Below are 119,864 nucleotides of genomic sequence, written 5' to 3'. Positions count from 1 at the left end.
CAGTGCTAGAGAGAACTACTCCAGCAGATACTGGCAGACATGTCAACGGCAGAGACACAGCACCAAATCTGTCTGTGACCTCCCCTCTTGCTGAGTTTGTTTTTTTTTTAGAAAATCCAATTTCAGATCTGCATTGTGATCAACTGGCATCATATAACGACAGAACCTGCCAAATTAAAATGAGAAGAGCTGGCGAAATACAAGATAACAAAACTGCAACAGAAAAAGAAGAGTCAGACACAGCCCACATCAGGTACAGCACAGCCTTGTGCATCATGCAGGGCCTGACGCAGATGCTCAGGCAGCAATGTAAGATAAGATCACTTTATTAGCCCTATACAATTTCTTGCATTAGGAATTTGTCTTCTCACATACCCCAGCTTGCTCTCCATGAGACACACAGAGAGGGAGAGAGCCTGGGGTCAGAGCACAGGGTCAGCCATTGTACAGCACCCCTGGAGCAGTTGGGGTGAAGGGCCTTGCTCAGGGGCCCAACAGAGTAGGATTCCTCTGCAAGGTGTGGGAATTTAACCGGCCACCTTCCAGCCACAGGCACAGATCCTGAGCCACAGAGCCACCACTCCGCCCAATGTATAGGTGTGCCGGACAGTTATATGGTTTTTGTGGGATGATGACCTTTGTTTTACTTTTATCCTATACTCAAAGAATTTAAGTCTACAGCTAACTTGGTTCCTTCTATCTATATCTAATAATGTCTGTGCAACACTGACTAATGGTCCATATCCCCTTTTCTACTGTCAATACTGAAAAGCCTTTCAGTACAAAAACTGCTATTCATTACTTGACTGCTTAACACAATAAACATCAATCAAATCGGTGAGAACAGCACCAATTTCCTGAGGATACTTAGGATATGAATGAGGATGTAATCCAAATAAATGAAGCAACAGGAACCTAAAGATGACCAAACTGCTCCTAGTCTGGATACGCTCCCCAGTGTCTGTGCTCTCTTAATGAACATACAGGGAAGTTCACATTGTCCTCTGGCTCATTACCAAGACACAATGAAAAGACACAACCCACCTTGAGCTCGTTTCCAAGGGTCAGGGTTCAGCAGATCTGACCTGCTGAAGAAGAACCATTGCGAACATTGCTCCCCCCACTGAAGGCAGTCTGCAGGGCTTGGCTTTGGCCTTCAGGTGTGGAACACATGAGTACAGCATGGGCTGGAGGAAGGCTGAGGTTAATGACCGTGGGTTACATGGGGTTACCCAGAGGCGCTGTCGACATCACAGCTCTTCAGTACCACTGTGGCTCCTCACTGCCTGGCTCGCAAGAGTACATCCCCATGAGAACGATTCCTGCACAACACCATTACCAAGCAACAACGTTATTTACTATTTATTAGAGAAAAACAAATACCTTTTCTATAGGCTGTTGTGTTTGTGTTACGCAGTTAGCTGCCATGCGATTGTTTGTTTTGTTTAATAACGGTTGCTGCGAGCAATTAATTGCGTGCAAATAATTTCTATGGAAAACATTATTATTATTAAAGTATTCCAGGTACTCCTCCACTCAGCTGCTGTAGATTTCTTGTGACTGATAAGACTGAATGGACAGTTTCTGATGGGATCTGAGAAGAAATATATAGAGGAGATGATGTGGAGGTATGACAGCTTTGTGTGGTTTTCAAGAATGACGTATGTTCCTGAATGATTCTCAAAGTTACATCAGGCCAGAACAGCAAAGGCTATTGCACATACTGTATGCACAACCAAAATTCTGTTACGACTAAATTAAAACAGAGAGGGTGAGCTTTGCTTGCATCTTTGATTAAGATACAAGTAGGGTGTAAGGCTTATTTTGAACTACAAAAAAAAATAAAAGATCTAGTTGCATGTTAACTTGAAGAAGAGAAAATTCAGATTTGTCACAGTGTCTTCTTCTTCTCCTTTGCATTTTCCCACTTGTGTGGGGTCTGCTTGTTTGCACCGATTTTTCCACTTCGTACGGTCTGCGGCGTCTCGGCGGGTGACTTTTGCGTGGCGCATGTCGTCTCTCAGCCGATCCAGCCAGCGCGGAAATGGTCGTCCACGGGGCCGGCGGCCTGCCACATTCAATTCGAGGGCGGTCTTTGCCATTGATGTGTCATTGCTGCGGAGCACGTGTCCATACCATCGCAGGCGCCATTCCCTCATTTTCTCAGTGACTGGGGCGGCTCTGAGTGTTTTTCGCACCCCTTCATTCATGACATGGTCTAGTCTTGTCAAGCCGAGGGTCCATTGCAGCATCTTCATTTCCATCGTATGGAGTGCCTGTTCATGTTTCTTTGTCGTTGGCCAGCATTCAGTTCTGTACAGGGCCACTGGTCTGACCATTGAGCGGTAGACTTTGGATTTTAGGCGTAAAGGGATCTTCTTGTCGCATAGTACTGTCTGACTGGCAGTTAATAACCTGTTACCTGAGTGACCGACAGCAACAAAGGAGGACCAAATCCTGATCAACCCATTGACTGAGCCCCTTCGACAAGTCAGCAGCCATATCCCAGCTGGCAGCCCACTGGAGCTCAGCAGTGTAAGCCTGGTCACTACCTGGAGGGGAGACCTCCTGGGAAAGCTGAGGTTGCTGCTGGAGGAGGTGTTAGTGAGACTAGTAGGGCTGCAGTCTGTGTGGGGACTAATGCCCCAGTATAGTGATGGGGACACTATACTGTAAAAAAGGCGCTTTGAATAAGACATAAAACCAAGGTCCCGATTCTCTGTGGTCATTAAAAATCCCAGGTTGTTTCTTAAAAAGAGTAGGGGTGTAACCAAATTTCCTCCCAGCCTTTACTAGAGATCTGTGGATAATTTATTGACCCCAGGCATGAAGTACAGTCCCTAAATTGCAACATGGGGCAGGCAGGAGGTGCAGTTAAACCTCTTGTAGCAACCCCAGGTCAGACATTTTAAACACCCTCTCTCACCTCCCCCTGTGTCAGCAATGCAACAAGTCTCTCTGAAGTGCTAAAGAAGGATTAGGTTCTGCTTCCACAATAAAAGATAATAAAACACATTATTTTGGCAAAGGTAGGGTAGCCTGCAGTTTGTAAAGAAAAACAATGGAACCATCCCAGCAGCAGAAACCTCCATTTAGACCAAACAAGGGCAGTGACCTCCTTTATCGTGCTAGTCCAGTGCCTTGCAGAGGATTCTCTTTTCCTCACTCTCTTCTTTCCCACCAGCCAGGCGGACACAGCAGAGCTGGCTGCCCAGAGTCTACACAGAACTGCTGACATTTTTAAACCGTCCCTCCAGTCAATACAAAGTGACTTGTTATCACTCTGCGTGGCCCCCTAACGGCACAGATCAGGAGAGAACAAACAGGACGTCGGCGCAGGCCTCTTCCAGCTACCTGGCTTCTCAGAAACACAGGAGAGCTTGGAAACATTCGGCCCGTCTGGTACGGTCAGATAACTGACCCGAGGACCTCGTCCAGCTGTTCTTGAAAGAGCCAGGGTAGCGGGTTAAACACCATGGCTGGGTAGCCTGTTCCATACTCCCACAAGCCTTCTGCCAATCCTCTTCTTCTTCGTATTAGATGGGGACAGTAATGGCTAAGATCTGGACACTGTCCAGTGTCCCAGTGGACAGGATAGGTGAGTAGGATGAGCCCATTATAACACAGACTCTCTCGTTCTGCTGGAGCCAGCGAACTCTGTCACTGGAGAAGAGTTAGGAAGAAAGGGCTGGGGTAAAGTAGCAACTCCGACTCTAAAACGATTCAGGAATCAATTTTTCATACTGCTGGGCTCTGAAACCTTTAATACTCAGTGCTGTGGGGCAAAGGCTCAAAGGAAGTCTCTGGATCCAAATGTGTACCGTGTACTGTCCAATCCAAAGACAAATAGACCACCAATTATAGGTATTTTCTTGGAATTCTATTTTTTGATAAAAAACATATAACTAATGTTTTCATTTCAGTTTCAGCTCCATTGTTGTTATTAGATGACAGTTATCTAGGTATATTAGGTGAAGGAATACATTCTGGAACCAGGGAAATAATCTTGTAACATACACACTCAAGCTGAAATAAACTCCTTCAGCTTGCAGAGCTCAGCACTGTTCTCTGGTTAATCTCAGCCACACAGCTCATGTAATAGTCATGGTGCTTTTATCCTAAAGATGTGAAAACCTCTGAAGGAGCTGCCTAATCACTCTGCAGCAGACGATTTCCAGTACAAAGATTACACTACACCAAGCATGCAAGTACAGTGGTACTTTAGTACAGTAGTCATGTACTTTAACCTCCAAGTACATGAAGAATTGTCTTTGTCAAAGTCACTTCGGCTGACATTTTAGGGTTAAACTAAAAAAGTCTTCCAAAATTGATCTTTCCATCACCTTGCAGCAACCCATTAGGAAAAAGGGAAATTATACATTACAGATGTACAGTATTCACAGCTGCTGTGCTCCTCCCAAGAGAACTGGCTATTCAATGTGTTCTGAGACTATTCAGGATTCAACAGTTCTAATGCCACAAAATCAGAGTCTTTTCTAAATAAAATCAATTCCTCATCAGCAGGAATTTATGAGGATACATTTTAATGTTGTTAACTGAAAAAATATTTTCCCCAGATAGATAGATAAGACTTTATTAATCCCGTAGGGAAATTGATGAAATATATCAATATATATCAATATATACCATATGTGCTTGACTCAAAACACGGATAGTGCCAAAAAGGTGGTTTCTGTTGAATGCCAAGTCATCTCATTTTAGTAGCTCTTATATGTGTTTAAAGGGGGAAGAGTTCATGAATTACAGGGGTCTTCCAGCTATTAGTATCCTCACACAGAATGACAAAATAAACTAAAAACCGAAACAAAACCCTTCTATTAACGTCGCCAAGGGTGAGCGAGTGGATCTGCACATAAATTACTGACAAAGGATCATTAGTAAGCTTGAGTATAAATAAACCATTAACAGTTTTACACGGTGCATTAAAATTTATAACCCTGGATATCAGTGTTTTGTCTGCAAACTCAAACAGGGTCCAGACTAACCGTAGTTCCTTTTGGCAGATGGAAAGAGACTGCAAATTGCTTTTGTTGCCAGGGTGAACATTCTCTTCTTTAATCTTTTCCTTTGTTGCAATTAGCTGCAGCTTTTTCCAGGGGTTCCACCAACATCTGTTTTAAGCCCAACCTACTGGTAAGGCTTATGAAGAAACGAACTGATACAGAAATAGGAACGACAGCCAGAACATGCTCCTTTACTAATCATCTGCGTTTCATGACTCACATTGTTTTTTTACTCTCCAGCTCCCTGTGTTTCTCTACCTCTAGAACATGCAGTGAGAGCAGAACCAGTTTTTGAAAGATGATCTGCCATTCTGTTTGTTTTGGATTCCCTGATTTCTGTGACAAGTATGTACTTGTAGATTGTGCTGCGGTCTGCCCGGTTTTCGACAGTCTATGAATTAAAAAACAGGAATAACATGACATCATGCAAAATTGCAGATCATCAGTTAGAGAAATACCCATTGAGCTGCATAAAACATTCTTTCTTGGTACAGATAATGGTGCTTAATCTAGAATCCCTCATGATATGACAAATAATTTTCAATTAGCAATGAATCTAATGCTAAACAGAAGAGGAACAGGTGTTTTGTACAAGCCATATACTGTAACTCTCAGGCCCTGGAGGATTGGAGTGGCCCAGCCCATCCCTGATCTCAAAGCTGTGCGACATGAATATGCGTTAGCCTTCAAATGTCTTGAGGTCCAAATGAAGGGCCCAGTTACAGTATGTACCAGAGTCTTGCACCTGCGGGTCTGTGACACAGTATGACAGTGATGGATCTGCAGGGTGTTTAAATGCCCATTTTGTGATCCTGCTGTAATTAACTACTATGGAAAAGAAAAAAACAATGGAAAATAAGAGATTGTTTCACACTTAATCCTAGATGTGTAAAAATAGGTGACGTTTTACTGGACTTAGCGAAAATGGAGATAAAAACGTAGGAACACACCTGTGATGATGAGATGCAGGATAATGTTTTTTCTGGTGATTCAAGCTTCTTCAGTATAGATGCCAGATTCTGACTGGGCTCCCAGATTTGCACACAGAATGTAAGAGACAGCCGCAGTGAAGAATGAGTTGCATTGGCAGATGTTTCATTTTAATAGGGAAAGAGAAATGAGCTGATTTCCGATGCGCTTATTTCACTGCAGTTATACATTTTCTATGTTCAAATCTAATTTTCTGGCTTGTTAAGATGCACATCTGAAGTATCCTTCTTAATATTGCATTTTCTAGTTCTGTGAAGCTGCCTGTCTTGAGTGGTAAACTACAGGAATAGAATTTTAATTGGGCTCCATGGTTTGCTCATAATGCTCTGCATGTACCTTTTTCCTATTTTGATGGCAGACACGAAGGCTGGGGTGTGTCTGCACTGTGGGTCATAACGGGCTCTGAACACAGGATGCCTGCACTTCCACAGAGGCAGGTGCAGAAGAAATGAGTGTGTGTGTGTGTGTGTGTGTGTGTGAGAGTCTCCCCCTATCACACAGCACAGGGAATTGGTGCTCCTGACCAGCAAAACTACTCATGTTTAGGCCAGGGGTGCCAACTTCCCTGGAGTCCTGGAGGGCTGGCTTGCTGGAAGGGTTTAATTCCAGCTCAGTTCTTAATGCCCCACTTCAATTAATTACGGGCTTCACTGGAGTATCTTTTCCCAGCTCTTTAAGTGCTGCTGGTTTGTGGTAACCCATGACCACACCTACAAGCTACGAGATCTAGCTCTGTCTTTCCATCGGTTACATGCCCAGGGTAACTGTGTGTACATTGTGATTCTGTTGCAGTGCTCGATTCCTCTTCGAAGTGCAGACATACCCCAGCCTGTGAGCTTGCCATCATCACAGACATGCAGAGCATTACCTGCAAGCCAGGCTGCACAGTCAACATCCCGTCCCTCTGGTCTTGTACACCCCTCAGCGAAGCCCAGCTTCCAAGAGCTAGAAGAGAAGAGCAGCTGAGCAATGCAACAGCATCACAATGTGCAAGAGGCCACCCTGGGTATTTAGGCAAAGCCTAAGATTTTATCAGGAGGCTCAGTTTAAAAGAACTTGCAGTAAAATAAACAAATAAAACATCAAAAGCACTTCTTTTCTTTTTCTCCCTTTTAAAGTACCTTTTGGAATCACAAACGTCTTTTTTTATTATTTGCGTATGCAATTTGTTTTTGAAACGCCAGTTGTTATCCAACGCCACCCTCACACCAGCGTGACAGTGGAATAAAGGACAGTGAAACACAGACCTGTCCCAGTGCCCTGGCATGGGCAGTAACAACCCACCCAACGCCAGCTGCCCTTGCCCACTAAGGACACATATCAGTACAGTACAACACAACTCAAATCCTGCTTCTGAGCCTTGTGTGACAGAACAGAACCAAGCCAATGAATCCATTCCTTCCTTGTCAGGAGCTGCATGGCACCAACAACTTGATACTCCCATAACCAAGTAACTAAGAGCAACAGAGTCCCTGTTTTGTTTCTTGGCAAGAAAATGCAGACATAAGCTAGCTTGCGAAATTAATCCAACAGCCAGAGTGTTCATGCTGCTTGTTTCGTGCGTTTGGACAAATGTGGCCACAGGTGTCGTGTGTGCATGTGGTGTGCGTGTGTGCAAGATCCTAGCCTGAGCTGGGCATGCCAAGGCATTTTAATTCTCCATGTAATCCTTTCATAAAACAATTTACAGGTTATCCAGAGGTTAAGGAATGAGGAAAACAGTGCTTAATTACTGCTATAGCTGAGACAGCTCACCTTTAAATCCTGCAGAATCTTCACACTCTTTCAGCAGGTGTGTCTTTAGAAACAAACACTGGACTCGAAAATCGTTCAGACTATACTGCAATTAGACAACACCATTGTAAAACGAACAAGAATGAACATATGAACAAGAAATGCAAGTGCAAGTAGCACAGTTCTGGGATATTCAGTAGAAATTGATGCAGTTGAAGCCCTGTGTACACAACTGGACAGCATGTCCAAAGCTTAATGTATCACCAGCAGTGACAGGTCCGCACACTGTGAGGCCCAATCAAGAGTCATCCAGACTCATCACATCACCTCTCTTATTAGAAACAACCTCCTGCTCCACACACTGTCCCAAGGCAAGGACAGGCGCCTCTGCGTTATCTACCCCCTGTATATGCAGTACGTTGTCCTAGTTTTTCTTTTTGCATAGTAAGTGATGACGTGTAAAATTAAGAATACTTTCCAGCCCTCACTGGATTCTATTTTCAGAGCTGAATAATCATCAGATAAGGCCTCACCCGGTTTCTTGTTTGTGCTGACTCTCCTGAGAACAAAAGCACAAAAGTTCACACTTTCTCACAGGAAGCACAAACTTAACAACGCTGTATTTTAATTGGCTTATTTTCTTTGTTTACCTGCCTGCGGTTTAAAACTTCAGGTTTAACCTGGATAGCTTGTCATGAACACAAGAAGACTGAGAGATAAATAAGAGGAAGCCAATTCCAAATCGACCATACTACCGTTTGGTAAATTAGTAGTTAATTGATCAGAGGATCTTATCCAGCTCTCTCTCGGAAGAAACCAGGACATCGTCTTCAACAACACAGCTGGTAGCTGGTTCCAGACTCCCACAATCAAACACAAATAAGCACACAACCTTATTAACTAGAGTGAGCAGACCCATGAAAAATCATGGTTCTGTAATCCATGTGTCACTCAGGTATGACTTTCAATCCATTAAAAAATTTAAAAAAGCATTCAACTTGTTTTCACCTCTTTGTTTTTTTTCCTCCAAGTTAAACTTCCAAATGAAGCTATAAGAAAGTAACTGGACGAGCACAAGCCTTTTAATTCCCTACTGACTTTGTGAAAGCGGTTCTCAAGGTAGAGCAGGGAGCTGCACACTGCAAAATCAGAAGAAAGACCAAACCTGCAGCACTCTGGCTGGGGGAGCCCTTTCCAGGCGTGTGAAGGACGGAGAGGAGAGGAGAGACATGAGGGACAGGGGTGGGAAAGAACAAAGAGAGAGTGCGTGGGAAGGTAGAAAGGGCAAAATGACATGGACCTCTGGGGCACAATGTCCCCAGGAAGTCAGCAGGCAGTAAATGAACGGGGAGATTAGTCAGCTGAAGCGAGCGAGCTAGAGGATATGCGGCTCATGTCTAAATATACCGTATATTTGACATCTTCATGTCCTTTCAGTTCAGTTGAAGAATCCTGTTCAGTCGAGGAATTCCTGTGGAAGGGCACACACGGGGAGGCCATCTGTCTCTTGATCAGGACAGGTGGACAGGTGAACTGAAAGTCAGCTGTCTCTTGATCTGGATGAACTAACGTCCAGGAGAGTTCTTGGATCCTCACTGCTCTGACATGTTCTGTGCAATGGCCAGCCAGTCTTATTTATTTCTCTAACATGAAGGGAAAGACTTACAGTGTATTTAGCTCGCAAGCCAAAACCCTCCTGCTACTGCTGGCAATATCATCTCTATTTCCTGTGGAGCCTCTGGACTTTTGACAGGGTGCACTGTGCATCTAGAAGCACACACTGGGCTCTGAGATATTTCGCTGGAAACAGGACAAAGGACAGTTTGTGATACAGGTGAACTATAAAAACAATACACTGCAATTAAGCTGACAGTACAGATTGTATCTCCTCTGTAAAGCAAACGCGTGCTTGTTAATGCAGTTTCCTCTGAAGGACATTTCAGTGCACAGCGAGGATCAAGTAAGATAAGATCACTTTATTAGTCCTATACAATCTCTTGCATTAGGAATCTGTCTTTTCACAGACCCCAGCTTGCTCTCCATGAGACACACAGACAGGGGGAGAAGCTGGGGGTCAGAGCGTAGGGTCAGCCATTTATACGGCGCCCCTGGAGCAGCTGGGGTGAAGGGCCTCACTCAGGGACCCAGTGGGGTAGGATTCCTCTGCCGACCGCAGGGTATGAACCAGCAACCTTCCAGCCACAGGTGCAGATCCTGAGCCACAGAGCCACCGCCAAGATGCAGTGGTGACACACTCAGCACTGTACAGTTATTGTGCAATGTGCCATTTGCGACGGGGAGAGACCTCACCCATGTTGGAGAGTGGAGAGACCCTGCAGAGTTCTGAGTTCTAGCTAATACAGAAGAGCAAAATCACCATTCTAGCTGGCACAACAATTGTGCAATGCCCTTTCAAGAGTCTGATTCACTTATTACATGCAAATAATGTAAATTGTGTTGTGCCGAGTCTCGTTTCTATTAAAATAAACAGTTCCATGGGGCTTGTTTATTTTTTATTAAAACACACAAAAATTAATTATTTCAACATATTCTAGTGTATTTTGCTTGCTCTCCCACAAAAGTGCTCATTACCGGCTGCCTAATGATCCTTCATCTCTACTCTTACAGTTTGGAGAAAATATTTACTTTGTTTTATCAGGCCACCAGATTCTTCCTTGAACCAGGTTTGAGTTCTCTAACGACCTTCAACACAGCTGAAAACCAGAAAAAGCTGGTGCTGCATTTTCTTCAAGTAGGACCCCAAAAGCAGACACACCTTTTCTTTGACAAAGCATTAAACTACAGACGCTGGAGATGGTGCTTCCAAGCAGACTTGCTGTGAACCAGAAATAACAATTAAATTGTGGCTACATGTACATTATATATTTTATGTGAAATACCTCATTATTGTTGTAATTTGTAATTTGTAATTGCTGTAATTATCAATGTAATTTAGGTGGGTAGCTGTGTCAGCATGCGTAGGCAACAAGTAACAGGTTTATTCCATGCTGAAAAAAAAGAAGAGAGAAAACACAACGTTTCGGCCGTGGAGCCTTCTTCAGGTGTGAGCACCTGAAGAAGTAATTTATTACAATGTACAGTAATTTATGCAATTCAACTCTGAACTCTCATGTTTCAAAGATCAACTGGGAAACTAATGATATGTTAGCATACATTATGTTTAAGGAAAATCAGACTTTTAAATGCTATTAGTCAAATACATTCAGGACATGCTACAGTCATGCCATTACAGGCCAGACTACAGCCTCAGAAGGATATCCCATAAAATGTAGAATTCGCAGAACCTGCAGTGAACATCAGAAACTAAGATGAAATAAGGTATTTATTTAAAAATAAAGAGCTGCTTGCAAGCCCATGTTATTCCTGTGGTCACTTGAAAAAAGCTTTTATTAATACTCAGAATTACACATCCTAATTCAGAGGACTTCCATCAAAGTTTTGAGTTTTACATTGCATAATAATCATTCTAAACTTTCCCATACTCTATATCCTTCTAACTGAAACTGATTAAGAGATGGAAAATTAGAAGGTTTGTTTTGACAAACTGCAGATCTCCTCACTGCCAGTTGCTTTTGGCTTAGGTCCATTAAGATCAAGCTTAAAAAAGTTAAAAGCTTAACTTTAAAAGCTCAGTGTTAAAATTATGAGGTGTAATGTTACACAATGACATACCATATGCACAGCACCTGTCTTAGATGGGAAATAATTTCTAAAGACCTGAAGAAAAATTGAGTCGTTCTTCACTTCTAATCACCTTCTCTGTTAATCGAGCATATTTGAGCCCCTGAATCTGAAAGATCATGACAGGCACACCTCTGAGTGCCAGATGCACACAGGCTAAATGGGCATCAGATCTGCTCTATCACAAGACAGCGCCCCCTTGTGCTATACAGGTAAACCCACTTGGGACCAGGGATTGTTTCAGATGGTTTGAAGGTTTGAAACTCTGCATTTGCACTTTTAAATTTTAAAAAACGAATTACACCCGAAGAAAAGCCTGAGTATTACAGTCTCCTTTCCTTCAAATATAATTGCCATATAAATGTAACCTTGTGTTAGACGACCACAGGTAGTTTATAAGGAGGTTGTAATTCTCCGGCTCTTTTGTGAGGGCTGATGCTTTAGCTTAAGGTGTACAAGGGTTTAATATATGGCCTATCAATGATCAATTTTCTATTGATTGAGGTTCTCTAGAATGTCAATAAAACATCCACAGACATAACACATCTGTGATGTTATAACCCTAGCTTAACAATTACAGAAAGTTGATTATTAGCAGGAAAATTATTAAATATCAAACAACAACCTGAAACATGATCAAAGCTTCTTCTGCAGCGGGCTGGGCTGGTTAAGGTAACAATGATGAAAGGGTGTCGCTTCACCATCTGAATTTTCTCTCATGGAAAAAAACCTGAGTGAAAACCAGCTGGGCCTTGTGTCCCAGTTTGCGTCTTTCGGTCTGGTTGCTGCTGCGTTTCGTTGGCGCCTGTCCCATTCTTGCTCTGAAACCTTTCCCTGGAGAACTGTTTCAAGCCCAGAAACCCGGAGCACTGGAATTCTGTTGGCCATCAAAAACTGCCCTGTCCTTAAAAAGGGATGCTGTTTTAATACTTGGACTGTGAGTCACAAGCACTAGGAGTGTGTTTACAGGGGTTTACAAGACGCAGTGCCCTTGCTCACTTGTGACAACCCAACAGTATTAAACAGTTTAAATTAGCAGCCTCAGCTCTAGAAAAATCTCTGGTTTTGATTATAGAGGAGGATAAAACCTCCAGTAGCCTCAAGTAATCTTGCATATTTACTATCCAAATAATACAGGGGCACCGTTTAAACCGCTGTGAAACGTGATGTGTACTGTATGTTTTCATCACGTGAATACAGAGGTGTATATACACTTCTGCCATGTTTAATCGAACAAGTAAGCTCCAATATTCAAAAAGAAGAGTGGCGTACCCACCCCAGGTCTAATTTCTCCAGGTTGTGGGAAGAGCTCCAAGCCCAGAAACAAAATTGACAATTACTGCGGACCTGTGTTCTTCTAGTTTTGTAACCTGAATTTCAGTCCTGCAACCACAAGATGCCGATATAGTCTCTTCAGTAAGCTACCAATTGAGCAATAACTCACAGTCATCCTATCGCAGTGCTTTAATTATTTCAGATACTCTTACTACTACCAATTACATTATGTGCCCTATTGCCTTATCATGATTAACAGTGTGGTGTCATTGTTATATTGTACTTTTAAATTTAAGTGTCATTACACACTAATAGTATGTCACTATAGTATACTATAGTCACATATAATATGGACATAAATTTCTTTCAGCATTCACAGAACTGATATACTGTATAGAGTATATATTTCAGCCTGTTTGTGACAAACTAGGAAATAATTATTTTAACATTCAAACACTATTAGTGATGATGTGATTAATATGATATGTACAATGCAATATACAGTGTTTTATTCTGAGGCAATTTCAGGAACATAGGTATATTAAATCATATTAGAATAAAAACATACTTTGTGTTCAACCCAGTGATTTCAAGTATCGCAGACCTATTCACTTACAGACAGCACTTGGTTTTATATCCCTCTGAGTCAATAACTGTGCGACCCACATCTGAGACACTTTTCCAGGCATTTTCTGCTGCCACTTTGAGTTTTTACCTCTTATTAGAGTGTTCTGACTTCATTTTTTCTTTAACATGTGAAATACAGTACATGTTCAACTGGATTTCAATCTGGAGATTGACATTGTCAATCCAAACTTTATTGGCAAATCTCAGCCAACATTTCTGGACAGATTTTCCACTTTTTATCAGCATAAAGGCTAATGAAACAATGCAATAGTATTCTTTTGTAAAGAGCTGTAATAAGCGTTTAAAACTGTACACATCTACACAATACACAGTACTTGTTTTCAACTTTTCTATTGAATGGTAAAGCCAACTAGACTATTCCCTACAGCTCTAATGGTCTGATCTAATCACAGATCTGTGCTAACAATAGAAATTACGTGGGCATTTTCTTTATAAACAAATTAATAAATATTCCTGCAAGCTTAAAAAGGACTTGATAACCCTAAACAGTTGTATGTCTGTTCACTGTTCATTGCATTTAGATAAAAATACTTAAGGAAGGAAAAGAAAGCTGGTTTTGTTTTCCACCCAGCCATTGGTGTATTAATATGGCTGCATTCTCCCCAGCATTCAGTTACTATAGATACTACTGACTTCTGCCTTATCTTCAGACACTCCCTCAGGTTTCACAGCCTCTCTGTGTATGTTAAGGTTGTTCGGCTGAAAAATAAGTTTTCTACTTGTTTTCAAATGAAGTAAATACTTGCAGATAATGTGGCTTCTACCCAGATTTCATTCTTCAAAACAATTTCTTTTTAGAACGGCCTGTCCTTGACTGTTCAGGTACTGTAGGCCCCACCGGCCACTGGTGGGAGAGGAAAACACAGAGCTACACCTAACCTCAGAGCGCTTGAACAGCGTTTTCCCTTCTGCCTGTCTGAGCATCGAAACACAGAGACCCAGTCCAGCACAGAGGAACCAATATCAATATGTCAATCATGAGGAATGACATTGACCATTAATGAAATAAGACATTTTGTGTTAACCCACTCAGCTGTGGGCAGAAGGACAAGGAAGATGCACAGAAGGAGATGGGGAGGAGGGATGAAGAAAGGCAGATGTGAGAGAAGGCTTACTGTGGTATTTATCATTTGTCAGGAAGAAACTTCATGGAGGATTGTGAGTTAGAGGGGCAGATATGAGGGAGACTGAACTTGTATTAGAAACTCCATGTAAAATGTGACACATCACGTTGTGTAGCGCTTCACCCAGGGGTAATAACCATGGAGGCAGACCTCGTGAGACAGACAATGTGCAAGCAAAAGACCAAACCTAGACCCTTAACTGAGTGAACAGAAAGGCATGCGTTATCGCTGAAATGGGAGTGTTTATTTACAAGGGACCGCAGGCACTGTGAAAGCCCTGTAAACTACAGCAGGAATGTACAAATACCATGAAATATTTCCCAAGAAAAACACCCGCAGGATGATGTAAACTTCTTTTCTCTTCTAGTCATCCTTTGTAATCACACTCCATTACAGAAAAACTTGCAATAGCAAAGAGAAATTCTACAGCTAAGCGATCCCAAAAAATATTTAGCTGCTATTATGAGCCAACGTAATTTCTCCTAGCTCACATCACATGTACTGTAAATATCTCAGATAAACTGGGTAAAGAGAAGCAAACAGATCTGTTAGTAGACCCCTGCACTGTCATACACAGCCGATAAACTGCCAGTTCAAGGTCTTCATCACCCGTTATGCTGCCCTTTACTGTATGACCACACTTCTGTTGATGCCAAACTCAATTCCCATTCATCCTGGAAGAAAAAGTATTCATTTCATCAGCATCTTTTCTTGTTTCCAATGTTTGGGGAAATTTACTTTTAGAAAAGTAATTCATTACAGTTATGAGTAACAAGTTACAGTTGCAAGTATTGATACCTTATGAACTTCTTCAGGACCAAGAGTGTGAAGGTAAAAGTGCATTAAAGACTGCGAACAGGAGGCATGTTTTAACACAAAGGGTTGTAGGAGCATGGAACGAGCTACCCATTGTTGTTGCTGAATGTGTATACCTTGACGTCTTTCAGGAAATGGCAGGATGGCTTCTTCCCATCAATCGTCCAATAGCTGAACGGCCTCTATCATGTCCAGCCTTTCGCCTGTTCTTGTTGTTTCATGCACAATTGCTGCACTCAGTAAAGGCACAGGCTCCTCACCTGGTACTGCAGGACACTCAGCCCACCTGACTGCCTGGTACAGGACAAAAACAGCAGCAGCTGTGTCTCTGGAGAGACGGGCAATTAGAGGTAATGAGCCTGAACGTGAAATTTCCATCTTTAAGACTGCTTAGCAAGAGCATGCAATGCCAGACTGCTAGGAGGAATTTCACTTCTGACCAACCTTAAGTTGAAAGATACACTTAAAAATAATTTTACATTTATGAATCATTTAAGAAGGCTGATCATGATGTCTTGCATTTTAACTATATTCACCTTTTGTGACTACAGAACTCAAACCCCTCCATCTAGTCTTGTCTCCGCTAAGAGATCTGCAACAAAAAAGCTCTTTAAAAAAATACTTAACAGCCCACTTACAGAATAGGCTCAGTAACCCAATATCTGTCTTCAAGGGATTTGATAGATATGTAGAGCAATATATTTAATGCAATGTAAGAAGCAGGTGTCATAACCTGAGATAAGAGTTTCTGTGTTACTATTCTATGCATTTTACAAGTCATCATTATACAAAACTGTTATAGCGACCTTGCTGTTTTAGGACTTAGGAAAATGAAACACAAAACAGATGATTCTGTTGGGAAGTTGAGAGAGCAAGAAAGGAGCTTCAGTATAGCCTGGCATTCAGAACTGGAGAAAGTCCAGGAGACTGGAAGATTGCCTATATAAGAAAGGAGAATTTGTTGAACCAGGTATTTACAGGCCATGAAAGACACTGAAGCTCATTTTCAAAGACATACTAGAATTATATCTGTACATCAATGCTCTTATTGGGGACAGTCAACATGGGTTTCACATGAAGATATTGGTTAATGAATGTTACATAGTGTACAACATACTGTATCAATCATACAGTATACTGTACAGAAAACCCAGTCTCAGGGATAACCTGATTCTGCTTTGTATCACAGAACAAAATGCAAAATCCCAAATCCCAAATGAGATTTATTCCTGATCTGATTATCCCACCCCTGCAGGTTTTAACAACATAAAGCTTCTTCATTCTTTCAAGCGCTTTCATACAATCCTGGAGGAATCTCCTTGATATTCCGTGAAAACAAGGAAGGTGTGGCTTCCTTATATAGTGCCGTACTCTCGGCTGTAACAGTTTCAAAAACACCGTGTAGAGCTATGTTTTTGCTGATTATAAAGCTAAATGGATCAGTTTACATTTCAGTTTTAGCTGAATAAAATCAGATTATAATTCAGCTTTTTCTCCTCCATTTTCAATGAGAAAAAACTCATGGCAGGAAATGTGCCTAGAGAGCTGCATCTTGGTCGATAAATCGAAACTGGATTCGATGATTCCAGGCAATATTGAATGCCTACTAGAGTACGGATGAAATTAGGCATTGTTCGTGTTGCTTTGCATCAGCTGGCTTTGTGCCTCTCTATGTCTCTCTGTCTTGACAGCTAGTGTTTGCCCTGCAGCCTGTTGCTTTCTTTTGTATGGTCAAACATTAACTTTACAGGAAGGATGGCATTTTTTAAAGCAAGACGACAGGGTTTATTTCCACATAACCAACAAAGGCAATTTAAGAAAATAAAACATTCAGGAGTTCGCATTCTTCATATTTTAGCTGATACACAAGGAAAGCTTCCTTCCTGTAAAACAGCAGTTACCACTGTCCACTGCGAGGCATGACAAATCAAAGATTATTTGATTAGATTCAAGAATGAAGGGAAACTCAATCATGCTCTATAGTCTTTTCAAGGCTCGTTCCATACCCAGATTAGACAAAAGTCAGGGTTTAACCACATGAATGTAATTGTATTTACAGTCAGCCTGTCTCAGTCCAGATCTACCTATTTTCTCAACTTAATGAGAAACTAAAAAGAAATGTCTCTCAGTATGTGCTTGACCATGACTGCAGACATGGTTCATGCAGACTAGACACGCAGACTAGTTTATGTCTGTTTATCTGGTTGTTATTTGTGCAAGTAGAATTGTAAATGTAACTGCAATGAAAACACGCCATCTCTTTAGAATAACATATCTAACACCCTATCTTAAGAGTGGTTTCAACCATACTATAGCCATCATTCCATCAGTGTTGTTTTTGTTACTACTTTTTAGGGAACTAGGTATAAAAATTAATGGCTCACAGGGCTCACGATCATCTCAGCCTGAAAGGCGCTTGCTCTGATTGCATGTTGAGCTCTATGACAAAACTTTGCCAGTTCAGTCCTGGTCACCAGAAAACTGCACGTAAGGATCTCCAAGTGGTTCATGCGTTTGTGACTGTGGGTGACAGTGATTCCTGCAACTTCCAGCTTGTGCTCCTGTAAACCCTCCTAACATTCACCCTCCTGATGAAAGACTCCTGACATGTGACTTCCAGCTGGCTTCCATTCTCAGAGCCTTTGGCAGGACGCAACACAAACAGTGTTGGGACTGTGTGTATTTTGGGGGGATGGGGGGGAGGAGGGGGGTTCGTCAGATGGAAACAATAATAAACCAGTCAATAATGGTTTCCGCAGTAACGCAAAAACCGCCTTGAAAGGGAGGGAGGTTGGCAACGATGAGGAAGGAATACTGGAGCAGAGAATAAATGCAGTATGAGGACGTATTGTAAATCAGCTGTTTCTCCGTTTTTCCCAGCGTGTCTGGTCTCACAGGTGACTTGCTGCTCACGCCCACTGGTGCTGGTGAAACCAGCGCATACGGAGCAGCACAGGCGACTCTCACACTCACACAGCAGCACATTCCCATGTTCTGTTCCGTTCCTGAGGCATGATGAGAAACCCCGGAGCGTCAGGCCTGGAGACTGGAGGCTGGTCCCAGGGCACTCCTCCGCACAGAGGGAAGCACAACTCCAGTGCCACCGGCAGGGCCAAATCTAATGACTGGAGAGCTTCCAACACACACTGTGGGGCCCAACACACACTGTGGGGCTGCGCAGTTGAAACCCCAGCTAGGGTAAGGTTAGCCTTGCCACACTACATACATGTTTTTATGATCAGTGCTGGATTCTGGGGCCCAAGCCCACTGTAGGACCAGTGAGAATTTCCTCCTATGAGCACTTTTATTTTTCGGAGACTTTTGCCTGCCAGTAGTGTACGGTATATGGCACCATTCAGTGTTTGTATTCCAAAACTAAAGTAGACAAAAAGTTTGAGCAAAACCGTTTCGCATAGGTAAACACTCTTAATTTTGTCATTTCAAGTGCAGCTAGAAGTATAACTGTAGTCAACATTCAAGGGTTCTTGTAGCCCTAACCCTACACTGGCCTCAAATGAATGCTGATTTCTGTACCATTATACAGCACATTCAACACATAGTATCACAGGCCCTGCCCCTGAGGATGAACTAAATGAAGAGAAAAGAAGTGCAGAAAAATAAACTGAGAAAAATGTTTGTTTAACACTAAACACTCCTCTTGGGGTTTTATGATGGAGTGTTTGAAATCAAGCATGAGCTGCTCTTTGATTTAATTCCACATGATGATAAGATGCCACTGTGCCGCTTACAGAAGATAAAGTTCCCAGTAAGAGCCGGCTTCGTTCTTACTGAACGCTCAGGACACAGATGTCACATTTCACAATTTCCCGGGAAATGGGATGGCGCAGTGACACGAGGCCCTGCGCCATTCAGAAGGAGATACCGCAGTTTCCAGATGGAGAACTAGTTTCGTCTCCAATTTGCTTCTGTTCATTTGCTTCAACCTTTATTACAGCTAAAATTCCAATTGATTTCTCACGCTTTACAGCGTCTTCCAGAGGAGTTGGAATGAGATTCCTGTTGACTGGACTTTGAAGGAAGATGGGGAAAAAATGAAAGTGTCCCCAGATGGGTTCATTGGAAATACATGAGCTTTGAAACGCATGTATAAAATTGATGTAATTAATTTATTAAGACCCCAGGGTGAACTAACTGAATTAGCAGAAAGGTAATGCAATAATCCCACTTCTGTGCATTTAGCATTGATTTGCACAGCTCTTTATCCACCCAGTTATGAGGAACTCCACAAATAGACACAGGTTGTTGATTGATGGTTGAGAGCTCCCCAAAAGGCATTAAAAAGCAGCAAGATCTTCATTGAAAGAAAACATAAACCTCCAATGGCAGTGATCTGAAGTTATCAGACAACAGGAATTCACCTCTTGTCATTACTTTGGTTGCAAATTCTCTGCAGGCCCAGCGTGTCTAGGGGTTTTCTAGTTCTCTTCAAAAGTACAGGTACCTGAAAAGATAGAAGCTGTTAAACATGTCCAATTCAGCTAAGAAAGGTAATAAATGATATTCAGCTGAACTGACAACCTCTAGACACCAGCCTGTAGGACCAGATTTGGGGATATACATGTATATAAAGGCAGATATTTGCGATATTTCCTTTCCCTCCCACAGGTATGTCAGTTGGACCTCAGGCTAATCTTTTCGTAATTGCCTTCGGGTTTCTTTCATCTAACTGGGTATGATAAGTTATAACCTGCTTCATAACATTACTATGTCATCTTTAAATCACTACTTCGTGTTCCACCCTTGTTGAGCACACAAGATACCGCACTCTTAGGGAGGAAGTCCTTTCCATTAGAACCTGACAGCATTTTCTAGACTGCCCAGCTGTTAGAGCCGGACAGAGCCTGGCAATGCTAGGACACAATCTGGGAGACCATGAATTCGGACACCATGCCCAGCCGCTGGCGAGGTTCACATGTGATGGTCTGGGCCCTACAGAGCCACACTTGCTATGGATGGTAACCTGATGGCAAAGCACTACACTGGTCAGGTCCTGGGACCTCAGCAGTGCAGACAAGGCTGAGTAAATAGTTTAATAATAGAATTGTTTGCATTTATAGAAGGGACACTGGTGTAAGGGGTAATGTACTACTGCAGCCCAAAGAGACATTAAACCTTGGTCCTGACTTTATTAAAGATCCAAGGGCACTGTTCGAAAGAGTAGGTGTCATTCCTGGTGTCCTGACTAAATTCCACTCCATTCCACTGTGGCCTTTGGTCAGGGCTCATCCCAACAGGACAACATTCCAGCAGGACACCACATGTCTTCATGCTGATCCTGTAACCACAGATTCCTTGAAAGATAACAAGGTGACAGTTAAGCTGAAGTAAATAATATCAAACAATTAACTCTGTACACATTGCTTCCAAGATGATTAATCACACAGTCAAATGGCTCAGTGGGTAACACATGGCACTACAGTTTTTTTTATCAGGCACCGCAGATAAGGATGCATTATCCATTGTCTTTTTAATAAAAACCCTGAACTGATAACGTTCAGGGACTTGACATTTAACTAGCACTCAGTCATCAGAGGATGAGCGACAGAAAACCATATCGCTCTGGATTTGCACAGTTGACAGCCAGCAGAGCTCTTGACAAATGCAAAATGCTGCCTTGTTCACCACACCAAAGCACTGTATGCAGTTCGGCTTGTGCTGCGACATATATCTGCCATTAATCACAGACCGCCGTCCCCAACTCAAACACCATTAACTTTTCAGGGAACTCCAACGCCCCTTCCTGCCGATCCTCACCTGGAGCAGAGGGAAAACAGTCACGTGGAAGTACTTCACTTAAAGTACTCCTTGCACTTGTCCACATTCAAACTCTCACCCAGTGCTGCAGAAGTGATACTGGGTGTACAGTGCCCTTAACGCTTAAACACACACTTACTGTATACACTGCTGTGCAAAAGTCCTAGAGATTTTACACTGTTCTGCTCTTTTTATGCCACTGTTTTACTTCTTCACACAAAAGCACAATTCTGTGGGCATCTTGTACCAACGTTTAAGACCTGCTGTTGTAAGCTAACAGTTAGCTGCCTCCCACTGCCTCTGCTTGGTCACTGACTGCAGGACCCCCCGAGAGCGTTTCTCCTTGACGGGGAATGAGCTGGGGCTCCAGGCTGGAGGCAGGTGTGGACAGTGACTGCTGTGCATATCCCCACGTGTCTGACAACAGCAGCGCAGAAATGAGAAGGACTTCGGGGTCCATAAATCACCATCCAGCTCCTTTCCCCCACCACCCACTCTGCACAAATAGGCTATTCTGGCCACCTGTCTCTTGAGCCCTTTAGAAGAGCCTATCTAGCAGCACTCATTAACAAAAAAATTGGAGAATGAATGTGCAGGAACATTGTCTAAGACCTCTAAGACCAGGTGCAAGGATGCTTCCATGGAGATCCCAGAATCTGGTTCTGGTGATCGTCCTTTGTCACAGGATCGTTAGGTAACGGTGAAGTTATCAAAAAACTCATCTGACTTTGGAATTCTTTACTTTGTTCTAGCTCCTTCAAAAAAACCTGGACAAGGAACTACAGCCAGTATTTTATTTCTTTAAACCATACCAACTATATACTGTAGCATAAGTCCTCACTGGTTGTAAAGACTGCTCTCTAGTTCTTGAAGTGTTTCATCAAGTATGTTCTCTTTGAAAACAAATAATGTATCCAAAGTAGAGCAGTAAACTGAAATCTACAGAAATCTGAAGACCCATTTTTCACAGAAACTTTATTTTAAATGTTATTTCCATTCTGTTTGTGCATCTTAATATATTCATACATTTTTATAAGAAAAAAAATCTTGAGATGTCAAAGTCAAATGTCTTGAATTGTGGAAACGGCTGAAAAGATCATTGGAGCCTCCCTCCCTTCCATTTCTGTCACCTGTCACAAACGCTGCTCACACAGGGCCTCCAGGATAGTAGATAACACCTCCCACCACTCCCATAAACTCTTTGCCCTCCTACCCTCTGGGAAAAGATACAGTATCACAGTGCACGGGCCAGCTCCACCAGACTCTGGAACAGCTTCTTCCCACAGGCTGTCAGGCTGCTCAACACCCTGGAGCTTACCTGCGCCCACTCCAATTCCAGAAACAGGGATTCAATCCTCCCAGTGTGTTGTGTATATTGTACTATGTATTTACCTTGTCATTTGCACTATGTGTACCCTGTCTATATCAGTGTCCTGTTTGCATTTGCACCGTGGACCAGGAGGAACGATATTTTGTTCCACTGTGTACTTGTACAGTATATGGCTGGCAAGACAAATACACCTGAACTTGATCTTGAAAAGACACCCACAAACTTTCATTAAACCTTAAACAATTATTTACTCTAGACAGAAATCCTGCACTGTGCCAGAGCCACTGTAGACAGTAAATGTCTTCAGCTTTTATTTTCAGAAATGGTTCTTGCAAAAAGTAAGTTATTTTTCACCTTTCAAGGACGCTACAGTAAAACCAGTAAATGTGCACTCATTTACAGGACATGGAACAGCAAACACACTTTAACTTTTTTTTAAAAAAAAGCTTTTGATCATTTTAAATAACAATAAATAAATATGCATTGTAGCATAAAGAATATACATAATCACATTAAAACTCTCCTATCTGGTAAGTGAACTGTTTAAATGGAGCCAACATTTTGCGTTAACCACGAATGGGCTAGCCTCATCCGATCAGGTTAGGCAACATGATGTACTGTAGGACACAAGGGTGAACCAATTCAGAGCTAAGGCGGTCTCCAGACTGAAAAGGAGAGGGCTGGCAAGCTTTTATAAACCCGGCTCGTGCCGGGCCGCGAGACCAGACCGGGCGCACCCGCTCCGGGGAGAGAGCTCGAGGACGCGCTGCAGCTTTAAGAGCCTCCCGCGGCAGCTCGGGGATGCTGCGCGCGCTCCAGGTGGCGGGGTGCTTCCCCCGTGCGGATGTGCGCGAGCGAGAGCACGCGAGGAAGTGCACCGGCGGGTCCCGAGCGCCTCGCTGAAGCGGCACCCCGGGCTTTCCGCTTGACCGACACAGACTGCGGCCCCCGGCGCCGGCAGATACGAGAAGGGGATTTTCTGCGCGATTTTGATTATTTCTTCAGAGTGTGGAGCGCGGAGCTTCTTTTTTCTCACCCCCTACCTCGATCTCTGCCAGAGGAAAGGACGCCTGTCCTGTCGCACACTCGGGGCATCTTCCTACACGGTGCGCGATGCGAGAGCCGGATTCTCCTCACGGTAAGCGAACCTGGACAGTGAATTATCTAATGAGCAAAACACGAACTGGGCACAGTGCGGGTAATTGTATACCAGCGGGCAGACGATCAAACGAGGTCATGAGAGAGTTCGCAACTACAGCTCTACGCGTGTTAAAATGAAATATGCATGCTTTACCGTCCATTCCAACGTGTCAACGAAATCTGCTGCCGTTTGGCGAAGAATTTCAATACTGTAACAATGAGCCATTGAGTTCAGAAACAAGAACGTCTCCGCGCGCAGTTTAACGTAACAAATCACACACACACACACCTGCAAGCGGTCATTCGTTTAAACACGTGGATTAAAACTGCGTTTATTTTTTCAGCGAGAAGGAAAAAGGTATATGTACGCAACACAAATATTATGCGCCGCGCTAGGCTTCCCTTTAAGGAAAAATTAGCTCTTACTTCACGATCAAACAGAACCCAGGTACTGTACACAAATGTGTCATAGCAAATAATCAACTTTAGAAGAATGTGTGAGATTTTATGGGTCGATATAATTCTGCTCAGCAGAACTAATAAAACGAACTAGTGTCAGTAGTCAATGTTTGTTTAAAACGAAGACTTTGTACTCAATGCTCGTTCCTCTCAGAAGTTATTTTAGGCCTCCTACATTCTTACATGTATCATTTACAAAACTAAGCTTTTTAAAATTTGGGCTTGTATCCAAATAGGTAAAAGACGTCGCTTCTGGGTTATAGTACACCTTAGACATTTGTTTAAATGGTATGTCAGTCTACGTTAAATGCTTAATCAATTTAGTTCAAGTTATTACTAAAGGGGTTTCAAGTCAATATATCAAAATAAGACGTGTTCAAAGCAGAGAACCGAGAACACAGCGCTGTCACACTCTCTCCTGGTTACTGTCCTCTCCTCAGATGCTCAGATAAACGCTCGCCAAAAGGAGCACAGATTGAACAGTCAGAACACGCAGAACTTCACTCTCCATCATAAGACCCCGCCAGAACCGCTCAGAACTCCGACACCTCTACTGAAACACCCGATCCCGACGAACCGAGTTCCGATTGCAACAGTACCCGACCTAAAACATTAAAAACGTAAGAACACGTACAGAAAGGGAGACGGGAGCTCATGAGAGATTGTTCTGTCCAGAGAGAAGCCAGGGTACCGGCTCGGGAATGCGTCCCGGCTTCCGCAGAAGTAAACAAGCGCGGACTGTTATTCTGAGCGAAACGCGCCTCTGCGTAGTTTCCACCTGCGCCTGCTGACTCTGAAGAAGTCCAGCGCCCGACTTCGTCACCGGCTCTCCGGGTGTTCATGCCTTCAGCCAGGTTCCTGTGCGCTTGTCTCTGTTCCAGCGTCGGGCGGTTCAGCTCCAGCCTGCCCGTGGGCGTGAGGACAACCCCTTATCCCAGGAATGTTTCTGCTTGCTCTCCTCTGGACCCGCTCCAGGGCAGCGCCATCTCCTTCTACCTCAGTGACCCGAATCGTACACTGTCCTCTGAAAGGTATTCCTAGCGCATTGGACAATTTAAGCACCGCTTGATCCGGAATTCTAGCCGTGTCCCTGCACCTTTTCCTAGGAGATACCGTCACCCTGTTCCCACACTTAACTGAATTCCAGGCATTCCCACCCACCTGCACGTTTCCTTCCAGCCGAGCTTTATAATGACTTAATTAAAGTTTAATTGTGAGGTTAATTAAGCTGCTTGACTGGAACATTTGCAAGTTTTTATTTTACTCTAATTTGTAATGTTATCTTACATTTTTTAAATGCAAGAGTTAAAAGGAACCACACCCCCCCCCCAAAACAAGTCCAAGAGCTGAAAACAGTTCGAGTTTTATGATGAAGCGGATTTAGGGGCCAGGCTGGCTGGAGTAGAAGCCTTTAGGTGTGTGAGAGTGAGCCCCAGGTCTCCAGGGCTGACAGGAGGAACTCACAGCGGGATTCTCATTCAGATCAACCCGGTATGAACCCGGTCTGCTCGGGAGAGCAGCTGAGCAATCTGTAGGTCATAAAAACTATGACACTTTAAAATAGCGCCGTCTGCTTCGCAAGCGTTTACGTTGGTCGTGTTCACGATATTTGTTCCCGCTGCGCAGGGTCTTGGTGATCAAGTAGGATGCGTTTGCACTGCCGCGATTCTCATGTGTTAATCTGTTTCTTTCCAAAAGCCCTCAGACAGTGTCAAAGAGTAGAAAAAACAACAGCTCGAAGCTGTTTTTCGTTGTCTTAATTTTCTTTCAGGCTAGAAACAGACGATCTCTCGTTACTTTCGTCTGCTTATGTTCCGCACAATGTTTTTTAAAAAAAACAAAATAACGAAATTACTCTTCAAAGTTCCATGATATCAAATCCAGCTGTTCATTTATGAAATCGCAGGAAAATGCGCACGGGGAGCGTCGGTAACATATTGAAAGTAATGTTTTTTAAAAGTTTATTATATGATGTGACTGCTTCCACAGTGATGTTTTCTGTATCGTGTATCGGATCCACCGAAGGCGACGTTTTGGAAGCAGTTCCATGAGTTATAACTTAATTGGATGCTGCACCTCAAAGCAAAGCGCACATCCTGACCGGTTCGGCGGGACTTTTTTTTTTACCTGACTGTTACAACTCAGTTATTCAAAACGAGCGACTTGAGCTGCAAATACGCATTTTAAAAAACGGGGAGAGGAGAATTCAATTTTAGTTCGGCGAGGAAATTGTTCTTATTCTTCGGAAAATCTTTTATTTTCGAATCGCCTAAACTGTCTTCAAAGCCCAGTTTATCAATATAAAAACGATTAATAAAAGTCCGCGAGTCATAAATAGGACAGTAACACAATCTCTAAGCAATAAACCGCCCCGGATGAACCTCGCGTTTCTGGCACGTACTGTACACACGAGCTCCCCCCGGGAGTAATTCAGTCCCTGCGGGATTCGCGCGGTCGAGCTCTCGCGTGCACTTGTTCAAACGAGCTTTCAGGCTCACAAGAAGCGACAGTGTGCTTGTGGACCTTTGAGATCAAAGGGGATCGAGCGTTTTTCCTTTTAATGCCGCAGAACTACTGCATGTGCAGTACAGGAGATGTCTTTTCCAGACTGGAATAATGTGTTTATTAACGGAAACGCATTGCTGCCATCAAGAGGAAAAAAGTATTTCACGTGTATCTCGCAATTACGAGAAAAATATCTCGTAAATACATGAAAATGATAGTGAATTATCTCGTTATTACGACATAATAAATTATCGCGTCATTACGAGATACGAATCATCCAGTTATCAGGAGATTGTAAAGTAACAGCTCGGCGCGTTAGGCTGCGTCTCTGAAGCCTTGCAGTGCCGGTCTGTCTTCACGCGCTCATCACCGCCCAAACCCCGTTCAACAAGTCATCTATTCACCCACTGCGGTCCCTCCTGCTAATTCCAGATGTGGGTGCCCATCACGGGCCCAGCAGATGACAGACTCCCTGACCTTGAATGTCAGCCTTTTCCAACACGGGGCTCTTTAACGGAGAAAAGTTTGGGACTTTTCCTCTTGGTATGGACTAAGAGGCCACTGCTGCCTTGAGTCGGTTGAGTATAGACGTCCTTCTTCATCACAATATTTTTCATCACAACGTAGTTTTATCACAATATTTTTCCTGGAATTCAGTTGGAGTGCTGGTGCTCTTACCATTCCCTTTACCACCCACCAAAATTAAGATAAAAAATGTGTTTTGATAAGGAACGTTCTGAGCTGTGATTTGATTATTCGTCAGAGAAAAACAGGGTTTATTTGTTCCCAAACGAGAGCCAGTGTCCTTATTTTCTTCCGCTCATTAAGCCTGATCCTGTGACCATTCTGGATACCTGGATACCAGCTGTTGTTTAACACTTAATCACTTTGCTATTTATCATCGCTGAGCGGCCGCAGCACGGAGTCACATTCAAAGCGAACCGAAGTCCCACAGGGTTTTTGCATAGCAAAACATTTCAGTGTCAAGTGGTGATTAATCTTCTGTTTGCTTGAAATAAGCCAGTAGGCCAAGAGGAATGGACACAATGGGCTGTGGTTCTCCAGAGCCAGCACTGTTCTCAACTCTCGCTGTTTATTGAACAGCTATCTCTGCAGGTGGAAATTTTCATTCCACATATAGACCATTGTGCATTTTCTTATGAAAGCATTATCCTTTTTACTGACGTGTACTGCAGCAGTTTTACATGATTATTTTGAATAATACACGCACAGCCACATCTCACATTCAAAATCACCTTAATATTAGAAACACACAAAGATTATTTAACAAATGCCTTGTTTAATTAATATTTACAAAGTAATATTTTACAAGAGTTCCCCAATCTGTAGAAATTGGTGATCCAGGCAGATTAAAAGACTAGATCTCTCAAGGATCAGGATTAGAGATCTTTCTTGCTTTGGATAATACCAGGCAAAAACTCTCATGTTAAGCACAGGAACAGATTGTTTTCAGTTTGTAATAAGAGGCAGGAGTGTTGATTATTAGAGCTGCACTGCTACATATGAATAATGCGCATATAAACACGATGGGTTAATTCTTATAAATAATATTAATAATAATAATTAGTCTGTACCAGCTTCCAAAGTCTCATAAAAGACACAGAATCTTTGCCATTTTGTTGTACAGTTCTATAAAATATTATGCAAGGCTTTGAGCTACTGTGCTGTTATTTTAGTTTTGTATTTAATGCTAACATGGATGCTTCAGCTGCCCTCATCCAGAATTTTACAGTGGAAATTCACAATAAAAGCTAGTATAGGACAGAAGGAACGGCAAAATACAGTACAATCTACACCATGGTAAAACTAACGAGCTCAAGTTAGAGCAATGGAACATGGGAACCATGGTCAAGTTTGAGAAGGGTTTTCACACTGCACAGCCCAATATTCACAGCACTGCTAAAATAGGATCGGAGTGTTTCCCGCTGTGCTTGTGACACAAGTCAATGCAAACTGCCCGTCAATAAAATATCTGTGCAGATTGTGCAGGAGCCCGCAACTCATGAAACGTCAAGACATTTCCAACTGCGAGACAGTCCTGTTGAGCTCTGCTAAGCTTTCTTGCTCAGAAACACAAATGGTTGCAAATTACAGCACGTGTGCTGCAAGTTAACACAAGCTTTTCTTCCTTGCACTCTGTAGTGCAGACCTGGCCTCACAATGTGGTCAGAGATGCACACTGCTGTGCATTTGTGTGCAGTACAGTTTGTCTTGTAGAGGGGAAGACCTGCTGTACTGCCCTGGAGTCCCCTCTCAAATGCACTTGGCGACAGGAATGCCAGCACCTCCTGTTATGTTAGCAGCTGCAGTAAAACAAGCCCTTACCCCTCACCTTCTCTCTCTTCATGGGCCTGGCCCATGTGGTGTTAAAAGACAGCTATGTGCTGGGGGAGTGTTGTGACTTTTACGTGCTCAAGTCACAAAAGCTGCAGGAAACTGGGCAAACGGGAACAACACCCTCTTTCAGCTTGGCAGTGGGTTGGTGTTTAAAAACAAGAGGCTCGGCCTGGCGGGGAGCCGGTAATGACCCGCAGCCTCACTCCCCAGCTGCTGTGATGCATCTTTTAACACCCAGCTCTACCTTCGGTTTGTGTGGAAATAAGACCATAATGGGAGCAGCCTCTGGTGTTGTGCTTGTGGCATGGAAGCAGCTGGGGACTGGACCCTCTGGAGAGTGCTGGAGACACAGAGGGTTTTCCTTTCGGAGAGGATGCTTGGTTTTCTGAGTGCATGGGCCGGTAACATATGTAGACAATCACCAGGTCTGCCACTATTATGAAAAAGTAATACTGTATAATCTAATCTAGCAGCACACATACTGTAGATAACAGCTTTAATGTAGTGTTATTTTTGGCACATGTTTGGGTCACACTGCAGTGGATGAATACATTGGAGAAACGTTCCCTTACTAAATATAACACAGCGGTGTACTTTTACCATTGCTTTACTGTTCGTCAGGCCTTCCCTGTGCTTAATGACACCTGACCATGGGAATATTGTCACGGTTGACCCGCTGAGCAAGCGGGAAGATGTGCCCTATGCGGTACCTTAGGGGGTCTAGAGATGAGGGAGAAGTTCCCAGAGGGAATGAGGGCTAGGCGAGAGGCGAGGTCAGTAACAAAAGGTCGGCGAGTAGGTTTCCAATCCAGGAGAGGGTAGGGCAGAAGGCGTAGTCAAAAGGCACTTCCGTGATTCAAGCGGTGAAGGTCAACAAGAAGGCCAAAAGGGCAAGCCCTTTACCAGGCAAAGAGCAGAGCGTTCTGGAGGGTTTAAGTATTGTGTGAGGAAGAAGGTGCGCTGGTTGATGGAGTGTCGTGGTTGGATGATTGACAGGAGTGGCGTCGTTTGGCAGAAGTGCTCAGAGCTGGAGTGTAATTAGCGCGGGTGCGTTTCCGTGTGAGAATGTGGTAGGCGGAGGGCGTGACAAATATGGTAAAATACTGTCTAAGAAGGAGTTTGCTATTGTACACTGCAGTAACCTGTCCAATTAGACGTTTATCGTTTGTCACTGTGTCACTGTGTCCAGATATGCATTGTAAACACTGAGTGCAACACACAAGAAATTGAGATTTTCTTACAGAAGAATGGTTCACAACTCTGAATCTCAGTTTTCACAGAACAATGTTAGTCTTCAGCAGTCAAAGATTTAATAAACATTCTTTTTTTGCTGTTCTCAGTTTTCCGCAAGTTAAACTGCATGCTACTGCAATCTCTCATTCTATAAATGGCAAGAGCACTTTGTGGAAATTCTTGTCGAAAGTCTGAAGGTCAGCAAAAGCTGAGCGGTGAATATAGAATTTCTGGAACAGAAAGCACAGCAACAGAGGGAGATTACTTGTCTTTGCATTTATGCAGTTTATATATCTCAGACGTATTCAATTACTGAAACACTCCCAGCATGCAACTGCATTTTTACACTTTCATCCTCTCCTGTCTAATCTTTTCTTTTGGCATAGATATGAAATCTTTGGGCTGATCTTCACCCACTCATACATTATCGCGGCATCCCTGCGTCTTCTCACTAACCCTGAAAGTCAGGGATCCCCTTTTAACCAAATCCTGCCATCCGCCCACACAGCTAAATCAACAGAAATCTACACAAAGCGAGGCAGGTTGGCTCATTCACTGACTCGCACTGGGCTGATCTGGAATGCTTCAGCTGAAACCCAGAAAGCGAGGAGAAACGCAGGAGAGAGCCAGCATGATCTTTTTCTCCTTCCTAGCAAGCCACCTTCTTCCATCCCTGTTAAATATCTGCTTGCTTTTGAGCTTCACAGAAATGAAACTTGCAAACAAATGAGCAGGCCGCACATTACCCTTGTAGTATTTTGTGTTTCTGCAGCGTGGAAGTCAAACTCCTCTTCTGAAACAGTTTGATTTTGGAACTGCCAAGATGCTGAAGGGTTTAGGAAGAAGTTGAGATCCTGGGAATTCCTGATCAGACTCAGGATTGATGATGGCGGTAATGCAAGCAGTAAAACAGCAGACCGTTCAGAGAAAAGTGCAGCTCAAGCTTACAGAGAACTGCCCAGATTCAGCCTCCAGATGTTGTCCCTGTGTAAAACACACCCATGCTTGTGAAGTGTGATTCATGGGAAAAGCAGTCGGTATGAAACAGCTACTTGAAGATGGTGTTGGGTTTTCCATCAGAACAAGGCTGGTCAGCAAATTCACATATCTCCCAGCGGGAGTGAATGACAGACTCTCTTTGACTTTCCACTGCCTGGGATTTGCACGCATCATGACCAACCCAGGCGTGATCAAGATCAAATTCACCGAAGACCTGGAGTCTCTTACCGCAGAGATCATGAAAGAATGCAAACCCATCAATCACACTTGGTGACCTAACTGATGGACATGGAGTAGATCAGGTGCCACTGGAGAAAAATGAATTTAGGAAATATGCTGAATGCAGCCTCTTTATCAGCAAAGCACAGCAAGAGGTCCTAGAGGAACCCGTGTTCCAAGCACTGGCATCGCATTGGTTACATCATCACCAAGACAGGAGGTGGACAAGATGTCAGACTGTCAAAGGTCAGGGGAAGAGCAGACTGCTGGACTGTCCACTGGCTCATATTCTGCAAGGTGACTATCTGGAGCATCAGTAGATGAACACATGGCAGAAAACTACCTAGAACCTCAGTCTCTCCAAATTAAAGCAGGAATTTGTTGGACTGCATAACCAATTAGTAACAATTGAGGTGACCTCCAATAACACTGAAGAAAGCTGGCAGTCCTTTCAGCATCTGTTCTCTCCACCGCATCCAGTTCCTTCTGCACATAAACCTGAAGACCGGCTAGATGACAATGTACTTTTAATGGAAAAAGATGGGCCAAAAAAGATAAAAAAATAACATTTCATTTTCCTGGAAACACCATAAAAGATCTTGTCTGCAGGAAGAGAATAATAATAATATTTAAATTATTCGCAGGTCATGGAGTGAACACTGGTGTCTATTCCCCTCGTCTCCTGTAAACACTCCCTACTTGCAGAATCTGGTATTAAAGACAGAACAATATAAATTAGGAGCTTCTTGGCTCGTGCTTCAGTTTTCCAGCTTCTTCTCTTGCACTTTGCTCCTGCTCTCCTAATTTTAGGACACTCCACCCTTTCTCTTCGTTACCATTTTTAACTGATCTTTAGACAAGGAAAGGGCTTGATTGGAGTGTCCCTCTCACTGCCCAGCCCTGGTCTAGAACACTCAAGTACTGTTGTGCAAACGGACATGGTGAAGGACCAAACCAACAAGACCTTGCCCTGGTTTGGTATTTATGCAGAAACTGGACATGCGTCTGGTAAACCATGAGGACAACATAGCCAACGGCTCAAAGCCTAGAGTGGCTGCAGTATATATTGCTTTAAATCCTTTCTCCTCGCTCAAATGACAAAATACCACTACATCTCACAGACACCTGGGACATCAGGAATTAGATTTCCCATCTATCTATCCTCCCCTAAACCAGGCTCTTCAAGCTCAATTCATTTTTATCCTCTGATAAGTGCTAAACGAGATCTTTAAAGAAGCTTGATCTGATATTTAATATTTTCTTTATTTTATAACTGTGGTCTTGTGAAGTATAGATTGTTTGAAGAATAGATCTGTCAGAATTTGTCAAAAGCACATACATGAGAATTATTATGGAGGAGAAACCTGTATTTTATTTAGAAATGATACTGAATGTGCTGACAATGAGTGTGGAACATCAATTTTCTAATCCTGAAGGGCAGCATGCACATTTGAGCAATTTTACAGTACTTGTCTTTTTTTGTCACTTGTTTCCTGTTATCACAGTCTTGCTTCTTGTTTTTTTTTTGCATTTCTGTTTCTGAGAAAGCAGATGGACAGGCCATCACTGATACCTGAAGAAAACAACACTGATCTGCATTGATTTTTCTATGTGCTTAGCTTGTTAAAACAGCTTTGTAACGAGCGGCTCTGTATCTTATATCCTGTCATAGAAATTTAGTAAAAGGTACGCTATTTACATCACAGTTTTGTTTATCTTCTTCCTGTTAAGTAATTTGATAGCATCCAGTGGTCAATCCAACCTAAAGGCTGATGGGTACTTAAGTTTGTGCACCAAGATGTGAGCTCCTATACAGTTAGAAAACAAGTCTGAACTCCCCAGAATTGGATAATAAATTAAACAATAAAATGTTGCAAAAGGAAACATTTTTTGTAGAAGGCACTGAGATTTAGCCAACTTGTTGGGTTCCTAATTTACTGAATTCCTGTCTCATCGTCAGTACAGGAAAGTGCCCACTAATCAACAGTTCCTATAGGAGAGTTTGCAGTGAAAGTCTGAGAGGAGGACAAGACCCCAGTTCGACCGGTCAGCTGCTCCCTGATTAACAAGTTTTGCTCCAGCTTTCCTGACAATCTCTGCTCCTCCAACCCAGTCCTCACGCCCCTCCTAGAAGCCCCTGGGCTCCTCTCCCCTGGGGCACCAGACCATCTCCAGCCACGCCACACCAGTTAAAGCCCAGGTAAAACTCTAAGCCTCCTCAGTGACTCTATGGGGCTTGTCTGCAACTCACAAATAAAGCATTGGCAGTTGCTAAACTTACAGAAGGAACAGAGCAATCAGTTGCTGTATTCAATTTCAAGGGAATAAAAACAGAAAAAGACCATTTTTGCAGACTGTCAAACACTACAGCTGATCTCTTCAGAGTGGGCTGAAGACACAAAAGATGACCTGCTTTTAACAAGTCTCTTAACATGTTGACCATCTCAACTTCTACAGCTCTTCAGATTAATTAAATCTACGTCATAATCAGTCTCTTGTCGTTCAGTTTGTTCAGGCAACAGAAGGCACCTCATGTTTACATAATCTCATCTTTTAAAACATCAGAAATTGTCAGTGCAGAGATGCTATGTGCACATAGGTTTAAAGTCTTAGTGTACATTTCAACAGTGCTTAATAAATCTGATAGTACTGAAAGTTGATTATTCTGAAACAACTGCCTAGAGAAATAAATGCTGTAAGAAGGCCTCCTTTCAGCTGAAGGAGATGGGAAAATAATTCCAGCCACCCTGGGAGTCAACACAAGCCTGCACAAAATCCAGAAAGCATTGAAAGGGAGATAACTCAAAGTTCAAAGCTTGCTAACACAATTCCAGAAGACATCCTCAAGACAGCAGCATATTTGCTCACTGAATCCTCAATCATCTAGTTTTGGCAACTAAAGTCCTCAAGAGCAGAACAGGAGGAAGAAAATAAACTTCAACGACAGTTCTGGTAGGTGGAGGCTTCAGCACAATGAGACCTCCAATCAGATAGGTCTCCATGCCATTACATCAAAGTCACTGTCAAGATATGTGTGGAAGCTGGTGTGCAACACCTTTCTCACACACAGGCATCTTCCACCCCCAGCACACTGTTCAAGTGCTTTGGTAATCAGCTAATGGTGGAGGGAGCAGGATCATGATGTCAGGAACCTGGCATGGGGCCGGCTGTCACAAGAAGGTCCTCAAGCGCTTGCTTTCTTCCGCGGTAGCTGGATTTGCGGCTGGACTGCCGTTTTTCGGCTCTGCTCTGCTTACCCTAAATATAGCCTGCCCCAATACTTGTGTTTGGACAGCTGCATCCAGAGGGATCACCTGTTTGCAGTTTAAAACACAAACCAGAGTATTATAATTCAGGACCAGGAACATCAAGACCCTGAAGAATGGTCCAGACAATGACTCTCCAGAATGCTGCAGCAAAATGTGTGACCCGAGAGTTCCAACGATATGACTTTGACATTACTACCCTGAGTGAAGCCTTACAAGCCAGAGGGGGGAAGCTTAAAGAATATTTGGCTGGCTGTACATTTTTATGGAACAGAAAAATCAAAGAAACAAATTTATGGGGTAGGATTGGACATCAAGTAAGAAATCATCATTTCCCTTTATAACTTCCCTTTTCAAATTCAAGCAAATCCTCATGACACTTCTCTTATCTACAGGGAATACACCTGTTTGCTTTGGACATATTCCCCTAATCTAGACCCAGACAATGAAACGGAAGAAGATTTCTATGTCAAGAGTGACAGATTCTTTGTGGGATCCCGAAGACGTCAATGCCTTTAGTATGGTATGAAATGGAACCACTGATAAGTAAGGAGCTGGAAGTATCAGCTCCAACCAGAATCCTTCTGAGCTGATCATCATGAAAACAATCATGATGCACACAATGAAATCATGAAGTGAACACTGAAATGAAAATCTGGAGAATTTGTGAACTCTTTACACAAAGCACGGTGTGAGCACGGACAAAATGATAAAAATCTATGCTGGTCAACCCAATCAATCAGTCTCTGACAGCATGACAGCTTGAAAACCCTCCTCTTGATCAAAAGCAGGGTCTGTCATGTAAAGCTTTTTTGTCTAACACACATTGTGCTGCTAAAGGCATGTGGTACTGCTTAATAACAAAATTGACTATTTTAGGGGGATATTTTTTGTTTTGTTTGGAGGAGCGTTTGTTTGAGAATAATGTTTTTTGTTGTCCTTGGCTGTTTCTTTTCTTTATTTTTCCTGGGAGGTTCATTGAGCAACACACTGGATGTCACAACACATAGAATCAGCAAGGAGGCAGTTTGACTCTTGTATAATATTTTGGGCTGCTTATCTGGTGAAGGAAATCTGCCCACGATAATCAAGTTCATTCGACTGGAGTGCCCACACGGATTACAGCCAGAAAGGAAGAACTGGAAAAAAACACCTTTCATCCTAATGAGTACTGCAGTATGTCTCTGCTGTGTTAAATGTAGTGCCATACCCCATCAGTCTAGTAACTAGGTCCAACCTTTGGTGAGACAATAGTGCTTCAGCCCTGCTGACCATGATCTAGCAAACGCCAGCAATTCTGCGTTGCAGGTTCTTAAAAGTAACCTTGATCTGCCTAGAACCAAGATAAGCAGGGACCCAAATAAAATTAAAGAAATCAAATCAGTAGAAATAATCTGCATTAGAACAGCAAAGCAGCCAGCATGCACTCAGATATGTGGCTGTGGCAGCAGGGGGATAGATTTACTGGAGGAGCAAACCCAGAAAGTGTGTGTGTTTGCACAGAGGTTCTGCAGGGGGATCTGGAACAAACTGTCCTTTCACCCTTTAGAGCAGATTTCCTGGTATCCTTCCAGGCGCATCAGGATACAGCACTTGGATCAGTCAGTTAAAAGAAATGAGCAAGGTGTGCCAAATGGCAGGGCTACAGGATTCCTGAGTGGCACCACGTGTTTGGCCCCACAATTAGGGACAATGGGGCCAAGATGTCAGCATGCAAACAGTACGCCTATTCGTGGACAAGTTTTCTACATACTGTACTGTATATGCACGTGCAGGAATGCATCCCTACACTGTTGTGTACATGCAAAACAACCTGCATCCATGACACTTTTCTAGAAGGGGCAAGCCTGTGCTCTGAGGATTTCAATGGCTTGGTCCTTGCAGTGACATCCTCTCCTTTCTAAAAGTTCCAACATTCACACATCTCCTGTGTTGCAGTGCATAATACTCCGCTGGTATTTGCCTCCTTTCTGCTCTGGGTAGTCATGACAATTGTCTTCTCAGTGGCTAGCGCTGGCCCACAGCTCAGTTCACTCACTGAGGCTCATTTGCAGTTAAAGGGATTTCAAAGGAAAAACACATCTGTTGATTAACAAAAAAAATAATTATTTTAGGGAAACACAAATCAGAAGATTTCTTTCATGTTCCATAAATTTGCAGATTACAGGGGATCTTTCAGGGAACAGAAGCCCATGTGTTCTCACCCCTCAAGACATCTGCTGTATGCAAAATTAAGCTTGATCTTTTTATTGACAAAGCTTTATCTTTTTATTGTATTGAAGAGATAATCTAAACCATATTTTGGTGCGAGATAACTCCTATCTCAGACCAGTCACACCCTTCAAGCCCTCACATGTTGGATGTTTTTAATCTAGATGACATAAAAATGTTCCTGCAAAAGAAATTCATCTATAAAAACACTAAGGAATGCTCAAAATCTATGATAAAAGATAAAAAAAGTTCTTTGAATTGCTTCTTGTAAAAGCGGTTTTGATGATTTCTCCTTTTCTGGGAAAAGAGGGCTAAATGATTCTTAGAAAAACATTTTCTTTGAAAGTGAAGGTGACATTCGACCATCTGCATCCTGATCCGGGTTTATGAGACCTCATCGGTTCAGGCAATGCAGCATCAGTAAAGCAGCTCTGGTCTTGTTACCTTAAAAGTAATTAATTAGCTGTGGGATATCAATGCGTCACCCCATGGTAACAGCCCTGAGCTTTGCAGGGGGCAAGTACGGTGGAAACTGTCAGGCACCACTGCTCTGTGATAATACCCCTGTTAGCAGCGTATTCCAAAGCAGAACTTGTCCAAGACTGGTACTGGAAGATTCCTGACCACATCTAACAAGGAAAGGATTATGATACGTGATCCATTGGGTGGGAAGCCTACAAGTGCCAAAGTGAAGGATAATGGAAATGTGTGCATACAGTACATTCAGCTTTAACCACTGCAGCAGCAGGGTTGTGACCACTGATCTTTGTACTGACAGTGTTGCAGTATTGTGAAGACTTACAAAACACTAGGAATAAATCCTTGCATTTATACAGAGCTTTTCAACCCAAAGGATTGATCACTATTAGATGTAGAGACCATCTACTTGGAGACAGTCACTCTACACTAGCAGCCCCATATCACAGCAGATGTACTCGGGGTGCTAGAGGAGGAGAAACAAACTGCTTCAGCAGTTCAGTTCAGGGGAACATTTAGGGAGGCCAGGCAGTGTTCACAGTGGAATGGAGTGGAATTTAGTCAAGACACCAGGAATGACACCTATTCTTTTGAACAGTGCCCTGGGATCTTTAATAAAGTCAGGACCAAGGTTTAATGTCTCTTAGGGCTGCAGTAGTACATCACCCCTTACAGCAGTGTCCCTTTTATAAATGCAAACAATTCTATTATTAAACTATTTACACAGGCTTGTCTTTTGGAGCATTCGTGCCATCTGTTCCCAAGTTGAGCTTGTGGGCTGACCGTGTCCCTGACGCTGTCTAATGGAGCACATAGTGGGCAGTTCACTAAGGCAGAATTAATTCATTATTGGTTCAATTTCCCTAGTTTGCAAGTGAGGAAGATGCTTTGAATGGACTTAAATTAATGACATGTTTTTAACAATGTATTTACATTGAATTGGAGCATCCGTGTGAAAGGTAAAGGGAATGACTGTTGGGGCTCAGAGAAAAGGTGATCTACAGTAATTAAACACTGCAATGATTTTTGCACCATCAAACCTCCATCACCCACATGACAGTAGTGAAAACAGCTGTCATGTCTGCCTGACCCCACCATTGTTTTCACCATTGAGGTGTGCGCTGAGGAACATGTAAACATGCACACTTGTGTCCTTATCTGAATCACAATATGTCTTCTTACTGGCTAATCCTGAACAGGGAAACACGAACCACAGGGTCACAAGAAGAAACCATGTGGAAGTACACTTTTTTTACCCAGAGAGTTGTGAGAGTAAGGACCAAGTCATGTTGTTGAAGTGTATACCCTGGCAAACCGATGTCAAACTGCATCCCCCAGCGCAAGCAAGTCAAAAGATAAACAATAGTGTTAGGTCACTGGTTTTGCGTCTTACTGTAAACCCTCTGCTGTTCACCACTTTCCATGTTACCACAAAAACCCTTTCATATGAAATATTATAAAAAAACACCCAATTATTCCACAGCACCTCCATAGCCACCGCACAACCAACAGGTCCTGCTTGATGCCGAAGGCCCAGTAGGCCAGATACAGATGTCTCTCACCCTGCTGCATTTTATGCCTGGGGTATTGCTGCAGTTGTATCATAAGTACCAGTGCTGCTCCTTGCATCCAAAAGAGCGCTGTAGGAACTTTTGCATGTATTTCAGCACTATGACCATTCTAGGCTGAGTGCCAGGGGCTCTGGACACTTGGGAGAACTGAGGTTACCAGCCAATTAAAAACCAATTATTTTGGGTGGTCACTAAGAGATTTACACGAGAAAGGAGATAAAAGACAAGTTTCATGTTCTGATGATAAAAACAGAGCAGTACATTTTTATGACTCTGCAAAACAAAATTTGAAAGCAATCAATTTCCTTTAAGACAAGTAAAGTACCAAGTTAGAAAACATGACTGGCATAGAAACAGAAACAGAAAGAGCTGTAGAGGGACAAATATAGAGTAATGAAAGACTGAAATGTATTTCCTGTAGACCTCTGGTGACAGGCTTTAGTTAATCAAAAGTTTATTATGTCAGGGTGATTGCTTGTTGTACTGTGTGACATTCTCCTCTCCAGTAAAAGTCTCCCTGGGTTTTGCAAGGAGCTCAGTATTGCAGCTTCTACTTCATTGTCAAGATTCATCTCCAGTGATGTTTGCCAACAGCATTTCCGTGTTCCTATGCCCTCAAATCCATCACCACTGTCCTGTGTGCATGTTTAGCCATGGTTTATATACTGTACTACACACACTCCTATTAATATAGAGGAAAACACCCAAGACAGTTAACGTTGCAGCTGTCCTCACACCTGAAGAAGGCTCCACAGCAGAAACGTTGTGTTTCTTCTCTTTTCAGCAGGAATAAACCCGTTACCTGTTCCTTTGCAGCCTGTGCATGCTGGCGCAGCTCCCCACCTGAACTAAAGTTACAGCTGCTGACAATCCATGCCAAGTAACTCTTCAAACACTACAATATGTGAGATTGTGTTGTGCCTTCTAAATATTTAAGCTTTTGTATGGAAATCATAATGGATGCTTTGCTTAATACCATAAAATGCAACAGCAATCAGTATCGGGCTGCTCTGATGTTTTTCACGCTTCAGCAGAACACTGTCAGCCTGGTCTTGTAGAAGTTCTTGTGGTTCCGTTTCTTCTCATGATAAAACCCTGATGCCCCTCTATTATGTTGTGGAAGTTGCAGCAACAACAGGTTTCCAGCACCTTTTCTGCGCTGGGCTCAGTCTGGAGTTACATTGCTGTTTGCATATCGATAAGATAAGAGATCACTTTATTAGCCCTATACAATTTCTTGCATTAGGAATTTGTCTTTTCACAGACCCCAGCTTGCTCTCCATGAGAGGCACAGACAGGGAGAGAAGCTTGGGGTCAGAGTGCAGGGTCAGCCATTCATACGGCACCCCTGGAGCAGCTGGGGTGAAGGGCCTCGCTCAGGGGTCTGAGGTCTTGCTTAGCCACAGAGCCACCACACCACCCGATTTCTCCGTTCACTAACTTACAACCTGCAGTCACAAGCACATTAGTGAAAATTGTTTCCTCTTCTAGATCATATTATGCTATAGATTATTATTCAGTTAAAAGAAAAGAAATGAAAATGATCATTTGCACTGGGCTCAATTAATTAAGTCAGTTATGCTCCTCTTACCAAAACTCACCAGTATCTGTCAGTATTTACACTGGAGAAATGCTGTATGATGTAATGTTGTAGCTGCTGTTTGGTTTGTGGGAGAACCCAATCGCATATTCGTGCACACAAGGACAAACAAACCTTGTCACACAGTCACAGTGCTGGATGCCACTGACTGCTTATTCCTTCTGGGGACCACCTTGTAAAACTCCTCAACAATATACACCAAGACCAAACTGGATTTTCCATGATTTCTACATAAATCTGTGTCATTCATTTACAATTGGGTAACTTGTTATTTAAGATGTGAAACACTTTATAGTTAGGACTGGGAATTACCGCTTGTACAGAATTTAAAAGGAGGTTGAGATGTTGCTGTAGGCTCTGGACAACCTATTAGGGATTTCATATTGTCCCAGCTATCTTTCTGAATTGAATGCGCTGAAAATGTAGCCAAATCAAAAGGGTTCTGTATATACAGCATGAGGTAATTCATGTCTCTTTTAATGTCGTGCTCAGTACAGGGATTTCTATGTAAAGGCACAGTCATATCTCTGCCACCTCCTCTTTTTCTCACGCTCAGATACTCCTGGATTTCTGACATTTCTGTTGGCTCCAAACAGTGGGGGTGGGTTCTTTTTACAAAAACTCTGTAAAGAGCCGAAAACCATGAACTAAAGATGGCAGATAACCACACTGCTCATTTTTGTGTGTATTTATACGAAGCCTTTATCCAATACGATATCTATTTGAACAGCTGAGGGGAACAATCTGGGTGAAGCGCCTTTGCTCCAGGATACAGCAGCAGGAATCTGACCCCACAGGCTCCCAGTTACAAGCCCAGAGGCCTGAGGTTTCAAAACGTCACGTCGACTCTGGAGAATCTGAACAAAGCTGACAAAGTTCTGAAAGTCCGTCAACGTTTGCATTTTTTCTGTCTCATATGCTGCACAGGCTCGTAGGAGCGAAAAGCACGTCAACACAGAGATACGGCCCAGCGCTGCGTGCAGGAAGAGCTGTGGCTGAGCTGCCTTTGGTTCAGCTTGTCTTTTCATCATCCCGCCCCGACGCACGGTGCAGAGCCACCACCAGTTCCAGCTTCCACGTTTCCGCTTCACAGCCGCCTGTTAATCTCGCAGAGCTGCTTTTGCTGTGACACAAGCTGACCTTCCTTTCCTCTCACACCATCAGAGGTGAAGACTTTATCAATCGGCTATATCAGATCGCCAATTTGCATTTTCTGCAAAAGAGCCTGAACCCACAAACCACGAGCGCCTGTCTACAGCCTGCCGCGGTCTGCTCTCTCGGTCTTGACGGCGGATCAGCGTGTCCAGTTGCAGTTTACTCAAGATGAGCACTTCGAAACAAGCAGTCCGTTCGCTAACAGCTGTGCCTGTCCTGCCGCTGAGTAGCTCAGAAACCGCTGACTCGGAGTAACAGAAAACAACAGAAGCTGGCGTACGGTACAGAGTTCGGTTTACACTTCCCATCCTAAAACTGCTGCAGCTAAACAGACACTTGTGCTTGATGGGTTTAATTAACTGGAAAAAAAACAATTAAGCTTTTTTTCTGTTGTATGTTTGAGAACAACAGCATGTCCTGTGCCTGCCCTTCTAGACCCACTCTGGCACTCACTTCCATTTTTCTTTTGTTCTTCTTAAAGCTGGAGGCACCAGATCAAACAGGTCATTTGACTCTCTTGCATACTGTAACTAGTGGGGCTGAAGGACACCTACTGTACGCACCCCACTGGAGGTGCAAGGCTGTGCCATCCAGCTCTCTTGACATGCATGAGCCCCACAGCACGTGCAGCAGAGCTGATCCAAAGGAGGGCTGGTGTTGCCGCAGGCTGGGGCACCCCAACAGGTATCAGTCAGGCCAGACTCGAGCTGGCACTGCCCAGGCTCAAACTGTGCTCCAGTGACAGCACTACACTGAATCAAACCAGCAGCCCCCCTCTGTGACCAGGCCTGGGAGACACTGAAACACTGTGTCAGGTCACAGGAAGGGGCACTGTTCTTCCTTGCATGTCTCTTTGCATCCTGCAGTCTTATCACAGGTCTGTTCACGTATGACTGGGAGAGACATAGAAGGGTATACATGTGCCCTGTTTCAGAGAACTCTGACAGTGGCCTGTGCATTGTTAATGTTGGCTCTGAGAAGACTTTTGCCTGGAATCTCCATGCGATCAATTTCAGGATTTACTGAAACAATCACTGTCATGGGATGGCAAACGTATTACAACATGTAACTGTTGTGTTGTTAAGAAACGTCTCTCAGTGATTATTTTGACTTTTGGACGACAGGTATTTTCAATTGTTTTTCATATTTCAGAAATTAAAAGGCTTGTTTTTCAGAGCATGCCAACACACACTCACACTAAGAAATAGTTCTGTTTCATCCCGGTTTCCTTCTGTTTTTTCGATGACAGAGCATGATTCACTGATAACTGATACTCAAATGCCAAGGTACTGCCTATAAGAGGCAAACACCAGATTGCAGTTAGACTCAGATATTGCACAACATATCAATTTGACGTGGTTTCTTGATAGATTATCATCCTCTCTATCCTCAGAGAGAACAGCAGAAACCTACTATATGTGACTATTTAAATACCAATTTGGCGGGTCACCATCAGGATCAGCATATGCTTTTGAAGATATCACAATTTTCTACATTGTTCCATTATTTCAAACATTAAACAGATAAAAGCAAAAATGATCTACATCAGATGGCAAAATGCACAGCAATTATACCAAGTGAAGAACAGAGCAATGTTTTTCCAAGGAGTTACAGTAAAGGGTTTTGGCCACAGAACAATGCTGCTGTGCCAGGTGATTAAATTGCCCGTAAAATGTCTTTTGACTGCCTAGTAAATTTCCCACTCTATTGATTTGTCTTCTTATTCATGAGATTTGATTTCCTGCCCGTCTGGCTCTCAGCAGAGGATTGATGAGCTGCATTTTCTGATATTCTATAGTTTTTCATTTGTATTGAACCTTCCTATTGATCAATAACTGTTTAAAAAGGGCCCAGGACTCGGAATAATAAAATCGTTTTTGATGCAGTGCCCACCAGTAAAACCACTGTTCTTCTTCCTTAAATTCAGTACAACCTCCTTATATTATGACAAATACATAACCATGCTATTGGGTGCAAAGTGGTATGCTGGCTGTGGTATTGTGGTCGTAATGTATCCTTTGAAACACCATTTTCAGCAAGCGCAGATATGAACGTGAGCCGTTCCTACACCATTCTGAAACAAAACGGACACCTTGCTTGGGTGGGAATCTGGATCTCAGCTGATCGTACAGCCTTTACTTTTCAGGTCGTAGTACAGGGGAGCTTGAAATAGGAAGGTATTTGGGCAGCCATGTGGGAATTGGATCTCATCTGCAGTAGAAGGGCAGTTCTAGACTCCAAAGCTTCAAAGACAGGTCCTTATGACATTCTCTAAAGCTGAAGCATTCTCTAAAGCTGAATTCTCTAAATACGTAATTCTGTATCTTACAATCTATAGTTATGATGCATCTGAGGTTTAAAGAACTGACACACTTCACTGTTTGGTGAAAGGGGTGTGAGAACAGATTTTGAGGCCCACTCAGTCTGCAGCCAAGGCTAAGAGCCACTGGCCACTGGGTGGTCACTGGCCAGTCGTATTATTGTCATTTAAAAGCAGCAGAACCTCTGGACCAGAGAGACCCACCCGTGACCAGTCCGAGACCGCAATACCACCATACCTCAGACAAGACAAGACCTTGTTCATTTTCCTCATTGTCACGAAGGCAAAGGACTTCCACTGAACTTCCATCACATTCAGGTCACAGAGTCGGGTTCGGTATCTAGAAATCTGCATCCTCTTTCAAAACACGCGTGTGATGTGGGAATCTCTCCCCGCAGGGGGCTCATGATGTGTCCGTGTGTGCTATACAGATTTTTACGAGATACAGATACTGACTCTCCAACTTGAAATTTCTTATTATAGAGTAAGTTCAACACAACACAACATAACAAGCACTATCAACAAAGGGGCTTCTGTCCTGAAAGACTCAGGTTTAATAAAATACAGAAGATACCACGCAGGATAATAAAAAGCGGGATTTGCAGCCCTGTAGTTTAGTGAGGTCCTGTGATACTGTTGTGGAAATCAAGCTGAGTGTGGTGGGGGGCAGTGAGTCTGCAGCGTTTGCAGGTCTCTTTAAAGCACCACCAACGGGAGAGCTGAGAGGTGTTACTAAATTGGTCCAATTAAGCCAATAACAAACTGATGCAGTTCGTTAAAAGCCCAGCTGTACCGAAAGCTTCCAGAACCGGGACTGGAGAATCTCTCGTACAGCAGATGTGGCTTCAGGCTCCCACATGTGCAGTCTTCTTTTTCGTTACCATGGTCACCATGGAAATTGATCTTTCTGAAGACCTTTGAACTACAGTCCTTTTCATGCTTCCAAATAAATCTGACACACTGTACTGCCTTAAGTGCACATAACAAAGCTCGTCTTCACAGTTAACATACTTATCCAGTAAGAACCTGTGACTTCAGCGTGCGAGACACCTGACACTGTGAAATCTGTCCGGAGTGTTCTCCACTCGTGACGCCCTTTTCAAAACGTCATCGCCACACACGTTTGGATTTCCTTTTATGACAGAATAGACATGATCCAGCTTGTTCAGCCTCGCATAAATACAACAGCACACCGAACAGCACATCAGGCTAAATCAAGCAGCAGTCAGCCGAGATGAATGTCTGAGGGGAAAGCCCTGCATCTGGTTTTACTCGTAATGGTGATTTTTGTCTTTCACATTAAGATTCATGTGCTTTTCAGAGACGAGGTTCACTTTACGCCTGCTGACATTACAGAATGAGCAGCAGCAGGGTGATGAAATCTCAGGGTCTCTTGTTTTTAACGTAGCTGAAATCGCAGAGTCCTGCATCGTCCTGAGACCTCACACGTCCATCGCCAGAGCAGGGGAGGGTCTGCAGGGACTGGCCTCGCCCGCCTCACGTCTGTCCCTCGGGTCTCTTGCAGCTGGGCGAGCTGGAGATGGAGCCCCGACTGGCCAGCTGGCCAGGGCTGTGGCCGCAGTGACCGGTCCGGCGAGGCAGTAGCCCCGAGGACCCCTGACAGGAGTCTCAGCGATGTGGGGCGCCGTGGCCACCTTCCTCCTCCTCACCGTCTCGGTCCTCTGGAGAACAGAGGTCAGCCCTTCCCTCTCTCTCTCCCCCTCTTCGTCTTTACTTTGAACACGCACTGCTTTCTCTAGACAGGACACACACTGCACTGAGCATCTTCTGACCACCTCTGATGACGGACAGTACTGATAATACATCTGTTGTTTTTTGTGTCTCATAGTTCGCTTCAGGGAAGACCATGAAAGACACAATGGAGGAATGGAACGCGTACAGGAACGAGTGTCTCAGCAAGATGAGAAGTGACCCCAGCCCCCAAGGTGCTCCCCAGAAACAGCTTGCAAGATCTTTCCCTGAGATGTGTAGGAAATCTGGCATACACTAGCAGTGTAGCAGGAATACTGATGTACCCCACTTACACACAGGTCTCCATTTGAAAGGAGTTCATTCTGGAAGCTCACAGAGCAGTGTAGAAGTATGCTTCCTGCCATGCTGTAGAAGCCAATAACTTGGTTTCTTTTAAGAAAGGGCTGGATGAGATATGGGGAGTAATTAGCTACTAACTACTTAATGGGCTGTTGGAATTACTGGGTCTTGATTCTTTTGGGTTTTCGTTCCACTGGCAAACTGGACCCTACTGTATTTGTGTCAAACCTGTCTGTGCCCCCACAATTCATCCTTCACTATTTCCTCCTGCCAAGAGCAATTTGCTCATGTGTGTCACGTGGGTGAGATCTTCCTCTTTTTTTGGCCACCAATTTTAAACCATTCTCCAAGCTTTGCCTTCTTGGGAAGTCTATGAGCCAGCTCTTGCACTAAAAGTAAATATTATATTTTTTTTATAGAAACACAATGCTAAGAAGCAAAAGAAATGCTAACATTGCCCAATGAACCATTGAGATCTGATTTACAATTGTGTAGTTTTGGTCACTACATCATAAAACAGATACTGCTGTTCTGGAATCGGTCCAGAGAAGAGCAACCAGACACATTCCTGGGCTTCAAAGACTGTGTTACACTGACAGGCTGAAGGAGCTGAAAGTTTTGAGTCCTCAGCAGAGAGCATTACGAGGAGACCCAATACAAATACTCAAAATCCACAAAGATAAAGTCAACCCGGCAAAAACATAAAAATGAACAGTGAACCACGAAGCAGAGGGTACCAGTCGAAACCAAGAGTAAGAGTACAGTATAAAACAGAGAACAGGAGACACTGGAGCTGAAGATTAAGTTCAATAAGCTTCTTACTTCTTTAACTGGAGGTTTAAAATCTGTTTGTTTTTTTTGGATCCACAGGTCTGGTCTGTAAGCGTATGTTTGATATGTATGCCTGCTGGACGGATGGATTGCCAAACACAACAGTCACAGTGCCCTGTCCGTGGTACCTCCCGTGGTATGAACAAGGTATTATATCTGTGTCAGTAGGAATTTGTTGGATGTAAGAATTCCTCAGAAATGTTTGTCAGCCAGAAGCGGCAGATTAATTTTGTGGAGGTGAGCAGTGCTGGGCAATGCTTTTGTATCCAAGCCCTGAAAAACTGATGAGAGTAACGTTAAAGTGGAATAACAAAGCGAAAGCATGTGACTGCGTGCTTAGGGTGGCAGCGTGGAGTGGTGAGTGGTGCTCCGCTCCACAGCCAGACGTTGGTGAGCTTAAATCACAGGTGAGGACACCAGCTCTGCTGATACTACACACAGACTGTGCCAACAAACAGGAGTGAACAAATCGGAACCAAACTAACAAGTTAAAAAGATGAAACAGACATTGTCCTTGTAATCTTCAGATAAAAGCATCTGCCAAATAAAATACTCATATAACAAGCACATTCTGCCTGGAAAATCAAAAAGGAAATCATTTCATCGCACATTCCTGACCACAGGTATCCCTCAAAAATAATAATACCACCTTTTGTTAGAGTATTTGCTGTGTTACTAGAAGACTAACTAACGTGCCTGAGATGTTCACTGTGCGAAGGCAGTGGGAGACTGAGCTCACTCTGCTCTCCTCCAGTCCAGAGTGGCTTTGTGCTGCGTGAGTGTGGGCCGGATGGGCAGTGGCTCACCAACAACACCAGTGCCACCTGGAGGGACCATTCCCAGTGTGACTGGGCTGACAGCCTGCAGCAGGTAAGCGGGGAGTTCTCAAAGGATGATCCGAAAACAGGGAGACATTCATCCCAGAATATTTTCCCTCCCCGTATCTACAAGAATACAATGTTATACTCTGGAACTGAATAAGCAATTCAAAAGCAGGTTTTGTGAAATCTTCACTAAGGCAAAGTTATCATTTACTAAAGTGATCGCATAAGAGGCGACACTTCAACCACCCAAATTGCAAGAGCAAAACAAGAAGAACCTTAAAAAACTACCGCACCAGTAAGGGCAGTCCTGGCTAAATTGTGCTCTGGGCTTGCACAATCTAGTCTTTCTAAAGTTCTTTCTAGCTAGGTCTTACTAAATTCAACTGGTGAGACAATGTCAGACTTCTCAGGCTGATTTTAATTTAAAGGACACCTCAAAACCAAACAACAAGTAGCTGTAACATTTTATTTGGGCGATAAAAAAAAAATCAAATTTCTGTTTAATGTGCATCAGACCAAAAGTAATACGTTCCAAACCAATCAAGTGAAAAATGGCAAAGAATGGCACCAGTGCCCGGAGTCGCACATGCAGCTGCTTAGCAACACAACAACACACTTCCTATCCACAGTTCAGAGGAGGGCGGCAGTGCAACCTCCCCATTCCCTGTTCTCCTCTATACCAGGGGTCTCCAGCCTTAATCCGGGAATCCCCCACTCCAGTCAGACTTACTGGTCACTATGTGTCACGGTTTTTGGGTTAGGAACACTTGTTCTACCAATCAAGCAAGTCATCGGTTAAGCAAGTTCATCCAATGAAGGGAGCTATGGAGTGGTTAAGGTTATGCTGGTTTCTGTCTGAAATAATCTCCGAATGACTCAATTAAAAAAGTGCCCGTTTAACCAATTGCAGTTAAAATGTTCCAGGTCTTCACAAACTGATGATTTAATGATGACCTTAAAACTAGGTGGGCAGGGGCTTTTCAGGAGCAGGGCTGGTCACCCTGCTGCACGTCCCAGGATTCAGGACCCTGCAGCCTGAAAAACATGTACTGGTCTTCCTGAACGCCAGGCGTGCACAGTTCAGTTCAGTTCCTTCATTAACTTCTATCTGTCACTCACACCTGTGCTTCTCTTATAGCCCATTCATTCCAGCGAGGTACTATTCAAATAATTGTAAGTTAACCTTAGAGAAGTTAACACACACACTGTCTGAAACTGTATAATGCCTCTATATCTTTTTACTTTGTTTTATGGATTCCAGTGGATTTATGAATTAAGTTTTATACTGCAATGGCCTTACATTTAAACACTGAACGTACTATGAAAATTCAGACTTGTTACCCAGACCAAGAGGTTTCTCTTTCTGTACTTTTCTCCTTTCTTCCTTTTTGGCCCAGCAACCGCGGTGTGAAAAGCAGAAACGGCCTTTAAGACACTGGTGATAAATCATGTGAGGACAGAGCGGTTCTCACAAACCTAAACAAAAGCCGCCAGAGCTCTAGAAACATTTCTTCCAACCTCGTGTGAAGCAGGCGAGCAAAATTAACATTGCAATGGATTTGAGACCAGAACCACCGGATCATAGGAAGACATGAAACAAAAACCAATCAGCAACGAGAACATGTGGGTAGGCACTGACCTGTGCTGTGTGCTCTGCCCCACAGGAGAAGCAGATGGTGATCTTGGCCTACTTCAAAGTGATGTACACTGTGGGTTACTCGCTCTCCCTCGGCGGCCTGACTCTTGCGTTTACCATCCTGCTCATCTTCAGGTGAGCTCTCTGCGCTCCGACTGCTCTCCTGCACTCGAGCCTGGAGAGGGAGCTGTTGAGCTAACCCCCCTCAGTTCTGTGCTGTTACAGCTGATGTCTCTGGCCAAGGAGCACAGAAGAGAACGGACGTTCAAGTAGGGAGCTGCGTCAACATGATGCGTAGGCTGCAAAGGAACAAGTAACAGGTTTATTCCCTGCTGAAAAGAGAAGAAAGGAAACACAACGTTTCGGCTGGGGAGCCTTCTTTGGGTGTGATGAACTGCCGAAGGTCCTCACACACGAAGAAGGCTCCACAGCCGAAACGTTGTTTCCTTTCTTCTCTTTTTGTCACAGAATAAACCTTTTACTTGTTCCTTAAGAGAAAGAAAGGCCACTTTAAAAATATTCTCACTCTAGGAATTATCTGAATGTATAAAAGAAAAAAGAAGTATGTTTATGCAGAACTGTTAATTAATAACTATTCATTTTAAAGAACATACCTTCAGAAGTCAAACTGATATTTAATTCCCTAGTTTGGTTCCCCTGATGTGTTATATAAGTTTAGAGACACAGAGAAGTGTTGAGTGCGGATCTGGGCCTTACACATAAGGCTTTGATCACTCTGCTGTAAGGACTTGTAGTTAAATGTGTTTGCCATATTTAGGAAGATGTTCAAATACTGTTTAATTAAGCTCTAGATTGATTTGGGTAACTTCTGTGAAAACATGTCTGCAAAATTGGTCAACGATTTTTTTTAAAAAATAAAAAAATCATAAAATGTCACATTAGCCAGGTCTTACAAATCACGTGGCCTCGATCCCATTTTGCCTCCATGCGGAAGACCCTGCGGCATGTGTTTCAGGAAGCTGCGATGCACTCGGAACTACATCCACACCAACCTCTTCGCTTCCTTTATCCTTCGGGCTGTCTCCATCCTGACGCGGGACGCCCTGCTCATGAGGGAGACGGAGGCCAGGGAATTCGGGGACAATCGCGATTTCGTGCTGAGTGACCAGGTGAAACACACTCTCCTTAGCACAGCAGAGGTGCACAAAATCACATCCTCCTGTAACAAGTCAGAGTGCGGCAGACTTCGAGAAGTACAGCAACTTTTTAACTTGAAGGCCCCAGGTGCGAGTTGCAGTTCGTCTGGGAGCCTGCAGGGGCAGTAGAGCAGTCCGAATCCACAATGAGTGATGCTGTAAGTTCCTGGAACAACCTGCTAGTAAAACCAGGTTTCCAGCAGAGAATGTCTGAATATCCTTCCTGTTGGAATGTTCCCAGTTGCATGTCCTTGTTCTGCTGATGTAATCCTCTGGGAACCCCTCTGCAGGGGCTTCTACTGAGACAACCTTCTGCACCTGATTCTGACCAAACGAATCCCAGAAATCGAGAGACAGCAGGGCTTGAAAAAACAATCTGCCATTTGTCCTCTATTCCATGGTAAATGGCAGAGGACCGAAGCTGGACTGGACTGGGAAAATCCTGTGAAGTTAAACATCCTCAGACTGATAGTCTCCTTCTTTGCTAACTCTCTCCCGCCTGCAGGCTCTCTCTGGCTGTCGAGTGGCCCAGGTCCTCATGCAGTACTGTGTGGGGGCTAATTATTGCTGGCTGTTAGTGGAAGGGCTCTATTTGCACAACCTGCTGGTGCTCATGGTCTTCTCCGAGAACAGCTACTTCTGCGGATACCTGGTCATCGGCTGGGGTCAGTATGCCTGTCTGGGTGACGGGACTGATGCCTGATGGGACTGAGGGGGTAGGACATACGGGATATACAGTGGGCACCTCTGGCTCACGGGTGCTGTAGATTTTGGAGGTACATTAGGCACAAAGAGCAATTAAAATATAAAACATAATCGCAGGTAAGAAATCGTGGTCCGAGGAATGAAAAAAGACCAACTACTTAAAGTTAGTAAGCTATCAATATTCGAACCCCGTGTCTCCCTTACTGCTGTAGCTCCGGTCCTCAGCTTGTTGTGCTGGTGTGACTGGTGTGCTCTGGGTACAGCCCTGCTCTGTCACAGCTGCTTACAGGCTGAAAGCACACACACAGCACCACTTCCTGGACCTCCTGCTGTGCCAGAAGACCAGGCCCTCTCACACGGGAGAATCTGTCTGGGCTTTAAGGGGGTGATGTGACCTCTATAACATGCCCAGTGCCCCTGCCCACTGTTACACGGTCACCTCGTGATCACTGGTGTCTCTCTGTGCAGGAACCCCGGTGCTGTTTGTGGTGCCCTGGACTGTCATCCGATATCTGTATGAAAACAAAAAGTAAGTAGCCAGCTATATGTTACAGGAAGAGACATATCTCTGAACATGTATGCATATATAAATACAGTCCAGAAACCTTATTATCATACAATATTAAAGAGTTCATTATGTAGGCTCCTCTGACCTTCTGCACCTTCTTAGTTCCTAATATTGAAAGTTGACAAGAAATGCAGTAGAGATGAATTCTTCTTTGGTCTTCAAGATGCTGGGAGATGAATGAAAACATGGCCTACTGGTGGATTATTCGCTCCCCGATACTGTTCTCCATTTTGGTAAGTCTTGTACAAGAAGGTCTTCTTAACACTACAGACAAAACAAGTTAATGCGCTCGTGTTAGGCAGTTTGTGTCACATGGCAGTGCTGAGGAATGTCTAGAAAAAATGTGTGCATGGTTAATGTGAGGTTACCGTGAACTGCAGACAGTATGGAGATGCAACACGTATTATTTGAAGGTACTCTGAAAAGTTGAGCTAGCACAGGGTGAATTGCTCAAATCCATATTGTTCACTATTATTACTTTGATTGCAAATACATGACTGTGTTTTGTACTATGCCTTTCAGTATTTATTGATTTCTTACTATTGCTATCTCACATTTTTTCAACCGCTGTAATCCTAAATGTATACAAATTATCATACACCATAAGAAATATTCAATAGTGCTCTTGTGGCTGTTAGAACTGTTGCCAGGTAACTGTCCTTACACCCTGTTAGTGTATTGATTATCACGCTTATTGACAATACATTATGATATTGACTTATTTCCCTGCTTCAGTTTATTGCTGCATCAAAGAATTCTTCTAGTATCTGTGTGCATTCGTGAACTCATCATTGGTGTTCCTTTATTCCAGATCAACTTTTTCATTTTCATTCGTATCATAAAAATCCTTGTCTCCAAACTGACGGCACATCAGATGAGGTATACAGATTACAAATTCAGGTAAGGGTAGTCTGCTTGAATTTTTGTCACTTCAAAATTCACATGGACGGACATCTAATCAAAGCAGTTGCACGTCCTGTTTTACAAAAGTTGATGTCCGACAATGATCTCATGCCCTCTGTAAAGTTCACTGTCATGCTAAACACATAGATACAAAGATCAATAAAAAAAATCAACTCAACCTTTTAGAATGTGTTCCATCAACTTTGTAGAAGAATCAAGACTGTTGCCAGTAAACACAACAGATCTGCTGTTCAGACAAGAATTTGGCAGGGTTGCCAAGCCAGGAGCTCAGGAAAATCTTTGAAGAAAGAATACTTTTCAAATATAAACTATTCTTTGTGTATGACTGTTGTTTTATTTATGATCACTTGTAAATTTATGAATACTGTTTTATTTGGTTTATATGTATCTTTTAACACAAGCCCCTAGAGCAGAAAACATCATATCATAAAAATGAATCATATGATGTTTATCTGTTTATGTTTTTTTCATTTAGGTTAACAACGTCAATGAGAATAAAGATGAGATTGAGATCTGTTGTTTTGTGTTCAAGGGCTGCTGAGTCTTTTGGTCTTTATTTCTGTGTGTATTGATCAATAATTTGTACACTGGTTCCACTTATTAACAGAGAAGGGAGTTCTGTAGCTGTACAAAGCCTGCAGGAAGCCTGTGCATTTGAAGTAGAGAAAAAATGTTCACAGATCACCTATACAAAATACAGTACTGTTGCCTAGGAAAATTAGTCAGTAGAGGTTAGTTTTCTAATTGATTAAGTTAAATTTACTGCTGTTAAGTCACACAAACTAGTCAGCAACTAATGAATAACTTGTATGTTAGTAAAAAGGTGACAGTCATTGCCTAAGACAAGCTTTTTATTCCTTTCATAATAAAATGTGACTTTGCATTTTATTGTGTGCAGGAGCCTTTTTCTTCTTCAGAGCACCTTATACTGCCAGTGAGAAAGGAGTCTGAGCAACAGCACCACATATACCCTCACCTTTTGTTTTAGCCTGACAAAAGTGGCAGTGATTCAATATCATCACAGAGCTTCGCAGTACATTCCTCTTCTTTCTGACTGTCCTCCCAGCTCAACTGCTATAACCCCCTGCAAAGTCCCTGAAGAGCTGAAGAAGACTTAGAGTTTTGCTCTGCCAAGTCAGTGCTCATTTCTCACATCAGTAAAGGGCTAACAACGCTCTATTCAAGCTAATTTTACCACAAAGTTCTGGTGTTCAGCGAGCACAGAAAACACACTGTTCAATTTAAGAGCCCGTCAGGAGCTGCATGCCTAAAACAAGTCAGTACATCTGAGAGAGGGAGATCAAGGGAGAGTAAGGAGAATTTGTTTCAGAAACAAATGGAGATTTATGCTATTTGCTTCTTTGTTTCAATAGAATTCTTTGTTCTAAATGAATTTCTTTGACCGCCCCCCTCAGGAGAAGGTATAATGTATCAGACGTGCATCATGCAGTTGTCACTGCTGAGTGTGATGAAAATAATGCCAAGAAAATGTCTTTGAGGTGCTCCCCAGGATACAGTTAACAGTCCCAGTCTGAGACACTAGTCCTCAAGAGACTCAAAGTACAGTGTCAAGAAACAATACAAATGTCTCCTCCCCACAGAACTGGAAACCTGGTGGAGAAATGTTGCTTTCTTCCAGGCTGGCAATGGACTACTAATTGCATCCCAAAGCCAGACTTTCATCCTCATGGCTATTGCTGGTTGGAATTTAGAGTCTGTGTTCTAGAAAGAGAGGGCAGCTGTTGTCTTGTGAGATTTCAAGAATTTCTTATAAAATGTTAGCTTGGTAAACCCTGAAAAATTCAGCATGGAGAGATGAGATAAACAATGAAGCAAATCCTGTAGGAAACCACAGCAGTTCAAAGCAAATGCATGACACGGGTTTGGTAAAAGCATGGGTAAAAGATGCAAATATGCTGTACCTGCACATTGTGATCAGGGGATGTCTGAACTGACAGCTGTTCTTGCTCTGGTTTTGTGGGCAGGCTGGCCAAGTCCACCCTGACTCTCATACCTCTCCTGGGCATTCACGAGGTGGTGTTCGCCTTCATCACGGAGGAGCAGGCCATGGGCACACTGCGCAACGTGAAGCTCTTCTTCGAGCTCTTCTTCAATTCGTTCCAGGTGACTGGTCTCATTGCTGCTCGCTCCCCTGTCCAGAGCCTTAGCTATAGACTTAGCACATCTGCATCTAACACAGGGTGGCTCTTCAAACAGGACTACAAAGCGGACATACGTAAAGGCCTCCATTGCACAGCAGACCAATCAGAGTCATGTTTTACAGGCTACACAGCCTCTGTAAATGACAATGCAATGTGCTGGATGTTGCTAACATTCAAGCAAATTTGCAAACACATCCATGCAAAGTTAAAGAACACTCACTTTGTTGCTTTTCAGTGCCATTTGTGCTCAATGCCCAGAAGCATGTCAGTAAAACCTGAAATGTATAAAATTGCTCTTTCCAGGAAATATTGCCTCTTCCTCCCTGCAAGGAGAAGCCCTACTCTGATAGTACACTTGTGCGTAAATAGATATCTGTTCTGGTCTGTTGAATAGACGCTCATGACTGCTTTTTATATTTCTGTTCTGTTTCTGTAGTATGCCAACAGTAGATACCACTTAGCCTTATAAAAAACAGACTTGTAGAAAGATACACAAGTGAGAATCCCATTGCAGATTCCTTGTCCAGCAAATGTGCATGGAGCAGTAACTCTAGCTTTACAAATACAATACAACAAATCTTACAATGTGTATGTCCCTTTTCCGATTGGCCATTCGCCTCAATTCTCTTTCCTCCTTCGTTTCCATAACTGTAACTGAACCTTGCACCTAATGCATTGCTGCTGGAGTCTTCACTGTTTTTTTCCTTTTCTTGTTTGACAGGGTCTGCTTGTTGCTATCTTGTACTGCTTTGTGAACAAGGAGGTAGGCAGACAAAAAAATCACAAAAAAGGATTTCAAATAAAAATCTTCTGGTTTCATTTCTTCTGGTTTTTATTAAAATCAAGATGCACAAGTTATCTTCCCACCTGATTGACCTATCATCAGCCACATTTGTATTCCAGTTTTCCTTACATTAAGCACTGCTACTTCTATTTACATTAAATATGGATGTAGTTGTGTTATGAATTTTGGAAATCCATTATTGAACACATAACTCCTCTGAGAGAAAGCATAAAGCAATATAATTAGTTTCCTGATGCTGTATGATTTTTATTGCTTTTATAACCACATAGTGAGTGTCTGGTTTTTTCGTAGAACCAGTGGCAGTTTAACTGAAGTTCCCGTGTTGTGCTAACCCTGCAAACAAAGTTGGAATTATTATTCATTTCCATTTAAGTGGAACTGCGATTAAGTTAAAACTAGAAGTAAAATGTGCAAAATTGTGGGTGCATTGTATAATTTTTAATAGAAGATACACAAGTAATATTTTAAAATGTGGCTGTGGGTATGAACGTGCAATGGGAGAGCATTGTGCAGAACTAAAACTGAGCAAACTCAGTACTGATAAACAAAAAGTAGTCTCATATTTAAATATTTCAACTAAAACCACATATTTAAATGCAAATGTATTCAAAATCAGGTAATCGGCATGAAATATCCAGCACCTAGTGTCTGGCGTTATTTGACAGCCTACAGTTTATATAACTTGAACTGCTTTTTCAGCGGGAGGCAATTAGTGTCTTCCCTGTAATGCGCTGTCATACAACACATATTTTCAGCTTCAGAAAGATCTGTCTACCGCTAATCTGACATCTAATGCTACAGCTCTGTCCATTCCTTTGCCCCCTCCTGCCGCCCCGTGCCTGCCCACAGGTGCAGTCAGAAATCAAGAAGAAGTGGCAGCGATGGAAGCTGGGAATGAGCCTGCTGGAGGAGCACCGCCTTACCTGCAGCAACATGCCACAGGGGGGCACCGGTAACAGCACAGGCAGGTGCCACTGCCACCTCAAGCCGCCAGGCCAGAAGGCAGCACACTGCAATGCTGGCTGCACCTGCTCTTCAGACAGCTCCTCCTGCAACCAGCATCTCCACCCCGGTGCCAAGAAGGCCAAGTCTTACTGCTACCTTTCTGCCCACAAGCAGGCGCCCAGCAACCTGAACTGTAGCCCTCAGGACAATGGCGGGGAAGGCGTTCTGGCTATGTACACAGAGAGCTACTGCTGAAAGGAAGTGGAGTCTAGATGAGAAGGGCTTGATCTTCGTCTCACTTGCAGTAGGACTGTGCATTTCAGTTGAGTCTGATCATGCAGAAACCCAGTTCATAGGCAATGTATCACACAGGCCCTGAGAACCAGGAGTCCAGAGAGTGTGGGGAAAGGACTCTATGGGAACGTTGATCAGGGCTGAGGAGCGTGTTTTATCCCAGTTTTGGATTAGGACACCTCAGAACCTTTTTTTTCTACCTCTTGCACTATTTTCTTTACAAGACAAATGGGTTCCACCTTGCTAAGCGTGGATGCTCCACAACGGAAGAGCTTAAGGTATTGCTTGCAACTGCCAAGACAGGGGAGAGTATAAATCCAAGGAGATCAACTTCCCTCAGCAAACGCCGAGTGCAGCAGGGAGCTGCTCTTGAAGAAGCCCCCCGATGAAGGAATGCTGCAACAGTGCAGACAGGGTTTTGTCCAATGCTCTCAGACTTTGTAGAACAAGATATCAGCCACCTTAATCAGATCTGGGACACAGAGCGAAAAGGAACTGCAATTATTAAACAGTCATGGAAAGACACAAGAAAGGGCATTTGGGCACAGTGCCTGAGAGTTCAGAGAACGCAAGACACCCTTGACTGAAGGTGCATGTGGGGCTGGCCACGCCCAGTGCTGCATCACAGCCCCTTCAGCTCGAACCCCTGAGCTGCCGAGTGGCCAAGTGCAGTGATGTGGGAGGCTGAAGGTAGCAAAGCAAAGCTGTCAGGAAAGAGTTCATGACAACAGAAGTTTCAGCAGGTGGAATCCCAACTTCCATTTCTACACCTTAACAATGTTCAAAAGAAAAACGAAAATAAAGATCTGTGGCATTAAGTCTCTGCTCCATTGGTCTTTGATTCTCTGGCTTGAAACGACTTTTTACTTGGAGCCTCAGCTTTTAATGTACTAAGGGCTACAGAGGTGCTGCACCCAACTGTGCCTGCAAATTCTCCAGCCCTGGGGCTCTTGGTGACGGCACCTATCACTACTGCCGAACAGTCCACATTCTATCCCCAGGAACAATGCGTTCTGTCATGGCTCACGATCTCTGAGAAGCACGGAAGAGATTATTTAACGTATCCTTGGGAAAGGATTTAGTTGCATGGGCAAGAAATAGATATAAGATCAAATTTATGTCTCCAGAACTACTAAAATCTGAAATAGTTGAGGTAGTTCACCTCCTTTATAAGTATTTGGATTTCGAGTGAAGGGGAATTATAGGCATTATGGTGGTTTCAATCAAATGTTCTCTTATAAAACTGTCCATGGTTTAACTCCCCAGTCAGCGCAGTGTGTACGACAGAAGCCCATGTCTTTTACTTGTCCAAGTCCAACTGTTGCCTCAGATGTGAGCAGAGGTGGATTACTGTGTGATCGTGGCACCATCCTTCACACACTGCAAGTGCCCACTCAACTGTAAAACACCACGCAACTCCACTACAAGCACTAGACGCGATCCTTTGTCTTTACTCCAGAATATGAAAAAAGTCTGTAAGTACTGTACTGTATTCCATCTAAAAACAAACGTACATCTGAGTTTATTTAAGGAAAATTGGAGACAGGACCCAATTTGAACCCCTGAAGGAGGTTCCACTCTTTCAAGAAAGGTTTGGCGGAAGACAATAATATTCCTCATTCTTCTCCAGTCGTATTGCTGGTCCTTCCGTTGGGACTGGAAAATCGTCAATCTTCCTCCTTCCCCAGGGCTGTATCACTTTATCCGCCTCCAGAGCATCACTGAACGCTGCACACCAAAACCGCGGCACGTGGGTCAGTCACGTGACAAGCCATGCCTTTTCCAACCCGGGCAGTCGGGATGACCCCTCGTGTTATTTTATTGTCTCAGGATCATGTGGGGACCCAGACTCTGCCGTCCTGAAGACTGTGAAGCACTGGAACTTTGTTTGACCACGTTTGTTTGCTTTTCAGATCCTACTTGAAGCACAATAGAAAAATGTAACTTACATTTACTGTGATGATTGCAGGCAAGGATCAGAAAAGCATCAGGTCAGGCTGGAACGCAGCGCAGTCCTCGTCTTCTGAAAGTGGCGGTTCATCCTGTTACTGCGGCAAAGGAGCGCCCCCTAGCGGCGCTAAAAAGCCATAAGGCCAGCTAAAGGCCAAAGTAACGCGAACGCTGTGAGCTTTGTGTCGTAAAACCAAATTGAAATTTTAAGTATTTTATTGAAATTTGAAATGTTATGCTTTTGTGATTTTATCTTTTTATATTTTGGCATTCGTTTGTGTTTCAAATGCAGAAATGTTAAATATTTTCTTTGCTTCATTAAATAAATCTTATTGCCAAAGTAAAAGTGCCCGGTTTGAGCCTTTAATAAATTGACAGGATGGTTTTGTATAGAAATTGATATGATATTGATGAAATTGATATGAATAAGATATGATAGCACATCGTACTTCCGAAGCCTACTCATGTGCAGCTCAGCATGTTAAACATTCATTTCCCTTTTTAAAAAAGTAATCACTTTTCCTTTTTAAAAAAAAGTACTTCCCACACTCAGTGAGAATATTTAAAAAATAAAGCATTTTACTAGAGCACCGGTCGCTCATTAAAAATCACTTCCTTCTTTTGACATTGAATTTCTAGAGAGACGCGAGAATAATAAGCTTGCGATTAATCTAAACACCTCAGCATCGTTCACATCATGTTTAAATAGGCAGAGATGTGCGCAGCCCATAGATACAGCAGTTCCAACTCAAGGTCACAGCATGCAGCAGTTAAGTGCAATGGAGTGCAGAGGAACACCTATGGGTGTTCCTAAAAAGCACCACAAAACATTTTTCAAGGGGGGGGGTTAATAGATTCATAACTGGAAGGCAGTGGGTTCAGATGAGGGTTGTGACCACGCTGCGGTAGGGCACCCCTAGATCACATCGCAGGTGGGGCTCTGCTGTCAGCACCCTGAGCAGGACACGTCACTCGGATTGCTCCATTAAAACACCCAGCTCTATAAATGGGGACAAAAGCATCAATCAAATAAATTAACGAGTACTATTCATTTGAACTAGCCGCAGATTACTATTAATACGCTCAGGGAGATGCCTTATTTCAAAAGCAACAGACACATTCAACATAAGACTTTCCCCTCATCATTCGGTACTTCACAGGTTTTCAGTCCTCTGGGTTTTGCACCAGCTGAGTTCCTTACCTCCCACAATTTATTTCCATCTTCCATTTTGAAAGAAGCTTTTAAATCTTAAAAAGTTTAATGCTACTTGCAAATGGTATCAGTCCTGTACTAATCAGCACTCTGGAGGGCTGCGCTATGTGAGGTGTGTTGGACTTGAGCACAAGGGAAAATGCTCAAAGTGTGAGTGTCTGATACATGATTATTCCCACCCGTGTCTGTACCTGTCACCTATTAAAAGCATTTTTAGACAGAAATTAGGTAGGAAATTCTCAATTAGTAAGCTGAGGAGAGGGCGCATTATTTTTGCTGATGTTGTTGGAAGCCACGTACTTAACAAGAGTATTCCTGAAACCAAGGTGAGTTTGAAAAAAAGTCTAAACCCGCAAGCAGATCAGTTATAGGCATCAATTATATTTGTATACAATTATCAGTGTAGTTCACTATTTGTTTTGTATATAAAAGCTATCATTAAGAACTCTAGTAGAGAACTAAACTATGCCTAAATAGGGGGTCTCTGCATACGCTGAAGAATACTGCACTATGTGCAATAACTAAATATGTTCAGCTTGTTTGTGTGAGATTATAAATTGCACATTGAACTTCTTGTTCAATGGAAGACTTGCTAGTTTACCTCCTAAGCTTTTTTCATGATAGACCTAAAAATAGGCCTACATCGTATTCATCGTCTGCCTTTAGTCCAACATCTATCATCTGGATTCATGAGACTAACATACAGTCATAAAACCAACTCTAACATAAAAAATAAAAAGTCTAAATTTTATACAGAGACTGAAATTGTGTTTGTCTGGAGCTCAGAGGTACAATGGAAGGACTGGTGATATATCGCAAAAAAACATCTCAGAGGAGAACAACAAATGCATTTGCAAAATCCTAAATATCTCAGGATGTCAGATGACAGAATGCTACGGTTTTCATCATCACCATCATCTTATAAGGATGCAGCAGACTTGAGACATTATAATTTAAAAAATAATTTTGAGCTCTTTTATTAAAATTTTCCTTAACCAATGACATAACGCCAAGAATTTAATTTTAAGATTGCAACATGCATTTCTTTTTAGTTAGCCTTGGGAAGTTTATGAAGCCTACTTTGCTTTGGTAGTTGTAACAGACTCGTTGCAGTGCTTTTCCACTCTGGAATACACAATAGACTTACATTTGGATTGATGGTACAGATTGTTAGATTCTAAGGCAGTTTGTACTTTACAACATCATCGACATGCTGATAGCTCGATACCCTACACAAGTGGACAGAAGGGAGAAAGAAAGCTTGTCCTTTCTTTTCTTTACTCTCATTTTGTTTATGCAAATATTGCTGAAATGAGAACTTACAAAAGCTGTACAGCAGAGGTCCCCAGGGCTGGTCTTGTAGGCTCACACACCTGTTGGTTTTTGTTCTAGTCGAGCTCCTAGTTACACAACTGATTGATTCCTTAATTGACTAAATAGACTTCATTTGAAATCTTTGTGTTTAGTTCCTCGACATGTAGGAGGGAATCTAGTGCATTTCATAAGTCAAATAAAGTCAAATAAAATCCCAGCTGAAGAATTTAAGTAGAAAAAAACAGATGTTTCAGTCAAGCAATTTGTTAGTTCAATTAAACCTTCAATTAAAGCAGGTCATTAAGCCAGGATGGAATGAAAATTAGATGGAAAGTTGGCCCCCAGGACCAGGATGGGGATCTCCTGCTGAACAGCTTCATACTTCCCACGATGATAAAACCCCCACAAATAGAGCAGCGAAGAAAACGCACAGCCGAAAACCTGAACGAGCAGCGAACCCGCAGGCGTGCGCGTGGGGCGGCAGCAGGCACGTACAGGTCCCGTACAGACATGTGCACCGCCACGCCTTGGCCTTGGGCTCAGCTGAAGTGGGTGTCCCGTTCTTGTCACCTTTACACGTGTCCGGCCGCCTACAGAGACATAGACTGATGTTTGGAACGGAGGCTTGCTCCCTGCACTCCATGCATAAACTTGGAATTGCAGGATCTCCGGGACATGAATTTGGGAGAACTGTGGATACCGCTCATGGGTGAGCATCCCATTGTAATGAACCTTTAGTTCCCACCAAGCAAATTCCTTCATTCCTGAAAACAAAGCTTACAATACTCAGCCAGATCTTGAATGATCTACTGTGTACTTTGGTTTCTGATGTTTTAAACGTTAATTTCTGTATTATTTTTTATGGATTGCACTGTTACCATTATATATTTACTTTTTTGTAAAATCAAAAACCAACTTGATTTTATTCATACTTGTGTACTATTTATTGGTATTACTACTGTTTGCTTTAAGTACATCCACACAGTAGTTTGATAAAGAAGAGCTAAATAATTCTTGTTTTGCTCTCAGTATTATTTCCACTTATTTGTGTGATTAATGTCACCACGTACATTAAACAATAGTAACTTGTATTTATTGGGGGACTGTTTCATAAGAAGAAAGGTTAGTTTTTATAACATGATAGTGTGGGTGACACTTGTTTTTCTGTGATATTACTGAGAGTCTCCTGCAGTAAATGTTCCTGACTCGGAAAGGGCTCAAACCCAGGGTCATTCAGGGAATTCTGGGAATGTGTGTGCTGGGAGAGAGGGTGTGGCAGCAGCCCACGCCGTGAGTGTGCCACGCACCCTGAGCTCCACTAAGCCCTGAGCCTGGCATAGCACTGGTAGGTGCGTGGCATCCTCCCGAAGCTGCAGTACTGGGGATTGGTTTCGATCTGCTCCGGGGGGTCCGTGCCGGTGAAGGTGAACTTCTGGAGAAGGGATGTGAAGAACAGGAAGAGCTCCATTCGAGCCAGTCCCTCCCCGAGACAGACGCGCTTCCCTGAGTCCAAGAGAGACACAAAACAGGGTAAAAATTCAAGCACAGCTGCTGCTGTCACACCTGAAATATAGAACCTCCTACATAATCCTGAAGGACCTTACTGTGTTGTCCAGCTGTCTTGGACAACAACGCTTTAGTAACTGCTCCTCCAGCTACCTGCTTTCCTTATAAAATCTGAAAAGGATTTGGCTTCCTGCTGTATGCCTTTCCCTCTTTTTCCTCTTTTCCTATCCAGGTAGATCTGGGAGATGCTTTTGAGCTCCATCTTGAAAGAATATTCTTTCCAACACTGTGGAAGCCCAAAAGCAGTAAAAGGACCACAGTGCTCTCAATCCATTCACCGCTAAGGTGCACCTATAATATGTCATTATGCACCAATAGTTCACTACAGTCAATAAAGAAGAGACATCAGCTGCTGAACAGAGGCAGGATGGACAGAGAAAGCCTGAATTTACATTTATTCAGTGTACTGAGATTAACAACCCCCTGCTGTCCAACAGTGCCCTGGGACCTTCAATGATCACAGGGGGTCATGACCTCTTTTTAAATACATTTAACAGGTTAGTGTTGGATCATCCTAGAGCAATGGTTTTGAGCAGGTTCTCTGAGAAACAGATGTACTACACTTCTGCTTCTGATGTTACTTTAGTCCTTGTGCTTAATCATGTCATGGAATTAAACACCTTACCTGTGCGAGTGCTATCTACACAGTCACACCCAGCCATGTGGCAGACTAATTCTGCAACCACTTAATTTAGGGTGTTCATAGGAGCACATAGGAAGATCTGTCCTTAGTCATGGCTCTGTGAAGTGAAATTGTAAAAACCTACCGAGTCCAAATGCAAGGAAGGCATCATTCTTTTTAAAGCTTCCCTTCTCGTCCAGGAAGTTCTCAGGGTCAAAGGTATCTGGGTGTTTCCACAGTTCGGGGTCAGACAACACCGAAGACAGAAGAGGAATGACCATTGTGCCCTGAACAAACACACATTCAGTTAATACACTGACATCATGCCCTGGACAAGCACACATTCAATAAACACAATAAACACAATTCTATAAACCGGGGCACAAATAAGCTGTACCACACTGCCAAAGGTGGCAAAAAAAACTAATTTAGGAGACTCTGCACCTTAAACTTACAACCACCAGAGCCAGAGGTTAGCTGTCCTCTGTACTGTAAGTGTTCTGGAAAATACCTGAAGTGCCCTGTCTATTACAATTGCATGATTGAAACTCAGAAACCCTGAGAATAAACTGGAGAGTGGTGACAAATCTCCTAAACTCAGGAGCAGTAATAATCCAAATATTGTGCAGCACCCTGGGGAAAAATCTGTTAAAAACTTATTTCCTTAGCGCACCACAGTCAGCACAGCATTTTTTACATAACTAGGAATAGCAACTCCCGAATTCAGAATTCAGAAATCCTGCTTCAGAGTTCCAGTAGAGGGCCGGAGTTAACAGACACATTTCACGAAGGTCACCTGGGGAATGGTATAGCCTTTGAACTCAGTGTCTTTTAGCACTTTGTGGGGGACAGCAGTAGGCGAGAGATCCAAGGAGCGCTGGATTTCGTGGACAACGGCGTCAGTGTAAGGCATGTTCTGTCTGTCCTGGGCCGTGGGGCTACGCAGGGGGCCAATCACCTCATCGATCTCCTTCTGAATCCGTGCTTCAGGAAATGATACAGAAACATTAGATAGGATGTTCGAGAGACTGGGGTTCAAGCCTGCAATATTTGGAATACAGCTTTAGTATTATTTATTGTAACGAAACAGGCAAAGATATTTCAAGCATTCAGTAGTACTTTTCAAAAGATCTTGAAATACATTTTAATAGAACGCTTTAAAGCCCTTTTAAACAAAGAGTTGTGGGAGTACGGAATAAAGTGCCCATCCAAGTTGCTGAAGCTGATAACCTGATCATCCTGCATCAAGGACATTTATTTAAATAAATTAATGCATGACTCCAAAGTTCCCTCTGTCCCTTTGCGTTTGAGCTAATTTTAAATCAGCAATGACACCAGTCAATCTCAATTGCAAAAAGATAAATATGATACATCTATTGCAGTTAGAAGAAAATTCACTCCCTGCTGTGAGATGGCACATTGACACAGCTCAGTTGAACAACATTCCAAAGTAGATGGATATGAAATTCAGGATTTTAGCAATATTCACCAATATTCTGACAAAAAGAGCACTGGCTTTTAACACTCTCAATCAGCAGAGCAGGGTACCTTGAACATTGGGATACTTCTGCATGAGGAGAAGGGTGTGTCTCAGTGTGGAGGAGGTGGTCTCAGTCCCAGCAGAGAACAGATTCCACACGCTGCTCGTCAAGTTGTCATAGTTAAATGTAGAGTTCGGATTGTGCTTCTCCTGTTAAATAATTAGATTCTTAACAGAGTAAAATAATGCACACGAGCTCACAAAGAAAAAAACAAAGGAAGAGGGGGATGTTCATGAAATATATTTCAAAAGGGAGAAAAAGGCCTTTGGCAGCAATGTCATCGTGCTTCCACAAGGGAAATGTAACGCAGCTGTACTTCCTTCCACAAAAACACAAACACAGTTAAAGCGTATCCCAGTCTCTGCACAACCACAAACAACTGATACGGCTCCAGAGAAGAATATCATAAAGGTTACACAACATTTCAGAGGGATCCACATCACCAGTGACAGCGTAGCCCTATCAGTGCACAGACCATTACAGCAGCGATCAATAGATGGCACTGGTAACTACAGCCCAAACCTTCAACAGTGTAGCCCTATTGCACTTAAAGGCCTACACTTTAACAGGTCATGCGGTGATGTTCTGGTTTGGAACTAATGTTGCACTGATGAGATTTAATTGCTTTCAACAAAGTTACACAAAATGAGAAAACAGCTTGCAAGATCAAGTAACCTAACGTCATCTATATGACCCACCCCCAGCCTCCTCTTCACAGACCTCATGGGGAAAATTAGAATGGTAGCTATCCAATAGTGTGGCAGCTCTTTCTCAGACCTGTATTGTTCATACAGAGGGAGTTTTGTCAAGATTCAGTCCTCAAATGCCAGCATCCAGTGGCACACTTAGACCAGCAGAGCAAACCCTTCTCTGAGACAGATGTGACAGTGGAACACCCCTCCTACTCCACTTCGCGTGGGAATGCACAGCTACCACACCGGAGGCTAATCAGGGCTGTGCTTTAAGATCCCCACGTGCCCGCAGACAGTGTTCAGCTTAGAACCGAATGTGTTCCCAAGCCGGCTACATAAAACTTGCGCTGATCTAAAGGACGATCTATTCTCCTTGTTCAGAAAGGATTCTCTTCTATACCTGGAGAACAGAAACTTCCGCAGACGACTACACACTGACACACCGCACAGAAATAACAAGCACTCTGCCAGTACTCAGGCAGCACCCTATCAGATCCGACACGATCACACAGAGCAGAACTGAGGAGCAGATTCCTTGCAGAGAACAGGAAGCAGGTCATTCCCAAAGGAATTCCCAAGCACCAGCAGGGAATGCCCCATGACTACACCTCCCTGTAACAGACGTGTAAGCACCAGCTACACCACACAATGATACTGGGTGGCTCTGTGGTGTGGGATCACCCTGAGCCATCAGGGTTAGAAAACGTGCCTACCAGCAAACTGGACAATCAAAACACTTTCTCGACACAAAATGTCAAAGCCATTCTCTCCAGTTGTTTTGAATGACAATCATTCCCAATGCCATTCTTTTCACATTTCACCTCCTGCACCCCCCCTCAGTTCACAGTTCATTTGTTTGCTGCACCACTCTGGAGCTTCAGTGTGTGAATACTGTACCTCCTGCATCTTGACCAGATAGGCTTCGATGTAGTCTCGGGGCTCGTCTGCGTTCAGGTCGCCGAGGCGACGGAGGGCCTCCTCTCTGATGAGCTCTCTGAGCCTCCGGACCCCCCCGAGCGCCAGGTGATGAGGGCCTGGCAGGCGTTGGAAGACCCGGGGAAACATGTTGTACAGCTGCCAAGGAGAAGGATTGGCTGCAGTTACATTTATGAACCAGAAGACCATGGAGGATCCCTTCTAACTGGTCTGACAAGCGTCGGATAAGTGAGTTCATGACATATTACTGTCGGCCTCACATGTGTCTTAGTGCAGTTTAAAATAAAAAAATTGGTCAGATTAAAATGTACTGACATTTAATATGGGTTACTTGCTCTGATAAGTCTCTGATGAATATTTAAGAAAAGACAACATTTCTATTATGAACACAAAGGTATTTTGGTTTCCCTTTCTTATTAAATACTGTTTGTCGTTTGTGATAGCACAGCAGTAGAATAATGGGAAAAAAAGATTGAAATAGTGGAAAGCTGCTGAAAAAGCAAAAGAGCTTCTGACAGCTTGACAGATGACAAATGTACCTGCCCTCTGGAGCTGCTCAGGAAAGTGAAATAGTTGTCAATGACATTCAGAAGACTCTTGAACTGGCTGTCATGGTAGTCGAACCTCTTTCCAAAAACAATGGAGCAAATAACATTGGATACAGCGTTGCACAGCAGGAATTTAGGGTTGAAAGCTGAATCTGTAAAAACAGGAGAGGCGTCGAAGAACATTTCACATTCTCAGGCTAAAAGGGATGTCCTGCACCAACAGACTGAAACACCTGATGTCTACATGGAGATCTGATCACAGAATCATCAAAGGCACAGAACTCCCAGAGGGCTCAACAGGAAACTACAGGGAAGTGCATTTTGAATTGTGAGCAGGAGGCACTTCTTTACAGAAGAGTTGTGGGAGTGTGGAACAAGCTACCCAGCCATGTTGTTGAAGCCGATACCGGGTTTCTTTCAGGAAACAGCTGAATGAGATCCTGGGATCAATTAATTATCAAATGTGTTGGATAGGCTGAATTACCTCTCGTCTCCAACAATTCTTGTGTTCTACCTGTACAGCTACAAGTGATGATAGCTCTCCTGAGAACTGAATTCCATTCTGTTTTTTTTATTGTGTAGACGAATTTCTTAAATAGACTCAAAAGGGGTATAAAAAAGTACTATCATTGTCTTAGATTTAAAGGCTGTGTGCTTTAAATCTAAAATGCATCTAAAATATTTTAACAAATGTTCGACACATTATTTTTATTTTTGAAAAGGAAGCTAGTATAATTATAGCACAGCGGTGTGGTGGCTAGCATTGTTGTCTTGCATCGCTGGGGCCCTGGGTTCAATTCTGGACCTGAGGTACAGTACTATCTCTGTAGAGTTTGTATGTTATCACTGTGTTCGTGTGGGTTTCCTCTGGGTGCTCTGGTTTCCTCCCACAGTCCAACGACATACTGGTAAGTTAATTGGCTTCTGGAAAAGGCAGCCCCAGTACGAATGTGTGTATGTTTACTGTATGTCTGCCATGCAATGGACTACCCAGGGTGTCCTACCCAGGGTGCACCCTGCTTGTACCCGTTGCTTGCCCCAGTTCCCCCACAACCCTTAACTGAATGAAACAGAAAATGCATCGATGGAAGTGAATATGAGTCTCTCTACTAGCTCTGCTGTGTAGGGTGGCAGTTTATACAGAACGCCAGAGGAACGTCATGCAGGAGGGGCTGCACTTCAGTGGTGGATGAAATGGATCCAGTCCTGTTTTTTAAAGTGCTTTGGAAACTTTCATAATTAAAAATACTACAGGGAATTCTAGGGAATAATATTTATCTTTATTGAATAGCATCCCAAGAAGCTTCTTTTTTCTGTTCACTTTTTCTGTCCATCTAGTGGCGACTTGTTTTTGAGGGTTATCGCAGACGGAAAAGTTCATGTGCTCTGGAATATAAAGACACTCCACAGCCTACCATGCATTTTGTTTTGTTCATTTAGAGGACACTGCTGCAGAGCATTTTGGGAAATGTCAGAACCGAGAAATGGAATTACTCTGGTATGTAATGAACAATTGTTAATGGTTGTGTGCGATAGGAGAATAGCTATTCAATAGAAAATACTATACATGTTTTGACTAAGAAATGGTATATCAGGTTCAGGTGTCAAATCAATTATATACAAATCAAAATCTGCTGTCAGTTTTGTGCAAGTAACTGGAACAGCTTTAATCTGGTCCAGAGACAACTATCAAAATGTTAACACCTAATTTAAAATAAGCTAAACATGAACTCATGTTATTGAGAGAATTTCAACATGATCAGAATGAACATTATTAATTATAATATATAATAATATATTATAATATATAATTAATTATTATTTAATCGTTTGCTGTGAATTAAGACTTCTCAGACTACACATATTACTGCTATCTTACATGTGCAGAAGCATGGTTCTGTACCTCCTGGAATCCTGCTGTTTGTTTAGAAACAGAAACTGTTCGTTTTCAGTTTCCTTAACTATTGCGCGAATGTCTGAGAGCAAAATACCTCTGAAGACAAGAAGACCAAAGCTGCCTACACCGTCTGCTTTTACAGAAAACTGTTCTTATGATTATCATGTCAATTTATGACAAAAACGTCACCCAAATACCCCCGTGCTCTGCAAAGGCATCGACGAGGCACTTGGCTTCCTCTTGGATGCGCTCCTCAATGCTGCGCCGCCCCATCCCAAAGTTTTTCAGCGTCATGATGGAAAATCTTCTGAGCTCCTTCCATCTGTCCCCACTGCTCACCAGCAGCCCTGGAACAGCAGAGACACAAAGACTGACATGTGTTGCTGCTGGGGGTTCTCCAATGATCTTACTTAGAACTTCATGAAAGATTTCTTCTGCTGCTCTGTAGAAATTGTGAAAAACACCAAGCCTAGTAAAAAGACTTAACTTGCACAATGTATTAAACTCATTTGCTCCTACCCAAACTGCTGGCACCTCGACAATAAAATTGATATTACACCAGAACTGTTGGGAGTAGCCCTGTAGCCCACCCAAGGCAAGGTGACCAACTAACAGTAGAGACTCTGGGATACGTTTGGCCTGGTGAGCTTTTCATCCGGCATCAAGAGAATTTTTTTCCTAGTGTTGTTGCCCCCGCCAATAACCGAGACTCACCGTATCCGTCTGTGACCTTCTGTAGTATAGGGTAGTTGGCTCGGCCACTGAACTCCTCGCCCTGACTGACGAAGGCGTCCCTCAGGGTCCTGTAGCCGGACAGCACCACCACTGGCTTGCTGCCCAGCCACACTGTGAACACCGGGCCGTACTGCTGGCTCAGCTGGGGGAAGAAACAAGCCGTCACCACAGGAACCGGCCCTTCGGCACCAGCACCCAGTACACAGCGGGTCTACTGTCTCTGTAAACGTCATTCATAAATGACCAGCCTTTTCAGGTCCAGCATGAGAAGACTCCGTACAACAACTGCAATACAAATACATACACAGACAGTGAGGTGGAGGATAAATGTAAAATTTATTTTTAAACCCACAAATTGCGTTTGAATCTTTCCAAATTAACTTACATATGTTCTAAACATTGTAAGGCACAGCACAGATACACTGCCTGGTAGATATTGTTTCATCTCAGTTGTGTAACAGTAATAACATTTTTGCGAATTAATTAAGACTTAGAAGTTCAGAAATTGCAAAAAAAAAAGCGTTAAGAGCTAGCATTAACTGTAGTCTTAAATTCTTACAAACGCTGGAACAAGGTGGGTTCCCTGTGTAGAATAGGATGTCCAATGGAAGGACTGCAATGACTATGGTCCTCCGCTAGAGGCCGCCAAAAACCTAAATAGACGCTTTTAAAATGAGTTACACTGTATGCTCTTTCCTATAGTCACGGATTGGTTTATCAGTTACGGAAAGGTTTACATTTCCATCAAAGGTACATGTAATTATGGGATTACTTCATTAACAATGGTGTCTCCTTGTGGCAGTGGTCATTGGGAAGTAACTAGAGTGTGAGCAGACTGAAATGGTGAAAGTTTTAAGTGGAGTCTGAAATGTAGTGTTTGTTTATAAGTTAATTGTTAAAAGACTTACAGTGAAAGCAAGTATTAAGATGTACATCATCTTTTAAAAGCATTTGGCATTATAGTATTGTGCTAAAACCTTTAAATAAACCCAGAAAATCTCCTACAGGAGCCGTGGCAGCTCAGACAGCAAGGGTGTCTGGCTCCTGAGCAGAAGGTCTTGGGATCAATCCCAGGTAGGGGCAAGCGATGGAGCTCTTATTCCTTCCAGACGGCTTCCAGGTCACTCAGCATGCTTTCTGAATGAGTAATCGTTCTGGGGGTAGTAGGCTGGCTGGAGTGTGATGCTGACCCCTCCACCTCTAGTGTCAGATGGCCAAGAAAAATGGTGGCCCTTGCCCCCCATTCCCCCATGGGCCTTTATGGCCCGAAAAGGGGACCTAACCTACCTATAGTACCTAATCTACACATTTTCTAACCGCTTCATCCTACCAACAGGCACAAGGCGGGGTAAACTCTGGATGACACCCCATGGCAGGGCACACAGACACTCACACCAGGACTGGTTTTCAAAGAAGCAACTGCATGCAGTTAGCACCCCAGATCCCGAATTGAACCCAGGACCCCAGTGCTGTGAGGCAGCAATGCTAACCACTGTACCACCCTTCTTCCTTAACAATTGAACTAAATTCTACTACAAGAGAAAAAATGTGTTGTATTTATTCTCAATCAGTACCAAACTTCCAAAATGCAGAGCTAAAACATTACTAATGTGCATTTATAGAATTAAAAACCCATCTATAGAGCTGTGACTTGACTCATGGTACAGTATATATTCAGGGACTACAGTCTATGCAGGGGACACTGAGCAGATTCACAAACAAACATGCAAATCCCTCTCGTAAAGTCCACAGTCTGTTCTGCAAATTGTAAAATAGTAATATAACAACCATACAGAATTTTTCGGCTTGCTGATGTTTTGGAATGTAAAGTTTTAAGTAAGGCATTAACAGCAGCTTTATATAACATTTAATAGCATAAATCTTAAGCTATATGGTAACTAAGCCTTTTGACAATCAAGGTATAAACACCCCCAGGCTCTGCCCACAGAAACGGTCTGTCAGAGCCTCCTGTGTGTGCTGTGTGCTCCAGCAGTGGCCACTCACCTTCAGGTAGGACCTGTAGGGCTGCTTCAGGTCCACATGCAGCAGGCTGCCCACAAAGGGCAATGGAGCTGGCCCCGGGGGCAGCCTGCTGGGTTGGCTTTGCTTGCTGCGGCTCTTCCAAAGAAGTGCAAGGAACAACAAACTCAGCAGCAGAGTGAGGATGTTGCTCCCAAGGAAGGAGAAGAGTTCCATTCTCTTCAGCTGCAGTGACACCTCAGCACTGCACTGTGTGCTGATAACAGGCACTGGCGGCAGCGCAGGTCTGTGAATTCTGAAACACAGTATACAGAATGCAGGTGGCTATGTACCAGGGAGGGAGGCACGCCTGGAAGCAGGCTCTCAGGTGACGCAGGGAATAATTAAGCTCTGGGGGAAATATGAGCAAACTGCAAAAACAACAAAACTGGAACACACCTGTAAGCTGCAGCTGAGGCACGCTGTCAGAGTTCACGACGGTCGCGTCTCGCATGTGAAATTCTCCTCACAAGGCTGTTTGGATACCTTCTATACTTGGTAATGGACAGACACCAGGGTATCGGCTTCAGGAAGAGTACTCTTTAATTATGACAGACTGTATTGCTCAATTACTATGATGCAAGCTAAATTTAATACATTGATTAAGCTTTGAGTTTAGTAAACCTTAATGGTTCTTCTTTGAGATTATATTCAAGAAGAGATTAATCATCATATATATTGCCATGTTACTTAAATTTGTAGCTGAAGTTTACTAGTTGTGTTTTTTATGATGATTAGCCACATGTTGATTACAATATTGTACATAATGTATAATTTGAGCTGGATATTTTTCAGGTGTGAATGATTGTATTTTTCAGAATAAATTTCTAAAACAAATCACTGGCTTGATTTACTAGTTTCTACACCTATAAAACCTATCTTTGATGCATAATAGACCTTTAACCATATATGTATAATAGTCCTCTAAATGTATCCGTATAATAGAACTCCAACCATTTATGTATAATGAACATAGAATCATAAATGTATAAATGACGTATAACGACAAACGTTACGTTTATTAGAATATCATTCTAGAAGAATTACGGACCACTTTTATACGTCTAAGGTATGCGTTTAATAGACGTATATTCTACATCTTTTGCCCACTGGGCAGGGTATCGGCTTCAGGAACATGTTCCAGAAAACCACAACCCTACGGGTAAAGAAGTGTGTTAGGAATTAGTAGTGAGGACCCAGTGCAGAAAACCAGGGCAAACTCCAAAAGGCGTAGTCGAGAGAACAATCCGAGGTCAGGAAGCTGTAGGTAAACTAGCCGGTGCTAAAGTACAGATGCCCAGAGGCGGAGCCGTAATCCGTTAGGGAGCCGAGAGTCAAAACCAGAACGAGGGCAAAACTACCGACACCGACACCAGGTTGCAGTTCAGTACGGTACTTTCTGGAGATCATCTCCAGCTCTGCGTTCAATTGCAGCGAAAAAACGTGCGCAACGAAGCTGGAGTTCAGTTGAACTTGAGCTTAACCCGGTTCCCAGGGCTCGGCGTTGTTGTTGTACTAATTAGCCCGAACTGCAGGGGACTGTGCATCAGAACATTTCCACAACTGAAATTCAAATAAAATTTAAACTCCACCTCAAAAGTACTAAAAGAGGGAGTATTATTGGACCTTTTGACTTATGAATATGAAATTTACCCAGGATGACTAATAAATTCATTACTGTATAAATGCGTTCTTTTTCCAAAATTCCTCTTACATGGTACAACAAAATATCAAAATCCTTCATATAAAATCTTAGTATTCTAAATTTCCAGAGAATTGTCATGACGGGAATTTATTGTGCTCTGTCTGGCGACCTCTGTCGCTAAGGTTGGCGCAGGAGGGAGCCAGTTTAAGAAGCACCTAGTGATTAACGAGTGGGTCGGGGAGCACGTAGATTACGAAGGATTTAACGTGCTAATTTAGTTACGATGGGTTTTGGGAAACGCTCGTAAATTAACGATAGATCTTAAGATCAAGTTTACGATGTTCTTAACACTACGATGCTTTCGGGAAACTCACCCCTCTCTGTTCTCAATTGCAACGAACACAAAGTAACAGCTGCTGCCCTCTAGAGTGGACTAAAGTAGCGCACTAAATTAAACCACCTCTTCATATGGTTTAAGCGACTAAGTACCGTACTTAGAAGCACTAGAAGGCTCCCGAGTGTCACGGAACTAATATCGTCACTACGAATTGAATTTATACATCCGTCGCTTGGAAAATTATTGCAATATTTAACTCAAATTGCTTAACACTCATACCACATTTTTATACCTCATATTTATTAATAATGAAGTTTAATAATAAGTGTGTATTAACAGAAGTGTAATTTACTAATAATAACATTTAATGTCAATCATTATTATTAGCTGTGAATTTTAAGATATCCTAGGGGGTAAAGAGAACAGAACTTAAGCAATAGTTAAATAAATGGAGCGTGAGCCTTTATTGTGTTCTGATATGGGAGTCAACTGAATAGGGGTGAGTTTCCCGAAAGCATCGTAACGCTAAGAACATCGTAAACTTGATCTTAAGATCTATCGTTAATTTACGAGCGTTTCCCAAAACCCATCGTAACTAAATTAGCACGTTAAATCCTTCGTAATCTACGTGCTCCCCGACCCACTCGTTAATCACTAGGTGCTTCTTAAACTGGCTCCCTCCTGCGCCAACCTTAGCGACAGAGGTCGCCAGACAGAGCACATTCAATTCCCGTCATGACAATTCTCTGGAAATTTAGAATAATAAGATTTTATATTAAGGATTTTGATATTTTGTTGTACTATATAAGAGGAAATTTGAAAAAAGAACATTTATACAGTAATGAATTTATTAGTCATCTTGGGTAAATTTCATATTCATAAGTCAAATGTTTTAATAATACTCCCCCTTTTAGTACCTTTGAGGTGGGGTTTAAATTTTATTTAAATTCCATAAAGAACGTGAAAAATGCCAAAGCAAGGAAAAAATTTGATATATGTAAAAATATAACTTGGTTACATATTTACCTCATTGCCGCAGGCAGTTAATTGTTTTTTTATTCTGTATGTTTTCTTTCTTTTATCTGTTTTTTCTCCTCTACTTGTATTTGTATGGGAGCGGGCACATGCCCAGAGAACCCCAATCCGTTACAATACACTTAATTAAAAAATAAAAAATGCTAAGTTTTTGACTAGATGATATTATTTTCATGATGAAATGCAGTAATGCATTATGTAAGTTAAATTATTGGGCCGAACATGTATTTATAATGTAGCGCCATGCAGGGCACTTTAGCCATGCGCACGCAAGGCGGGCTGAGAACAGCACCTGGGGACTACCGGACTATATAATGGGACGAAGGCTGGGATACAGTCTCTTCCCTTCGTGTGTGTGTGTGTTAGTGTAGGTGCAGCGCTGTAACCCCTGTCCCTCTGTGTGTACCTTTCCCGATTCGAGTTAATAAATGTATTGTTCAGCCCCATTCCCGGAGTCCCACGCCTGCTCCATTCCGTACCGAAACCCGCGGTCGATACAATATTTAAAGTTCGAATACCGTTTTATGTTCTGTCGTGATTGTTGACGGTAAAGCTTAGACCTACTTGTTTTTAAATTTGATTATAGGTCCTTTATTTGTTGAGTGACACATGCCAAGCTTAGTAGTTAATTTTTCCAGATGTCATGTTAATAAGACCAATTCAAATGGAGTTCCAATACACCCAACAACTATAAATAACAACAGTATTTTCTCATGAAACACTGTGATTCTTAACAATGGCAGTGCGCCAAAACAATTTTGCTTTAAATCAAAGACGTCGTACAGGACGCATACACTGTCCACGCAGTTAAACTTGGTTTTCTTTTACGGCATGTCAGTCATTTATTTTCTTTTCTCTTAGAAACAATAAGTGTCCCATTTTGTGCCTATCTATACGCTTTCGCTTAAATGGTTGTTAAATTATGATGTCATGTTTACTTCATATTCCTTTTCACAACTTTATTTCATCCCACTGAAGGACCAAAACCGACACCATATAATGGAAGTATTGTCAATCGATTGTTTTTCAATCGACTTGTGATGCTTTTTGCTAAGCGACTTCAGGGGAGGGGTTAACAAAGAAGTACTTTATACTCGCTCGTAAAATGATCGATTAAGAGGGGTTTTGGGAAACGCATGAAAAAGTAGCACATACGTTACGTACGTACATCGTAAAATTGCTCGTTAGTCTCTAAGATTCAACGTTTTCGGGAAACTCGTCATTCCAGTGATTTATTTAAAGAATATGAGGCAGCTAGCATTAGCAAGAGAACAAAAGCAGTAGCAAGTGCAGCGATGCCTGTGTCACAAACAGTTCTTTCCGGGCCCTATGCAGACGACACAATCCGGAATAGTGAGGAAACACTGGGGGAAAAGTCATGCAGGAGACGGGAATGGAGACAGGGGACATGTCCTAGGTGTGCAGGTGTCCAGGGGAAGTGAGTCTAGGGCAAACAATCCAAGACGAAATCCAAACAGGAAACCAAAACAAAAGCATAAGTCCATGGCCAGGCGATCCATCCAGGGGATTAAAAACCAGGAACCGGGTCGGGACCGGCGGGGGGGATCAGGAACAGAAAGTTAAAACCATAACGGAGCCAGACGCAGCAGGACCCGGGCTCTCACGAAACGGGATTCAATGAAGAGCCTCGAATGACGTCTGCGTCTGGCTTTTAAGGGGGAACTGAAGAGGGGCTGGAATAAGGAGCAGGTGTGGGGAATGGGGCCGAACAAGGAAGGGCTGGAGCGCCCTTAAGAGGAGGAGTAGCGATCGTGACAGCCTGTCCAACAGACGTTTGAAAATTGCAGAAAATTTGCCAAGGACAGTCCGAGGGCTAGGGCAGTCACAGACAAAATCGTGGAGTTTATGGCACTCGATGACCGGCCCTTCTCGACTGTGGAGGGTCGAGGATTCCGTCAACTAACTGGGCGCTTGGAACCCCCTCACACTCTCGCAGGCCGCCGCTGCTCTTCTGATGTTGCCGTGCCGGCTCTGTATGACGTTGCCGCCACACACATACTGTACACAACCCGATCGAAGCTGACGTCAGAGACACTGGCTTCACAACGGACACATGGACTTCTGACAATAGTCTGATGAGTATGCTAAACTTTACAGGGTTTTAGTTTTCTTGCCCTCGTTACACATCAGCTGTGGATGATAGTGTGAACTTGTTTTAAAATGCAAAAAAGTAAAATGACCAATTATCGGTATCCGTATCGGCTACAACAAACTTATTATCGGTTATCAATATCCATATCGGCTACAAAAAACTTATTATCGGTTATCGATATCCGTATCGGCTACAACAAACTTATTATCGGTTATCGGTATCCGTATCAGATACAACAAACTTATTATCGGTTATCGATATCCGTATCGGCTACAACAAACTTATTATCGGTTATCGATATCCGTATCGGCTACAACAAACTTATTATCGGTTATCGATATCCGTATCGGATACAACAAACGTATTATCGGTTATCGATATCCGTATCGGCTACAACAAACTTATTATCGGTTATCGTTATCGGCCAGGAAATTCCATACCGGTGCATCCCTAATGTGGACCAAAAATTATTTAATTTAAATTTCAGCCCTTTAATACGTAAAATAAAACATGACCTGGCTGGCTGGAGAGGGATCTAGAGTGGAAGTTAATAAAATGAATATTCTACCACGATTATGTCTTTCTCAGTCTCTTCCTCTGGAAATCCCATCAGAACAGTTTAATGAAGGGGATACAATGACTCATGATTCATCTGGAATGAAAGGAAGCCAAGAAGTTAGAAACAGTACAACTGACCAAGGAGAAAGGTGGTTTAGGCCCGCCTTGCCTGAAGCCATACTACCAAGCTTAGAACTTAGAACACTAATCTGCTGGTGTGATAGATATTGTGCTGCAAAATGGAAGGAGATGGAGTCTTTGATTATGGGTGAATTTCCAATACAGACGGTCCTGGGAGATAGATCATTGGCAGAAACTATATATAAAACAGCTATACCCTGGACAACTTTACCAATTAAAACTTGACTTAAGATAATAAAAGCCTATGATTTGGAGAGAGAGGTTAAAATATTAAGGTGGATAGTTTTTCGATTTAGGATTTGGGCTACGAAAGGGATTACGGCAATATGTACTATGATTAAGCACGATCATTTGAAAAACTTTGAAGATCTATCACAACAATGCAATCTGGAAAAAAAATATTTTTACAGATATCTTAAAATCAGACATTATATAAACAGCAGGACAAAGCAACCACATAAAAGGAAGACAATAAAGCGCTTGATCATTTTAGAGCTGCTTTTCAGCAGGGTAATTTGGAAAAAAAATAAAAAAAGGAAAAAAGCTGTACCCAATATTAGAGTAAGCAACCTACACAAACCACTCCTTACTTTCACTAATTACCTGTGATTAAACTCAAAGGATGTACAACTTCACCAACTACTGCCAAATTTGGTATATTTAATCCGTGAAGATTAAAGTCACAATGTCATCAAATACACTTAACTGAACATTCATCATCCTGTTAAGTCTTTTAAAAAATAACATTGAATTTGACTGATCTAAACTTGCCAAGCTAATTCCCTTAAGCTCCTGGCACCTCTGAAGAAAATTGAACCAGAGTGGGCTCAATTAATTTAAAACTGCAGCTTTTGATTGTGGGCGGGTAGCTTTTTAAGGCGATTTTCCAGGAAAAAGCCCCATTTGCTCTCCCCAGCAGCCTGAGATTCCTTCTAGAAAGTGCAGCCCGCGACGCGGATGAGTGGCAGGCGCCGGTGAATGGAGCGCGCTGCGGTCCCTGGGTGAGTCAGGCTGACGCAGGCGGAGAGGGGCAGGGGAGACGGGCGACGGGCGCAGCAGCAGCAGCAGCATCTACACAGCGCATCAGCGCCCCTTCTCACACGGGCACAGGACCAGCTCCCGCTGCGAGAGGAGAAGAGGAAAAACCACCACCACCAACAACACCAACAACAACAACAACAGGGGCTCGCCATTTGGTAAGTCTCGAAGAGGTTTGGGTTTTTTTTTTTAATAAAAGATGTCGCACGATGACTGGTTCGTGGCTGTTATCGTGATGCGAAATTAAACGCACTGCAAACAGGCTCGTCTTTTGCACGGGAATGTTTTCTGTTCTGGAGAAAGGGCGATGGCTTCCTGCGCTTCCCAGCGAGCGAGGATGCTCCTGCTCCGTGTCGCTCGCGGAGGCAGAACAATAGGACGATGGAGAAGCGGGAGGCGCAGATGCACAGGATCTGGTGAAAGACGCCAGACAGAGGAGACCCCGTCTTTACCCGTCTTTTCTGAATTAAAATACGCGATTCAGCCGGGGGGAAAAAAGCCGTTTCAATAAAAAAAAATACTTTAAACGATCACGTGACGTGTTCTAGAGCGATTTCGGAGCCTCGTATATTAATAAAATAGTGAATAACGACGTGTAGTTTTTAGCATTAAAGCACTAACGATAGTTAATGTGTCCGTTTTTTCAATTTAACATTTCAGCTTCAGATTATGTTTTGTACACTGCAAATATATATTTTCCAGCGATTTGTACAATCAATTGGTTTCAGTCTGTAAAACAGTACTCTATCTTATACCCCCTCGAATACACTGTTCTATTTTGTTCATATTGTAAAGGATGTTTTTTACAATCTGCATTAGCTGACACGGCCGATGTCAGGTGTTTTCTCCGTTAAAACATTTTTTACGTTTACGTGGGATCGAACGTCGCCCACAAGGTGGGGATTTAAGAATGTGACGTTCAAGAAAAAACAGGTGCGTATTTTTACATTTTGAGGAAGAGGCCAAGCTAACTTTATTCTGCATGGAAAGAAAAATGGTCTCGTATAATTTGTAATTAAGTTGCAATTTAACCTCGTTGTGCTCGGGGTTTTGTTGTTTGTTGATGTTGTGTAATATAATTTTTAGTAAATCAATAATTCTTAGCATATTGTTTTTTAAAAGACATTACAGTAGTGCAGCTAACATTGCCTTTCCGTATTTTCTAACTCAAATGTTCTTTGATAGCGCGCAAAACGCTGATTGATAAACGTCATTTGCATGACTGTGAAGGTTAATAAACATTCATTCTTGGAAAGAAGAACATAACGGATCCAGAAAATTTACCAACTCGACACACATGGCGTGAATGATTATCTCTGCAAAACTATAGAAGACTAAAATATTCCAGAAACAACGGATGTAACTGAAAGATTGCAAAACCAAGGGATTTACAAGACTGCTTAAGTAAAAAGAGTAGAAAAATAACAATTGCTTCATCCCCAATGACCAAGTAATGGCAACATTAAAACAGTACAATGTGTAACATATACAGTACAAATGTGTACAGATCTTTTTCATACAAGGAGCGAATCCAAGCAGGATCTGTCAAGTGCTTGTGTAATCCCTTCATTGATCTTGCCTACCCATTTCATTTGCACTGTTACACACAAGCGCAACTTTTAAAATTCATGTATCCCTCTTGCACCTAGTGAAATGGAATAAACAAGTAATTTTGGGAGTGTACTATTTAACTGCTTTAAATTTTTACTGTAGACAGAACATTTTAGGGTGTAATAATGGGTATAATGGTAAATTAACAAGTAATAGGTTTATTCTCTTTTCAGCATGGAATAAACCTATTACTTGTTCCTTTGCAGCCTACACAGCTACCCACCTGAACTAATGGTAAATTAGTTTGGTTGTGTTATCCCTTATTTAGAATAATATCTCTTTAATGCATGACTTGTGGAATTCTGCCACAAAGACATCAGAAACTTGGTATGAGTCCGTCGGTTTCTTGGTGTTGTAATGGAGGCCGGTCCAGGCTCCCGTGAAGCGTAGTTCAGGACCCTATGCAGACAGTATAATCCGGAAGAAAGTGGAGAAGGACAACAGGGAAGAGATGTAGAGGATCAAGACGGGTTGACAGACAGGGGGGCGTGAGGGTGGTGATCCAGTGCTCGGGGGCAAAGGCAAACTGATCCCGGCAGTCCAAGGGGGAAATCTGGGGCGCAGTCCAGAGTCCAGGAACCAGGGATCCATCCAAGACGAGACAGACGAGGTTAAAATCCGGAATGGTATCCGGAACAGGGACGGGGAATGAAACCAGGGTAATGAGGCCAGGCGCTCCGAGCCCCGGACCCAGACGGTCAGGACGCCGTGATGAAGCCTGTGCCGTCGGGTCTCTCCTGGACCCGCTGGTAGGTGGGCTTCCGGGCGTCCATCTCCCAATGCTGAGGCAGGAATAGCGGGAGCACCAGGCTTAAATAAAGACAGACAAACGGGACAGGTGCACGTAATAAACTAAAATATGAAAGGGTCAGAGCGCCCTTAAGAGGAGGGATGAGTGACAGGTCAGCATTTCAGTGTAGTGCCTCCCTTTGCCCCAGTGAGATTCTCTTCCCTCTGATGGTCGGAACATCACGTCTAAAATAGTCTTTTCAAAATACGGGTGAAAGCCTGACCAGTCATAAAGGTGGATGTATCAAGTTTGTGACCAAATTAGCTAAGAGAGACAGAAGACCCAGCCAGGTTTTGCAAACTTTAAATTAGCTTTTTATGAACTCAGCCATCTTCCTTGCAGAGAAAAAGATCAATGCTATATCATAACACTGCCAGGTCAACATGCAAATCACAGGTCAAGAACAGTTGATAAAAATGCTGAGGCCTTTGTTGTATCTAAATAGGGAATTCTATTCTCTATCATATTGTAACACAAAGCACAGCTTTAAAGCTGTAAATTTAAAGGTTGCATCAAAACAAGCATTCTCAAGGAAAGTTGGATCTTCTAGATCGTAAAAAGTATTAAATCAACAAAAAGTGACTGACAAAGACAACACATTTGTAGGGTAAAGGAACAAACACAAGACAGCTGTTGGAGTTTGAAATGTAGGCTACAGTTTACGCAGATTCAAAAGACCAGTCAGCCCACCTGGCCTGTTCGAGAGTACTACTGTACCTGCCTTGTACTGTACAATAATGTAGGGGAGTGAGGAAAGCCGGTGGAGGGAGGATGGTGCTGTATTTCTGCCTTTCCACTCTTTTATCAAAGAAACATGACTAAATGGGAAAGAGACACTTGGCTTCCCCTGCAAAAATGATTCACTTTTTCACACTAATACATAGTGTGAAAAATACTAATTTTATCCAGTGCTGATGGAAATGAGCACAGCTGCTCCCTGGGGCATGTTGTGCTTTTGGGCCAAGCATGTGTTGAGCTTTTCAACAGCTACGGCACCTGGTGTTCCTCAGAACCACTTCAGCATCATGTCAACAGATTAGCAGAGCCTGGCGTTTTGTTTTGATCCTCACAAAAGACTGGCCCTTGTGAAAGCCAAACAGGAATAACAGACTGCTGTAGAGGTTTGGGGGTTTTGAGGATTGTATGATGCCATAATATTTTTCTCGTACTTTTGAGCCTGTGGTTATGAGCAGCATACTGCCCAGTTGAACACCATGACCCGGTCTCTCCTTTCTTAGTCTTAATACCATGGATAGTCTAAACCACTGAAAATGTAAATATTTGTTAGACAATCAGTGTATCAGTGACTGCCAGAAATCAAAAGCCAACCTGTGTCTGATCTGCAACTGATGTGCTTCAGGTTAAAACAACAAATTACTGTAAACTCGGTGAACTTTATAGTCTGCAACACTACAAAGATGTGAAGGACAGAACAACTCAACTGCTGTGTTTGCTACGTAAATACATGCATGAACCCCTCTACTCAAAATCAGATAAGCACTGTACAGACAGTGTACAGTATGTCTGATTTTGGTAGGGTCAATTTTTACTTGTTTTTTTATCATACTGTTGACGTTTGGCACAGAATTAGTTTTGAGTTATGAGACAGGGCACTGTCCTCTAGTAACCTTGGCCCCTGTGCTCCTCTGAACTATTTTAGTTGTATTCAAGGGCAGGTAGCAAGGTACTTCACTGAAATTGTTCCAGTAAATTCTCTGTTTTATACTGTAAATGGGTTTCTTGGTAATCACTGTAAATAAGAATGTGCTTCAATACTAAATTGTAAAAATCAAAAAGAAAATTCATGCTCCCCTCAACCTCATAATATACCATTTCACTATTCTTAATGCTCGGTAAGTCTTAAATCAGAACTTTGTATAAATAAAAGTTGTATAAATACAAGATGAAGTTGAACAATTATGAAAATGTCATCATACTAACATTAAAATGTAACAAATTTAAAACTATAAATGATACAAACACATTGAGAAGTAATTTTACTGTTGCATATGTGAGATCCGTTTTAGTATGAATAATTTTGACAGTCAGGTCTGCTCCTTCAGCAGATGACAGTATCTCCTATTTCTGGCATAATGTTATACAAGAAGCACTATGTTTCTCTGCCCCACAAAACACAGCATAGCATACAGTGATCATCAAATTCATAAAAAAATAAAAAAAAAATAGATAAGGGTGCATTTCTATTCCCTTGCCCTTTGCTTGATATTAAGCAGTGGTTCCCAGTCCTGGTCCTGGTGACCCACACACCTGCTGGATTTCATCTCAGCCCACCTTCATTAGATAACTGAAGCCATAATTGATCTAGGAAGTTGCTTTGTTTGAATAATACTCTAGTGACAAGTTTGGAAATTAATTTCACTTACAGAATAAATGGTTAAAGCTCAAGCATGTTTAAGAGCTTTAAATCTATCTTACTATTATTAAGTCAATGAAGGGTTTGACTGTGTAACTAAGGGTCTGAATGGAACAAAAACCAGCAGGGGTGTGGGTCACTAGGACCAGGATTGGGAACCACTGGTGTAGAGTATCAATCACTTTAAGATCAACTCATCGCCATTTCATCACGAAAAAATAATGCTGAAACTACAATGTGTTATGTTTATATGTTTCAATATGTTTAGCGGGTTGTCAGAATGCAGCTCTGCCTGGTCAGGATACGAGCAAGCCAGGGCTCTTCCCAGCAGTACAGGGTACAAGGAGAGACTAACACATGACTCGCGTCCTTCCGTCTGCCATGAGGGTCCATCAGCGGCGCAATTAAAGTGAAACTGCAGTCCCAGTTTCTCAGACTGGTTATTAAATCTTGGTAACAAAAGAAAGTCATTGACTGTATAGAAAAAAATTACAAATTTCCAATTAAGCACAAAACCGTGAACTTTGTGAAAGTATGGAAAGTCACCATGTTATCGCAAACCTGTCAAAGGAGTTCCCATGAACTGTGATGTGATGCAGCCCCTTCCTCCTCACTAGTCACTGTAATGATGGAATGCATTGTATGAGCCAATACAGTAAGTACAGGTTGTGTAGCAGACATTTCACTGCAGAAATGTTCCCATGTGATCTGCAAGCAGATTTAACAACTAGTATTTGTCTGCAAAACTGTCTCGAAGTCGAGAGCAATATTTCTATTGGATTAAAAGAGATGTGTTCACAAGGCCGCATCTTTACAATGTAGAAGGGCCGCACCACATCACCGGAAGTTTTGTTGCCTTGTGAATTGCAGATTGTGGAGCTGCACATACCTGGAAATTTCATCTTATTTTTTTATGAAAATAGGAGGTTTTAGAAGTCACTTTGTACAATTTACTTTTATTGTGGTTTGAAATGCCCTCATCAATGCTTATTCTTTCTAACCCTGAAATATAAAAATAGTGTATCAGCTCCGCTTTAACAAAGGCAGCTATGAAACCTAGCAGGTGTAGCTTTGCTGGGGGAGGTAACTGGAGCACCTTGCAGAACACCATTATGGCCAGGGAGAACATACAAACTCCACGCACACAGACTGAACCCAGGGCCCTGAAACTGTGAGACAGCACTGCTGACTGCCATGCCCCCATGTCACTCAACTTGTCTCTCACATCTTTTTGTATTTCTCAGCCTGGGAGGGCTCTGCCAGGATGACAAAGGAGGACACTGCAGAAGTGGGGGATGCCCAACCTGCCTTGGACTTTCAGAGTCCCGTTTCGGAGATAAGGAAAAGGCCCATGGTCCACCCCTCAGCTCCGGCTCCTCTTCCAAAAGACTACGGTAAACTACACGTCTTTCTTAAGACTATTTCGTTGGAGACAAGTTGGCCTGCTTGTGTATGTCGGTAAATAAAACATGATGCGCAGTTTCTTAAGTTAAATTTGCTTCAGCTAGACTACAGGGGTCCACATGGTATTAATAAATTTAGAATTGATTGGGTAGATATAACAAAATATTTGTCAATTCTAAATCAATCAATCAATCAGTTTGGAATAGCTAATTGCATGTCTTTTCACAGTTCTGCTCACAACCATCAAGCTGTGAATTCACACAGGAGAGACCAAAGAAGTGTATTGGCTATTTGTATGTTGTGTAATTTAAGATTAAGACCACTTTATTGGCCATATACAATTTTTTGCATGAGGAATTTGTCTTTTCACATACCCCAGCTTGCTCTCCATGAGACACACAGACAGGGAGAGAGAAGCTGGGGGTCAGAGCGCAGGGTCAGCCAGTTATACGGCTCAGGGGTCCAGCGGAGTAGGATTCCTCTGCTGGCCGCAGGATACGAACCAGCAACCTTCCAGCCAGAGGCGCAGATCCTGAGCCACAGAGCCACAACACCGGCCTCAGAGCCACCACCATTTAAAAAAAAAATGATGTAGGAATCATTTTGTATGCAGAGTTCAAGGGGTATCCTGAGCAGTATTTACGAAGTGTTTCTGCCATTATGAGCGTGGGCACCTGTGTGAAGTTTGCATGGTCTTCCTGCGTCCTCCTGGAGCTCTAGCTTCCTACCTCCCAAACACATTGTTTGACTGTGCTAAACTGCCTGTTCTTGAGGAGCAGTTCCGACCCTCCCTTCTTAATCCACCCTGGCTGGAGCAGGTCTACTACAATACAGATGCCAATATTTGGGATAAGAGGAAAAATAAGTTGTTTTTTTAAAACCCTGTTATTCCGGTGTCTTTATCCCGTATGTTTTGTTATGGATCCAATCCAAAATTGCACAATCTTTATGTGATGCACCTGAGCTGTAAAAGCCAGGCTAGGTATTGATGTGCCTTTTCATGTCTTAGTGTGAATAAATGGAACTTTTGTGAATCAGCTATAAGTGAAGTCAACAGCTGCTGGGAGCAGCCTGTCTTTATTTATGTGTTTTTTAATTCCACTTGGTTATGATTTACTCTGTCGCTGCTGTCTGCACTACACTGGGTTTATCAGGGGTTCGATTGTTCAATAGACTATGACAGACAGCAGAGGGGTATTGATCTCAAAGTGGTCAATATCCACCTCCCACTTGGCCAAGATGGGGGGCAGGGGACTTCTACAGCAAGACGAATTGTGGTGGCATGTCTCTGTGGTGTAAATATACCCCCTCTAGCAATGGGAACTATGTTTTCGGCCACAGACAGGCTCGTGTGCCTTTTGCATCGGTTGAAACCTTCCTGCAGCCCAGGAGCTGCAAACATACAACTGAACAACAAAAGAAAATGATAAACAAAAAGGACACATGTACTGTATGAAATAAAAACATCTGACTGTGACCTCATCCTCTAGCTCATTTGCTCTTCTGTCAGCCATTATACAGGAGAACACAGCTTGTCTTCTGGGTCTTTCAGGAAGGAGAGAACACAGAAATGAGCAAACAGCACATTCTGCAACAAGCAAAATAAATACTTGAGAAACCAACTAGGGTGAAACCAGAAAATGCACACAACATCATGTGTGCATTTGGATTTTTTGGCATAAAAACATAAAATAAGCAACTACGCTGATATCAAATTCAATAATTAAAAACAACTACCCACAAAGTGGAGCAGCTATTTTGTACTATCCATACATACAAAAATCAGATTATGATAAAATTATGGTTAATCAAACACACATGGCTTTATAAACACATATGGCATGCAGTGCAGTGTTCACAAATTGTGATTAAAAACCAAATTATTCTGTCAAGCAATGCTTGGGTCCTGCCTAAATGTAAACTGAGCTATGCTTCCACAGAATCTCTACGCTCACTGCTTGGTCATGTGACTCTGGCCCTGTGTACTGCAACAGGTTGTTCCAAATCCTTCTGAGCCAATTCTGACCTCCTCCCCTGGGGTTCCTTTCTTCAGCCTTTACTTTCTTCGATCCGAATGACCCGGCCTGCCAGGAAATCCTGTACGATCCCCGGACCACGATCCCCGAGTTGTTTGCCATCATCAGACAATGGGTGCCACAGGTGCAGCACAAGATTGACATCATTGGGAACGAGGTGAGTGACTTCCTAAGTGCTCTGCATCCTAACCTGCTTCCAGTCCGTGCTGAATAAGAGCTGCTTAGTTCTGCTTTGTGCACCCTTGTCTACCAAATCAGGCACCGGCTCGTGACTCTCTAAAGGTGGGGAAAAAAGCTACAGTATGGGGAATTAAACCGCTCCAATACCGGAGCTGTCTGAGCCTCATTAGGTGCACAGAACCTACACAGCTGTGTCATAAGAGCCCAACTGCAGGGGATTTTAGAAATGTGTGTACGTAAGGACACTGGCTTTATTAGTCACATTAAAAACAAAGCAAAAAAGTTCTGGCCCATACAGCCATGTGAAAATACCATCACTGCGCTGTTCGCTTTCTTTGAGAGTTGGAAAGCACCCCCCTCTTCTCAGCTCTGTTGTGCTGTAAGCCAGTCTGTAAGAGTGTTGCTTAGCTCAAAAAACAAACAGATAATCCATGCCTGTGTGTCCTGTCTGCTGCTCATACCAAAGGGCTTTGTGGTCAGTGGAGTGGATATATCAAAGCTGCAAGTTCCCCTGTGGAATGTGACTGACGCAAGCTGGCTGTGGGCACAACACTGCAGGAACAGGCTGTATCCTCCTGGTGTCTTCAGCTTAATTGTTCAACCAAGGTTTCATGGTCTTTTCTCAAAAACCAATAAGGTTGCATCTTTCTCTACTGCCACATACATACAGTACATTAACTGGAAATAATCTAGAAATGGCCAGCCCAGCCATTAAGCCTGTGTTACACACAGATTAATGATTTTCTTGGCTGTCCTTCATCAAGGACGTGAAAAGGGAATCACTGGATTCATGCTACTTTGCAGCACAATAACCTCCTTGATATCATTCTGGAGAAAATAGCAAGAATCTTCATGCACTTCACTGCAAGCACAGATCAGAGCATTATAGTGGATCCTCTGTGGGGTCTGCAGTAAAACACTGGCAACAGGACAAACACCACCCATCAAAAATCCAAAATTGCTGGATTTGCCTAGAGCACAGTATTAAGTCAAAAAATGAACTTGCTGGATTCTTGGTTCAGATTAGAGGAATAAAGCAGTTTAATTCTTAAATTTGATATGCTCTCTGATTTGTTTTTGTAAAACTGAAAGGAAAACAGCTGGAATCTGGCTGATCTATATTTTACACACATTGAAGCTTTAGTGCACTTGTCTTGTGTGTGGTTCACAAGCTCTTTATTCTTTACTGATTATTCCTTATTGGCCAGACTGAATAATGTATAAGTGTTGTCAGGTTTGTTCATCCTTCTTTGAACCCTGGTTACCATACCAGAAGATCAGTTATGCACATAACTGATAAAGGTTTGCATCAGAACCGTGAGCTGAATCTTCCTTTCCAACACACCTAGTCATGCAAGACTGAAGTAACTACTTCATTCTTCCAAGAATACACAGTATGCCTAAATATACGACTAAATAGAGTAAAGCCGATTCATACATTTTCCCAGACCTTTTGTCCCAGCTGTTCTAAATCATACTCATTTCTGACACTGTTGCTCAGTTATATGTATCGTATAACGATCTCCTTTTCGCATTTTGCCTGCCACATCCCTTCTCCATCCCATACCCTGACCTGTGCATCTCCCATAGGTTAAATCCTCTCTTTGCATGGTGGTCCTGGCTTCCTCATTCTATATTCAAGCAGCTTAAGCCAAATTTCATGACAGATATCCTCAAACACATCTAATTCTTGGGTGTCATTCCTTGTGGAATTATCTTTGTGCCATGACTACTTCTTTTATAATGACAGGCAGCTGTACTTTGAGGATTTTTGTGATTTGAATTAATCTTAATGCTACGAAGGATATATTAAACTCTCACCGATGCACACTGGCCATAGACTGATCCTGCTCACCTCCTTACACCCATGATGTAATAATGGTATGTGAAGGAACATTTTTTAGTTCTTTAACAAAACCTGCAGTTTATCATTATAAACAGTTATTGGCTGAGGAGCATGTACAGCTGTATGCAAAAGTTTGGGCACCCCAGGCCAAATTACATGTTGTGTGTATGTTGTGTTAACTTCTTTTCACTTAGAAAATATACAAAACATGTAATTTGGCCTGGGGTGCCCAAACATTTGCATACAACTGTATGATTTCTTTCTATATAGTGGATTTGAAGTTTTTTATAACTTGGTAGCATGAAAATTGCCTCTGCAAATCAGTGTAGACAAAAAAGAAATTTGAAGATAAACATAAGGGTTTAAAGTTTTGCACTTTCAAAACCCTGCTTGACTATAACTTGTTTCATCTTGACTGTACCGACAGCTACAAGTGACTGTGTACAAGTGACAGTTCACAGTTACAATTGTAACCAAATTCCTTCAATACCAATCCTCTGTTATCCCAAATCCAAGAAACAGGAATGGCAGTTCCACTTTTCGACAGAACCATTAGGATGGTAGCTATTATCTTCTCAGTGTGTTAACACATTATTCACTAGGAATGACAACAGGCAAGAATTAGGTGTATTAAAAGATTAATTGAGTATTTTAAGTTACAATAATTTGGCTTAACCAGCTTGGCTGAGGGCTGACCTCCTGGCCTCAAGATGAGGAGGCTGGAACCCCCCTGCTAAGAGAAGAGTGACCAAGTGGCAGACACCGAGGTGGAGATGGGATATAAAAGATTAATGTGAGGGAGAGAAGGGAGTTACTAATTAATGATGTTTAACTGAAGAAAGGACATCATTATTATTGAAAAATTACTGACAGCTGAGAATGACTGAACTGTTGTCATCCCTCCCAAACCCTCGTTACAAACTCCATTTAGAAAAATCCCTAGGATGATTCCTACAAACCCCGCTGGCCACACACCCTGCTCACTCATTCTGATCTATCTAAATGTTACCCTGTCCGCTGTCCCAGGATAGCAGAAGCTCTGAATCAAAGTATATCTTGCACAGACTGGAAAGACTTCTTTAAAAAGGTGCAAAGGCAAGTTTTTGCCTTTGTTCTAGCAATGGACCAAAGGGGAGAGACACTTACTACAGCTGTATTATACTGTATATACGGTACAGTCGAAGCTGGAGACTCAGAATGATCAAAACACAGTGTAAACAATGGGAACGAGGAGTATGGAGGCAGATGGTAGAAGCACTTCAGACTCTCCAAATTAAAAAAGGAATTATGTGCAAACAGGGGCACGGTGCAGGAATTTAGAAAGTAAAGTGCCATTTTCAATCAGAGCTGTGATCAGAACTAAGGTGTTATGGAGAGGTGGCTTTCCCAGGGTGGTGCCTCCTGCTTGGTACAAGTGCTGTATTGATCACTGCGGGCAGTAAATTCGCTCCGTTGTCAGTTGTTATTCCTCAGTGTTCCCAGGAGCCAGAATACCACCAAGGATTGACTGCCGCAGTAATAAGCCTTTTCCATTAGGCTGGCTGGCCTGCATTAGCGGAGGCAGTAAATTAAGCCATTGTCTGATCTGTGTAAGTGTCATCTGCTCCTTCGCGAAAGACCATGTTGATCTGACAGGATTTAGCTCTCCAAATGCTCTTGCTGTTGCTCCCAGGACAGGTGAATTTTAAAATCAGTCTCCATTTTAGCTGCTCATATAGATTGTGTAGTAGTGTATTCTAGTACTGTCTTTGATTCAAGAAACTAGAGGTGCTTGAACCTCCTAGGGATTCAGAATGAGCCCTGCTGTAAATTCAGAAATGAACATGATGGGGCAGATCTGATCATAATAATAATAATAAAAATAATAATAAACTTTGTTTTATATAGTCTTTAAAGGGTTCTTCTCAAAGCGCTTTACAGAATGACAACAACAATAAAAAAATACACAAGATATGCACAATGAGAGGAGACAGTAGACAGGGGTATTGAATACAGTAGGAGCAGAGGGGTAAAGAATGGAACCAGTTCAGTAAAGGCTCTTCTAAAGAAGGTTTTGAGTCCAGATTTGAAGGAGTTTAGAGAAGGTGACTCTCTGATATCTTTGGGGAGAGAGTTCCAGAGTTTTGGGACGCAGCAGGAGAAGGCCCTGTCACCCATAGAGTGTAGACGGGCTTGGGGGACAGTAAGGAGAGAAGAATTAGAAGAGCGAAGGTTGTGAGGTGGGGAGTAGGGCGATAATAGCTCAGACAGGTACTGAGGTGCCAAGCCATGCAGAGCCTTATACAGATGCAGCCATTCAAAATGCGCGGGCGATACCGCATTATTTTCCGGTACGCTGTACGCAGTCTACCGCGAGTTACCAGTAAATACCGCTAGCAAAATAATAGTATCCGGAATTTCAGCATTTATTATTGTACTGTGCTGTAAACTTGTTCTGTGCCTAATTACATTATTTTATAGCTTTATCAAATCTGTACATTGTCTGTCGATAATGTTTCTGTAGTGCTTTTTCAGCACTCAGCATGTGACCACGCCGGTGGCGCTGTGGGTTAGGTTCCTGACTCCCATGTCACATGGTCTGTGATTGAATCCCATGTAACTATGACTTTATTTTTTAACAAACATTTCTTTGAAAAAATGAAACGTTTCCCTTGGTCAGAGATTAAATAAAACCTCACTCGCACCAAACAAATTTATATTTCTAAATATCACAACATGATCGAATTTAAGTCTTTTTAATAACAATGAATAGTCACCTATGCGTTACAAAATAAACATTTATATTGATTTGAATCGCGTTTTGATTTAAATCGTAAACGCGTGTTTAAATATATGTGTTTAAAGGCGATATACTGTATAAAAGCGCTGATTCTTATGGAATGTGTTCCGCCGGGGATTCAAAAAATTTATTTTTTTTAATCGCGTATCTAAGGAAAATTGCAGTATAACTTTGTTCATGCACAAACAGTGGCATGTTACATTATTAATTTGGGTGTCTCCTCTTGCCAGAAAGCTCTAAATTGCATTTTGAATGCGGTTTTTGACTTTTTCTAAATTGCAACCCATAAATAAAGCTGATACAGTTTAGACTTACTGTATTCTAAACTGTATTACAGCAGCACATTGGACAATGCAACGTAAATTGCAAAAATGCACTTGGAATCTGTCCAAGCCCTACTACGAAAATTATTTAAACTGCGACACTTATCATTCATCTTTAAATAAACTTTATTTTATATAGCGTTTTAAGTGAATAGGTAATTAGATTGCTCATAAACCTAATCGCTTTTTCTACATAAACACAGCGTGATTGCTCTCTGAAAATGCTTTTTCTTTATATTTAGGCTCAGATTTCAACTATGTATCATATTATTATAAACTTTCGTGGAATAATGTCTTTTATGTAAACCATGTTTGCTATTAATTAATTTAGGGCTAGAATACTGTACGTTCATTGTCTTCCAATCGAGTCGAGTTGACATTGGAAGCTTGCCACGCCCGGACTGTTACACCAACGCATTAGCATGTTAAAGCGATTTCATTGAGGAGCCTAGCTTTTTAACTAGTAAGTACTGTACTTCCTACTTTGAAAATACCTGTGAAACCGGTTTAATTCGTCACAGCCAGCACTCCCGCAGAGAGGGGGGTTGTACTCGTTAATGTCCGATGACATACAAGTGGAAAGATTACAGATTTTAATCGTCTTTTTTCTGAACCAGGGAAAATCTGATCAGGTTCAGAAAAGGTTGTTTTGAGTGTCTGAACATTGTCTCTTTGCACCTGTAGTTATTTGCAGCTGGGAAAGCTAATGATTATGATCTGGGAATGTAACTGAGATTTTTTTCTCCATAATAAGCAGCTTTGCAGCAGGTTATTTGTTTTCACTGCTTGAGAGGTATTGGAATGCTGCAAGCAAACATGCAGCTGTAAAGTTGAGCAGTTTTTAATGTCATGCTCTTAAGAAATAAAGCCTTTAGACAATTAGGAGGTACTGGTATTCACAAGGTAGAAGGTGGTGTTTTCAGAGGCCTAAAGGGAAACTGTTATACCTAATGATTAAATACTTGATGAGACATTTTTTTACTGCATTGTTTATGTATGATCTGTGTATCTCAGCTGAAAAGCTGAGATAAAATAAGATGTATGCATCTAAATAACTGGACCTCAAATAGCAGACCTTATGAGCAATACTGTGTGTATTTATTTAAAATATTTATAGCTCCTCTGGAAAGTTGTTGGGGGAAAAAAAAACTGATGTGCTGAAACAGTACAATTAAACACGCTCTGCAGAAAAGGGGATGGTTGTTAGGTCAGCTTCAGTTTTACACGTACAGTACACATTTGATTTCATTAAAATTATGAAGTACCCTGTATCTGCAGGACTCAAGAGGCTCTCAGTCATGTCACTTTGCAGTTGATGTCTCCTAGAGGTTCCTAGATTCTTATTGTAAATAAAAGGAACAGCATACAGTGGGACTTTTTCAAAAACGGGGAACAAATTTCAACATCCGACTGCACCGAGCACACAAATATTGGTTCTAGGCTCCTGAATCACCTTTCGTCCCTGGATCATTGCTTTTAACCATTTACACAAGGTTTTTACTGTAGAGCACTTTCACAGCTCAACACAAATGGACCTTCTGGGGCACAGGCTTTAAAGGAGCTTTTTAAAAAAAACAGACTTTGCCTTTCCTGTTATAAGCTATTCTTTTAGCATATGACAAGCATGCCCTTATTATGGCGATATCCTCCTAAACATTGGAGAAATAACTCTAGAAGTTCAATTAAAACAGAAATGCTTCAAATCACTTGGGATACAACAAAAAAGTGGCGTATTATAAAGTGTGTTAAAAATGTAGCTAGTTTGTTTTCATACCTTAGATTATAATAAAACCTCACCATTTAACACCAACAGGTGTTTTCTTGAAGTCTGCTAGCTTCAAAGTTTATGGTTTGGCTTTTGTGTACAATGATAGTGAACTGCATTGGAAATGTAGGAAAGTAAGCATTAATAAGCAGGAAAATTAAACTAAGAAACACCTAAAGTACTGGACTATATTGCAGATAAACTACCGATCTACCTTTTAAGCCTGTACAACCTGCAGAACTCCAGCTTTAATTGATTGGACTCAACAGCCTAAGTTTTAAGGTTATCCTTACAAGTGTGGAAAAGCATGGGCGTAATGTTGCAGCCTTCACTGTTGTTTTAGAAGTTGTTTTTTCCAGCTGTACATGAACATTTCTGTCTTGAGTCTTTCTTAACAATATGGTGTAAACAGTGTCTGGTTTCTACTGTGATCATTATTTCATTACTGAAGTAGCCTTTTGATATTTGCACAGTAATTTTTGTTGTTATGGCTGTTTTCATATTCGTAGTTTTCTTCTGTTAAAACTTAAAATCTCTCACATTAAATTGGCTACAAATGCAAGAATTCAACCAGATATTCTTACTTGTACAATTTATACTGTTGCATTGCAGTTAGTTAATGTAGTTAGTCCATAGTCAGCAATCTAAACTTTATTGTTAAGATTTAATGATTGATGTTGTACCAGTAACCTTTAGAAATACTATAGTACTTCACAAATGCTTTGTGTGTTTGGAAATCTTTTGAGTAAAATCCTTATAAAAATAGGTTTAGTTTTTACAGGACATCACAGAGAAATAGGATGGTATAATTCTTATAATTGCTTAGTGATTGTATTTGGAAGATTATGGACTAAACAGACTTCAGGGATGCCAGTGGATCATTGTGCTATTTGGAATTATTCCAAAAATCAAGTGACCTCTTTGCTGTAGTATTTTTAGTATTATTTATTTAGTATTAATAAAGAATAGATTTATTAAAGTCGTGCAATGTGTAAGCAGGATATGTAAAATAATGTAAAATAAAGTTTTTTATTATTGTTATAGAGAAACATGATCAGATTTTCCCTGGTTCAGAAAAAAGACAATTAAAATCTGTAATCTTGACAATGAGCGTACAGTATTCTAGCCCTAAATGAATTAATAGCAAACATGGTTTACATAAAAGACATTATTCCACGAAAGTTTATAATAATATGATCCATAGTTGAAATCTGAGCCTAAATATAAAGAAAAAGCATTTTCAGAGAGCAATCACGCTGTGTTTATGTAGAAAAAGCGATTAGGTTTATGAGCAATCTAATTACCTATTCGCTTAAAACGCTATATAAAATAAAGTTTATTTAGAGATGAATGATAAGTGTCGCAGTTTAAATAATTTTCGTAGTAGGGCTTGGACAGATTCCAAGTGCATTTTTGCAATTTACGTTGCATTGTCCAATGTGCTGCTGTAATACAGTTTAGAATACAGTAAGTCTAAACTGTATCAGCTTTATTTATGGGTTGCAATTAGAAAAAGTCAAAAACCGCACTCAAAATGCAATTTAGAGCTTTCTGGCAAGAGGAGACACCCAAATTAATAATGTAACATGCCACTGTTTGTGCATGAACAAAGTTATACTGCAATTTTCCTTAGATGCGCGATTAAAAAAAATAAATTTTTTGAATCCCTGGCGGAACACATTCCATAAGAATCAGCGCTTTTATACAGTATATCACCTTTAAACACATATATTTAAACACGCGTTTATGATTTAAATCAAAACGCGATTCAAATCAATATAAATGTTTATTTTGTAACGCATAGGTGACTATTCATTGTTATTAAAAAGACTTAAATTCGATCATGTTGTGATATTTAGAAATATAAATTTGTTTGGTGCGAGTGAGGTTTTATTTAATCTCTGACCAAGGGAAACGTTTCATTTTTTCAAAGAAATGTTTGTTAAAAAATAAAGTCATAGTTACATGGGATTCAATCACAGACCATGTGACATGGGAGTCAGGAACCTAACCCACAGCGCCACCGGCGCGGTCACATGCTGAGTGCTGAAAAAGCACTACAGAAACATTATCGACAGACAATGTACAGATTTGATAAAGCTATAAAATAATGTAATTAGGCACAGAACAAGTTTACAGCACAGTACAATAATAAATGCTGACCATGACTTTAGAAGCATAAATTACCTTACACTCAATTTAAACACAAGCTGTCTTTAGCCCTCTAAGCTGGTTCATACAGAAATGTAGAGAACCAGGCTCAGAACACACAGCTTCATTAGCGAATACATATGCAGGACAACTGGAGAAGAAGTTTTACAGTGGATGGATTTTTAGAAACATCCCATCAGTGACATCACTGAAGTCAACTCCTAGGTAACTGTCGTGTGGATAGTTTCACAAGAATCAGACAAAGGTTTAAGCATCGCTTGTTCTAGATAAAACTGCAAAAAAAAACAACAACCCATAATGTACTTCTTTGCGGCTGTTTGCCCAAATCATATATTCACAACGTGAAATTAGAAAATAATATTACGTAACCAAAATCCGCAATATGGAAACAGAACCTGTGTAATTGTTGACAGATGATGTACTCGTAACATTTTTTAAATGTTGTAGTTCGTCTTGTAAAAATGACTTGTATGTACTTGATATCTCTAATCAATCCACGGCGATATAGTTAAAGCAGTCCTCGCACAAAACGAAACTAAAACGCCCTGGGCATACCGTTTCGCGCTTCTTATTAGTTGCTCAAAAGTAATTTGACTGTATGAAATGCATAATATAAACCTAGAAACATATACGTGAGCAGTATTTACGTAGTATCGGTGTCAAGACATACCGCTCAAATACTGTAAATCAAGTTAAAAATATCTCAAGACCGATTCTGGTCATAATGAAACCATGTTTCATGTATGTTTTCTTTAAAGTACCGAGACCAGCCATATACTGTATATTTATGTTCCAAAATGAATATCGTTTATGGCCTTCACACGCGTTACAGTATGCTCCTATTCTTTTTATGCTCAGCTACTAAGATTTCCCTTCAGTGGTAAAATTCCATATAAATATTCAATACTACAACGGGCACAGTAAAGACATTTACTGTAAATCTTTCTACGACAGACCAACGGACCACGAGTGCCCCTGTCGGTCAACCAATCACGTACCGCGGTACCGCGCATCATCATGCGTCACAATGCGCGACACCGTAGCCAATTACCTCCGGTACGTGTCTGTACGGCGCACTTTGAATGGCTGCATCTGTAGGTGAGCATGAGGACTTTGAAGTCCATACAAAATTTGACAGGAAACCAGTGCAAGGACTCCATGATAGGAGTAATGTGATCATTTTCGCTTCACCTGGTCAGGATTCTGGCTGCCGAATTAACATCGGATGTAGTCTAGCGATAATTCTGAGGTGAAAGAAAGATGCTTTGACAATATGTTGCACATCAAATATCACCCCCAGGTTTTTCACTTTAGACTGAAGTTCAAGTACAGTGCCATCCACAGAAAGGGTTACAGCATTGGCTTTACAAAGCCAGTTGTATAAGACTCAGGGTTTCAAATTTAGCCTGTGCAAAAGATCAGGCACCACAGCTACCACAGCTAAATGGTTTGAGAAATGTAACCATCATTAAATCTGAGATAAAACAACTCCTCTGTTTTTGGACTCCTTTAAATTGCAGTTTTTCCTATTGTTACCCCATGAAATGAAAAGACTTACGAATCTGGCTGAGTAAACATTTTTTTTCTGTGTTATTTCACCTGTTACCGAGCCAGGGATACCTGTGGTATGTTCAAGGTCTACTGATGAATAAGCATTGCATATACAAAGGCAGTTTGATCACTTTAAAGAAAAGAAATGCCTGAGTTTAAACACTCCAGTATATAGGCGTCAGCTGCCAACATTGTTTACGCTTCCAGTACACAGTGACATTTTAAATGATTATCTAATCATATTAACCTAGTCAATTGACCTGCATTGCAAATTGGGATTTAGAAGTTATGTAACTTCACCTGCCTTGCCTTTTCCTTTAATAAATAACTATTTGTTTTTCAAAGTAAAATATTAACTTCTTTAAAAATCGAAATTCCTCAAGTTTTTATCTGATATTTTATCCTACTTGGGTGCATGCCAAGGAAGGTAAAGGTTTAAAGCATCTTGTACAATTCTGGTTTTGTCATCCATATGTCACACATCTATTGTATGCATATGAGCAAGGCAATCCAGTGTCCTTCCTGTAAAAGCCCATAGAAGGAAATATTGTGAAACATTTTTAGAAGGCTTTCATATGGTTGTATCTTCATTCCACGATGTGTCCCCTGCAGGCCCTGATTTAGATGTTCAAGAAAAAATAAATCTGGATACCACAGGAGCACAACTGTTGTAGGAATACTAGCCAATTCCAATATATGATGTCTCTGCAATGTCTTAACATGGTGTGCAGTATTATAATCATGTGACACCCTAGCTCAGGCGTCGCAGACCTGTGACTCAAAATCATTCCATGAAGACCCCGAAGTAGTTTGTGCATAACTGCACAGAAGTGTGAAAAGCGGCCACTCAATCAAAAAGCAAAGATGCCGTAGAAAAAAATAACTTCTGCTCGTTGTTAGGTTTTGGTGCTGTAAGATCACCTGAGGGAGGGTCACCAACAATAGATATTTCCGAAACGATATTCTTAAAATGCTTGACATACACCTGGGCAAGATGGCCACAAGGAAAAGTCCCCTGACTCGTTTACAGAAATACACACAAGAGCAAGTGTGTAGTTCGGCTGTAGTATGGGTGTAGTATAAGTATTGGTTGAATTTTCTGCATTTGCAATACGTTTTGACTACAATGCATGCATTTAGGGTGCTACTGTGCAAACTTTTTTTGTCAAGGAGTTGTCACAAGCTGCGAACTGTACAGGTGGTGGCCTCTGCGCGTTTCCACCTTCGTCATGGTGATGGCTGCCCCTCATGGATTTCTATAAATACTCCTTTGAGAGCGTGCCCAATGTAAACGGGCCCGTTCGGCTCAGTAGAGAAGCGGGTTGGACTCACTCTCAATGGCCCTTGTCTGTCTCACCTCAGATCTTGAAGAGGGGTTGTCATGTCAATGACAGAGATGGGCTGACAGATATGACCCTGCTGCACTACACCTGCAAAGCTGGAGCTCATGGAGTAGGTAAGTGGCAGAGAGAGGGAAAACGAAAATCTACCACTTGCCTTCTGTTGACGTATAGCATTAATTTTTATCCTTTATACATTAAGGGAAAATATTTATTAGCATGTGTAAAATTCTGTATGATATAGTATTATCATTGGTATCAAATATATCACAAATGTCTAGTTAGACAAGGATGGAAATAAAATCACAGTGAGTGTGCTTTCATCAGTAAATCATTAACTGCCCTGATATGGACAGTCTCCATGAAGTTGTGAATCTAAAGCCAGGCTGAAAAGTTCTATCATGTTTGTAATCAGATGAATAACTTTGTAGTTGAAAGCCACTGATCCAAGATACAAGAATGAGAAAGGGGCCTACAATTTTATGGTATGTCTCTTTAAGAAAGGAATAATTTAATAATGAATAATGAGGGCGGAAAGGTAAACATTTGGAGTTACTGGGAATTGAAGAACATGATATAAGATAGAAAGTGGGGTCTAAAGGGCACCAGGCAGGTTTACTCTCTAAGACAATCTTTGCAAATTTAACAGGCATCCTTTACGTACACGTACATGGACAGGGTGGAAGAGACCAAAGAAACCTGATAAGAATAAAGACTATACTGAAAAGGCACAGTGCTGAGAGTCAATGTGGGCATTAAGATTCTCAAAACCCAAATTCACCCTCCATTTTGAAACCACGAAAAAAGCAAGGAAAGAGAACTCATTTAAAAGACATTATCCTACTGCCGGTGTCGAATGTAAAAGTATGTCTTCTAGTGGCTTTAAGAAGTTTAAAAGCTAGATATTCAGATGGCTTGACATCAGTAACAAGCAGGAATTTAAGACAGTACTGACAGGGTACACAAGTCATTCTGCCACCCTGAGAATGACTATGCCACAGATGAACTGAAGGATGAGTCACTGATTTGCTTAAAAGTGCATTTTTGAACAGTTTACGCACTATATTTTTATTTTGTGGCTTTAAAAAACATATCTTGGTCACAGTCCATCTAAGCGACACAAACCAGGTTTGAACCCATGACATACGATCATGGAGCTGCACCTAACATCAGCAATTCCTCATTCTGTCTGTAGCAGAGCTGGCGTTGAATACCGTGCTGATGCAGCTCTCTCTGATGGCCGAGCCAGAAATCAGTGGTTGGTTCTGATCAAGGGAAAAGGACAGCAGGGTGAATTTCCACCCTGTCTGACTTCTCATGTGCTGTTCAACAGGTGATCCTGCAGCAGCACTTCGGCTGTCGAACCAGCTGATAGCCCTGGGAGCTGACGTGAGTCTTCGCAGCCGCTGGACCAACATGAACGCGCTCCATTATGCAGCCTACTTCGATGTGCCCGAGCTCATTCGGATCCTGCTTAAGGCAGCCAAGCCTAAAGGTACACTACAGAAAAGGGGCGCCTCTCATCTCAGCCAATGCATTGCAATCAGAGTAATGTAATGAATCGTTAACAATCAGACGTAATAATATCAATATAGTTTATATACAAATCCGCAACTAACGAGAGCATTTATGGGCGAAATCTGTGTTTAGCTGATCCAGCTGACTGCTTTACACATTACAGCTACAGACCGACACTAATGTGCTGTTACATAACTTGCTTGTATGATGGAGCATATTTTTCTTTTAAAAGCCTTACTTTGTGTGCTTTGTAATGCTGTAGGAATAATGTTCTTAAAGTCACTGACTTGAAATGCTACATGAAAGCTCAGTGTGTCTTCACCTATACCCAGTGTATCTCCAGTGTTGGGTTCCTGTGATATCTTTCCCCTGAAACTGGATTTGACGGAGGAAATCTAAAGAAAAATACCTCATGTATTTATTGAATGCAGAATTGCTGGGGAACAAAAGACTTCAAAACAAGTTCAGGTTCCAAGCAGCAGCAGAAGAAGATCCACTTATGGTTTGTGCTTCACAGGAAGCTGAGGTTGAAAACAAAGGTAAATGACTGTCATTCCACACTCAGGATTTCTAGTCATGTTTAAAATGGTGAACAAATTCATCTGCACTAGAAAAACAAAGACAGCACTTCTGTCGCAGCAGATACAGAGATATAAGATGGCAAGGCAGGGAGTTCATTATGACACCAATTATTCTGTGTGCTCTAATCACTTGAACGATCAGTCTTGCCTCAAACATGCATCTTCCAAATGGAATTTGTGCCAATGGATGAAACAAATCTGGCAACAAAATTCACTGTTGGGTACCCTTGTTCACAAAATGCTCCCATGTAATAAGGTGCACTATGGGTAAAGTACACCTTGTTAAGATTCTTTCGTGATTCCTTGGCCTCTTAATGAAAGTTCTTTATCATTTATCCCATCCCTTAATAAAAAAAGACACTAGACAACCTCTCCACTGGACCATAGGTTAACTGAGCTCTTCCCATTTTCCATTTTTTATTTTAGATGTAGTGCCGGAGGCTGCAACCAGAGGAAGCTCCAATCTATTGCAGAAACACCCGCCACCCTATGCTCACGGTCAGATGCCCACTTTAAAACATTCAGAACCTCCTCTTTTCTTTCCCCTTGGACAGGCTGCAAAGAACCTGTAGCATTTTGAACTGATAACAGCATGTGCAACACTGTTAAAGAGACACATTCAGGGATGTGGGGAGTAGGGGGGGTCTACTGGTTAAAGCCTGGAACTTGTTGATTACAATTGATTGAAAACAATTTGCTGAAATACAGAGAACAGGTTCTGTCTGATCATACAGACATCTAAAAAGTTTGAATGTTTTGTGAAACCCAAACAATCCCAATGAGCATTATGAAGTGAGATGACATATGTTACAGCCTGGTAACCCAGGTGCAGCACTGTACCCTGTGTGGTCCCTTCTACCAGTACAGAGCTTAGGACAAAGGTTACTCAGACTGTGAGTGCCATTGTGGACTGTGGCACTGTGAACCATTGCTCAGATTGCTCTCATCTCCCTTTTTCACATAAAACCAGACTTTCGCTGAGAGTTTATTGTACTGACTCAAAATGTTTTTTTCTAAGAAAACAGTTTGTACAACAGATTAATCTAATGTAGTCCAAACTGAAACAGACATTCAGACAAAAGAGATGCTGCTCTCTTGATTCAACTGCGATGTGAACTGGTTACTTCAGACAGGTGTGGGCAGAGATACCTGAAGTTCCAGGATATTAAATTCTTAATCCCCACGTCGAAAAACGAACTGCTGAACAGGTTTATAATCGGATTAGTGATGATTAAAGTACTGTTAAAAAAGGACTACAGTACCAAAACCTGTCAAGCAGAGGCTCAAATTATTTTCAGCTTTTTTGAAGTCTTGTGCATGAAACAATATATTCTGAAATGATGTGGTCTTAATCCACTGCATTGTAGCTTCAGGAATTCATGGGCTTTGGTTTCAGGATACCAGCTCCGGTTACAGACATCACTCAACATGCCCTCATCCTGTTGCAGTAGAGAACAAGAAAAACAAGATGTACTGATTTTAAATGATTAAATGTTTTTAGGTCACTTAGATGAATTGATTATTCATGGCTGGCCGAGTGAATGTTACATAGACACTAAAACCTCAGTAGTGAGACAGCTGATTGGGCAAGTGAGGTGACATAATCTTCTAAATAGCAATCCTGTTGAAAGATTGGTGGCATTAATATGTCCCGCTTAGCAAGAGCACAACACTTTTTTGTCTTTGGCGTATTATGTTGCCTCTTCTAGACATGTCCATAATAGTTCTGAAAGTGATAATACAAAGGTCTATATAGTCAACCATGATGAATGTTAGTGACTGTGGTGCAGACGTGGAGAATGATACATTAACTGTTTTGTACAAATCACCAATTAACATATAAGTGTGACTGTCTGGGCAGGATCGTTTAATCACTAATGAAGTTGCATGTACTGATTGATGGCAGCCGGTTACAATACACTGAGCTACACTGACCGGTCCAGGGACCTGACTTATTGCCCTTCCTGAAAGCTCACCCTGATGTGACGTCTTTCCAGCAGGACAGCACACGTCCTCCTGCTGCTCATGTAACCATGACTTTCTTGAAAATTAGAATGTGACTCACCTGTCTTGAGACCTTCTGAATATTTGTGGAATGAGCAGGGATGCTGTGCATCAAGCTTGACCAGCCTCATTGAGAGGAATGACTGAAAACTCTCTCAACACTTACAACCTGGTGCAAAGCGAGATTCACAGATATACAGCTCACAGTGCTTCCAACACTACTAGCATGTGACATTCTCTTGATAATTAATCAACTGCAATCAGCATAATGAATGTACTTGTTATGCCCATTTAATAAAATATTAGTAGACCTTTTTTGTAATTTGGGAATGTGCTGCAGTTATAGGTGATTTTCTTTTGATGCTCAGTATATTGAATGCATCGTTAAGTGGTTTTGCAGTCACTGCTGTGAATATGAATAACGTTAACAGATCCCTTCAGATCCCAGAATGGGTTGAGAGCAAAAGGGATGCAGTGTCAGTACACTGCCACCGCTTCAATACCACGACTAGGATGACAACCCTGCACTAAACTGGAACCTCATCCCTAAGTAAAGGCTAAAGACTGCTGTGCTGAAAACCCTCCTAAGGACACCAAACTAAGAACACTTCAAGCACGATTGACCTCTCACAGTAATCTTGTTCACAGTTCACAGTTCTACAGCTTTCCAAATGAAATCCATTCCTCTTTGTGAAATAATAAGCAGAGATCTGTACCACACATAATTCACTCTGAATCATTTTAAGCCACCGATGGATTGATGAATGCCTGTATGCCCTATTTCAGCACAGGATGGGGTGCGGCTTTGGAGTTTCAAAAGATGGTGCAGGCACACCACTGACCTTAGCTTGAATTGTCTCCACAGTGCTGAACTCCACATGCAGCGATTTCTACCATGGCACAGCACTGCACATTGCAGCTTCAAACCTGTGTCTGGGTGCGGTGAAGTGTCTTCTGGAGCATGGGGCGAACCCCACTGTCAGGGTAAGGCGAGGGCCATCCCCCTGCACTTTCTGGGCTCCCTCAAGGCTGCTGGGGTTCACCCTGCAATGTGGGAGGAGAAAGAAAAAAATAAAATGTTTTTTCACTAATATTGCATCTCCAAGCTGCAAACTCCAAACAGCAAGGATGTCAGATAGATTGGATTGAAATTTATATATCAGCAGCTAATAACACCACCACTATAAAAAGAAAATGTTCCTTCCATATAGATATAAGCACCCCCAAATCTGGTGTCTGATCCTAGTGCGTTGGTGCCAACTCGGTTTTGTGCTCGGAGTTGTATCACATTATTTTCTGTGCCATGACTGCTAACATGTAAGTATTTAAGAGGGCTGAACTGTTTATGTCCGCAAGATCAGGGTGTTTTCAAGAGCCCTCTCCTTTTCTCTCACTCCTATACAGAACAGCAAGGGCCAGGGCCCTGCGGACGTGGTGCCCGACCCCATGGACATGAGCCTGGACAAGGCAGAAGCAGCCATGGTGGCCAAAGAGCTGAAGCAGCTTCTGCTGGACGCCGTGCCCCTGAGCTGCAACCTGCCCAGGGTCACCCTGCCGAACTATGACAACATCCCTGGGAACCTGATGCTGACTTCCCTGGGGCTGAAGCTGGGGGAACGAGTCATGCTCGATGACACGAAGGTATGGCAAGGGACAAGCTGGGCTAGCCTGGCTCTCCTTAAAGCAGCTGACATCTGCTGGGCGGAGCGGTGGGACTGTGGCTCAGGATCTGCCCCTCTAGCTGGAAGGTTGCTGGTTCAAATCCTGTGGCTGGCAGAGGAATCCTACTCTGTTGGGCCCCTGAGCAAGGCCATTAATCCCAGCTGCTCCAGGGGTGCTGTACAATGACTGACCCTGTGCTCTAACCCCAAGCTTCTTTCCCTGTCTGTGTGTCTAATGGAGAGCAAGCTGGGGTATGTGAAAAAACAAATTCCTAATGCAAGAAATTGTATATGGCCAATAAAGTGATCATATCTATCTTATCTTTTGACTGTCCTTCGGATGAGATATTAAACTGAGGTTCTGACTGCTAGGTCATTAAAGATTTCAAGGTGCTGTTCAAATGAGAAGAGAGTTAAACCTGTGCCCTGGCTAAACTGTACTCTGGAGTTTTATAACCTGGCCTCCCTCAAGTTCTCTTTTAATTCAGCTGGTAATGAAGTAGTCCCCAACTATATGTGAAGCATTTTCAGGACAGTGTACTTTGAGATGAAAGGAACTATATGTAAATGGAAGGAATGGTATATTTATTCTGCAGTAAGAATTTAAGTGTGAACCTGAATCTACTTTTCACTCTAACAAACTGAGCACTAATATATGCACCTATTTTTATATGCTTTTGGAAACTTGCATTTCATAAGTTTGTATCAAAAGTTACTTCTTTTCAAAATCTACAGTATGTCCCCACTTGTCAAACCTACAGCTTCCCCACAACCTGTGCAGTGATGTCTCTCTTGTTCTGCTCTCCTGGGAAGGGGGTGGTTTACACACTGGGTGTTAGTTTTTTGTGATTAAAACACTTTGTTAGTAATTCTCATGTTACCTTAGATAACACCTGGACAGCTCAGACACCTTTTGTCTTTTAAAACACACAGTACACAGAAAGTGCCCTTGCAAAGCTGAAAATAACAGATACTGCATACTGAAAGCAAAGTTCAGAGTATGTAAATATACAGAGATGAAGTGGTATTATTGCCAGTTTGGTTAGAGTGTTTAAACATTCTGTGTTAAGTGAAATCTAGAAACACTGTACTTTTTCCTCTAATTCAAAATAACAAAAATTGTCCTTCACCTTAAATCTTAGTTGAACTGCATGTTTCATCAGCATAAAAAGAGGTGGATAACAGATATAGAAAGTACTGTATGCTTGTGACTTGAACTTTTAATCATTCCTGTTAGATATCATGTACCACAGTGAAAACTCAGGTGGGGAGCTGCGTCAGCATGCGTAGGCTGCAAAGGAACAAGTAATAGGTTTATTCCATGCTGAAAAAAAGAAGAAAGAAAACACAACGTTTCGGCCGTGGAGCTTTTTTCACGGCCGAAACGTTGCGTTTTCTTTCTTCTTTTTTTCAGCATGGAATAAACCTATTACTTGTTCCTATTCTGGTAAAATTCTGGTCCCCTCTGAGCTGAGCTGATCGAGTGAAAAAGATAATGGTTTTTCAAGAATGCCTTTCTTTCATGCCTTCTAAAAGTCAGTTCCTCTTCTAGACTGGCACACTCCGTTTCTGTGGCACAACAGAGTTCGCCAGTGGACAGTGGGTCGGGGTGGAGCTGGACGAGCCGGAGGGCAAGAATGACGGGAGTGTGGGTGGCGTGCGCTACTTCATATGTCCCCCAAAACTAGGTACACCTCTTCCTCTCCTGTCTCCTTTCATTGCATTCGGGATCAGGACCTTTATGGGTGTAGAATAAGAGACACAGACAAGTTGGAAGTTTTAGTGTCCTGTTAAAGACAAATGCTGCACAGAATCTCTTTGGGGTGAAGTCAATGACAGGTCTTCAAATCCTCAAACCTCCTTGGAGCTCCTTGCTTCTGGAAAATTGGTACATGCACATACAAAAGCAGGGTGTGCTTCCCCTCTTGTTCTTTCTTCTTTTTCAGAGGGAAAGGACTCTGTAGTTGGGTTAATTATATTGGGCTCCTTTATTCAGTCTTTTCTTTCTACATGCATGTATTTGTGTTACCTTCTTACTATCCAGGTATTTTTGCACCAGTATCAAAAATCACCAAAGCCCTGGATCAGACCCCCTCGTCAGTGACCTCCACCCCAAAAACTCCCCGCATGGACTTCTCACGGGTTACCAACAAGAACAAGAAGGAGAAGAAGGAGAAAGACAGAGAGAAAGGTGCGTGTGAAAAATCACAGGGTGTCGGGAGACACCATTTCCTGGACGAACTAGGTGCACTTCATGAAGTTACTGTACTTGTCCAGTGCCACCCCTGCCTCCAGCCCTTGTGAAATAAAAGGTGTCTGGAAACTGTGATAAAATCCCCAGTTTGAAACCTGCAGTGTACAAGAGGCCAGGAACAATGTAGACAGATCCAGTAATTCTTCTTTGCCAGATCTTTTTCGCAGCAGTTGCTCGTTTACTGAAGGCAGAAAAATGCTGATTTTAAAAGCAGCACATGTTCAGTTTGTTGTTGTGCTGCATTGTGTTTTCAGCCCTGCGAAAGAAATCTCTGTCAGTGGCGAGTTTGGACCCCGATGGTGTGAAGATCGAACTCGGCGATCAAGTCCTAGTGGCTGGACAGAAACAGGGGATCATTCGCTTCTACGGGAAGACAGACTTTGCTCCAGGTACAGCACATTTCTTTATTCTCAATCCATCCACTTGAAAGCTCCCAGGACTCGAAATATATCCAACCTCCACAGTCTGCACACTCCAGGCACACGTTCAGATTCGAGGGTGTATTTAAGCACTGGGTTAGGGTTATTTAAAAGGTTAGAGCACTCTGTTTGTTGCAGGTGGAAAAAGGTCTCCTATTCATTCAGAAACACTGTGTCCTGCTAGAACCAGTGTAGTGATTCACCCCCGACTCCTGGAGATGTTATGTAAACCCACGTCTTTCATGTACACAGGCGTCTGAGGAACCATCCGAGTCTTATGTGACACTTAGGGCCCCAGGGGTACCGTGGGTAGACAACGTCAGATTTTCTCTCTGGCAACCTCATTTCCGCCTGCTGTGCAGCTAGTCATCCCCATTACATGCCTGCGTGGAGCCTGCTTATGTAAGACAACAGTGCTCTGGTCAGGCAGGATGCCAGGCTCTCCCTTTTAGCAATTAAGGAGGCTTCTGCTAGCCATGGTTGAATTCCCCTTGTGCTTCAAAGTAATATTCATATTATTTTAATCAGATAAGTCAGTTGAGAACAATTTGACCTGGCTCAGTATTAAACAGAAGTCAGAGCAATGGTAGAAAGAAAAGACAAAAGAACAAATTCTAAATAACATACCTAACATACCGGGGCAGTGTTAACAAGTGCAGATGCCGGAAGAAAAGATTTAATCTTAATTAAGAAGATGGTCAGAACTCATTTCTGTTGTCTTTTCTGCCAAGAGAGAGACAAGATCTGAGTTACTACAACACAGGGTGTTGAGTCAGGTGTTCTCAATTCCTAATTCATCCAAGGATCACAGTTTTCTTTGGAAAGGAGGGTAGGGACCCACAATTTGACTTAGTAATTCAGTCCTCCACTTTCTCTAGATCCGTTCCCCCATTGCCCTTGTGGTTATCTATTTTATTTATTTATCCTGTATTGTTCTTATTTTATCACAACTTTCTTATTTTTTTATTTTTTCTTCTTCAAGCATAAATTGACATTTATGTTGCTTTACTGTATTACTGTGGATTCCTTTACAACTGAATGTATAAATCTTAATTTTACATAAGATTTTATTTTTACGCTTGGTTTGTAAAGCACTTTGAGCAGCTATTTGTATGAAACGTGCTCTATAAATAAAGTTTATTATTATTTTATTATTTCTGGAAAGCTCTTGTCCACACTGTCACAGATCGGTGCCCTTACCCCTTTCCCTGTTCACCCAGGTTACTGGTTTGGTGTGGAGCTGGACAAGCCTACAGGAAAACACGATGGCTCTGTGTTTGGGGTGCGATATTTCAACTGCCTGCCGAAGCATGGCGTCTTTGCCCCCCCGTCCCGTGTGCAGAGGTAAAGGGTAACAAAGTGATCTTCCACGCTGCCAGCTGAAAGCTCGTGCAGTTCTTTCTGCAACCAATTATATCTCTCCTGCACAATCCAGTGTGCATTAGCGCAACCTTCCCTTTGAATTGGTACTTAAAAGTTAAAAATAAGCACTTACTTAAAAATAAAGATTCAGTAAATTTACTAATGCGTATCCTAAGCTAACAAGGTTACATTTCAGGTACTTTTGCAGTGTTTCAAATTGTCTTGATTAAAATGCTTTTAGTTCACGTTGTGTTCTAGGAGTTCTTAATTCTTGTGACTCGAGTAGGAAATTATTTCAAGGCTATGATGATGAATTCCTTAAACAAATAAAGTGCTTTTTATCCTGATGCATACAAAAGCATTTTACATATGCAAAGTAAAGAGGAGAAGTATTTTATGATTTTAATTAAGATGGAGCTTTATGTGGGTTGGATTGTGTAAGTATGGCGTAATTAAATTAGGACACAATGGTTAACTGGTTTTAACACTAGAGTATACTGTACCTGTCCATGGGGAAGAGTGCCACCTACTTGTCCATCAACACCAATTACAGCAGCACCCTTGTTTTCCTTAGAGGGCTCTTTGCTTGCCGCCATAAGTGAGAGGTTACAGCCCACACATACAGTACTGACACGCTTCACTCACTGTTGTATTACATAAGACACAGCACCTGCTTATTCAGTATGTCAGAGGAGACAATACAACTTGAGCACGTTGCTAAGATGTAATAAGAGGGGGAATGAAACTGTGTTGAAATTGCTTAATGCTGCTGTTAATGTTTTAGGATTGGTGGGCCCAAAGACTCACAGAGCGACAGTACACTTGTGAAGAAGGTGCACCAGGTCACTAGTAAGTATGCCAATGAGCAACATGGCAGCTCTCTTGCAAGTGTTAAAAAAACTGCGAAGTGATTTTCACAACATGAATCTCCTTTATCTGCACTAAACTATTAACAGTTGTTTTGTGCTTTCCATCTGATTTGTAATACTTGACTACAATGTTACAATGTATCATTGTAGTTTTAAGGAGGAAGAAAGATAACAACAAAATTAGGAAAGAATCTCTGACTGAGCTATAGGTTTCCTCACAGAAAAGTATTAAATTAACTTTGTAGATTTACCAGAGTAAAAATTAATAAGCACACTTCTCTATGACCACCTCTCATGCCACACAAATCAGACAACCAGCACCTGATTCCAGTATAGGCGCCCTTACCCAACACTCACACACCTTCCCAGAATGCAGTGCGACTTTCTATGGAGCAAATATGAGAGTCACTGAGAAGGGGCAGAATGTCCTTTGGTGCTGGTAAGAAATGTGTCTGCCTTGCATACACAACAAGAACAGTCCTTACTTGTTCCAAGCAGCTCTTTAATTTGAAAGCCCCTGCAACATGACATGAGCCGAACCACTTGCTGATGTTTTTGCTTTTGAAGTTTCCCTGCCTTAGACAAAAATTTTAAGAAAAGGATTGTTTTGGCAGAATATTTCCTATAAACGACAAGCTCCTGCAATCATATTTCCTTGTTCAGAGGCAGGGCTTGGTGATGGCAGGGAGCTCTTTGGAAAGGAAAGTTTCAGGTTTTCTGTTTTATGAAAACTCCATATATTTTTGAGTTCCTCCTTTTCCCATTTTTGCTTGTATTCTTTCCAAAATTGTTCTTCTCTTCCTGTTTATTCCAGTGTCCCAGCCCAAACGTAACTTTGCCGCAGTGAGGACACCCAAGGACATCACTTCAGAGAGCTCTATATCCAGGTATTGTTTGTAGGAATGTGATTTCACCATTTTGAGGGTTTCAGCTTGCTTTCTACAGTTATAAGAAGGGCTCAGCTTTCCTAGTTATTCTCCAGCTGTTCATTAGGAAGTGATCTGTTTCAGTCTCCGTTGTACTGCAGTGACAAAATTAGTTATCATTCTCCCTGGCCATACAACACCTCTTTGTAGTATAAGTCTTTCTTCAGAGCTACACAAATTGTGACTTGTATTTGATAATGGTATTTAAAACACTAAGACGTGTTCAGTGCACTCAACAGCAAAAATGTATTTTCTAATGATTACATGGAAGCTTCAGCAACATCCGGTATCTGTAAAGCAGCTTTGCTGTTCACATTTAAACAAAAGCAAGATGCAAATACAGGAAATGGAGTTCTGAATGCAGCCATAGTGCCTGTCTTTGCAGCAGGAGAGACCAGACTGCAATGCCGGTGCTGATCTCTTCTCTCTTCTGCTGCCTTTTCCAGACTGCTGTTCTGTTGCTGGTTTCCCTGGATGCTCCGTGCGGAGATGCAGTCCTAACTGCTTGCTGTCCTCACATCCATAGGTCAACTGCTCTTTTCCTCTCAGCATCTCTTTCATTTCCGCTTTTCTCTGAGAAACCAACCAGACTGCTGCCATAATTCCTACAGTAGAGAAGAAAATACCCATGGTCGCAGTCCTATAGCAAACCTAGTGCCTTGTACCTCAACTAACGTCCCGCATCCCGTTTGTTACACTAACAAAAAAGACAAAAAACTCTATACCTGTATATGATGTTTTAGTTTTATAAGTTACCTGTTCTTGACGTTTCCTCTCCAGTGTTGTCTCTTAAAGTCCCTGATAGCATAACAATTTGCCAAATTAATTTATGATGTTGAAAAGCAAGCAGCACCCCAAAAAGTCTTACTCGAGGCCATGTTTGGAGTAACAGGGTCTTACTGTCCCCATCATGTGCTGCTATATTTATTTTTTTTGCTGCTAACTCTATTTCACCTGTGTTTAGCATTTTACTCAGTTTTTCCACTGTGGCATGTACAGTACGTGTTAGAGAAATGTATGGTGTAAAATTATAATTTAATATTTAGGCTGCATTAATGCTTTATTAGTATTTATTTATTTTTATGCATGTCCAAACACGGGGTGATACCCCACTAACAATAATCAATACAAATTCTGTTATTAGTACAGATATTAGCACAGGCTGAACAAACTGTGTATGCAACATCTCCATTTAGCACCTGTTAGCCCAGGTTAGCAGATTGTGAGAGGGGAACTCCCCTGGTGGGAGTTCTGTGCACCATCTCCCTTCTTCCCAGCTGGGTGGTCTTCTCTCGGGTCTGAAGCCTAAAGTGTTATACATATGAGTCGGGGGAATGGGATAGTCCCTGTGCTGTTTCAATCTGAGTGAATGTGGCAGCTACCATGACTGTATTGGCAAACCGATTAACTTAGCAAAGGAGACGTCCATTTCCCAAAATCAAACATACAGATGCAGCCACTCAAAGTACGCGGCACAGACGCGTACCGCGGGTAATTGGCTACGGCCTCGCGCATCAAGACGCAAAATACTGCGGTACGTGATTGGTTGACCGACAGGGGCACTCGTGGTGCATTGGTCGGTCGTAGAAAGATTTAATGTCTTTACTGTGCCCGTTTTAGTTTTGAATATTTATATGGAATTTTACCACTGAAGGGAAATCTTAGTAGCTGAGCATAAAAAGAATAGGAGCATACTGTAACGCGTGTGAAGGCCATAAATGATATTCATTTTGGAACATAAACATACAGTATATGGCTGGTCTCGGTACTTTAAAGAAAAAATACACACCAGTATTCCATTTCTCCCTAAACATTTTAAGCATCGAAGTCTTTAACTAACGTGATACCGGAGTCAACAAGCATACTTTTAGAATTTGATTAAAAGGGAATATAATATGGAATCGCGTATCTAAAGAAATTAATAACGATATAATTATATTCATGTAACGCAACACAAGAATAGTACACGCTGTACGATGTCTGTTGATAATGTTTGTAGGGCTTTTTCAACACTCCTCATGTGACCTTGCCGGTGGCGCTGTGGGTTAGGTTCCTGACTCCTATATCACATGTGGTGTGTTCAAATCCGGCCGAAGCCATGACTTTTTTTAACAAACATTTCTTTGAAAAAATAAAACATTTCCCTGGGTCAGAGATTAAATAAAACTTCACTCGCACCAAACAAATTTATATTTCTAAATATCACAACATGATCGAATTTAATTCATTTTAATAACAATGAATAGTCACCTATGCGTTACAATATAAACATTTATATTGATTTAAATCGCGTTTAAATCGCCTTTATTTAAAACCCATGAATAAAGCTGATACTGTTTAGACTTTTAATTATTTAAAACTGTATTACAGCAGCACAATGCACAATGCAACGTAAATCGCTATCTTTGTCTTCTGCGTAATAATGTTCACCTCTCTGTCCAGCAAATTTACAATAGTAATAATAATGAACTTTATTGTATATGGCGCCTTTAAAGGTGGCTCCTCAAAGCGCTTTACAGGATAAAAACAATAACAACAATACTGTTAGGCTGGGCAAACGATTTTTATTTTATTTTTTTAAAAGAAATACAAAATGAGATATAATGATGTATTCCGGCTTAGACATTAACGAACAATAACAAACTGTTATTGGTATTTTAAAGAAAAAATACTGTAAAATCCTGGGTTCGGTACAATGATTCAGGCATTCATGTGAAGGACAACGGAGCTTTCACTGGCTCAAAAAGACAAAAAGACAAACAGAATAATGGACACAGCGCGAGCCTGCATTCTCACCTCAGCCGTCCACACCACACTTTTCCCTGGGTCAGAGATTAAATAAAACTGCACTCGCACCAAACAAATTACCACACACTGAGCACTGAACATGTTCACCCAAATATGTCTCACAATACTTTTATGGTACATTACTTTGCTAAAATGTATTTAAAAATAAAAACGATTACAATCTAATCTTTCCACGTTTGATCCCAAGATCCCAAGAAAAATAAATCTAAACGGGGAGAAAGCTATGCTGAAAATTTATGAAGATACTTAGAAGACTACACAGCCCAATTTATGTTGCATTTGTCTGATTGTGAGGCGAAACAGCCCTACACAGCCCTGTCGCAGTACACGGATATAATCATATCGTTATTAATTTCTTTAGATACGCGATTCCATATTATATTAGCAGAAAAGCTTAAAACTACCACTTTTTTACACGCTATTTCACATGTTAGTTAAAGACTTCGATGCTTAAAATGTTTAGGGAGAAATGGAATACCGGTGTGTATTTTTTCTTTAAAGTACCGATTCCTGGAATCTGACTGGCTGACACCCTTCTGAAGTGGTTCCATAATATCTGGTATACGGAAAAGAAAGCATTGATAAAAAAGCCTGGATTCTCATGTATCTGATACAAGTATCTTTTAATACAGTCTTTGATGTGCTCTTGAGGATCCTTGTGATATTTTGAGCTCTGGTTGAATGATAAGTGTCGCAGTTTAAATAATTTTCGTAGTTAGAAATTATGAAACGCTCTGTTAAAAGCAAGGGAGTTTTTATGTCCGTTGCAGTAAAAAAAAATGCCTGACAAAGTAGGGCTTGGACAGATTCCAAGTGCTTGTACAAATGTGCTAAAGAAATTATCCACGAAATGCTGTGGTGTTTGTCAAAAAAAAAACTAAAAGTATTTTAGTTTAAAATGACGGTTAGAAAGAATGTGGACCAGCGTAATACTTTGAGTTTACAGCTTGTCCAAAGTCATTCATTATTAATACTATTGGTAATATCTTCGGTAAAGGCTTTGATGCATAAATATTTCTGATAAAGGTAGGTTGTGTACTTTTGTCCAACTGAGCAATCTTGCTTTCATAAAGTATACCAACTTTTTAATGACTGATGATTAACATGCTGTAATACACAGTTTAAATGTAAAAGCTCAAATGGTGTACATGAGAGGTTAAGCTTTATTGGCTCCTCCTGGCGGTTTTACAAGGTGATTCCGGATACTTTCCGGCATGACGTCAAATGACGCGATACACCGCGTGATACTGCGTGATACTGCGTTTTGATGCGACACGCCCACCGGGGTATACCGCGAAATACCCCACCCATTTTGAATGGCTGCATCTGTATACTGTATGTAACTGTCTCCTTGGAGACCAACCTGGACCACTGCCTAATTTGCAAAAGCAAGAATGCCTTGGAGATGGAGGCCCGTCACTCCAGGGCCCCAGACAACTATCTTACTGCATGAGATCAGAACTGCCTTACTGCGCAAACAGAGCTACAGTAAGTTCAGAACAATATGATCTAGAGTACAGAAAAGCAATAGAGTGAAAATCAGACAGTCAGTTAGTTGCTAGAAATGTAGCCTGTAGCCAGACCTAACGTCTGCACTCACAGCCACACTACATCGCTGATAAGAGGGAGGAATGAGAAATTACTTTGCGGACTGAATTAAGAGAGAAATTCTGAGAGGCCAGACTGTACAAATCCAGAGTGGAATTTATTTAGCCCTAGTCTTATGAACAGTGTTAGGAGATCTTTCATGACCAAGTAGTCAGGACCTTGGTTTAAGGTTGTATTCAAAGAGCAGTACCTACAGCACAGTGTTCCCTGTCATCAATCTAGGCCATTTGTCCAGTGGAAGAGCACCACCTACTGGTCCACACCAACACCACTCGCAGCTGGAATTGTAGTTGTATACAGTATATAGAAATTTCAGCCAACCTCAGTTCATCTTCCTGCATCATGCTTACATATTTTGTCCATATATGGTCATACAAATGCCACAAAAGCAAAAAAAAAAATCAGGCAATGAAAATAACTTAAAAACATCAAATGTTTCATCACCAAGGGTTTCCCTGATATCTTTTCCTTGGTTCTAACTGCAGATCACACTTAATGGACTTCAGTTTAAAAAAGCTGAGAACAAAAACATCTTAAAGACACCTTACTTACAGAATCTAGTGGGCACATGATTATGAAATTAATTATGGAAAATTACACATTTACAAAACAAGTCAAACTGCAGCAGCTTTCAAGGCACAGTTAAGGCACAGGAGTCGCAGTGGCGCTCAGGGCGAGGGCAGCAGGTTGGAAACGTGAGACACAAGAGTTTCCTTCCAGTTTCCAAACACAACCATAATATAACACGAATACACGTCACTGAAAAACTGCACAGCGCTTTTCAAAATAATATAAAGTCGATTACTACTAACAATAGCTACCGTTAAAAAGAAAAAAACACATGAAATTGAATCAGACTTGATTTGAAAGTTTTTTTGTGTTTGTTTTTGCTTTCCTTCATAACGAGAAGGTACAGATATACTTTCTTTTCACCTGAGCGGACGTTAGTCAACGGTAAGAATAGTACCGCCGAAGTAACATCTACTTTCACCGCCCAAGTGTTTTTTTTTTGCGTGTCTCAGTAAACAGACATCGCAGTCTTGAAGTAACACACGCCTCAAATTTAGGAAACTTAACACTTCAGAACAAAATGTCGTGACTTACCGCAATATTGTTAACTGCTACAGGATACACGGAGTCCGGCGGCGCCACTCTCCCACAACGGCTAAACTGGCAGCTTCGCGTAACACAGCCAGAACACAGAAACAGACATCTCAACCCTCTCAACCCAAACCGCTTTTCTTCACACTATTGAGAGGAGACTTTACGTTGATTCTTCTCCGATAAAAGTGTTAATCGATCAACATCCAGCCGTTAAATTCCGTTTTTTCTCTTTCTCTCTCTCTCTCGCGCCTGGCCGCGCAAGACCCTGCCCCGCCTTCACACGTGCATGGATTTTGCCTCGCGGAGTAGCCAAATCCTTTTTTTTTTAATTTTTATTAAACATATAGAATTTGCAGATACAAATACAACAAGAGGATCAGATTCATGTATAAGAGAAAAAAAACGCAGCAGAAAAAAGCATTTAACTACCAGAGGTAATTAAGTAATTATGTGATCAAATTGTATATTTTACACGTATCATATTTTCCTTGCTTTAATATTTCTCAATTATTTATAAAATTTAGTTTCAACATGCATGTGTTTCCTGTAAAAAATAAAACTCAGCACACAGTTTTTTATAAAACAAAAAAAAACGTTTTTCTTTTAACAACATTTCGAGTACCTCTGGCATTCATGAAAAAGACATACACAAAAGCAAATAACTAACTCTAAGACTGTCTACTAAACTATTGAGTTTTTCGAAGAACCAGAACTATAACAGTCCTTAATACTTAACTACACCATTCCAAACTAACACTAAACAAACACTAGTATATACTGCTATAACAAATAAAACCAAACATAATTATTAACTGAGCAGCCACTGGGAGCGAATCTCCTTCCCGTCTACAAAGGCCCTCGCTCCCACAAAGCAGGCTCTCCTCCCCTCTCTTCTGGCAGCTTCAGCCTGGGGCCACAGCTGGTTCCTGGTGCTCCTGTCCGCGGCGGACAGGTCCTCTGCAAACCTGTTTGTTCCCATTCAAATACTCATTCCCCCTCGCCGCTCGCCACAGCGTGTCCCTCGCCGTCCTCTTGGTGAACTGTATTATAATCGATCTGGGGCGCACTTGCCCAGACATGTTCGCTCTCCCGAGCCTGTGAACAAAGTCAATAGCCGATATCACGTCCTCCTGGTCCGGCAGGGTCCTTTTACAGATACCCTTCACTCTTGCAACAATGTCCTCATCACGTTCCTCCTTAACTCCAAGTCATTTTAAATTCCATCGTCGACGGTATCTATCTGCATCGTTCCACTTCAGTTCAAGTTCTTTAATATGCTTTTCTTGTTCTGTATTCACTCGTTTAAGATCTTTTACTTCACTCTTTAAGTCCTCAACCTCTTTAAACACACAGTCCATGGACTTTTTAAGACCTTCGATTCCGACTGTATTAAATCGAATCATTTCCTGCAGCTCAGCCATGCTCTGTGCCATCGTGTTGAAGATGTTGGTCTGGAGCTCCTCCAGCGTCAGCTCGCCCCTTCCTCTCTTGGCTGCGGGGTTTTCACAGGTGTGCCAGGCAGGGACTCCGGCTCTTCCTCCGGCAGCTGAGTCTCACTCGCATACGAGCGCATCTCCAGCACTCTTTCCACGTCCCCTCCAGCTGCTTCACTTTTCCCTTTAGTTGCCATCGATTTTCTTGTAGTGCTATACATATACGATTGAGGTATCTTAGACTTCTCCTTCGAAGACCCAGCACTACTCATATCGAAATTCTTAAACCTAAAAAAAATAGTTTTTTTTTCTTTCAATTATAACTGAAGTTTAAACTACTAGTGTTAAGTCCTTATTTTTCTGTAGTCAAAAAAAAGCAAAAATTAACATTCAGGTCATGAAAAACTCACAAAAACTCCTCAACCACTAAACTTTACCTCCCACCTGAACGCCATCTTGAACGCTCATACCGAGTTGCCAAATCCTCCTCGTGCCAACCTTCTGCCGGTTGACGTCACTCAGCCCCGCCCGCGCAGCTCAGCCAATGATGATTGATGATTCCGGGACCGAAGTCCCACCACTTGTCGCGAGAACTAAAATCGAGAAGAGTAAACTAACAAGAGACAGTGAACGACCTGCTGCACAGCTTACTTATCATGCCGCAGTGATGAGCGTTTGTGACTGTAGGAGAAAACAATATTGTAAACAAAACTAAAAACACTTTTCAGTCCATTACCATTAAAAGACCAGCAAAAACGTTTTAGCCACGTTTCATGTTGTTTAACATGCGGAGAGGATAAACCCTCTAGTTGCAGCGAAATGTGCGTCTCGCCCCGCTACCCCGCTGTGTTAATTCTGCTGCCTGTGACCTACGGTCTCGGTACCCCGCTCAGAAGCCCCTGTAAATCATAAAACGAGCACTTTGCGGGCTGCCGTTCTCAATCCTTGCATTTCACTGCAGTAAAATCGAATGGAAATAAGTGAACAGAATTTCATGTAAATAGATCATTTTTCTCTGCACTTCAAGTGGTTTGTCTTTCGGCTGTTCGTATCCTAACTGCTTAGGCAGCTTAGACTGTGCTGGGACTGACGATACAAACATGTAACACAAACTGCCGATGCTTCTCCGTGTCTGTAGTGCAACACTCTCCTTGCGTTATACAGTGACGACTGTAAGTCTTGTTCTGTTGAGGAGATAGAATAGACCTGTCTTTGTGCTCCGAAAGTGACTTCCGTTACCATAAACCACCGTAACGTGTGCGGTATCTGACTACCGTTTGCTTAGTCGGTAATACAGACTTGAACTTTTATTTTCTTTAGTGAGATGTTCTAGCTGTTTCACAAAGTGTACTTTTTATGTTATTTTATTATCTCCAAGGAGATAGCGATTCCATGTTTGTTTTCTAATTCTCAGCTCTCACTGTTAAATAGACAGATTGTGGGGATTGTACAACCAATACTGATGTCTTTGACTTTATTAAGGAATTGTAAACTGTTGCATGCTCTTTCAGCTTTTTTTTTAAAGATTGTTTTATTTTTATTTTAAAAGTTGTATTTTAGCATGGAGATATTCATTAATACTAATACCACTACTATGACAAATAAAAATAATTTGATGTGTTTTATAAGTCCACCTGTCCTCAACTCATTTTCTCTTCCTTGTTTTAACCTCACAGGAATATGGAAATAGCTTAAGGATACCACATTCGGAATACTTTTGCTTAGTTCTGAAAGATATGCGCAGCGCAACAATCAAATATTGATTGATCTGCGTATGCATATGAAATACTACCAAGGTCATCATTTTGTAACTATGAATGAAGAAATTGGACAACAGAGCCTGCTATTGCTCAAGATACACTCTGCATTAGTACAGATACAGTGTTTACCTTCAGTACACTATTGGGACTCAACTGAGGCAGGGGCCGGATGTCTTCTGCTTTTTATTCCAACATGAGTAGCCAATTAAACAATTAAACCCAATTATTTTCCTACACAGACACATATAGGATTTTACCGTTGGTTACTCAAGCCTTTCACTTTGTAAAAAGCACAGTGAGCTGGGAGGCTATTGGGAACCTGGTTAGAAGAACTGCAGCTATGCAGTTAACTGAATGGACAGACCCACTGTGCAACGGAGAGCTCAGGTAGACCAAAAACACCAAGACACGGGGCCTCCAGGAGCTGATCCAGCGGGGGACTGGAGACCTGTTTCTACTTCAAAGACCACCTGTTCAAAGCACAGCTGGGGCACTTAGGTCTTGGTATAAAGAAAATAACTTTAATACAACAACATATTTATGGTATACACTTTTAAAAAAAATGCTTTTACACCTTTGGAAAACAGTACACAACAACCACAATGGCCACGTGACAGAAAGAATAAATACAAAGTTATTTTATGCTCAGAAA

At 42.1% G+C, this 119,864-nt stretch overlaps 3 protein-coding genes across 3 annotated transcripts; 2 read left to right on the top strand and 1 right to left on the bottom strand.

Moving 5' to 3' along the window:
* The first annotated feature begins 23,280 nt into the window (after window positions 1–23,280).
* Window positions 23,281–59,124, top strand: gipr (gastric inhibitory polypeptide receptor). Its single transcript, XM_088910730.1, has 14 exons — window positions 23,281–23,556; window positions 45,457–45,626; window positions 45,781–45,877; window positions 46,854–46,961; window positions 47,569–47,684; window positions 49,303–49,409; window positions 50,251–50,404; window positions 50,937–51,096; window positions 51,605–51,665; window positions 51,868–51,937; window positions 52,516–52,604; window positions 54,614–54,752; window positions 55,512–55,553; window positions 56,445–59,124. Exons 2-14 carry the CDS (start codon window positions 45,567–45,569, stop codon window positions 56,793–56,795), a joined length of 1,554 nt encoding a protein of 517 aa, XP_088766856.1. The 5' UTR covers window positions 23,281–23,556; window positions 45,457–45,566; the 3' UTR covers window positions 56,796–59,124.
* A 1,822-nt stretch (window positions 59,125–60,946) lies between these two features.
* Window positions 60,947–72,304, bottom strand: LOC148838780 (cytochrome P450 2M1-like). Its single transcript, XM_088910170.1, has 10 exons — window positions 72,267–72,304; window positions 71,853–72,123; window positions 69,828–69,990; window positions 69,311–69,460; window positions 67,208–67,368; window positions 66,630–66,806; window positions 65,048–65,189; window positions 64,296–64,483; window positions 63,645–63,786; window positions 60,947–62,814 (listed from the first exon to the last, which is right to left on the bottom strand). Exons 2-10 carry the CDS (start codon window positions 72,042–72,044, stop codon window positions 62,630–62,632), a joined length of 1,500 nt encoding a protein of 499 aa, XP_088766296.1. The 5' UTR covers window positions 72,045–72,123; window positions 72,267–72,304; the 3' UTR covers window positions 60,947–62,629.
* Window positions 72,305–78,727: 6,423 nt separating this feature from the next.
* clip3 (CAP-GLY domain containing linker protein 3) lies at window positions 78,728–119,077 on the top strand. Its single transcript, XM_088910169.1, has 16 exons — window positions 78,728–78,892; window positions 84,754–84,903; window positions 86,967–87,106; window positions 98,928–99,021; window positions 100,239–100,400; window positions 100,855–100,962; window positions 101,431–101,502; window positions 103,874–103,992; window positions 104,413–104,649; window positions 106,222–106,357; window positions 106,714–106,860; window positions 107,178–107,312; window positions 108,563–108,686; window positions 109,489–109,553; window positions 110,388–110,460; window positions 110,946–119,077. The coding sequence occupies exons 2-16, from the start codon at window positions 84,774–84,776 to the stop codon at window positions 110,998–111,000; spliced, it is 1,797 nt and encodes a 598-aa protein (XP_088766295.1). The 5' UTR covers window positions 78,728–78,892; window positions 84,754–84,773; the 3' UTR covers window positions 111,001–119,077.
* Window positions 119,078–119,864: the final 787 nt, after the last annotated feature.

This window comes from Atractosteus spatula, chromosome 3 (genome assembly GCF_055471065.1).
Source record: "Atractosteus spatula isolate fAtrSpa1 chromosome 3, fAtrSpa1.hap1, whole genome shotgun sequence".
Lineage (NCBI taxonomy): Eukaryota > Metazoa > Chordata > Actinopteri > Semionotiformes > Lepisosteidae > Atractosteus > Atractosteus spatula.
Note: the sequence above shows the minus strand (reverse complement) of the source record. Positions and strands in the feature narration are given on the sequence as shown.

Excerpts from the sequence above, each read along its gene's own strand:
- gipr (XM_088910730.1), top strand. The coding sequence starts at position 45,567 with ATGTGGGGCGCCGTGGCCACCTTCCTCCTCCTCACCGTCTCGGTCCTC. Across the intron at positions 45,627-45,780 it reads CGGTCCTCTGGAGAACAGAG|TTCGCTTCAGGGAAGACCAT; the intron begins GTCAGCCCTTCC and ends TGTGTCTCATAG. Across the intron at positions 50,405-50,936 it reads ATTTCGTGCTGAGTGACCAG|GCTCTCTCTGGCTGTCGAGT; the intron begins GTGAAACACACT and ends TCCCGCCTGCAG.
- LOC148838780 (XM_088910170.1), bottom strand. The coding sequence starts at position 72,044 with ATGGAACTCTTCTCCTTCCTTGGGAGCAACATCCTCACTCTGCTGCTG. Across the intron at positions 66,807-67,207 it reads TGAGCAGCTCCAGAGGGCAG|CTGTACAACATGTTTCCCCG; the intron begins GTACATTTGTCA and ends TCTCCTTGGCAG. Across the intron at positions 65,190-66,629 it reads ATCTGGTCAAGATGCAGGAG|GAGAAGCACAATCCGAACTC; the intron begins GTACAGTATTCA and ends ATTATTTAACAG.
- clip3 (XM_088910169.1), top strand. The coding sequence starts at position 84,774 with ATGACAAAGGAGGACACTGCAGAAGTGGGGGATGCCCAACCTGCCTTG. Across the intron at positions 109,554-110,387 it reads GAAGGTGCACCAGGTCACTA|TGTCCCAGCCCAAACGTAAC; the intron begins GTAAGTATGCCA and ends TGTTTATTCCAG. Across the intron at positions 110,461-110,945 it reads TCAGAGAGCTCTATATCCAG|ACTGCTGTTCTGTTGCTGGT; the intron begins GTATTGTTTGTA and ends TGCCTTTTCCAG.